Genomic DNA, 111,222 nt, shown 5'->3' with positions numbered 1-111,222 from the left:
TCTATTGACAGATTTTTACGCTAAAATCTGTTGAATTTCATAGTATTGCAGATGTTCTGGAATGTTGCCGGTGTAGCATAGCGATCAGGCAATCCCAAACTGTGAGAGGCAGACGATTCGAATCGAATTTCTTAACCATGCATGGCGAACCTAATCCCACGATATCTGCATGCCACGAAGGGCGGCTTCACTTGTCAGCCATCCCCATCGATTCCCAGATCCGTGTTGAGCCCACTTCCCTTGGTACAAGGCTCCAGAGACCCGGACTACGCCGTACTATGACCGCACTTGTCACCACATGATGCACCAAGGGAAAACTCAGTTTCCAGAGACAGTGGGGCGATCCGCTCACATCCTAGTTCAATCAGGTACTAGGCTTCCCTATCCCATACTAGGTATGAGATTAGTACTTTCAAACACTTGATCACGAACACTATCACATCTCGACCTTAGTCCAATTTCATGTAGACAGATGGGACAAACCATCAAGTACCAAACATAAGCCCGGCCTCGTCCATCGTCCTTATAGTTGCAACATAAGTAAAGCAATCAAATCCTATAACTCGCGAGTGACAGCCAATCACTCGACTTTTACCGAGTCCTATTAAGCATTTCAACTACTCAACTTAATATACTAGTGTTCATATCAAGGGTACTAAGTTCATGCATCTACGGTTTCAATCAACTCCTGGAACGTAAATGCGCAATCAAAGCAATTAAATATATTGCATGTAGTTAAAGATAGGAATCATGCTCCGGGGCTTGCCTTCACACTTGGAGTTAGCGAACTAGTCCTTGGCTTGCTCTGGCACGGGCTCAACTCCGGCGTGGTGCAGATCCGCTATGGCTTCTTCTTCCGATGCCGGGTGCAGCTCGTACGTGCCGTCAGCAAGGTTCACTTCTACACGAAATGCAAATGCAACAAGTTCAATCTTCCATGCTTTCTTATGCAGGATGCAAAACATGAATTATTGCTGGAGTGTAAATTACATTACGCCCATATTCACCTAAACATGATTCTACACTTTCATTATCATCATGAGGTAAGGTGTGTTGTGATATAAAACTCGGGGTTGACTTTGATGGTGATTGTGTACACATATAAGGTTTTACAACTTAGACTTCATGAAGAAAGGTGGGGTCATTCTAGGGTTGCTCAAGGTTCATCGGGAAAGTTATCCTATTTCTAAGTGTTTTTCTGTACCTCTTCCGAAAATTACCATTATTATTACTTAATGTTTCTTTCTTCCATTTAATTAGGTCCATCTTCCAAATTTTATTTCATTAACCAACAGCAAGCTATGAAGCTACACATTTAACAGCAACTTAACTTTGTCATTAATAAGCTACTGCATAACTTTGAGATCCATATGAGGTGTACAAAAATAATTAAAACGGTGTCACTACCCTAAGGTAGCATGTACTTAACTATTTTTAAATCACAAATCATAATGAATCTGGGTATGAAATTTTAACAGTGAGTTATATGGGTGATACAGAGCCTTTGGTGGATTTCTCATAATTTTTGGCGAAGGGTCTCTATTTCACATATATTACTCCTATTTATCTTTCTCTAAAAAGGAGAGAGTGGGGTTTATTTACTTTCAGATAAGGTTTCATACTTTCCTTGTGAACTACACTTCATCACTGATCCACTCCATTTGGTTTCAAATTTTTCTCCTCTTTGGATTAAATATTATGCAAAAGATAATTTAAACTTTAGATTGCAGTTATAAAACTAAAACAGAGACTTAAACATCTGAGCTAGGCTCCAAATAATTTTTCCAAGATTCTATTCTCTGAGACAAGTACTTGAGAGTTGGATTTACCTTTTTAGCATTTTTTTGTGATTTGCTATGATTTAAATACTTAAAAAAGGATTAAATCATATAATATTAATTCTAACAGAGACATGTGCAAACTTATTTTTATATGAAACTACACATAATACCGAGTCTAACAAAATTCATCTTGCATCTTTAGCATTTTTCTACACTTTTCTATGCCTTTTCAAAGCTTCAGCCTTTTCAGATCTAGGAAATAAAGAAAACCGAGGCAATCTTGCAATCTAGCCCTCAAGTCTACTAATTAATCGTGCAAAGGTCCTTGGTTTTTGCACCTACACCCCTGGACAGATTTCCACCTTAAACATAACTCCTGAACTTTATCCCATGACCCCCTAGACTTCTATTCTTCTCACAACTCACTCCTATCTTCTTCCTCGGAACAAATCGCAAAGGCACAGGATTGTCACGCATGGGGGCACACTGCCGGCCGGGGAGGGGGGAAGAAGGTGCGGTAGCGCTAAGGGAGAGGGTGGTGCCATGCCCAGGCCAAGGGGTCTCCATGGCGCGGCGAAGGTAGGGGAACAGGGGGCAGTGCACAGGGGCTCGGGGTGGCGGCGCCCGGCCGGTGACACGCTAGGGAACGAGCGAGGAAACTCGATGAAAACGGAAAACGGATGCGAGCATCACGGTCAGGACCTCACCTAGGTTCCATTTGAGGCGTTGGTTGGCGGCGAGGGAGGCCAGGAGTAGAGGCACCACGTTGGGGTTGAATCGGTGGTTGAAAAGTTCCTGGAACTTTGGGGGAACTTCGATTCCCGTCTATTCCGTGGATGGCGAGCAGCAAGGAGTTGTCGAGAGTGGAGCCAAGGGAGTGTAGAAGCGTAGGGCGTGAGCTATTAAAGCGAGATGGCTAGAGCTGGGTGGATTTTGCCGGGGAGTAGAGACTTGTTGTGGAGCTCAATGTTATGGGGCAATGGAGGTTTGGGAGCAAAGAGACTTAGCAGAGGGCTGTTTTGTGGCCGGGCGAGGAGATAAGGATGCCACGGCGTCGAGGATAAGGTCGACGCAGCACCGGGCATGGTCAGGCGCGACTAGGCAAAGCTGTAGGGCACGCCATTGGTGCCGGAGGCGGCAGCATCACAGAGGTGTGAGCTCGGAGCAGAGCAGCGGGCAGGGCGCGCCCTCGGGCGAGGCGAAGTGGCGCACGGCGAGCGGCGTGTGGAGCGCTGGCGCGCGCTCTGGTGCGGGGAGTTCACGAGGTGCAATGAACTGGTCAGGATTTTGGGGCTGGTTTGCTCAAAATTTTTGAATTGCACGCCCAAATCTTCCTTTACAAAACTTGTAGTCCTCATATCCAAGTTCAAAACTTTTAAATGAAATTTGTTCAAAAATGAAATAGATTTGGACTTATAGGGGTTCAAAGTTGGCCTAAACACACGTTTTTAAGACTTAGAGCAATTTCAGTAGACTCGACAGAGTTGACCAATGTGGCTGAGTTTGACCTCATTTTTGAAAACCTTTTGTGAAGATTTTGGCCTAACTCCAATAATCAAAGTTGTTAAGGTCTTGTAGTACTAAAACTTTTATATAAGGTTTGTCTTGAGATTATATTAGAAATTTTGAGAAAAAGGCTCCAAAGTTAGGACTTTTCCTGTTTTGCTTACTTTACCACTGATTTGGATTTTGAGTTTTTGAAGGCCTTCTACTCAAATTCAAACAAAACACCAAAAACAAAAGTTGTTAGGGAAGATGAGTTCTACAACTATTAGTTGGATAAAGTTTTAAGTTCTTATATAAAAATTTGAATTACTACATAAACACTCTTTAAGCTCTTGAGGGGCAAAACCAACATTTTACTTGACCAAAAAGCTATTAATTGCTCTCTTACGCTCTAATGGCTTCACTTAGGGTTAAACACAGTTTAATTAGGCCAGGTTGTTACAAAAATGAGTGCTGACGGTGAAACCAAAAGAGTGTTGCTAGATGAATATATTCTAGACAGAGCCGTAATAATTGGGGCCAACCTTGAGCCCGATGAAGAAAAATAGCTAATTGAATTCTTGAACAAAAACAAAGATGTCTTCGCATGGTCCACAAGTGACCTACAAGGAATCGATTGGGATATAATAGAACACAAGATTGAAATAAATAAAGGTGTGAGACCTAAAAAGCAAAAGCTTCGAAAAATGTCAGAAGACAAGATACAAGCTATTAAAGTAGAGGTTCAAAGGCTAGCTAATGCCAATGTAATACGTGTGGTCATGTATCCTGAATGGCTGGCAAATACAGTTCCAGTCAAGAAGAAAAACGACAAAAGGAGAATGTCTATAGATTTTACTAACCTTAACAAGGCATTCCCAAAAGATGACTTACCGCTAGAAAGGGTTGCCAAGATAGTAGATAACGCTGCAAATAGTGAAATGTTGTCACTACTAAATATGTTCTCAGGCTATCACCAAGTACAAATGAAAAGAGAGGATGAGGAAAAGATGAGTTTCATCACTCCATTCGAGACATACTGCTTTGTGAGAATGCCCGAGGGTCTCAAGAATGCAGGGTCAACTTTCTCAAAAATGATAGCAATAGTCCTAAGCACACAACTTCGAAGAAACATCCTAGCTTACGTGGATGATATCGTAGTAAAAAGTGACAAATGTAAAGATCATATTCATGACCTCGCAAAAACCTTTGCCAATCTGAGAGCAGCAAACTTAAAGATGAATCCAGAAAATTGTGTATTTGAAATTCAACGAGGCAAGGTCCTGGGATGCCTAGTCTCAACCAAGGGCATCGAGGCTAATCCAGACAAAATCCAGGCCCTAATCGACATGAAAGAACCAGTTTCGATAAAAGATGTGCAAAAACTAACAGGAAGAATAGCAGCCCTCAACAGATTCATCCCAAGAGTTGCTGAAAGAAGCCTCCCCTTTTTCCAAGTATTGAGAAACTCCAAAAAATTCGAATGGGGAGAACAACAGAGCAAAGCCTTCATAGAACTAAAGGATTACCTAACAAACATGACGAAATTGTGCCCTCCCGAGCCAAAGTCCCCCTTGCTGGTGTATTTGTCAGCCTTGAGCTTTGCAGTCAGTGCTGCCTTAGTCCAAGAAAAAGAAATCGAGGACAAACCAAGACAAACGCCAGTGTATTTTGCATCAGAAGCACTATTAGGGTCAAAGCTGTTCTACTCAGAGTTAGAAAAAATTGTCTATGCCGTAATCATGGCAGCATACAAGCTAAGACATTACTTCGAGGCCCATAGAATAGTAGTAGTCACCAACCAGCCGTTTCACAACCTATTTACAAATAGAGAAGCCTCGAGAAGAATAACAAAATGGGCATCAGAATTGTCCGAGTACATGATGGATTTCGAAAAAAAGAAGCGCAATCAAATCACAGGTTCTAGCTGATTTCATAGTAAACTGGACATCTCCATGCAATAGCCAAACTGAGATCATGGTCCCATGGATCATACACTGTGATGGGGCTTGGTGTGATAAGGGGGTTGGAGTGTTGACTATCATCACTTCACCCTCGGGTGTGAAAATAAGATACGCTGCGAGGCTTGATTTCAAAGACAAAGCAAGGTCTACCAACAACACTATAGAATACGAGGCATTGCTTCTGGGGCTAAGGAAAGTGAAGGCTTTGGGCCAACAAGTATTCATTGTGAAAACATATTCAAAAGTAATACAAGAGCACATCGAGAAAGAGAGCAAGTCTAGAGAGCCAGAGCTCGTGAAGTACCTAGCCCCAGTGAGATCAATGGAAAAATATTTCAAGGGATTTACAATCCAACACATCCCAAGGGCAGAAAATGATGAAGCAGACAGATTAGCAAAAGCAGCAGCGCAACATCAAACCATGCCACCAGACGTGTTTTACGAAGTTATTTATTCACCATCGACAAAGGAGCAAGCCTCGAAGGTTGTAGATGCAATCACTAGATTTGACTGAAGGGCTCCAATTATGGCCTATCTCAAAGGACATTATGAGCCTTACGATGAGGCTGAACTAAGCAGGATGAAACAAAGGGTTAGGGGCTATGCCATAGTTGATGGAGAATTATACAAGTTTGGAATATCGGTTCCTTGGCTATGATGTATAACCTCGAAAAGTGGCAAAGAATTGCTAGCTGAAATCCACAGTGGATTTTGCGGTTCTCGCATCAGAACCAAAGCTCTAGTGGGCAAAGCTATAAGGCAAGGTTTTTTTTGGCCAACCGCGATCCTTGATGCTCGAAGCCTAGTAAAAACTTGCGAGGCCTGTCAAAAGACAGCTAATCAGCAAAAAGCATCTTCACTACCTATACAACTGATACTGCCAACTTGGTTGCTGCAGAGATGGGCTATGGGCTTGGTGGGACCCCTGCTAACTGTTCAAGGCAACTGCAAGTTCGCAGTAGTGGCGGTCGACTACTTCACCAAATGGATCGAGGCTAAGCCGTTGGCAAACATAACCTCGAGCTCTGTACAAAAGTTCTTTTGGTAGAATATCATCTGCAGATTCGGGGTCCCTAGAGAGCTAATAGTGGACAACGGAAAATAGTTTGATTGTAATGACTTTAAGGAATTCTGTGCAAGCATGGGAACCAAGGTAAAATTTGCCTCAGTATATCACCCCCAGTCCAATAGAGTTGTAGAAAGAGCAAACATCATAATCTTTTCGAGCATCAAAATATGGCAGTATGACCAAAAGAAAGGGAAATGGATAGATGAACTCCCAAGGGTCATATGGTCTCACAACACCACAACCTCAAGAGCAACGGGCTTCACACCTTTCCGGCTTTTGTATGGCTCTGAGGCAATGACACCTAAAGAAATTAAGAACGAAAGCTTAAGAGTGCTCAAAATCGAGGCTTCCACAGACAATGAGAAGATCGATAAAGACATGATAGAGGTTGACATACTCCAAGCAGCAGAAAACCTTGACAAGTATCAACAAGAAACAAGAAAATGGAGGGATAGGAAGGTAATGAAAAAAGAAACCAAGGTAGGAGATCTAGTTATCAGAAAGAGAAAAAACTGGGAGAACCTCGGGAAGTTATAAGAAACTTGGAAAGGGCCATATGTTGTTACTCGAAGCGGATCCTTTTACCTCGCAGATCAGCTTGGAGCAGAGTTGCCACAGTCTTGGAATATGGACAACTTGCACAAATATTACCCCTAGTCTCCACACTTACAGAAGCCTTCGACTTGTAAATCTATAAACAACGTCGAGGGCACAAAATTTACTTTGTCACATTTACTTTCCTACAAACGAACCATACTCTTTTCCTTGCTAGGGGGGCTCCACACTGGAGGCAAGATTTTTAACAAGGCGGATCCATGTAAACCTTTTACATTCTACTGAAGTACATTTCCCCCTTACCTCATGTTTGTCAAGCCTCGAAGAGGCTATTAACTTGCATTTCTGCGCAAAGCTCCAGCCAAAAGCAACAATAAGTTGCGCCGAAACATCGCATTTTCGTGCGACGAAAAACTTGCGTTTTTGCGCAAGCATTGGGGAAAAAGCAACAACAAGTTGCAGCACCAATTTTACTTTTTTGAATGCCTCAAAAACTTGTGTTCCTGCGCAAACAAGCTTCGCATTCATGTGTGAGAAAAATACTTGCATTTCTACGCAAGCTTTAGCTAAAAGCAACAGCAAGTTGCAGCATCATCTTTACATAATCAGCATTTATCCAAAATTTTATCTAACCTCACAGGTCTATAAGCTTTATGGTCGAAGCAACCAAGAGTTGCCATTTCGACCCAACTTTTCGTTGAATTTTTTAAGTCCGCAAAACAAGAAAACAAGTTTTTGTCAACTTATCATTAGAATACTTGAACACAAAAACTTTAGTTAAAATTACTTCAAAAGATAAAGGTTCCAAGGACGACACAATCTCTGATAAAAAAGGCATCGACCAACACAATTCACACAGAGGAATGAGGGAGGGGGTTGACGTTTTTTTTAAAAAAAAGCTTTTCATCCCTTTGTGTGAAAAATACGCTAAAGCAACAAATCAATAACCCCCTCGAGGCTAATCAGAATTTTGCACTCCAAAAACAATGCGAAGGATTGAAAGGATCGTCATCCTCACCTAACCCGGGCACATGGACAACCAGTAACTTTTCCTTAAGATCCGTCCCGTAAGCCTTGTTGTAGTCCAGCATAGACTGGGGCGGAGCAAAACCCTTGGGCACAGGATCAATCCATAGAAGCAATGAGGGTTTGCTATATGGCTCTCCAGCTGCGCCAACAGTATTTTGCAATTCCATCAAAAATTTAGTGGAAGCAACGCTTGTTGGGATACGAGGTAGGCTACACTAGCGCAATTCAAAAAATCTACCGCGTATAACCAGGAAGAACTGCCGTATAAGGATCACGGGATTACCACTCGACGCACTACTGGTGCGGAAGATGTAGATATGCGTCGATGCAGTGAAGACGATCACGTAGTCGTACGTAGTCGATCAACGTAGTCGTACGTAGTCGATCACGTCCAGCAGCTCCTCAGCAGCTCGTCCACGTGCAGCAAGATCGCCTCCGGTGCCGCGGCTCGTCGTCGGCTCGTCGCGGCTCGTCGGTGGCTCGTCGGCGGCTCGTCCAAGTGCTGCAGGCGCAACACCTCCAAGGTATCCACACGTGCAGGGAGGAAGCGTCGCAAGCCGGACTGCTAGATCCGCGAGTTGCAACAGGCGAGGGCGTGGGAGGCGCGGCAGGTGTGTTTCGCCAAAAAGTGTAAACCCTAGGGCGCCCCCACCCCTCTATTTATAGAGGTTCCTGACGGGCCTCTGGATCCGAGGCCCATTAGCACTTCTAAACCTAATCCAACTCGGACCAGATCCGAATTGGGCTTCCAGCCCCTTAAGTGTGTGACCCTATGGGTTCGGATACGTATAGACATGGCCCAAGTACTCCTACTCGGCCCAATAGTCGGTAGCGGCCTCTAGCAAGACGTGCCAACTCCTATACGCACACGAAGATCATATCAGACGAACCATCACAACATAATATACATGCTATTCCCTTTGCCTCACGATATTTGGTCTAGCTACAAGCCGACCGCTCTTTCTCGATCCTGTGATCTGGAATCCCTTTGTAGGTTAACTCTTAACCGTACGTAGCATGCCCATGCATTTTTGGATCCGATCACTCGAGGGGCCCAGAGATATCACTCTCAATCAGAGAGGGGCAAATCCCATCTTGATTGACCATGTCTCATAGCATGCTTCTTGACAAACCCGAAAGCTACCTTTATAACTACCCTGTTACGGCGTAGCGTTTGATAGCCCCTAAGTAGGTCGATCCACATCTAGAATACATGCGACAATCTCAGGTCTAAGGACAAAGCGTATATGTTGATTAAAGAGAGAACTACTTCTCGTGTTGGGTCAGTCCTAACACATGTCTCCACATGTGTCCACATTATTAGTTCAACGTCTCCATGTCCATGACTTGTGAAACATAGTCATCAACTAATACATGTGCTAGTCTAATATTCATGTGTGTCCTCACATGAACTCTGACTAGGGACAACTTTAGAATAACCATACAAGTAAAGAGTTTCACATACAATTCACATAATTGCAAATCAATTCAAGTAGCCTTCAATGGATATTCAATGAACACAACATACAAATCATGGATACAGATGGAATATCATCATCTCTATGATTGCCTCTAGAGCATACCTCCAACAGTCTCCCACTTGCACTAGAGTCAATCTAGAAGGTACCTAATACCCATAGCTCTTACATGCGCATCATGCTTAGCCTGCGGGAGTGGTTTTGTCAACGGATCAGAAATGTTCAGATCCGTGTGTATTTTGCATATCTTGATCTCACCCCGGTTAACGAAGTCTCGAATGAGATGAAATCGCCGCATTACGTGTTTGTTCTTCTGGTGGTTCCTTGGCTCCTTTGCTTGCGCAATTGCCCCATTATTATCACAGTAGAGATTCAATGGGCTGGACGCATTCGGGAACACACCAAGCTCAATGAGGAAATTCCTTATCCAAACACCTTCCTTCGCGGCTTGCGAAGCCGCGATGTACTCGGCTTCTGTCGTAGAATCGGCCACCGTCTCCTGCTTGGAACTCTTCCAACTAACAGCACCACCATTCAGTGTGAACACAAATCCTGATTGTGACTTTGAATCATCTCTGTCGGTTTGGAAACTAGCATCGGTGTAACCTGTTACAACGAGCTCCTCCTCACCTCCATAGACGAGGAATATATCTTTAGTCCTTCTCAAGTACTTAAGAATTTTTTCACCGCTGTCCAGTGACTCTCACCTGGATCAGATTGGTGTCTGCTTGTCATACTTAGCGCATATGAAACATCTGGGCGAGTACTTATCATTGCATACATGATAGATCCAATAGCCGAGGCATATGGCACTCTACTCATGCGATCCCGCTCATCAGCAGTCGAAGGACACTGAGTCTTGCTGAGATGTATGCCATGTGACATAGGCAAGAACCCTTTCTTTGCCTCTTCCATGCTGAACCGCTTCAACACTTTGTCAATGTAAGTATCTTGGCTTAAACCTATAAGCCTTCTCGATCTATCTCTATAGATCTTAATGCCCAGAATATATGCCGCTTCCCCTAAGTCCTTCATCGAAAAACTATTTTTCAGTGAAGTCTTTACGGACTCAAGCATAGGAATGTTATTTCCAATCAGTAATATGTCATCCACATATAAGATTAGAAATACTACAGAGCTCCCACTAATCTTCTTGTAAACACAAGACTCTTCTTCGTTCTTGGTGAAGTCAAACCCTTTGACCACTTCATCAAAACGAATGTTCCAACTCCCAGATGCTTGCTTCAATCCATAAATGGATCTCTGAAGCTTGCATACCTTTCCAGCATTTTTCGGATCGACAAAACCCTCGGGCTGTATCATATACACGTCCTCAGCTAGGTTTCCATTCAGGAAAGCTGTCTTGACATCCATCTGTCATATCTCATAATCGAAATATGCAGCTATAGCTAGAATAATCCGAATGGACTTAAGCATCACTACGGGTGAGAAGGTCTCGTCGTAGTCAACTCCTTGAACTTGTCGAAACCTTTTGCGACAAGTCGTGCTTTATAGATGTGAACATTTCCATCCATATCCTTTTTCTTTTTATAGATCCACTTGCACTCTATGGCTTTAACACCATCAGGCGGGTCAACCAAGTTCCAAACTTGATTGTCTCCCATGGACTCTATTTCGGATTGCATGGCACTCTGCCATTTTTCGGAGTCTGGGTCCATCATTGCTTCTGCATATGTCGCAGGCTCATCATTGTCCAACAATAATATTTCCCGCATTTCGCGGAGCCTTGCCGACCTTCGTGGTTGTGGCGGTGCTTCTCTTGCCATGGGTATCTCAACTTGTTCTGCTACGTTAGCATCACTCATTGATTCTTGCCCGATCGGCTCATCTTGAACTTCTTCAAGATGCACTGTCTTTCCACTCTTTTCTCCTTTGAGAAACTCTTTCTCTAGGAAAACCACGTTCCGAGCGACAAACACTTTGCCTTCTGATCGGTTGTAGAAATAATATCCCAAAGTTTCCTTTGGATATCCCACGAAAATGCACTTATCCGACTTGGGTGTGATCTTGTCCGATTGAAGTCGCTTGACAAACACTTCACATCCCCAGATCTTTAGAAAAGACAAACTAGGAACCTTTCCAGTCCATATCTCATATGGTGTCTTAACTACGGATTTAGATGGTACCCTATTAAGTGTGAAAGCTGCTGTTTCTAGAGCGTATCCCCAAAATGACAACGGTAGGTCCGACTGGCTCATCATTGATCGAACCATGTCTAACAAAGTTCGATTACGTCGCTCGGACACACCGTTTCTCTGAGGTGTTCCAGGCGGCGTAAGTTGTGGAACAATTCCGCAACTCTTTAGATGATTGCTAAACTCGTGGCTCAAATACTCGCCTCCACGATCAGATCGTAAGGCCTTAGCCACGCTGATTTTCAACTTCATTCTGAAATTCCTTGAACTTTTCAAAGGTTTCAGACTTGTGCCTCATCAAGTAGACATATCCATATCTACTAAAATCATCAGTGAAAGTTATGAAGTATTGGAATCCTCCTCTAGCCGTCGTGCTCATTGGTCCGCATACATCACTATGTACGAGTTCCAACAAGTCTACTGCTCTCTCAGGAATTCCTGTGAAAGGCGTCTTGGTCATCTTGCCTAGCAAGCAAGCCTCACATGTCTCGTATGATTCAAAATCAAACGAAGTTAGAAGTCCATCAGAATGGAGCTTCTTCATGCGCTTTTCACTTATATGACCCAAATGACAATGCCACAAGTAGGTAGGACTCAAATCATTAGGCCGAGGCCTTTTAGCACTTACGTTACAGACAGGTGAACCATCAAGATTTAAAACAAATAATCCATTCACAATGGGTGCAAAAGCCATAAACATATCATTCTTAGAGATCACACAACCATTGTTTTCACTCGCAAATGAGTAACCATCCTTCATCAAGCATGAAGGAGACAAAATGTTTCGACTTAAACTAGGAACGAAATAACAATTATTCAACTCCATAATAAATCCTGACGGGAGGTGGAGTTGCATCGTCCCGACGGTCAACGCAGCAACTCTTGCATTATTGCCCACGCGGAAATCAACTTCTCCTCTTTCCACGCTTCTACTTCTTATCATTCCCTGCATCGAATTGCAAATATGAGCAACCGATCCGGTATCAAATACCCAAGAATTAATAATTGTATCAGCGAGAAATATGTTGTCTATAACATTAACAACAAGCGTACCTGAGGTAGAAGTACTCTTACTTCCGCCATTCTTCAAGGAAGCTAGGTACTGCTTGCAGTTTCTCTTCCAGTGACCAAGTTCATGACAGTAAAAGCACTCTTTGTCTGGAGCAGGTCCAGGTCCAGCTTTAACCTTGGGCGGTGGGTTTGGCTTGGACGTTCCAGCCTTGCCCTTCTTCTTCCAAGAATTGCCCTTCTTCTTAAAGCTAGGCTTGTTTTGTATAGCCATCACATGGCTGGTACTAGCGCTTTTCTTGATGTCTACCTCTGCTGTCTTGAGCATACCACACAGTTCATTCAAACCCTTCTCCGTCCCATGCATATGGTAGTTCGAGATGAAGTTCCCATAGCTAGGCGGAAGAGATGAAAGAATGAAGTCAGTGGCCAACTCTTTGCCCATTGGGAAGCCCAGCTTCTCCAATCGCTGAGTGTAACCAACCATCTTGATTACATGTGGTCCTACTGCTGCGCCTTCTGCTAACTTGCACTCCAGAAAGGCTTTGGACACATTGAACCTTTCGGTCCTAGCCTGTGTCTGGAACATGTCCTTGAGCGCCACGATCATATCGTGTGCCTCATGATTTGTTTCGAACTGCATCTGCAGCTCGGGTTCCATGCAAGCAAGCATAAGGCAGCTTACCTCAAGATTAGCATCAAATGCCTTCTTGTAAGCAGCCTTAACGGCAGCAGATGCATCATCAGCAGGTACTGGTGGTAGTGGGGTGTCTAGAACATCTTCCTTTTTATCGGCTCTGAGAACAATTCTCAGGTTACGGATCCAATCCGAGTAGTTTGTTCCATTCAACTTGTCCTTCTCAAGGACCGAACGCAAAGCAAATGGTGTGGTGGTGTTGCTAGGTGCCATTTAATCTACAACACAAGTAATGCAAGATACACTAAGACAAACGTATCCATGATAGAGAAAATTACATTAAACTATTTTAACAGAATCTACTCCCACTAAAATCAATATCCCTCTATTGAAACTTAGTGATTCAGGATCCACAACTAACAAGTCTACTAGTGAGCTTTAGCATCACCGCTAGCAAACGAGGTAGATCGGTAAGCAACTTTTGCTAATCATATCACATATGACTCCTGTTGTTGGGTGACATCTCTATGTCTCGGCGTCCAACCTTTATGCCCCAAGGTCCTTAACCGTTAAGATGACCTTGTTAAGCAAACCAACCCTTATGCGTGTAAGTGTCCGACACAAACCCGTCTAGTCAAGGAAAACTAGTGGCACCCTAATTTCATAGACCCACCACCAATTGTACAAGACATGGGACGGTGCAAGTTTTAGTTGGGAGGGCATACTAACTTAAACTTTGTGAGGGATCGTTCTACTTCTAACATCACAGCATGCAGAAAGTAAAACATAAACAGAATAGCATTCACACAGCTGTGACACAGTATGGCCCGTTTTCATATGGTGATCTCCATCTCCATAGAACCTGTTCACCATGGTGATCTCCATCTCCATGTTCCATGTGCGCCATCCTCCTGGTGATGAGTCCTCCAAGAACTAGAGCATGCTATTACTCCTAATAGCTAGTAAAGAATCTAGTAATGAAGATTACATAGTTGCTTGGATCATCACAGATTGGTACGCAGACCATTAAATACAATAAAGTGACAACACATATGGCTCCTGCCGTGTTGCCGTACGCGCGACACGCAGGTCACGAATGAGTTACACACATGCATCACATACACAAGGGGGCCATACTGATCAAAAGATACATACATACATCCTGCAAAACAGAGTTAGGCGTCCTAACGTTCCAAACTTCGGAGGCCCGAAACTCCATCTTCCAAGCCAAATTTGGGAAATCTAATTTCGCCTAAAATGGCAAAGCGTTGAATTTCATGTGTAACTTTTTCTGTAGATCAATTTTCATATAAAATTCGCCCCGATCCGAGATCGTACCGAAAAGTTACGGCTGATTTACCGAAGCATACGCATACGGCAAAAATCCCGACCTCGGCAGTAGATCTCATCTACCATTGCACATCTAATGCGCCTGGCGTATGACCCTGGGTTTCAATTCGACCAATCATATTGATCTTTGCTCACTGCAACTAGATTTACGTGTATCACTTAACTCCGATGGCGGAAACCGACCGGTAGGAGTATGTCGTTACACTACCATTGCAGCAAGGGCACGAAACCAGGACATAGATCAAACAGAAAACTCGCATATCTCCATATGCACACATCCCGAATCCAAAACTAAGCAGCTACGGCTCTGATACTACTGTTGGGATACGAGGTAGGCTACACTAGCGCAATTCAAAAAATCTACCGCGTATAACCAGGAAGAACTGCCGTATAAGGATCACGGGATTACCACTCGACGCACTACTGGTGCGGAAGATGTAGATATGCGTCGATGCAGTGAAGACGATCACGTAGTCGTACGTAGTCGATCAACGTAGTCGTACGTAGTCGATCACGTCCAGCAGCTCCTCAGCAGCTCGTCCACGTGCAGCAAGATCGCCTCCGGTGCCGCGGCTCGTCGTCGGCTCGTCGCGGCTCGTCGGTGGCTCGTCGGCGGCTCGTCCAAGTGCTGCAGGCGCAACACCTCCAAGGTATCCACACGTGCAGGGAGGAAGCGTCGCAAGCCGGACTGCTAGATCCGCGAGTTGCAACAGGCGAGGGCGTGGGAGGCGCGGCAGGTGTGTTTCGCCAAAAAGTGTAAACCCTAGGGCGCCCCCACCCCTCTATTTATAGAGGTTCCTGACGGGCCTCTGGATCCGAGGCCCATTAGCACTTCTAAACCTAATCCAACTCGGACCAGATCCGAATTGGGCTTCCAGCCCCTTAAGTGTGTGACCCTATGGGTTCGGATACGTATAGACATGGCCCAAGTACTCCTACTCGGCCCAATAGTCGGTAGCGGCCTCTAGCAAGACGTGCCAACTCCTATACGCACACGAAGATCATATCAGACGAACCATCACAACATAATATACATGCTATTCCCTTTGCCTCACGATATTTGGTCTAGCTACAAGCCGACCGCTCTTTCTCGATCCTGTGATCTGGAATCCCTTTGTAGGTTAACTCTTAACCGTACGTAGCATGCCCATGCATTTTTGGATCCGATCACTCGAGGGGCCCAGAGATATCACTCTCAATCAGAGAGGGGCAAATCCCATCTTGATTGACCATGTCTCATAGCATGCTTCTTGACAAACCCGAAAGCTACCTTTATAACTACCCTGTTACGGCGTAGCGTTTGATAGCCCCTAAGTAGGTTGATCCACATCTAGAATACATGCGACAATCTCAGGTCTAAGGACAAAGCGTATATGTTGATTAAAGAGAGAACTACTTCTCGTGTTGGGTCAGTCCTAACACATGTCTCCACATGTGTCCACATTATTAGTTCAACGTCTCCATGTCCATGACTTGTGAAACATAGTCATCAACTAATACATGTGCTAGTCTAATATTCATGTGTGTCCTCACATGAACTCCGACTAGGGACAACTTTAGAATAACCATACAAGTAAAGAGTTTCACATACAATTCACATAATTGCAAATCAATTCAAGTAGCCTTCAATGGATATTCAATGAACACAACATACAAATCATGGATACAAATGGAATATCATCATCTCTATGATTGCCTCTAGGGCATACCTCCAACAACGCTAGCATCCACGAACCTTAATTTAGGTGGGGATTCGATGACAATTTTACCTGGCTGAATAGGCACCGGGTTAGGATTAGCCTTCTTGGTAGCGACAACAGCTTTGGGGTGCAGCTCTTTTCGGTGAGACTCCTTTGAGCTTCGGGGTGCAGAGGTGAAGCCAAAGATGAACCCTCATCCAAAAACCGTTCATCTTCATTAGCATCATCTAAGACATTCACAATTCTTATTCCGGTTTTCTTGCCAGCTTTCTTCAATTTCATCCCGGCTAAAGCCCCAGCAGCTTCAAGCTCCAACCTCGAGGCAACTGACTTAACCTCGGGCTCCCATATCATAGGTTCAGAACTTTTGATAACCTCAAGCCTTTTGCTAGAAGAGCTTAATTGCTGATCGCTAGAAGATCCCTGACCAAGTAAGCTCTTTTTCTTAAGAGCCTCGAGGCCTGGAGTCTTTGATTTTTTTGCAACCTCGACCATGCGCAAAGAACATGAATCTTCAATCTTCTTCTTCTTCTACCCCTTCCCTCCATTTCCACCAATATCAATAGAACCAGTCACAATAGCCTCATGCATCCGCTTTGAGGGTTTGCGAGGTTTGACTCAAGGCTCCACCTCTATTTCCATCTCAGACAACACACGGTTCACTTGGACACCATGTGTAACAATCTTACGAGCTGAAAAATATTCACTCTTGTGACAGGGCCCTAAGATATCAACAATGTGCCTCTCAATCTCATCAACAAAAATACCAGCATTCGCCCCCTTTGGCAAGCTCAAACCAAACAGAGGAAAAGGAACCGGTTTGTGGTACCACGTCACAGTCTTCATCACAATTGCCTTAGGTGTCCACCCATGAGAAAGAGGCCAAATGTCCGCACCCAGAAATTCTTCAACCAAGTCCCGCCCGGCAACAGCTGAACAAGCAACAACAAAGGCATCCTTGCAAGCCTGGAAAGCGGTCTCAAGAAAGTGGGAACCGATGTAATGTTTAGAGGAGACATCGAACTGAAGAACGGGTAAAATGGCTGACCATAACCAAAAGCCTCGGACATGTCTACCTTGATGTAAAACCAGTAACCAAGCCAATCATCATCCCATCTGTTCTTCTGAGCCATAGGGAGCTCAACTCTAGAAATTTTCTTACTTTCATTTTTCCTCTGAGTCGTGAACGTACAACAACCAAATTGAGTCTTGAAAGCCTCTTTCTCATCGTCAAACTAAACTCTCTTTTTTTTAATATGAAGCTTGAAGAGCCTCGCAAAACCATCAACATCAACATGCCACCAAAACTGCGCTCGACCCAGTAAACTTAGAAAGTGTCACAAAGGCATTAGGCGTAAGCTGGTGAAGTTTAGCCCCACACCTGTCCAGAATCTAAGACAACATCTTGTCGCATGGAAAGTGTAGGCCGGCAGTGAAAAAATCCCTGAAGACTGTAGCCTCGCCAAGATTGGGTTTCAGCACAAGCTCTTCACCAAGAGGCCTTGCAAAGTCCTTGGGAAAATAGCCTTTGCTGACATAAAAGTCTATGGTATTCTGGGAAACCAACGAACGGCCAAAGTGGAGAGTTGGTGCGAAAGTGTCCTTGCCGGCCATGAGCTCTGAAGGATCAGCCTCGATGTTAGTCAGATCCTTTCCACTATTAGTATCGGAAGAGATCTCCAGAGGATGAGAACCCTCGTGGACCTCCTGTTGCTCGGGAGCGTCCCCACGCAACCTCGCTTGCTCTACCAGCTCTTCAAAAGTTATTAATCTCACAGTTTGCATAATTCAAGCTAGCTGGACAACATATAAAAAAGTAAATCAAAACAGCAAGCAAGAGAGCAAAAGGTAAAAAAGAACGAAAGAAAAGGATAAAAATAATACCTTAGAAGCTAGAGAGATCGATGCAAGGAGCCAAGAAAGCGTGAATCTCAAAGTGCTAAGCAACAACGGGCAATCTCTCAGCAAAACGCGATTGGTTCGTGACCTTTTATAGGGGAGTTAATGGGTACGAATAGATGCCTCGACCCTCGAACCAAAGTTGAAGCAGAACCCAATTAAAAAATGTCACGATAGGTATCAAAAGTTACCGTTGGTTCATTTCTCCTCCAACACTCGAGGGTGACGTTTTTGATAGAAGTGATCCTTAGTCGCGGGTTTGGCCCATCAGAGTCAACCCTCGCCGATGAGGGTCTACTGTTGGGGATCACCAAAAGTATAAACACCCTCGAGCGCCGTCTATGGGGTAAGAACCCTTTTGACCTCGCAAGGTTTACATCAAGTATAATGAAGTGTGAAGCCCTACTGACCTCACAAGTTTTAAACCGAGAAGCAAAACTCAGTTACCCTTGAATGTCGTTAGCAGGGCTCAAGATTAACCTTGCAAGTTACGCGGGCAGTAAATAAAATAGAACTTCTTTAACCTTGCACGTTCTATAGAGGCACCTCTAATAGTAAAACTCGTACCCTTGCATCACTTCTATTACTAGAAGGACCCGAGGCTAGTGATTGACAACAGTAATGGCTAAACTCCAACTGAGCCAACCCTCGAGTGTTCGGAGTTGGTTCCGAGCACCAAGCTTTTACCTTTTTACTTTTTACTCAGGAACAATGCTCGGAGAAGAACTATGCGAGGTTATGAACTCTCAACAAGGCTCAATGAAGCAGGTGCCTCGAGGCTGGACGTTCATCTTGAATCGCGGATGGAGCCTCGAAGCTAGATGATCAACTTAAAGTAAAGATGAAGTCCTGAGGTTAGAGAGCAGAAGGCATGAGAAACCTGACCACGTGGAAGAGTTCAATTTGTACACGTTTCCTCCAATGACCTTTATGTACGATATATCCTAGGAATGTAGTGGTTGAGAAAGAACATTTGCGGAATGTAAAGTGGCTCATGGGTCACTACAAAAGGGGAGCCCTACCCCGTTGTAAAGGGAGATCAGTTTTTTCTAATTTCAAGTATTATTCTCATTACAGCTTAAATCTGTTTGGTGTCAAATTCCTTTGAGACCAACATGAGCTATACATGCATGTAACCTAAACTTTCAGGTACCAAGCAGCTGTGCAACCAACAACCAAGAGTGATGTTTACATCTTTGGTGTCGTGCTGTTGGAGCTGGTCACGGGGAGGCAGGCTACCCAATCCGACCCGGAGCCCACCAGCATCATTCAATGGGTGCGGCGACACTTGGCTCGAGGCAACATTGAGGATGTTGTTGACACGCGAATGCGTGGATAGTATGATGTCAACACTGTGTGGAAGGTCACGGATTTCGCACTTAAGTGTACCATGCAAACGCCAATGCAACAACCTATAATGACCGACGTAGTGGCACAGTTGCAAGAATGCCTTGAGCTCGGGGAGGGGTACCACACCAGAGGTGGTAGAAGGGGAAGCTTCTACAGTGGCAGTAGCAGCGACCTCGACTTGGGCTATAATGCGTACGCTGCTGATAGCCAGTCAACTGACATGAGCCAGACCAGCACCGCATTGGAGATGGGTCATAATTTTGGAAAGATGTTGAGAATGGGCGGAGGTCCTGTTGCACGATAAGGATCTTTTTGGATGTTATAGTGATGTTATTACACCCAAATTAAAGCAAGTTTGAGTGTATACAAAGGTCAACATTATAAGTGCGTACAACTTTGCCTTTAAAAAGGATTGTATGCGGTTATTATTTATTTATTATGAGAATGTCTATTTATCTATTGATAGATTTTTACGGTAAAATCTGTTGAATTTCATAGTATTGCAGATGTTCTGGAATGTTGCCGGTGTTATTCTCCCATATTTCATATGGCTGGAATATTAAGTATTGTGCAACACGAGAGACAATAACGTTTGAAACATCACAAAATAGCACATGTAACATCAAAAAACTTTTTTATATTTCTTTCCCTAAAATTATGAAACATCTTGAAACATCACATAATGACGTTTGCATTATCAGAGGACCATTTGCAACATAAAACGTTTTGATAGATTTTCTCATCGATAGATAAATAGCAAATGTCTTATTTTTGTTGCAAGACCTAGGAATCATGATCATTCAGCTGAGCTTCTTTCGAGAACCTTAAAGAGGCATACAAAATTAAGGTAATGCTTTATAAGAGGCTCAGGGGAACTGCGTATAATTTCGACAACTCCAACTGCTTTTTTTAAGATCAAAACTCTAATTGTTGTAAGCATTGTTGAAAGCATAAAATGATTTGATCTGGCCTGCAATTTCCAGAGTGGAGAAATCAGAAGTCAACTATCCGGGGGCCCACTGCTATCCAATCAGAGTATTATCATACACAACCATTGACCTCATGCTAGCTGGTCCCATCTACAGTTAGCCAACGATGCCTGCCACTTACGAGGAACTGGTTTGTGTATGTTTTGCCAGGGGCATCGACGACCTAGGCGCTATGTCAATGGGCAAAGCTTTGTAGCGGACGTGTTTCTTTTTTACAGTGCTGATGCAATCAATTAATGTTCTCGAGCAATTATATTCTTTTTTTCGTTTCAAAAAAAATTATATTCTTTTTTTCCTTTGATAGCATAAACCTGTGGGAGCATTTGACAATTGTTCATCGTCTAATGGAGTCAATATATATGCATAGAGGTTGGCTACCTTGCTTGTGCAATGAAGCATTCGATCATTTAAATGCCGAGAACAATGGCAGCAACGCTGTGGTTGCTGCTGCTTTGTACTGTATAAAAATGTGCTGACCTGATTAATTTTTCTGTAATGCTGATGCGATTAGTGTGCTAAGCAACTGGTATTAGTTTTCCACCCCTTATGATAGAGGCTTCTGGGAGAATTGGTACGTACTTGTTCACCATCTAGATCGACTAGACTAGGATTTGCTACGAATATAAGGGGTACCTACTGGTAGTTAGAAGCACAAACAAATAGCTTGTTTGGCTGCTATCTTGAGAAATTGAACAATCACAATGACGGAAAGAATGGTGGCAACGTCGTGGCTGCTGCTTATCGGTCTCGCTGCCGCTGCCATCGCTGGGGTACTTCAAGCTCGAGCACAGCCCGACAACATTGGTATGCTACTATGCTCGACATCCCTTCGATATGTTTCCACAACGTTTCAGATCCTATGCACTGCATGTATATGATAATATGAACTACACAACACATCTCCATGTGCGCCCATCCATGCACGATTGAATCGAATAGCGAGAGGTATCGTGCGTTGCAGGTTTCATCAGCATAGACTGTGGCCTGCCGGGGACGGCGAACTCCGTGGACGACGCCACCAAGCTGTCGTACGCCCCGGACGCCGCCTTCACCGACGCTGGTTCGAACCAGAACATCTCGGTCGAGTACGTCACGTCGACTCTCGCCAAGCGCTACCTCAACGTGCGCAGCTTCCCCGACGGCGCGCGCAACTGCTACACGCTCCGCTCCCTCGTGGCGGGGCTCAAGTACCTCCTCCGCGCCGAGTTCAGGTACGGCAACTACGACGGCCTCAACAGGCCGCCCATCTTCGACCTCTACGCCGGCGTCAACTTCTGGAGCAGGGTGAACGTCTCGAGCCCGGAAACCGTGCACAGGCTGGAGGCCATCGTCGTCGTGCCGGACGAGTACGTGCACGTTTGCCTGGTGAACACCGGTTCAGGAACGCCGTTCATCTCCGTGCTGGAGCTGAGGCCGCTCAAGAGCTCGCTCTACCCGCAAGCGAACGCGACGCAGGGCCTGGTCTTGTTCGCGAGGATCAACTTCGGGCACACCAATGCTACTGACATTGTCAGGTGAGCAAAAAAGATACCAGCACCAGCACATCACTCCTGGTCCAATCAATCCACGATCGAAGTACGTACACGGAATTCTTGACATCGAAGGCAATCGATTTGCTAGGTATCCTGATGATCCGCGGGACAGGTTATGGCTCCCTTTGTTCGACGCCACCCTCTGGGACGTGATGTCGACGACGGACAGGGTGCAGAACCTGAACAACGACAAATTCGAGGCGCCGTCCAAGGTGATGCAGACAGCGATCATCCCGCGCAACGCATCCAACAACATCACGTTCTTCTGGGGCTCCACGCCGCAGCCCAGGGACCCGACGCCGGGGTACATCGTCATCATGCACTTCTCCGAGCTCCATCTCCTGACCGGGAACGCCGTGCGCGAGTTCTTCCTCGAGACCAACGACGTGGTCTGGAGGTCCTCGCTTGGTTTCAGGCCAGACTACCTTTTGTCTGACGCCTTCTACACCACAGCTCCCTTGCCAGCCGCCGCTCGGTACACCGTCAACATCAACGCCACCGCCAACTCGACGCTCCCGCCTTTCATCAACGCCGTCGAGGTTTACTCCGTCATCTCCACCGCCAACGCCGCAACGGACTCCTCGGACGGTAGGTACATGTAGACTGTCACATACTCCAGTAGTTGGGCATGCATGGTACTAGCAAGTAACCTGTGGGTGCACTTAACAGTATCTGCCATCACGGCCATCAAGGCCAAGTATCGGGTGAAGAAGAACTGGGCGGGTGACCCGTGTGGTCCGAAGACTTTCGCCTGGGATGGGTTGACTTGCAGTTATGGCATATCCAGTCATTCGAGAATCACCGGCGTGTAAGTACTCACTCACAATAAGTGATGGTTTGGATGATGTTTCATACTAGACACTAAAACATAATAACTTTGACTATGCCTCTTCGTTGCAATACATGAAGAAAACATAAGAAATGCATACTGACAGTTTGAGGGTTGTACTTTTTCTGAAACTATCTTTCGAGATAAATCCCTCTTCAGTTATAAATAATAAAAATTATATTTTACTCCATCTTTATTTTGTCCACATCAAGACCCCGGGTTCTAACCAACAAACTGACTATTTGAGGGAGTCAAGGAGGGGACTTTTTCTTTTTTTTCCCAGTATCCAAATCCAATACATAAAAGTTAATTTGTAACAAAAAATTCAAATGTTTGTTTCTGAACGGAGGGTTTTGTGTATAGAACATTAACGTGTACCCAAGACTCATGACAATTGACAATGCAGGAACCAAATCATCGGTCTGTTTATGACCTTTCTTCTATTGAAAAATTAAGAGAAGGAAGAAAGAGTCCTGCGTTTAACTCCTATTCAAATATATTTATAAAATGCAAAACATTAAGAAGTTATCAATTACTTTTCAAGACAACTCCACATAATAACTATCATGTTTCTAAATTAAATATACAAAAGTTACCTAGAGTCAAATAAGTTCGAAAACTTTGATGGGATAAGGACTGGTTATTAGTATCTTAGAAAACCGGATGGGAGAAGCTATGATTAAGCAGAATTGTCGGATATTTTGCAGAAATATATCCTTTAGCGGCCTGGATGGCGATATATCATCTTCTTTCGCAAATCTCAAGGCCGTCCAATATTTGTATGTGTTAAGTTCTTGATATATTTCAACCTCATAATGGATCCATACAAGTAACAAAATATGTTAAATACCATGGTCCATATATTTATGTTGCAGGGATCTGTCACATAACAACTTGACCGGCTCAATTCCGGACGCGCTTTCACAATTACCATCACTAACAGTTCTGTAAGTTGCTGACTTCGAATGTTTTTCACCTGATCCTCCGGCCCTCACGTTGACTCACACCAGTAGCATTTCGTTTCTTTCAGAGATTTCACAAGCAACCAGCTGAGTGGATCAATTCCCATTGGACTTCTCAAAAGAATTCAAGATGGCTCCCTAACTCTACGGTGGATTATTATCTGAATCTATTTTGGTTTTGTGAAGTATATTGACACTTTGATTGAAACAGTTTTAATATTGACACTTTATTGAAACAGTTTTCATTTTATTCATGTTTGTAGATATGGCAATAACCCAAACCTTTGCACCAACGCCGATTCATGTAAGCCGCCAAAGGGGAAGAGCAAACTTTCCATCTACATTGCTGTCCCTGTAGTTCTGGTTCTGGTGATAGTATCAGGGGTAGCACTATTCTTTCTCTTCATGAGACGAAAAAAGCAAGGTAACACGCATCAGTATGTCTATGCCCCTTGCAATTTTGCCACATCCTGAACAAATATTGATGTCTGTTGTTGTTGTATGTGCCGTTCAGGATCTACGTCGACGAAAAACACCGTGAGGCCTCAAAACGAACCACCGATGAGCTATGCACCAGCACCACTGCCACCAGGTGATGTGCTCGAGCAGAGCTCGTTGCACCTTGAGAACCGCAGGTTCACGTACAAGGAGCTGGAGATGATCACAAATAACTTCCAGCACGTGCTTGGTCGAGGAGGGTTCGGGAAAGTTTATAATGGCTTCTTGGAGGATGGCACTCAAGTGGCCGTCAAGCTGCGTTCTCAGTCTTCTAACCAGGGTGTCAAAGAGTTTCTCTCGGAGGTAGAATTTGAATCAAGATTCTTTTTTGGAACGTCACTGCGGAATTTGATCACTCAGGCCGATCATTTGTTCAGGCTCAGATCTTAACACGGATTCATCACAAGAACCTCGTTTCCATGATCGGTTACTGCAAGGATGGGCAGTACATGGCACTTGTATACGAGTACATGTCAGAAGGCACCCTACGACAGCAGATTGCAGGTATGTCATACGCGAGATGTTAAGAGTTCAGCTTGCACGGCGCACCTTAATACATCAAACTGCCGAGATTTTAGTGTTATTCATCTATAGGGTCATTTCTGAAGTGCCTCTGTTGCTACGAGTTTCTCATTACATCGATTCGTTTGCAGGAAATGGCCGCCACGGAAAACGCTTAACCTGGAGGCAGAGGCTTCGAATTTCACTGGACTCAGCTCAAGGTATTGTAAAATACACTAAGAAACATGCCATCCACATGTCATAAGTTTGCCACTTTATTGTTTGTATCACTACCATGCTCACATGCCATCCAATGAATGAACAAAAAAAAGGGAATACACATAGCATCTGTGATCTTTCCCCATTGTCTCTGTAGTCCATTAGCGTTCACATCAACAACCTATAGGGTTTGCTGTGAGTGTTTATATATCGGGTGAACCACTTAATTAGCAAGTTTAGTGACATGGTACTGTATATTAATAGTTTGGGTTTATGAATTTAATTTGTAGGCCAATTGATAATGAAGTTATGTTTTTTACTTCAAGCATGAACAATAATGTACTTGTAGGGTTGGAGTATCTTCACAAGGGGTGCAACCCACCTCTCATTCATAGGGACGTGAAGGCAACTAACATTCTATTGAATGCGAAACTGGAGGCCAAGATTGCTGACTTCGGCTTGTCCAAGGTTTTCAATCATGACGATGAAACTCGGATATCCATGAACACTCTCGTTGGTACACCCGGATACGTCGATCCAGAGTATGATAATCAAGTGCCCCATTGCCATCTCTCTCAAACTTTCCATTGCACTCTTAATGGTGAGCTATACGTGCATGTAACCTAAACTTTCAGGTACCAGGCAACTGTGCAACCAACAACCAAGAGTGATGTTTACAGCTTTGGTGTTGTGCTGTTGGAGCTGGTCACAGGCAGGCAGGCCATCTTGTCCGACCCGGATCCTACCAGCATCATCCAATGGGTGCGGCGTCGCTTGGCACGAGGCAACATTGAGGACGTTGTTGACACGCGAATGCATGGAGAGTATGATGTCAATAGTGTGTGGAAGGTCGCTGATATTGCACTCAAGTGCACCATGCAAGCACCAGTGCAACGACCTACAATGACCGACGTGGTGGCGCAATTGCAGGAATGCCTCGAGCTCGAGGAGGGGCACCGCACTGGAGGTGGTAGAAGGGGCAGCTTCTATACCGGCAGCAACAGTGACTTCGACTTGGGCTATAATGCGTACACTACTGATAGCCAGTCAACTGACGTGAGCCAGACCAGCATCGCATTTGAGATGGATCATAACTTTGGGAAGACGTCAAGAATGGGTGGAGGTCCTGTTGCACGATAAGGCTCTTCTTGGGTGTTTCAGTGGTGTTATTACACCAAGCTAAAGCAAGTTTGAGTATGTACAAAGATTCAACATTATAAGTGTGTGCAGTTTTGCCTTTACAAAGGATTGTATGCAGCAATTATTATTATTATTATTATTATTATTATTATTATTATTATTATTATTATTATTATTATTATTATTTGTTGCAAGACCTTGGAATCATGATCATTCAGCTGAGCCTATTTCCAGAACCTTAGAGGGGCATACAAAATTATGGTAATGCTACATAAGAGGCCCACGGGAACTGCATTTAATTTTGACAACTATAATTCCTTTTTAAAAAAAAATCAAAAGACTAACCGTTGTAGGTATTATTTTTTACTGAAGTCAGCAGGGGAAGCTCCTACCTATTTTTTGTTAATTTCAGACCCGTTTAATTCGCTCCCACGGGAAGTCAAACACGGAATTGCTAGGTGCTACTCAGGTGCTCTAACCACTAGGCTACATGCCCTTTCGCTGTTGTAGGTATGGTTGAAAGCAGAGAATGATTTGATCTGTTGGCTGATGGTATTTCTTCAGTAATATACGGAGATGTGTTGGCATATCAAATGTACAAAGGTTCAGACATTATAAGTGTCCCTGTGTGCAGTTTTGCCCTAAAAGGAGTATATCCCATGTTATTTCCCCAAAACACGTTATTTCAGTTGTGCCTGTTAATCAGCAAGTGCAAATGCAAACAAATATCTGTATATGTATCAATGTATGTCCTTCTAAATTCTAATTTTGTATAGTCAATCGGTTTTGCACAAGAAAAGATTAACATAATGTAAGGCGTCCCATGTTCAAACTTAGAAACAAAAGGGGACCATGTAGCTTACGGTTGAGAAAAACTGAACAAAGAGCAGGGAAGCGGCAGCAACGGCGTAGCGGTGCTGCTGGGCATGGCCGTGGGCATGGAGCAGCTAATGCCGAGGAGAAGCAGCCAATTAGCGTCAGAGTGGGCAAGGGCAAGGCAAACCCAATTGCCCCTGTCTTCCGATTGGCAAGAACATGGTCACATATGAGGTAGAATCAAGTAATCAGCTCATTTCAATCGGAAATAATAGCTATTCTTCAGGAACTCGGATGTGAAGTTCTTGCTAGAGCACCAAGAGGACCTTGAAATGATTGGTTCTTTGGTAGTAGACCCATGTGTTAATGAATTATGTTATGATGTCAAAAAAAGACTACTAACTTGTATTGAGATGTACCATCTTAATTAAACCTTTAAACCGTCGTTTATAGACGTTTGTGTTTTTATTGCTGTAATTTCAATATAAACATGACATGTGAATGATATTTGTTGTCACGAGTCCAACCCACCTAAAATTTTGAGCGAGCTCCGCCAATGAAGCAGAGGCCCGCCGGTCAGCGTTCCCGTAGCTTACAACGTTTCAGGAAAAAATATTGATAGGAATTCATTTTCTCGTGTAAAACGCCATGTCAAATGGTTTGATGTATGCTCCGTGAAAGCAAGTACCACCTACTGTTACAGGGCTACAAAACGTGCTTGCAAAATTATCGACGACAGTGAAAACGGAGAGTAGCTTTGTCAATCAAGTATAATGCAATGTTGGGAAGTTTTGAATCTTAGGCCCCGTTTTCTTCCACTGACTTATTTTAAGCACCCGTCACATCGAATGTTTAGATACTAATTAGGAGTATTAAACGTAGACTATTTACAAAACCCATTACATAAGACGAATCTAAACGGCGAGACGAATCTATTAAGCCTAATTAGTCCATGATTTGACAATGTGTTGCTACAGTAAACATTTGCTAATGATGGATTAATTAGGCGTAATTAGGCTTAATAGATTCGTCTCGCCGTTTAGATTCGTCTTATGTAATGGGTTTTGTAAATAGTCTACGTTTAATACTCCTAATTAGTATCTAAACATTCGATGTGACACGTGCTAAAAATAAGTCAGTGGAAGCAAACGTCCCTTTAATGTCTAAGCAGGCTTGCAGCTTCTCCAAGTGCTGGAGTCGCTCAGGCAACAGATTAATGAGGGTTTTTTAATGGAAGTTACAGTACCATTTTACTGTCCTGGAGCATATGGACCACTCGAAATAATACAATTTTCAAGCAAAGACGACCAACAATTGATATATGCAAAGATATCTTCAAATTTGAGTTTGCTATGGTCATCCATCGAGTAATAAAGAGAAAAATATTCCCTCAGGATGGCTAGAAGCGCTTTTGCAGCTTTCATTTTTTTCCTTTTCTATGATGTAACTCTCTTTTTTTCCCAATATTAATATATAATTAGTAGGGATCCCTCCTGTTTCGTAAAAAACATTTTAAAAATATTATTTGGTTCCCCTTTGACTTGATTTCATCCAATTTGTGTTACGACTCCTTGAACAAAACACTATCTTAATCTGATGACGTGTAAAGAAAAATCTCATATACATGGTACATAGCAACCTTGGTCATTGCACACATAGATTCTTTTCCCCCAGAAAGAAATTTTTGGCCTGCGATTTCCAGAGCGGAGAAGAAGTCACAAGTCAGCTACCCGTAGGCCCACTGCCATCCAATCAGTTAATCTCTTGTATTGTCATTACATAGCAACTGACCTCATACCGGTCCCACCAAGAGTTAGCCAACGATCAATGGCTATTGAAAGGCCCACTTACCAGGAACTGGTTTGTGTATGTTTTCCCAGGGGCATCGACGACCTACGCTATGTCAATGGGCAAGCGTTGTAGCGGATAGGAATGTGCTGGTATTGCCTTTCTTTTTTGTGTGTGGGGCAGTACTGATGATGCAATCAATGTTCTTAGCAATCTTTCTTAACAGAAACCTTTGGGACAGTGAGAGCATTGACAATTTTTCATGGTTGCAATATACTGAACATAAGCATTGCCAAGCTTTTTCAATATCCACTTTATTTAGAATGATTTAAGAAAACAAACTGAGAATCTCTGGCAATTTCCAATGATGTCATGCCGGTTACAGAAGGGCTCACTTCTAAGAGACTTAATTACTCCCTCCGTTCCAAATTGCAGGTCGTTTTGTTATGCATCTAGATATAAATTATGCACCTAAAAATACCAAAACGACCTACAATTTAGGACGGGGGAGTATTATAGTACTCCATCTGTTTTTTAAATATATAATATTTATGACAAGTTAATTGATTCATTAGTTGAACTAATTTTCTTTTCGATCATAAGGATATCGAACGCGTACAATCATAAGAAGTACTCCCTCCGTCTCAAATTACTATTCGTTTTGGCTTTTCTAGATGCATATAGCCTTTGACATGAACCTAGATATATATTATTTTTATTATTTTTAGATACATATTAAAAGTTATGTATTTAGAAAATCCAAAACGAGTAGTAATTTAGAATGGAGGGAGTATATATCACAAATAAATCGCTATATACAAAGTATCCGCATGTATAAATCGTTTGACACCAGGATTGAGGCGCTGGTTGATATACAAAAGTTGTATCCTCACACTTCCACTTACAGATAACCGCACTAAAAAGTTGGTTCTCCACTAGGGCAAGCTTCTCTGTACTGGAACAAAAATGTGCTGACCTGATTTTTTTTTTTTTAATGCTGATGCGATCAATGTGCTAAGCAATCGGTACTTGTTCAGCATCTAGGCTAGACTAGGATAATTTGCTACGTATATAAGGGGTACCTAGTAGGCTAGCACATCGAGTTAAAAGCACAAACAGCTTGTTTGACTGCATGCTTGAGAAATTGAGCGATCACAATGCCGGAAAGAATGGTGGCAACGTCGTGGTTGCTGCTTATCGGCCTCGCCGCCGCTGCCACCGCCGTGGTACTTCAAGCTCGTGCACAGCCCGACAGCATCGGTATGCTTAACATCTCGAGGTTTTCAGAACATTCAGATCTTACCACTAGTTGAGAATTGGCCTTTAGTCCCGGTTGGCAGGGTGCAAATCTCCCGAAAATCCATCCGGGATAAACCTATCGGGACAAAAGGGGGGGTCCTCCCATGTTCCCAGGAGGCCCCCCCACACGCGCAAGTCACGAGTCACATGAAATATGCGCGTGCGCGGTTCGTGGGATTCGAACCCACAACCTCCAGCCTCGCGTGTAGCTTCCTTACCATCACACCTACACACCACATCTAACTATGTAGGGGATGCTATCCTTTTGTATTAACTCGTGGGGACCCTTTTATCCCGGTTGGTGTTTCAAACCGGGATAAAAGGTCTCCCAGGGTCTTTTTTTCCCACTAGCCTTTGCAACCGGAATAAAAGGTCCCGCTTGGTGAGCCCCCACCAGTGACCGAGCTTTAGTCCCGGTTGGTGAACCTTTTATCCCGAGCCAACTTTAAACCGGAACAAAAGGGGCGCATCGAAAGCCAATTCTCTACTAGTGTACGTACTGCATGTTTATTGTTTAGATGGCATGACAACACAGCTCGCTGTGCGTCCATGCACGATTGAACAACGAGGGATATTTCGCGGTTTCAGGTTTCATCAGCATAGACTGTGGCCTGCCGGGGACGGCGAACTCCGTGGACGACGCCACCAAGCTGTCGTACGCCCCGGACGCCGCCTTCACCGACGCCGGCTCGAACGAGAACATCTCGGTGGAGTACGTCACGCCGACTCTCGCCAAGCGCTACCTCAACGTGCGCAGCTTCCCGGACGGCGAGCGCAACTGCTACACGCTCCGGTCCCTCGTGGCGGGGCTCAAGTACCTCCTCCGCGCCGAGTTCAGGTACGGCAACTACGACGGCCTCAACAGGCCGCCCATCTTCGACCTCTACGCCGGCGTCAACTTCTGGAGCAGGGTGAACGTCTCGAGCCCGGACGGCCTGGAGAGCCTGGAGGCCATCGTCGTGGTGCCGGACGACTACGTGCAGGTTTGCCTGGTGAACACCGGTTCCGGGACGCCATTCATCTCCGCGCTGGAGCTCAGGCCGCTCAAGAGCTCGCTCTACGAGCAAGCGAACGCGACGCAGGGCCTGGTCCTGTTCGCCCGGCGAAACTTCGGGCCAACCGATGCTACGGACATTATTAGGTGAGTAAGTAAAAACCTGTGTTTATCCATGTATATACAGCAATCAAATCCGATAAACGGCGCGAGATTCTTGACCTCGAAAACAATTGGTTGCTGGCTAGGTACCCTGACGATCCACGCGACAGGGTATGGCTCCCTTTGGTCAATACCGCCATGTGGGATGTGATATCGACGACGAACAAGGTGCAGAACCTAGACAAGGACCCGTTCGAGGCGCCGTCCAAGGTGATGCAGACAGCGATCACCCCGCGGAACGGATCCGACAACATCACGCTGTTCTGGGACTCGGAGCCGCAGCCCAGGTTTCCGACGCCGGGGTACATCCTCATCTTGCACTTCTCCGAGCTCCGGCTCCTGCCCAGCAACGCCGTGCGCGAGTTCCTCATCGAGGTCAACGAGGTGGTGTGGCGGACCTCGCTTGGTTCCACTAGTATCAGGCCAGACTACCTGTACTCCGACTCCTTCTACAGAACTGCTCCCTTACTGGCCGCCGCTCGGTACACCGTCCACATCAACGCCACCGTCAACTCGACGCTGCCGCCTTTCATCAACGCCATCGAGGTTTACTCCGTCATCCCCACCACCAACGCCGCAACGGACTCCTCGGATGGTACGTGTACATATACACAGTTACACACAAAGCATGTGTGGGTGTTCATGGAAACTATAGCTAATTGGACGCAATTAACAGTATCTGCCATCATGGCCATCAAGGCGAAGTATGGGGTGCAGAAGAACTGGGCCGGTGACCCTTGTGGTCCAAAGACATTTGCCTGGGACGGGTTGACTTGCAGTTATGCCATATCCAGTCGTTCGAGAATCACCGCCATGTAAGTACTCACTAACACTCAGGGATGGTTTGGGTATTTGATACTACTAGCCACGCTAAAATTAACCTTGACAATGATTTTTTATTCTAACACATAGTACAAAAAAAGAATAAATGCATATTTTTGTGAAACTACCTTTCGAGATAAATATCATTTTAAAATAATAAAACGTATATTTTACTCCATCTTTATTTCTGTGACAATCTGAATGTTTGAGTGAGTCAAAGGGACCTTTTCTTTTTCCAATATCCAATTCCAATACATAAAAGATAGTTTTAATAAAAATTTCAAACAGTTGACTAGAAGCGGTCTAAAACAATATTTATTTGTGGATGCAGGGTGTTTGTATACAACATTAACTTGTGCTCAAGACTCATGACAATTGCAAGATAGGAACCAAATTATTAGTCTACTTATGACCTTTATTCTATTATAAAAACTTCAAAGAAGGAACAAGAAAGTTAGTATTTTTAACTTTGAAATGTAACTTAAGTTATTATAACTCCCTTTCGCATTTAACGCCTATTCAAATATATTTTAAAATACAATAATTTTTTGAGATTATGAAATTACTTTTCAAGACAAATCCACATTTTTGAAAACTTTGATGGGATCTAGTCGAAGGCATCATGTATTTGGGACAAGAGGGAGCTGTTATTAGTATCTAAGAAAAGCAGGATGGGAGAAGCCATGGTTAAGCTGAATTATAATATTGTCGGATATTTTGCAGAAATATATCCTTTAGTGGACTGGATGGTGATATATCGTCTTCTTTCGCAAATCTCAAGGCTGTCCAATATTTGTATGTGTGAAGATTTTGATTTATTTCAACCTTGTAATGGATCAATGTAACAAAATATGTGAAATATACCATGGTCAATATATTTATGTTGCAGGGATCTGTCACATAACAACTTGACTGGCTCAATTCCAGACGCCCTTTCACAATTACCATCACTAACAGTTCTGTAAGTTGCTCACTACAAACATTTTTCACCTGATTCGCCGCCCGCGTTGACTCACACCAATAGCATTTTGTTTCTTTCAGAGATTTGACAAGCAACCGGCTGAGCGGATCAATTACCCCTGGACTTCTCAAAAAAATTCAAGATGGTTGACTAGATCTACGGTCGATTATATGATTCTATTTTGATTTCGCGTGTCAAATTAATATAAACACTTTTATCGAAATAGTTGTTAATATTGATGATTGTATTCAATTAGTTTCTATCTTATTCATGTTTGTAGATATGGCAATAACCCAAACCTTTGCACTAACGCCGATTCATGTAAGCCGCCAAAGAGGAAGAGCAAGCTTGCCATCTACATTGCTATCCCTGTAGTTCTGGTTGTGCTGATAATATTAGTGATCGCACTACTGTTTCTCTTCCTGAGACGGAAAAAGCAAGGTGACATGCATCAAACTGTATGCTGATCTAGCAATTTCCCCACCCTGAATGTAGCTGATGTGTGTTGTATGTGCCACTCAGGATCAACCTCGACGAACCATAATACCGTGAAGCCTCAAAGCGAGATGCCGATGAGCTATGCATCAGCGCCACTGCCACAAGGTGATACGTACACGCAGAGCTCGTTGCACCTCGAGAACCGTAGGTTCACGTACAAGGAGCTGGAGATGATCACGAATAACTTCCAGGATGATGATAGAGGCAACCAGATTGATGGCTAGATGCTTCTGATTTTTGTGAGAATTTTTATGATTCTACCCTTTTTTCTAGTGTGTATTAACGTGGATATTTTATAAGGAGTTTTCAATTAGTAATAGTAAGATTTATTATTGTCACTTATATCCTCAAATTATTAGTTTACAGTTTTGTGTCTTTAACTTATTAAGTAGTTCATCTTAATGGCTTAGTCCAAACTATTACAATCAATATTAATACGACTACATGGCATCTAAGTGTCATCCATGTCCTAATTATGAAACTTCATCATTAATATTACTTCCATGTCTCATGTGTCATCTAATGAACAAACAAATTTATGGAATCCAAATAGCATCTCCTATGATCATCTCTGCAGCTCACGTCTTATTAGCACCCAAATCAGTAGAACATGTCTTGTTAGTGTTCGCATCAACAACCAAAAGTATTTACAATGGGCTTTTGAATCTTGGGTGGACCACTTTGCATATCAAGAGACATGAGAGTGTAAATTAGTTTGGAGCCTAAATGACAAACATCAAACAATTTAGGGGTTGATGTTGATGGTACATTTTACTATTTACATCTTTATATTAATCTGCATGGCAATTGATATTTGAGTTTTGATTTTGCTGGAAGCGTGAACACTAATATACTTGTAGGGTTGGAGTATCTGCACAAGGGGTGCAACCCACCTCTTATTCATAGGGATGTGAAGGCAACTAATATCTTATTGAACACAAAACTGGAGGCCAAGATTGCTGACTTTGGCTTGTCCAACCGCTTTCAACCTTGATAACGAAGCTGGTGTATCAACGAATACTCTCGTTGGTACACCTGGATATGTTGATCCAGAGTATGTCAATTAAGTGCCCACTATCAAATCTCTTAAAATTTTCATTGCCCTCTAATTGTAATCTATCTGCGCACACAACCAAACTTTTAGGTACCAGGCAACTATGCAGCCAACAACAAAGAATGATATTTATAGCTTTGGTATTGTGCTACTGGAGCTGGTCACAGGGAGGCAGCCCATCCTATCTGACCCGGAGCCCACAAGCATCATCTAATGGGTGCGCCGGCGCTTGGCACGAGGCAACATTGAGGACATTGTTGACAAGTGAATGCGTGGCGAGTATGATGTTAACAGTGTGTGGAAGGTCACAGATATCGCACTAAAGTGCACCATGCAAGCGCCGGTGCAACGATCTACAATGACCGATGTGGTGGCGCAGTTGCAGGAATGCCTCGAGCTCGAGGAGGGGCGTCGAACTGGAGGTGGTAGAATGGGCAGTTTCTACACCCGCAGCAGCAGTGACCTTGACTTGGGCTATAATGCATATGCGGTTGAAAGCCAGTCGACTGACGTGAGCCAGACCAGCACTGCATTTGAGATGGAGCATAATTTTGGGAAGGTGCCAAGAATGGGCACAGGTCCTGTTGCACGATAATGCTCTTCTTGGGGTTTTCAATAACGTTATTACACTAAATAACGTTAAAGCAAGTTCGAGCCTACAAAGGCCCAAAGGTTGTGTGCAGTTGGGCTCTAAAAAAGGATTGCATGCAGTTTTTTTTTGTAAGACCTTGGAATCATGATCTTTCATCCGAGTTTATTTTCTGAACCTTAGAAGGGCATGCAAAATTAAGGTAAATGCACGTAATGTGTTTGCGTGGTCCGCGACAATGTGAAATAGAGGCGGCCCTCTAGCCAACATTCCCGCAGTCTGACGTAATGTGTTTGCAGGAAGCCAGAGGAACAAAAGTCTGACGGCGGGATCGTTGTTCCTGTGCAAAAATCCCAATCAAATCAAGCAGTTTGACGTAAGCTTTGTGGAAGAAAGTACGGAAGTACGTACACATAGCTTTGCGAAGTTATCCGCGATAGTGAAGATTGTAAAGGTTATTCGGTACAATGACCAGAGCAGCTTCGTCAATCATGTATAATGCAACTCGCTCCTCGCAAAAATGGTAGAAGAATGCAACTTGGGCGCTTCAAGTCAAACTGACGACTTGCAAATACAAATTCTACTTACATGATACGTAACACCTCGGTCAATGTTCATTTCTTTTTAAGGAAGGATGGTGATATTATTTGGAGTAAACAAATGGAGATGCTTGCAAGATTATCTTATTGAGACAATGACATTGAAAATGGATATATTATTTAGTAAATTACCCAAATGGCCCTTACCGTGAATCAAGTAAGAGTATAATGCAACTTGCCTGAATCCTCCGAAGGCAAAAAAATGCTTCATCTGTTCTCTAAAATATAGGTTGTTGAAGTTTTGTCCTAAGTTAAAATTCTCTAACTTCGACTAAATTTATATTAAAATAATTAACATCTATATATACTACCAAATAAATGCACCATGAAGATGTTGTAGATGCTGCTGTGCTTTTTCTATGAACTCTGTCAAAGTTAAGAAGAATGACTTAGGAGTTAGGATAGAACTAAAATGACCTAAGGTGAGTAGACTGGAAACATATTCTAAATTAATATTCTAAATTAATGTGGTAATTTCTAGAGTCATCCTTTGCGGGATGACCCAACGACTCTGATCAATATCCACTTTTTTCTTTTCTACTAGGAAGAATAGTAAATTCTTCTTTTCTGAAAAAAGGGGAAAAAAAGTGAAATGTTTCAGCGGGCTTTAAACTTGTCATGGAGTTCTAGCTAGGTCCATGAATTTTAAAATTACATATTATGAGCCTTTAGACTTGTGTTACGTTGGTATGCTAATATGGCATTGTCATCGGTCATCACCATGGACCTTGAGATTTGTTTTTAAACAAGTTAGAATTGATCGATTTTTTAAAGAAAGGATTTTCTTTAGGGTTTTTCTTTCTTATTTTTTTATTCTTTGATTTGTTTGGTGCTTGCATAGGATCCAACTTGTACTTTCCTTTTTTATTTTCTTCTTTAATTTTAATTCATCAGTAAGTAATCTCTCCACATTGGTAATGCCACATCAGCAACAATAGGAGTGTTTGGGAACTTTGAACATGCATTACATTTAACAAGTAAATGTAACAAGTTTATGGATCTCAATCTGCAGTTTCAAAATTTATAGACCTAGATGACACTCCGTCACAAGTTTAAACATAGTGTTTAAACATAGAGTGTTTCACTCGAAAAATAATTTCCAGCTTGTAATTTGGCAATTTCGGACGAAGTCACCAGTACTCATAGGTCCACTGCCACCTAATGATCGAGTTATATAGTTGCCTGTCGTACACAAATACACAATTGCTGAGATATGCTTGCTGGCCCCATCATCAAGAGTTAGTTGGCTAGCACTTAGAAAGGAGTCTCTAAAAGACGAAACCTGACCCTGCATCGGGCCAAAATCGAACCCACATTTTGCCACGTCTATAATAAACATCATCTGTTCCATCCCTGCCTTGTTTCAATCGGGCAGCCAGAAGATGAGCGCAGGTGTTCTTCCAGCACATTCCTGAACACGCGCTGCGTTGCTCGAGCTGTTGTCACGCGGTTCCATAAATCTCAGGATAATACTGACTTTCATACAGGTGCTGCATGGCTGTCGTCAGCTCGTGTCGTGAGATGTTTGGTCAAGTCCTATAACGAGCGAAACCCTCGTTTTGTGTTGCTGAGACATGCGCCTAAGGAGAAATAGCCGAGGAGAGGAGCCGAGTGACGTGCCAGCGCTACTACTTGATTGAGTGCCAGCACGTAGCTGTGCTTTCAGCAAGAATTTCACCATTGGGAGCCGGTGCCTTTCGAAGCACTTTCACGTGTGAACCGAAGTCGTCTTGCCGAACTCAAGACCCACGGAGACCTACCTATAGTGACGTCAAAGTACCAGTGAGCATGGAGGTTTGGTTAGGCTAAGGATCTATCTATAGAAAGATCTAGATCTCTATCATCATCTATCTCTATATCTAAATACTATAGAAATCGAAGCCTGTCCCCGACGACGATGCCCCCTGGGCGAAAGGAAAGGAGCCACCATTCTCTGTTTATCACCAGCTCCCATTGCCAACTCTAAATTACATGAATTTCACTAGTCCGCCAATCCAATTAGGATTCCCGTCGGTTGCATCGCTCCACATTAAGTATAATGTCCCGGAAATGGATGGAATGTTTAGTTAATATTCGTACATTTCACTCTAGAGATGATATAACATTTATTTATGGAAATATCTTTCTTCACGAAATATTCTTATTATGTCAATGCCAATTGAATCAATGTTATTAGCTGTCAATTTGAACTTTTTGGTATTTTCCGTTTCTTTGGATGATATGATGGGTCAATCATTTGCTTCATTAGTTCCAACAGTGGCAGCTGCGGAATCTGCTATTGGATTAGCCATTTTCGTTATTACTTTTCGAGTCCGAGGGACTATTGCTGTCGAATTTATAAATTGCATTCAAGGTTAAGTGCAATCTCTTGCATCGAGAATCATCCTACTGGAGAACCTTCTTGCTTTGTCTTTCCCTTATCTTGCTAGCTCTATACCAGTGCTTGAAATAGGCATTTCCGTATCTAGTTTGTGTCTAGGTTTATTATTCAACTATGGAGATGAGGAATCAAATCAACGAGAAATACTATACTAGAACTATACTAGACTAGAAATTTCATCAATGGGAAATAAATGACTATACTATACTAGACTAGACTAGAAATTTCTAGTAGCGAAGGAAAAGCGTGAAACAATGTCATGTCGCGAGAGAGAGTGAATTGATCATGGTACGAAGCTAGGCCCACTGCTAGATTCTTGGTGGTTGACCACATGCTCCCCTTTTAGAGTGTTCTCTGGAGCCCTCTATTGGGATGGTGACGGTCTTTGCTATACCAAATCCTCTGTTTTTGTCCAGAGTCCGCCAGGAAATAATATTTCATCTGCAACATAAGTTTCTTTGTTTTGTCTGGATCGATCTAGTCTCGTTTAGTTACTACTCGACCAACCATGCTGTTCCTAGTGGTGCTATGTATGCTGCTGTTACTAGCGGGTGCTAGCTCTGTTTTCAGCATTTGCCTGAACAGGCGCATTTGCTGCTTCAGTTAATTCCTTTTAAAGGTGGATATTCCGGTTCATTCCTTTGGGACTGCTCATTTCTTTGCGTTGTGTCAATGGATTGGTTTGATCAAAAACTTGAGATAAGGGATATGTGCCAAAAAAAGGTCTCATAAGTAGTTATTAATAAAATCGAAGTTGAAGTTGGAGTTACCAAAGTTTGTGGAGTCGGTTTCGATTGACGTATGAATACTCTACGGATAGTTTTTTGAACGAGGGCGCGTTATCGATGTGAAATGGATCCAGAGGGACCCCCTTGACATAATGGTTCGTGTATATATTTTACAGAAACGTGAAATCAAAGTTGGGGATAAAGTAGCCGGAAGACACGGGAATAAGGGGATGAAGTCGTCTTCTACCCGTAAAAGAGATAATTTCATGAGTTAGCTTTACAAATACATACATGTTTAGAACAATATCTGTAATTTTTAAAATAACAATCGTCAAGATCGCAGTTCACAAAGCACACCAACTATATGTGACCCCCAGCAGTTTTCCGATTCTGGAAGGTTTAACCATCGTACCTTTACCATGACGGTTGATGCGTGCCCCTTCTGTACCAACTTCCTTTCAAGAATTTCAGCCGGTACCTTTTGTTTGCACGAGGCGATTCCCACTTTGATTTGGCAGTTCTACACTCACCTCCAACTCATTTCCCACCTTCTTCTTAGTTGTGAAACATGAATCACCCGTGCGTTACTACTTGACCAAGGATAATAATGTTACCAAGTGCGTTACTCTAGCTGTGGCACGGCTCTAGCATGTCCTTTCTCCCGCAACGATCACAGCTCCCACCGTCGCACACTCGCACAAACAAACAAAGTCCCTTCCTCTTAGGAAACCTCGATCTATCTGCCAGGGCAAGAAATAAGAATTCGTTTGAGCAGGCCTCTCGATCTGGTCTGCAAGCTGATGAGGAAAAAAAAGGGAATTTCCGTCAACAGACAAATAAGCATCTCCAAAACCTTTGTCCTTTCAGATTAAGAGTAAAATACCGGACCATTTGGCAAGGTATGTTTTTTGTAAAATGTTGTTGCTTCTGTTCACCCAAATATGTGTTCCGAATGTTATCTGTACCAAACAGTGAAAGGTCTCTACAATGCTATGTGGCTACAGATAAATTCATAAATTCATAATGCATGGTGTTAGACATTTACATTTCAATTATGCTAAAAACAAACATAACGGTTCTAAACCCAACAAGACTAGCCGTAGCCTAAAGGGGCACCGAACGGCGCTGGGCAAGCTGTACGGGATAAAGATGTGCCGAACTTTTTTCCCCCCCTGAAATACGCATGAGGTGGAGTGTATCAAGAGAAGAAAAAAGCGTCACAAGCGATTTTACACGGCGTGGAGTGTCACGCAAGCTTTATATACCACCAACTGTTTCCCCCGATAGAGTAAAACATTATGGCAGTGTTGCTGACGTGGTCAATGTCCCCTAGCAACTGGGACTTCTTTTTTCTCCCCCTGTACAGAGGACCTTTGGGAGCGTTGACGCTTGTTTATCTGCTACAAGGACTCGCTACTACGTATAGGGTGCACCGTACACAGAGTTGAACATATATTATGCTCCTTTGGCTGCTTGCTTGTGGTATGAAGAAGAAGCATTCAAAGCCAGGAACAATGGTAGCAAAACCGTGGCTGCTGCTTACCTGTCTCGCCGCCGCTGCCACCGCCGGAGTACTCCAAGCTCGAGCGCAGCCCGACAGCATAGGTATGCTGCTCAACATCTCAGTGGTTTCACAACATTTTCAGATACCTCTGCACGAATAGGTGGCCGGCATGACTACATAGCTTCATGTACATGAATGCGTCCAGCATATATACACGGCTGGAAACGAATAAAAACGATACTGTGCGTGCGGTTATTGCAGGTTTCATCAGCATAGACTGTGGCCTCCCGGGGACGGCGGGCTACGTGGACGACACCACCAAGCTGTCGACCGTCCCGGACGCCGGCTTCACGGACACCGGCTCCAACCACAACATCTCCGCCGAGTACATCACGCAGGTGCCCTCCAGGCGCTACCACAACGTGCGCAGCTTCCCCGACGGGGCTCGGAACTGCTACACGCTCCGCTCCCTCGTCGCCGGGTTCAAGTACCTCGTCCGCGCCGCGTTCATATACGGCAACTACGACGGCCTCGGCCAGCTGCCCATCTTCGACCTCTACATCGGCGTCAACTTCTGGGGCATGGTGAACGTCTCGAGCCCAGATGGTTATGAGGTCATGGAGGCCATCGTCGTCGTGCCCGACGACTTCGTTCAGGTTTGCTTGGTGAACACCGGCACCGGGACGCCGTTCATCTCGTTGCTGGACCTGAGGCCTCTCAAGAACTCGCTCTACCCTCAAGCAAACGCGATGCAGGGCTTGGTTCTTCTCGGCAGGACCAACTTTGGCCCTGGTACAGACGGCGTCAGGTGAGCAAAAATTAAAAGATCCCAGTCTCTATATCATCACCAGCATTTATCCACGCCCATTAACATGTCTGACAGAGGCACAAAATCTTGACATCGGAAATAACAATGATCGATTAGGTACCCCGACGATCCACACGACAGAGTATGGTACCCTTGGATCGACGCCGCCACCTACGACGTGATATCAACGACGGAGAAGGTGCGAAACATAGACAACGATCTCTTCGAGGCGCCGTCGAAGGTGATGCAGACGGCGATCACGCCTCGCAACGCCACCAGGGGCATCTACTTCTACTGGGACAGCAAGCCGCAGCCCAAGGACCCGACGCCACAATACACCGCCGTCATGCACTTCTCCGAGCTGCAGCTCCTCCCCAACAACTCCGTGCGCGAGTTCTCCATCCACATCAACGGCGAGCTGTGGTCCCCGGGCGGCATCACGCCGGACTACCTCCGCAGCAACGCCGCCTACAGTGATGTTCCCTTGCCGGCGGGCTCCGCCCGGTACAACGTCACCATCAACGCCACGGCCAACTCAACGCTGCCGCCTTTCATCAACGGCGTCGAGGTTTTCTCCATCATCTCGACCACCAACGCTGGCACATACTCCCAGGACGGTACGTATGTGCGTGTAGAAACACATCATGAGTTGAGCATCCTGCATCCAGATGAGCTCATGGCTAAATAAGCCAGCAACGCGTCTGGTCTTAAACTGACAGTATCTGCCATCACGGCGATCAAGACGAAGTACCGCGTTCAGAAGAACTGGAGGGGTGACCCGTGTGGTCCCAAGTCTTTTGCGTGGGACGGATTGACTTGCAGCTATGGTGTATCCATTCCTCCAAAAATCACCGGCGTGTAAGTACTGGAGTACATAACACTAACTTGTGCTCAAGACTCTGACAGTCTGACGTTTAAGACACAAACGAAACAATTAGTCTATTTTAGAACATTTAGCATCCTCTGCCAACATTTTTTTTTAAAAAAAGGGAAAAGCTACTCCTCCAGTAAAGAAAAATAGATCCAACGTTTGACATGATCCCAATAAAAACAGATAAATAATGAAATTAGTTATGAGAATTCCTCGCAAAAAATAAAATTACTTATAAGAAGAAATATGGACATATAATCCAATGCCTTCACACTAAGCATTCCAAAAGTTATTGAGAGTAAAAGTTCCAAAACTTTGACTGGGTTTTGTCCATGATGTTTGATGTCATGTATTTGTGACGAAGGAGTAATTAGTATCTTAATTGGGTTAAGAGAGAAGGCTAGGCTTAGACTGTTTTTTCAAATATTTTGCAGGAACATATCATTCAGTGGTTTGGACGGTGATATATCGTCTTCATTCGCAAATTTCAAGGCCATTCGATATTTGTATGTGTACATCAGTTCTTGATGTATTTCAGTGTCATCGCAAAATGATTTCTTGATCTCTGTAACAAATTAAATAAATCAAGACTCATCATGATCCATATTTGCAGGAATCTATCATATAACAACTTGACAGGCTCAATTCCTGATGTCATTTCACAGCTACCTTCACTAACAGTTCTGTAAGTTGCTAACCTATAAAATTTTGCTTTATCTGGCCCCAATGCGGCAATGCATCACGTTAACTCACATAAGAAGCATTCGGTTCTTTCAGAGATTTGACAGGCAACCAGCTCAGCGGATCAATCCCTTCTGGACTTCTCAAAAGAGTTGAAGAAGGCTCCCTAAATCTACAGTACATTTCGTGATTCTTGTTAAACAACCTATTGCAGAAGCATATTTTGTTTTATCATTTCGTGATTCTCATTTGTTTGTAGATATGGTAATAACCCAAACCTTTGCACCGACGCCGAGTCATGTAAGCCGCCAAAGGGGAAGAGCAAGCATGCCGTCTACATTGCAGTCCCTGTAGTTCTGATTGTGGTTATAGGACTACTGGCGGCATTATTCTTTTGCTTCATGAGACGGAAAAGGCAAGGTGAATAGGTTACCAAAACTGTCTGATTTAGCAATTTACCCACCCTAATCTAGCAATTTGGGTTTATTTGCCCATTCAGGATCAACTACCAACACTGTGAAGCCTCAGAACGAGACGCCGGCGACGCACCCGCAGAGCTCGCTGCAGCTTGAGAACCGTCAATTCACGTACAGGGAATTAGAGGTCATAACGAACAAGTTCGAGCGTGTGCTCGGACAAGGAGGGTTCGGAAAAGTCTACAGTGGCTCTTTGGCGGATGGTACTCCGGTGGCGGTCAAGCTGCGGTCTCAGACTTCTAATCAGGGTGTCAAGGAGTTCCTCGCAGAGGTAGAATTTCTTCAGAATTTGCACCAAGAATTTCCACGTTGGCATTTGCTGATTAGCCATGATTACTTTTTCAGGCACAGATCTTAACACGGATTCATCACAAGAATCTCGTGTCCATGATTGGCTACTGCAAGGACGGGCACCACATGGGACTTGTCTACGAGTACATGTCAGAGGGCACCCTGCATGAGCAGATTGCAGGTATGTCCTGTGACCATAGCCGTGCTAATTGGATTGGGTTTAATGGTTTTAAGGTATTGGATTTCTTTGGAAAGTTGTTTAGATTGGTTATTAATAGACTGATTCATCAAATGGTTTGGTTTAGTTTGGATTCCTCCTAAGAGAAAATAGTTTGGGAGTGGTTTAGAGTGGGTTGTATTGGTTTGATTCACAGAACAATTTAACGATCCAATTCTTAACGTGGGCCCACATATAAGTCCAACTATAATTTTTCGCATGAAGTAGCTAATTATTAAACAAAATCATCTCCAACAAATTTCAATCAATTTCGTTAAAATTTTAAAGTGTGAAAGGGAGGTTTTAGTTCGAGGGTCCGACTCTTGACGTGGGGCCCATATATATGTCCAGCTATACTATTTTGCACAAAGTAGCGGACACTTAAATTGAGTCATCTCCAACAAAATTCGATCAATTTCATTAAAATTTTAAAGTGTGAAAGGGAGGTTTAGTTCGAGGGTCCGACTCTTGACATGGGGCCCTAACATATGTCCAGCTATACTATTTTACACAAAGTAGTGGGCAGTCAAATTGAGTCATCTCCAACAAATTTTGATGGATTTCATTAAAATTTTAAGGTGTGAACGCAAGATTTTAATTCTAGAGTCCGGCTCTTGACGCGAGACCCACATGTATGTTTAGCCATACTATTTTACACAAAGTAGTGGGCAATCAAATTGAGTCATCTCCAACAAATTTTGATGAATTTCGCTAAAATTTTAAGGTGTGAATGCGAGATTTTAATTCCAGAGTCTGGCTCTTAATGCGGGGCCCAAATGTATATTTAGCCATTCTATTTAGCACAAAGTAACGGGCAGTCAAACTCTGTCATCTTCAACAAATTTCGATCAATTTTGCTAAAATTTTAAGGTGTGAAACACGACGTTTTAGTGTTAGAGTCCGGTTCTTGACGTAGGATCCACATGTCGGACTCACATTTATTTCAAATATATACGAGTTTTTATATGAGCCCATAGGTTTATATAGCAAACCACATTTTTTTATATCAAACCCATGGGTTCGTTGATAGTAGGGTGAATTGGCTTGGGTTTAGATAATAAATATAGGGTGAGTTGGGTTAAAAAATAAATTAACTTGATGTGGATTGGTGTGGGTTAGAGTTGGATTACAATCCAATTAGCAGGCCTACCTATGACCATGAGAGTTGAAATTTGAAAAGCAGTCCAATTTGCATGGCACCCCTCTGTAACACTTCAAACTTCCAAGATCTAAAGTGTTACCGATCCATATGATCATCTGTGCCTCCTTTTGATATGATGAATTGCTCCTTCCACCAATCTTGTTTGTAGGAAACGGCAGTAGTAGAAGATGCTTAACCTGGACGCAGAGGCTTCGAATCGCACTCGAATCAGCACAAGGTATTTTTGAATTTGAAATCAATAGTCCAATAAATATTGTTTTTGTTTTGATATAATAAGCGTGGACAACATTAATGTACGTGTCAAAGGGCTGGAGTATTTGCACAGGGGGTGCAATCCACCTCTCATTCACAGGGATGTGAAGGCGACCAACATCCTGCTAAATGAAAAACTAGAGGCCAAAATTGCTGACTTTGGATTGTCGAAAACTTTTAATCACGACAGTGGCATGCAAGTCTCCACATACTCACTTGTCGGTACACACGGATACCTTGATCCAGAGTATGCATGTCAATCCCAAATCCCTTTACTCAATCACACATGTTCCCTTTTCTTCTCTCCAACGATTTGCTGATGCAATCAAAATGTGCAGATACTATGCAACACAAAAGCCGACAACAAAGAGCGACGTATACAGCTTTGGCGTTGTGCTTCTAGAGCTGGTCACAGGAAAACCGGCCATCGTGCGTGACCCAGAGCCCACCAACATAATCGATTGGGCGCGCCGGCGCCTGGCACGCGGCAACATTGAGGGCGTCGTGGACGCACGCATGCATGGCAACTACGACGTCAATAGCGTGTGGAAGGTCACGGACATCGCGCTCAAGTGCACCATGCAGGCGTCCTCGCAGCGGCCTTCCATGACCGAAGTGGTAGGGCAGCTGCATGAGTGCCTTCAGCTGGAGGAGGTGCACACCGGCGATGCCGCAACCGGAAGCTTCTACACCGGCACCAGCCGCGACCCGAACTCAGGTTACAACGCGTACGCCGCTGACGGCGCCCAGTCCATTGGCGCGCACCAGAGCAGCACCACCGCATTTGAGATGGAACATGATATTGGGAGGGAGCTAAGAATGGACACAGGTCCTGTCGCACGATGATGTTCTTGCGGTTTTCAATGGTGTCGTTTACCAAAAAGCTGCTTCGAATACACAATGGTTCAGACGTTATAGTTTTGCTCTAAAGAAAGAAGAAGCGTATGCAGCTTAATTTCTTGTCTTTTTTTTCTCTTCTCTGCACAAGACCTTGAAATACTGGATATCCATATACCCTTTTTGTAAGTTTGTATGTGTTCTTCCCACAGCAGGACACAGACAATCCAGTTTGTATTGTTAAAAAGAAATTATGAGTACTCTTCATGAAAAAGAGATTGGTCATGCTACTTTTTATTACTCTTCACGAAAATAAGACTTCTAGACGATCTTTTACTGGTGAACTCTATTTTTTAGCATGCTTTCTAGTCTGTTGCTATGTAGTGCACTGAAGGTGATTTTGCAAGAATGTTCAGATCTAGTAAGATGTTGGGTTAGCAGTTGCAAGCTAGCTTTCGGAACTGTAATTTCCAAGTTGTGTGAAAAATGTTGTGCTGTAAAAGCAGGTAAGAGTGTCCTTTACTTTTCTTAAAAAGGCTAGAGTGCCTAATACATTCACATTCAAATGAAGGGAGCTATTATACATCACATGCGCGATTTTTTTGTCACTCGTCACGAATGGTCTCCTCCGTGCTGCTTGCATGTGTGAATAAATAAAATTTATTAGCACATGCAACAAAATTTAAAACTTAAAAGTCCATAATTTCTAAATTAAGCATTCAAATTAAATTTCATCTTTCACCATTACATTTCTTATGATAAAATTTTAAAATAATGCCACACTTCATCATGATTCTCAAAAAAAAAAATTTACAAAGTTGGAACTTCTTAATGATTTGGAAAAAAGTTTAGGAAAAAAATATTTCTCATGAGAAAATTGTTCCAGATTTAAAGCAAAAGTTGTTAGTTAGCTCCATTAGAAAATTGTTTCAGATTGAGTAGAAAATATTTCAATTTTATTTAAAATATATTAACATTAAAATTTATTTTATTAATTCTAAATAACACAAAGGCTCAAAATGACTAAAACTGGCTCTACATTTTTAGTGAAAAATAATTTAGAGTTTTGAAGTGAAAAGAATATTGGTACCCATCACCTCACCGGCTCACCCGATGCAAGTCTTAACAGAGCCCAAATTAAGCGGCCTAGTAGATATATAAATCCATCATCGGCCTAACAGAGCCCACAAATCCATCAGCGGCCTAGCGGAGCCCACAAATCCCCGCCCGGGCTACCAAGAAGAGGCCTGCAGATCCAGCGGCCCAGCGTGCGAGGCGGAGGAACCCTGGCCTTTTCTCTCCGCCGCACCAGTTCTCCTCAGCTTCTGCACGCGCGCACCATCCCTCGCCGGCGGCTTCTCCTCCTCTGCCCCTCGCCTCCGCCGCCGCCGACGCCGCAGTTCCAGGGGCTCGCCTCGACGGCAACCATGTATCGGGCTGCGGGGAGCCACCTCCGCTCCCTCAAGGTTGGGCTCTCCCCTTTCTCCTCCCGTTCCCCGCTGCATGCACATCTCGAGTTCTCGATCCACTAGGTATGAGCCGATGGGCGCAGTTAGATTGGATCCAAACGGATCGCGTGGTTCCATATACTCGAGTGGCGATGAGTCTGAAGCGGGGTTCTTTAGTCCTGTTTTCATGTAGCGACACAGATGAATGGAATTCCGATTCATGGTATTTGTTTCTTTAGTTACGAATCTATACCTATGGGATTCGGCGTTCAACCATTATGGTTGTTAATTCTTGGCCAGGGTTGTTAATTCTCACATTTATTTGGCTGTGTTAAATAAATTCCATCCACGTCACATGCCCTTTGAATTGTGGTTCTCACTTGCTCGATGTTATTATTGTTGAAACATTCTGTAACATGAAGACATATTTCACACCTGTATTGTTTTCAATTTTCAGCATCACGGTGCTACCAGGCTTGCTAGTACAAGTGTTGTGAAGCAGTCCCAAGGTGGCCTGTTTGGCTGGCTTCTTGGGGGAAAATCAAGCCAACTTCCCCCCCTTGATGTTCCGCTCCCAGGCATTACTATTCCCCCACCTCTACCGGACTTTGTAGAGCCATCTAAGACAAAAATCACTACTCTTCCAAATGGTGTCAAGATTGCCTCGGAGACGTCAGCGGTATGGCTCATCACTGACTCACTGACTTATGTTATACCCCCCCCCCCCCCCCCCCTGACAATAATGTTTTCTTGTGAACTTAACTTCAGAGTCCAGCAGTATCAGTGGGTCTGTACATTGACTGTGGCTCCATTTATGAAACACCTGCTTCATCTGGAGTGTCGCATCTATTGGAGAGAATGGCCTTCAAGAGCACAGTGAATCGGAGTCACTTGCGGCTAGTTCGTGAGGTAGAAGCCATTGGAGGAAATGTCTCCGCTTCGGCTTCCCGTGAACAAATGAGCTATACCTATGATGCATTGAAGAGCTATACACCAGAAATGGTTGAAGTTCTCATTGACAGTGTGAGGAATCCAGCGTTTTTGGATTGGGAGGTCAAAGAGCAGGTACTTGATCAACTAAGTAAACTTAAGTTTTTTTTCCCTAGCTATGTACTAATGGTGTGCCATTGGTTTCTATAGCTCCAGAAGATAAAATCTGAAATAGCTGAAGTGTCTGCTAATCCTCAAGGCCTACTACTGGAGGCGCTTCATTCAGCTGGATATTCTGGGGCGCTAGCAAAACCTTTGATGGCTTCTGAATCCGCTGTGAACCGATTGGATGTTAGCATCTTGGAGGAATTTGTTGCTGTAAGACTCGATGGTTTATTTCCCAAGTTAATTTTTAGTCACGAAGGCATCTCTCTGACATTTTTTATTGTGCTGGTAAATGTAGGAACATTACACGGCACCCAGGATGGTTCTTGCAGCATCAGGAGTTGAGCATGATACTTTGGTTTCAGTTGTAGAACCACTTCTATCTGACCTTCCCAGTGTGAAACGTCCTGAAGAGCCAAAATCAGTGTACGTGGGAGGGGACTATCGTTGCCAAGCAGATTCTCCAGTGAGTTGTTGGCATTGCAACATTATTCTTTAGTTGTTATGAATTATTTACTTCCATGTTGCTTAAAATTTTGATTTCACGTGAGCAGAGCACACACATTGCACTTGCTTTTGAGGTGCCAGGTGGCTGGAATCAAGAGAAAACTGCAATGGTTGTGACAGTGCTTCAGGTATGCCTAACAACTGTTGAAGTGATCTAAATATTTATGGATGGTAGAGGTTATGCCTGTTTTGTATAAGGGTTATTGCTTTTAATGTTTTTATAACTTGTTTTTTTATGTTATCGCATGTGATAGATGCATATTTAAATCTATAATGCCTCAAAGATAGGTTAATCAATTTGTTAACTTGCAGATGCTCATGGGAGGAGGAGGGTCCTTCTCTGCTGGTGGGCCTGGAAAGGGAATGCATTCTCGATTGTGTATGCCTCTTTTCAAATCATTATTGTCTTAGAGCTACAAGCAAACCTTTGTGAAGTATCTTAACACAACCCTTGATGCTGTACCTACAGATCTCCGTATCTTGACCAACTACCAACAGATCGAATCATTCTCTGCTTTCAACAGTGTCTACAACAATTCGGGTCTTTTTGGAATTTATGCAGTCACTGTAAGCATCTCATGGAGCATAGTCTAACCTGTGTATGCCCTTGCATTCAAGCAATAAATGCGGCTGACTGATTGTTTTTTTCAAAAAAAATATATTATCATTCAACAGAGCCCAGACTTCTCATCAAAGGCTGTGGATTTGGCAGCCGGGGAACTCCTTGAGATTGCAACTCCTGGAAAAGGTTTCCTTCTTGTCTATCATCTCAAATTAGAATATATTTCCACATTGGGTTGACCATCATCAGTCACATTCCTTTGTCTTCTGTCTTTTGCCTCTTTTAGTTTCACAAGAACAGCTTGATCGTGCTAAAGAGGCAACCAAATCTGCAGTACTGATGAACTTGGAATCAAGGGTACACTGTTCTTTCTCCTGATCAAATCCCAACTATGTGACTTGTTTCCTTAAAGTGTTCTTCACACTACATATTTTTTCCCCTTTCGCAGTCTATAGCATCTGAAGATATTGGAAGACAGGTTCTGACTTATGGGGAAAGGTATGAGGAGTATTGCTATGCTGGTACATAAATCAAGTCTATTTTCCTGCTATATTTATGTGCTGTGTCCTCACCAAAATACTAGTGTAGCCATGTTAGATGTTTTTTTATGATATTACTTCAGAATAAATTGGGTCCCCAACAAGTCCAAGCCTACTGAGGACATAGGAGTAGTTACTTAGCATACTGTAATGCATGCAGTTGTTCTGCGTAAGATAACATTTCTTCAGAGTCCACAAGAGTAGGACATTAATTAAAAATGTAACCATTATTCACTTCTGCCAGTACAGCTGTTATCATCTAAATTTTTTCTCTGTCTCTAAAATTGCAGGAAACCCATTGAATATTTCCTGAAAACTGTTGAGGAGATCACTTTGAACGACATCTCGTCAACTGCAAAGAAGATAATGTCCTCACCGCTTACAATGGCATCATGGGGCGATGGTATGTTCAGTAACTTGAAGTTAAGTCATGGTGCACGATTAGGTATAATGACTGGCTGAAATGCTCATGTTGCAGTTATTCATGTTCCAAGCTACGAGTCTGTCAGCCGAAAGTTTCACTCAAAGTGAGCACTCGCATTTGGACTTGCATGACCTGTTCCAACAATTGAAGGTGAAGCCTGCAATGGCCCTCAGCTGGAATAACTTGCCTATCAAATGTTTGATGGATAGTTACTCAGGTAGAATAATAATCATTTGGTTTCTAGCGCCCATTCCCTGCATTCACATGCTCATCATGTTTTTGATGAAAATATGCAAGTTACTTCACAACTCTTTCCCGAGTATACCGCATGTAATAGATTTGATATGGACAAATGAGCTTTCTGGCCAGAAAGACGCATCTTTTGCAATTTTGACTTAACATTTTCCATCGGTTATTGTGTTTTTGTGAAACCACATGCCGTACCATAGGATTATCCCTCTATGTATTCTGTGTACGACTATCCATGGCTGGCACGGGTTTGGAATGAAATTTAAGTGCTGGTTTATTTCTTGTGGAATTCAAGTTTCCACGGTCTCCCGTTCAAAACCAGGGGATGATGGAGAGCAGCAGAGATAAGTTTTGTGAAACTGCACATTCGTATCAGCACTCACCAAAAACAAAATTGGCATGCCTTGTTTCCATATTCAAAGCTTTAAACCATTACAAATTGACAATCATGATGCCTGAAGAATAGCAACGGATTACAGTAAACGTGGAAAGGATGGTCGTGGAATGCCCAAATGTGTAAGAACTAAGAACTTCATCGTGCAACAGGACCTGAGCCCACTGTTGGCACCTTGCCACAGTTACGCTCCATCTCGAATGAGGCGTTGCTCAGGCTCACGTCGATGGACTGGCCACCAGCGGCGTACAGTAAGCATTATAGCCCGAGCTGTACTATTTATGACTACAGAGCTCAATGACTGGTACTAGGGATGCAAGTGGTGTCACTAAATCTAAGATTACGAGTAGATTAGTTCAAATGTATTAGCTTTGGGCCGACCAAATGACCCAAAACAAACAAGACTCGCTAGCCGGCACACAGACCCGGTGGATGTTATTTATCATCAGGTCATCGTCACGTTCCGAATAAAATTATGCACACGGATGACGGACCTGCCTGGTACGCCGTTTCTCCATAACCCGCGCCCGGGCCGCGCGTACGAGCCCCGATTCCGCTGCGCCCTTTCCTGCGGCGCAAGGAATGATGCGATCGCGATGGCGACGCCGGGAATTGACCCGCGCGCAGCGTTGCGGCGGCGCGGCATACGGTTTGCTTGCCCGATCTCTCATGTGGCTGGGCCGCTGGGGCCGGCCGACCATGTCACGGACCCTCCTGAAACCAGCCGACCGCACGGCGGCGTTGGGCGAGGCCACCGCTGGTATCTGATTCCCGAGTTCGCGACGACTTGCCATTTGCCTCCCCCCCACCGGCGGCGAAGCGCAGGCTCATACTCTGGCGGAAAGCACACGAGCCCACCGCGCACCGCCCCGAACTCCCGAAGCCGATCCATCCCCCCCGCTACGGGCGCCGACCGCCCAGCCGAGGCCATCGCCGCATGGCCACCGTCTCGCTCTCGCCAAAACCGCGACGCGACTCCACGTATCCGCCCGCACCAAACTGCTGGCGAAACCGCAAAACCACACGCAGTCACGCACGCGCACCCCTTCCGCTGCCTCAAAACCAGCCGCATGGAGACGACTCCGCTGACCCCTCCTCCTCCCTCTTCTTTCCCCGCCGAGCCCGTTTATTATTAAAAACCGCTGGAACCGCGACCGCCTCGCCCGCTTCTGGCAGCAGAGCAATTCGAGCTAAACCTCGGAACATCCCCCACCCGCGAGCGCGACACGCCCAAGGCCGCGCCCCCGCACCATGGCGTCGCACATCATCCTGCCGCCGGACGACGCCGACGAGAACCACCACCACCGCCAGGAGGATGGGGAGGAGCGGGAGGAGGAGCTGGGGCGCGACGACGGGGACGAGGAGCGGGAGCACGCGTCCCCCGAGCGGCCGCCCAAGGCGGCGCTGCCGTTCTCGGCCACGTGCGTGCGGATCTCCCGCGACTCCTACCCCAACCTCCGCGCACTGCGCAACGCTTCCTCCGTCAGCCTCGCCGACGCCGCGTACGTCAAGATCTCCGAGGGCGACTTCGGGTACGTGCTCGACGACGTGCCGCACCTCACCGACTACGTCCCCGACATCCCGGTGAGCGCCGACGACCGATCCATCCCCTCCCCGCCTCCCCTCCCACCGATGTATAGAGATGAGTTTTTGGGAGTGCCGCGCGTTGGTACGGTCGCGTGTTCCTGTATGCCGATGGTCTCACTGCTGTCGGCTTCTGGGCGCTGAGGTGCGACTTTAGCTAAGTATGGATTGCGGAGTGGTTTTGGTGGCGGGTGATTGTTTTTTTGGGCGCTGAGGTGACGGGCTAAGTAGGAAGCAAGATATTACTATTGGCTGGTTCATGCTCCCTGCCAAATGCAGTTACAGTCTATTTGTAGTAAAGGGCCACTACTATACCAGTGATATTTGTCTATTTTAGATTCAAGCATGCTGAATTTAATTCACTTAAGAGGTAAAACTCCCATTATTGTGCTGATAGTTTGCTTTTTTTGTTCTTGTTGGCAGACCTATCCTAATCCATTACAAGATCATCCTGCCTATTCAACTGTCAAGTATGGACTGTCTTGCCTATCCTAAACTTTTTGAAATGCTTTCAGTTATTCGGCCAATTCCTATGCATTTGTTTCTGCGAAATATGTTAAGATGGAACTTTTCTTCTTATACCAGGCAGTATTTTGTCAATGAAGATGATACTGTACCTCAAAAGGTAACACACGAGAAATATAAACTTTATTTGTTGGGATATTGTGGTTGACGGTGAATTTACTAGCAGTTATATCTGCTGTTTTTACAGGTGGTTGTTCAGAAGAACAGCCGGCGCGGTGTTCACTTCCGTCGTGCCGGGCCTCGTCAGAGGGTATCCGCTAGTCACCTCATAGTTTATGGGAACACATCACTTGTTTCTAGGCTGACAGAATCCTTTATACTTGAGCCTTTGTAGGTCTATTTTGGCCCCGATGAAGTAAAAGCCTGCATTGTAACTTGTGGAGGCCTCTGCCCTGGGCTTAACACTGTTATCAGAGAACTGGTGTGTGGCTTGTCACACATGTACAATGTCAATAACATCTATGGAATACAGGTGTGTGTCCTTTTGTTAATTGCTATATATCACTCCAATGAATAGTTAAACTCTAACCATGCATCTGACACATGCTTTATTAAAACACGCACCCCACTGTAGCTTGCTGTTGTTCAATAATGGAATGGCCAGTTTACTTAGATTCTTGTCACAGCCTATTGTATCATGTTTTAGTGTGTTGTGTACAAAAATTTAGATCGTATTTAAATGAATCATTTCCATTCCATGTAAGCTATTCATTTGGGCTGACAGGAGGGACCCTGATACATCAATTAAGGGAGCTATAAAAAAGGCTTTGCTCTCCTTTTTTAAGTGATTCATTTGGGCTGACAGGAGGGACCCTGATACATCAATTAAGAGAGCTATAAAAAAAGGCTTTGCTCTCCTTCTTTAAGTGAAGAAAGAAAGGTTGATGTATAGACCAATGTTGATGTTTTAGTCAAATGTCCATTTCGAGTAAGGTTATATGCCAGCAACCAATATGTATGCTGACTGGTAGGTTTAATATGGTAATCCTCTCATACAGTAGGATGCAGCCAGTCTAGGGTAATCAGTTTTGATCAGTATATTTAAAAAACTGACTATGGTTCAAAGTCCACTGTCTTAACATGTTATACTAATTACAGAATGGATATAAAGGTTTTTATTCTAGCAACTACCTTCCCTTGACACCAAAGAGTGTCAATGACATCCACAAAAGGGGTGGTACAGTTCTAGGGACATCACGAGGTGGTCATGATACAAAAAAGATTGTTGATAACATTCAAGATCGTGGTATTAATCAGGTAAGCATGATTTTACAATTGCACCCATCGACATAGCTCTTCTGATTGGATGTTGACTGATATACTAGCACATTTTAACCAGGTGTATATCATTGGAGGAGATGGAACTCAGAAGGGAGCATATGAGATATTCAAGGTAATTATCACTGGGCATGTGGTACTCGTGACATATCCTTTTCCTTCATGATTGTAGAAGATATATTAATAAGCAGCCTCTAAAAAATAGCATTGTAGTAATAGGTACAAAATAGAAGATGTGCTGATTTTGTTAACATATACTACTATAGAAAGAATATTGTCCACCTATATGCTTTGTACTGTAGGAAATACTGTGGAAGTTAAACAATGGGTTTTACTGAAGATATTTACTTTACCCTAATATGTCACTTATTGGCAGGAAATCCGAAAACGTGGCTTGAAAGTTTCTGTGGCTGGAGTCCCCAAGACAATAGATAATGACATTGCGGTAAGGTTTCGCAAATGCAAAAATCCTTTGCGACATAGCTAATAAAGTGATCATATGAGGATGTGACTCCAAATCTCTTGATTCTTAGATTATCGACAAGTCCTTTGGTTTTGATACGGCTGTGGAAGAGGCCCAGCGAGCCATTGATTCAGCTCATGTTGAAGCTTGCAGTGCTGAGAATGGAATAGGCTTAGTAAAACTGATGGGTCGTTATAGTGGTTAGTTTCCTAACATATTCCATACAGATGGCTGCTATCTCTTTGCATAGTAATCTCAATGATATCTAGGCAATTAAGTTATTGAAAGCACTTAGCATACTTGCAATGAAATGAAGAAAAACCAATAATTATCGTATTCTTTTACCAGGCACTCTTATTCACATAGCACATTTGCACTTTGAATTCAGTGCGAAGAGCACTCTCCTTTTCAAGCATCATGACTTTACCAACTTATAACAGTTTTCATTCATGTTCTGTTCATTGAGTTCCGAGTCTTGCCCTACTATTGCAGGGTTCATTGCGATGTATGCTACTCTTGCTAGTCGAGATGTGGTAAGTTAATGCCTTCTTTACCTGCAGGATGTTATGTTCTGCACTGCATTCTTTTTTTGGTTTTTGGAGTGTCTTTATTCAAACAGTGGCATTGAAATAATTATTAAATTTTATAGTTTTCTGATTTATTACCTCACTTCCAATTTCCCTAGGACTGCTGTTTGATTCCAGAGTCTCCATTTTATATGGATGGAGAAGGTGGATTGCTTCAATATATAGAAAGGAGGCTGAAAGAGAACAGGCACATGGTTATCGTTGTTGCTGAGGGAGCAGGGCAGGATCTTATTGCACAAAGTATAGCCAAATCAGATCAACAAGATGCATCAGGAAATAAGCTGCTTCTTGACATTGGTCTTTGGTTGACTCACAAGATAAAGGTAGATAGCCAAAATCTTTCTTACAGGACTCAAGTCAATTATCTGTGTTGTATTTGGTCTCCACTGTCTCTGAGACTATAGTACTGCCATATGTTTCGCTTGAAAGTTTCAGTTCATAACACGTGTGTTAATTCCTTGTAGGATTACTTCAAGAGCAAAAAGATGGAGATGACGATTAAATACATAGGTAGCCACTTAACTAATCATGTTAGCTACGTATATGGTTGTAAAACAACCTACATCTGTTTTTAACAATATTCCATCTAAATTGGCAGATCCTACATACATGATCCGTGCCATTCCAAGCAATGCATCAGACAATGTTTACTGCACACTTCTGGCTCATAGTGCTATCCATGGTGCAATGGCAGGGTATAGCTTCACCGTTGGAATGGTCAACGGTAGACATACCTTTATACCTTTCTATGTGAGTAATAAGTAATAACCACTCATTTACAAAGGCACCACAATATTTCTGTGATAGTTTAATGCACGTTTGTTGTAACGTCTGCTGTATAGTTTTGTTAAACCCTGCCTAGACCCAGCAAGAGCTTTGGGGTGTGCATTTGCAATTTGCAGACGAAATGAAAGAGTTTGCACATTGCAATTTACATACTAATGATAACCACTGAACTTCTCTTTTTTATGGCAGAGGGTGACATCTACAAGGAACAAGGTTAGGATCACCGACAGGATGTGGGCGAGGCTGCTCTCATCAACCAACCAGCCAAGCTTCTTGAGTCAGAAGGACATCGATGAAGCGAGCGAGGCCGATAGGCTTGCCAACAGGCCACCATTGCCAACGGGCGCCAGCCATCGCGTGGCGAGCTCTTTTGAGCAGTCTGCATCTACTTCTTCCAACGGAGAGATCTAGGTGATTGCTGGTGCACCCTGAATGTGTACAGGAGCTGTTGAGCTTTGCCACGCTACCAATTTTGCTTTTGATAAGCAGATGCCTGTGGAGGAGGACACTATCCTGATAACCCGAGCAATAAAACGAAAACCGGTGATGAAGTTGTACATGACCTATCTTGAATTTGCTGCAGAGTATTCAGTGTAATGCCATCAGTCGATGATTATGTCTGCTGTTGAGTCTTACCTCCTGCACTGTTTGTGTGTTGTCCGCTAAGGCCTCTGTATTTATTCACCATGGGCCATCGTCTACTATGGCCCATTTGATGGTAAGTTCATTACAGCCCATTAGACCTACTTGGTTACCAGCAGCAGAACTGAGCAAAAGGGGTATAGGCATGTAATGTAAGCTACATGACGTGACCATGTCCTCTCGATATTTCAAATTTTCATCCGTAAGATGGTGCAACCGTGCAAGTGGAACTCAAAGTACGCGTTTTGTCACGACATTCTGTATCGCGTTGCACGAACCCAAGTCTTGTGCTTTCTTGTGCAAAACGCCAGTATCAGTTTCAGCACTTGCAGGTTGTATGCGGCTTCGTCAATGGCGTCGAATGCGATTTGCGCCATGGAAATGTAGGACTTCCGGCTGTGCTACTTCCGGCTGCCCACAGCAACTTCTATCCTCTATACGCGTACAAGCTCCCTCCAGAATTCTGTTCGCAGTTTCCGGCGCCGCTAAAAAGTCAGCAGTCCGCTGGCGCTCGTAGGCCCCTCAAGTTGGGCTCCAAAGTCGTACTCCCAGCAAGGCCGTTGACCAGCCCCCCAGGGCAAGTCAACGCTCCTCCCATTCCCATGTGCGTACAGATCATCTCTTCCTCTGTTCGCTGCCAGTATCATACACGGTCGCTGACATGCCGGTCCCCCGACGAGGTGGCCGGAGATTAGACCAGGGCCCATTCGCCAGTGACTCGTTTCTGCACGTCTTGTCCTATCCTAAGCCAGGCTCGACGACTTGCAGCGGCTACGTCGTTGGGGCGTTTGGCCAGATATCGGTGCTGATGTGGCTGATTATGGTGGTGTCGATGTAATCATGTAAGCAAATGTGCTTAGCTAGAGTCCTAGAGCGATACTCCAGCTTGTGCAGGATCGAGCCTCTCTGACTCTCTGCCCTGTCCTGGTCTCAGAATATGTGCCCGCTGCATAAAAGGAGCGCCGCTAGTTGAACTGAACATATTCATATACTATGCTCCGGTGGCTGCTTGCATGTGCAATGGAGCAATCCACGGCGAGAACAATGGCGGCAAGGTCGTGGCTGCTGCTTCTCTGCCTCGCCGCCGTCGCCACTGCCGGCGTGCTCCAAGCTCGCGCCCAGCCCGACAGCATCGGTATGTTCAACACTTCCCTTCTTCCCAGCTGCATGGATTGGATGGAGTGGATGGTATGGAGAATGTGGTGATCAATCACAAATTCACAATTCACCACTCTGTAGGGTAGTGTAGTCCCATACCATGCACTAGCTACGATTTTGACGAACAAGGGATCGTGCGCGGTTACGTTACTGCAGGTTTCATCAGCATCGACTGCGGGCTCTCGGGCACGGCGAGCTACGTGGACGACACCAACACGCTGTCGTACGCCCCGGACGCCGCCTTCGTCGACGCCGGCTCCAACCACAACATCTCGGCCGAGTACATCACGCCCAAGCTCGGCAAGCGCTACCTCAACGTGCGCAGCTTCCCCGACGGTGCGCGCAACTGCTACACGCTCCGGTCCCTCGTCGCGGGGCTCAAGTACCTCGTCCGCGCCACCTTCAAGTACGGCAACTACGACGGCCTCGGCCGGCCGCCCATCTTCGACGTCTACATCGGCGTCAACTTCTGGAGCATGGCGAACATCACGGACGCCGACACCCCTCTGCTCCTCGAGGCCATCGTCGTCGTGCCGGATGATTTCGTGCAGGTCTGCCTGGTGAACACCGGCACCGGCACGCCGTTCATCTCCGGGCTGGACCTGAGGCCGCTCAAGAGCACGCTCTACCCGCAGGCAAACGCAACTCAGGGCCTGGTCCTGCTCGGCAGGATCAACTTCGGCCCCACCGATGCCACGGACATCGTCAGGTACCCTGATGATCCGCACGACCGATTCTGGTTGCCCTTGGTGGACGCTACGAGCTGGAACTCGATATCGACGACCCAGAGGGTGCAGAACATAGACAACGACCTGTTCGAGGCGCCGTCCAAGGTGATGCAGACGGCGATCACGCCGCGGAACGCCTCCAAGAACATCGAGTTCTCCTGGGACCCGGAGCCGCAGCCCAAGAACCCGACGCCGGGGTACGTCGCCAACATGCACTTCACCGAGCTGCAGCTCCTACCGAGCAACGCCACGCGCCAGTTCTACATCAACCTCGACGGCAAGCCGTGGTACCCGAAGCCCTTCACGCCGCCGTACCTCACCACCGACGCCACCTACAACAGCAACCCCTATAGGGGGCTCGCGCACTACAACATCTCCATCAACGCCACCGCCAACTCGACACTGCCGCCGATCATCAACGCCATCGAGGTGTTCTCCGTCATCTCCACCACCAACGTCGCCACGGACTCCCAGGACGGTATGCACTCGTGGACAGACATATACATAAGCACAGCAGATGAGCTGATGATTTAGCAAAGAACCATGAAATCAGCCGAAAAATTAACCTGTGTGCAATTGACAGTATCTGCCATCACGGCGATCAAGGCGAAGTATCATGTGCAGAAGAACTGGATGGGTGACCCATGCGTTCCAAAGACTCTTGCGTGGGAAGGGTTGACGTGCAGCTACGCCGTTTCCAGTCCTCCAAGAATTACAGGCGTGTAAGGGTTCGAGTTTTTACTGAACAGTGACTCATTATGCTCGTGAAAAAATGGAAACGAAAAGCTAATTCACTTTAGTTAGAAACTGACTCGCTGGAAATTCTGCAGAAATCTATCCTTCAGCGGTCTGAACGGTGATATATCATCTTCTTTTGCAAATCTCAAGGCCGTCCAATACATGTACGAGTCGAGTTCTTGGTCTATTTTAATTTTTGTAGTGTATCTTAAACGAAAACGTTGATATATTGTGTGGTCCGCGTCTTGCAGGGATTTGTCACACAACAACTTGACAGGTTCGATCCCTGATTCCCTTTCGCAATTATCTTCACTGACAGTTCTGTAAGTCTGCCAACCTGCCAAAATTTTGAATGTTTTCCCACTTACAGAAAGAATGGGAAGGAATTGAACGTTCTTATGCATCATTTTGACTCACATGGATAACATTTGGTTTCTTTTAGAGATTTTACTGCCAACCAGCTCAACGGATCGATCCCTTCTGGACTTCTCAAAAAAATCCAAGAAGGATCCCTGAATCTAAGGTCCATTCCTTGGTTTTCTTTTGGATATAGTAGCAAACATGATACTGCATTACTGCTTGACAGTTTGATTAAAGTAGTATTACTATCTTCAGTTCTTCACATCATCTTTTTTGCAGATACGGCAATAATTCAAACCTCTGCAGCAACGGCAACTCGTGTCAGACGACGAAAGGGAAGAGCAAGCTAGCCATCTACATAGCCGTTCCTGTAGTTCTAGTTGTGGCAATAGTATCAGTGGTAGTACTACTCTGCTGCATCCTAAGACGACAAAAACGAGGTGACACATCAACTGCTTTCTCCATCAATCTCCCCAATCCTGAACATAGAACTGACGCCTCCTGCGTTGTGTTACTGCCATTCAGGAACGACGATTAACTCTGTGAAGCCTCAAAACGAGACGCCGAGGAGCCATGTGCCAACAGGCGACGCGTATCCGCAGAGCTCGCTGCAGCTTGAGAACCGCCGGTTCACGTACAAGGAGCTGGAGGTGATCACGAATAACTTCCAGCGCGTACTCGGCCGAGGAGGGTTCGGGAAAGTCTACGATGGCTTCTTGGAGGATGGTACCCAGGTGGCAGTCAAGCTGCGGTCGGATTCTTCCAATCAGGGTGTTAAGGAGTTCCTAGCAGAGGTAGGATTATTTCTTTTTTGCAGATATAGATTGCATGTAAAACTTGCAGTGAAATTTGACTAGTCTTAATCACTCGTGCAGGCCCAGACCTTGACCCGGATTCACCACAAGAATCTCGTGTCTATGATCGGGTACTGCAAGGATGGGGAGTACATGGCACTTGTCTACGAGTACATGTCAGAAGGAACCCTGCAAGAGCACATTTCAGGTATGTAAAGTTATGTAGCAGTTCTGCAAACTGGACGAGATGCAGCTGTTTCTCATCTAAAGTACCGTTTTGAAGTGCATTTGTGAATAAATATGAACTTCTGTTTGACCAATCCGTTTCAGGAAATGGCCACAATGGAGGATTCTTAAGCTGGGCACAGAGGCTCAGAATTGCACTGGAATCAGCGCAAGGTACACATTTATGAACTCCATTTGCAGTCAGTTTGTTGCTGAAGGTTTGATTATGCTCTAATCGTGAACGCTGCTGTGCATGCAGGTCTGGAGTACCTACATAGAGGGTGCAACCCACCTCTCATTCACAGGGATGTGAAGGGGGCCAACATCCTACTGAATTCCAAACTGGAGGCCAAGATCGCCGATTTCGGCTTGACCAAGGCCTTCAGTCGCGAGAATGGCACGCAAGTATCCACGAATACCCTTGTCGGTACACAAGGATATGTAGACCCAGAGTATGTCAATCCCCCACCCCATTTTTTTGTCAAACCACTCACTTTCTCCCTTATTTCTCGGACGATCCATTCATGCAACAAAAACATGCAGGTACCACGCAACAGGTAAGCCGACGACAAAGAGCGACGTCTACAGCTTCGGCGTCGTGCTGCTGGAGCTGGTCACGGGAAGGCCGGCCATTTTCCGAGACCCCGAGCCAACCAGCATCATCCTGTGGGCGCGGCAGCGCCTCGCGCGGGGCAACATTGAGGGCGTCGTGGACCCGCGCATGCGCGGCGACCACGACGTGAACACTCTGTGGAAAGCCGCGGACATCGCGCTCAAGTGCACGGCGCAGTCGTCGGCGCAGCGGCCGACCATGACCGATGTTGTGGCGCAGCTGCAGGAGTGCCTCGAGCTCGAGCAGGCTCGCGCCGGTGGCGCGAATGGCAGCTTCTACACCGGCAGCAGCAGTGACCCGTACTCGGGATACAACGGCTCCACTGCTGACGGCCAGTCCACTGACGTGAGCCGGAGCAGCACTGCGTTTGAGATGGATCACAATTTTGGGAGGGCGCCAACGATGCCCACGGGTCCTGCTGCACGATAAAGACTTCGCTGCCCGTCTGGTCCAAATATCGCTGTCTTGTCTTTAATTATTTCCCTGTGGTAATCTTGGCTAGTAAATGTAAATGGTCAAACATTTGAAAAATATTCAAATTTTCCCGCGCTCCTCAACTCCCCTTCCCCCATCCGCACCACCACATGGCCCCGCACGGTAATTGCTCCGGGTCCTTTTACAAATTAATTTGTATAGAATATTTTGCTACATAAAGTTTGTTATATATTTGTTTGCATAAATTTATTATATATTTTTATCACATAAAGTTATTATTATTATATATTTTTATATAAATTGTAATATAAATTCAGTACATAATTTTGGAGGGAGGGGATCTGTGGTGCGGTGGCCATGAGCCGTAGGAGGAAGGTGACACAGTTTCGCGCTCGGCAAGTCTCGTGGGGCATCCTGGATAGTGGGTGCGATGTCTGGGGTGCGAGTGTGGTACCAAGGTCTAGATGCTGAGCTAGAAACTAGCGAGCTGGCTCGGCTCATTCGTAGCTCGGTTTAGCTCTACTTGGCTCTATGGATTTTTTAACTGTTTTTGCTCGTTTTGTCAACGAGCTAGCTCGAGCCAGCGAGCAGCTCTCGCGAGCCAGCAAAGCTAGAAGGCTAAAGGCAGGGGCAGAGCTAAGGTCATTTAGTAGTGTCCTAGGAGACCAGTAACATTTGCTAAGTGCTATAGAAAATGAGTGATTGTTAGTGGACACAATAATTCTATATGAAGATGACACCAATGGTTTTTCTGTTTGATCCATCCCTCGCTATTTCATGCATGGTGGATTTTGGAGTTTAGAAGTTTATAATTTCTATTTTTTATATTTCATATATGTTAAGATGGTAATCTTAAATTTACATCTGGCTCGCGAGCCTAAATTAATTTAGACTGATTTTCATTGACCAAGCCCGGTCCTATAGCATGTGCGGGCAGGTCAAAACCCACAACAGGCTCGGATCAAATCATCAGACTGGGCTCGAAATGCTCAGGTCTACTCACCAAGATATAGCATGGTCTCGGCCGCTATATCCACCAGTACCCACAGCCAACTAAAGATTTTAGGCCTAAATTTTCTGAAAAGACTAATCTAATGGTTGAAAATTACTCTATCTTATATGCTTCATATCATTATTTTTCAACATGAGATTAAACCTAGCAATACATACTATTGCACAAAATCCGTGCAATCTTAGCTCATCATATATAATTGTGAGCTGCCATCCCACCATGTGGGATTAGGTCCACGGGAGCCCACAACTTACCAAGTTGTTCAGACTAACTTAATCTAAAAGCTTAGTTTGATGAACGGCTTGTGGCCGCCACTTTATATTTCGTGTTCCTCATCATTAATTTTCAACGTTGAGGATTGATGATGAGCTGTGGAAAAATGAATTTTGTGATATACTAGTATAAAATTGTGAAATTCAAAGGACCTATTAGTTTTTTTTTTCGCGACCGTGCCTCAGCATATTTTTCATTAAGAGCAGGAAGAAAGGCACAACCTAAAGCACTACGCCATCAAGAAGAACCTATTAGTTCCATGGGGTTATACCGTTATTGGCAGGCACACATCCGAAGTTCAAACTAAGCATCGCCATCAACGCTTGATCAGTTGGTGTTAGGTTCCCCATTACATTCCAAGTTGTAAAAATATATGCAAATGCAGCATATACACTGACTGAAGAATAGCATGAATGTCCTATTGTGGAAAGAATAGACGAGTACTAGTGCACCAATTCTGAGGTGTCGAAAGGAGACGAAAAATTTACACACACTTCAAATGTCGAACATTTTACGTATATATGCACTTACTGAACGGCTTCATTGAGAATGTCGAGAAGATCTCCTGAAGCAAAAAACCCAAAGACGACAGCGGCATTCGGACCAGACCGGCAACAAAGTCTTCAACGTGCAGCAGGACCCGTCGGCATTGTTGGCACCCTTCCAAAGTGGTGCTCCACCTCAAACCCGGTGCTGGTCTGGCTCACGTCGTCGGTGAACTGGCCATCAGCGGCGTGCGCATTGTAACCCGAGTAGGGGTCGCTGCTGCTGCCGGTGTAGTCGTAGCCGCCGTTCGCGTCACCACCACCACCGGCGCGAGCCTCCTCGAGCTCGAGGCACTCCTGCAGCTGCGCCACGACGTCGGCCATGGTGGGCCGCTGCGCCGACGACTGCGCGGTGCACTTGAGAGCGATGTCCGCGGCCTTCCACACGCTGTTGACGTCGTGGTCGCCGCGCATCCGTGGGTCCGCGACGCCCTCGATGTTGCCCCGCGCGAGGCGCTGCCGCGCCCACTGGATGATGGTCGTCGGCTCCGGGTCCCGCAGGATGGCCGGCCTCCCCGTGACCAGCTCCAGCAGCACGACGCCGAAGCTGTACACGTCGCTTTTGGTCGTTGGCTGCATCGTCGTATGGTACCTGCATAATTGAGTTGCATGAGTTGTCAGTAATGAAAACTGGGAGTGGATGTTGTTGTGTGAAGAGTTTTTGGTAACGAGCAGTGGAGTTGGCATACTCTGGATCAACGTATCCGAGTGTACCAACAAGTGTGTTTGTAGATACATGGGTATCGTTGTCATGATAAGCCTTTGTCAAGCCAAAATCGGCGATCTTGGCCTCCAGTTTTGCATTCAGTAGGATGTTGGCCGCCTTCACATCCCTGTGAATGAGAGGCGGGTTGCACCCCTTGTGTAGATACTCCAGCCCTGCATAAGCACATCAGTGTTCACAACTCTAGTAGAATCAAAACTTCAATAACAAACTGTCTCCAAAAGAAATACGTAACTGGGTTAGGAGTTACCTTGGGCTGACTCCAGTGCAATCTTGAGCCTCTGTCTCCAGCTTAAGAACCCAGTGTTGCGGCCATTTCCTGCAAGTGGGTCAGCAATTTGGCAGTTTGAATTTTGAAGTGTTGCAGTGGACCATGCAGGGTGAAGTCCAGAAATGCTAAACAACTTCATATACCTGAAATGTGCTCTTGCAGGGTTCCTTCGGACATGTACTCGTAGACAAGTGCCATGTAGTCCCCGTCCTTGCAGTAACCGATCATCGAAACCAGATTCTTGTGATGAATCCTTGTCAAGGTCTGGGCCTGAAAAGGCGATCACGACTAGTGGTCAAATCTGACGCAAAGTTTCTTGTTGCAAATCTCTATCTGGATTGGTACGTCAAGGAATACATCCTATACCTCAGCGAGGAACTCCTTGACGCCCTGGTTGGAAGAATCTGACCGCAGCTTCACAGCCACCTGCGTGCCATCCTCCAAGAAGCCGTCGTAGACGTAGCCGAAGCCTCCCCGGCCGAGCACGCGCTGGAAGTTGTTCGTGATCATCTCCAGCTCCTTGTACGTGAAGCGGCGGTTCTCAAGCTGCAACGTGCTCTGCGGGTATGAGCCGCCACCTGCTGGCGCGTGGCTCATCGGCGTCTCATTCTGAGGCTTCACAGAGTTGCTTGTGGATCCTGAAAATCATATACAGCATCAGGTTCGTGTTAAGGATGGGATCATGGGGAGATAGCTAGATCAGTCAGCAGTACAGTTGACGTGTCACCTTGCTTTTTACGTCTACAGAAGCAGAGGAGCAGCACTACCACTGATACTGTCACCACAACCAGAACTACAGGAACAGCAATGTAGATGGCAAGCTTGGTCTTCCTTTTTGTCGTCTGACATGAGTTGCCATTGGTGCAGAGGTTTGGATTATCGCCATATCTACAAACAGATGAGATGGTTAAAAACTATACTAATTTAATCAAACTGTCAAGTAGTAATGCGATATCATGTTTGCTAAATTGCTAGAACCGAAAGAGGATCAGAGTGTGGACCTTAGATTTAGGGAGCCGTCTTGAATTCTTTTGAGAAGTCCCGAGGGAATTGATCCACTGAGCTTGTTGCCTGTCAAATCTCTGAGAGGAACCAAATGCTACTGAATTGAGTCAACGTGATGCATAGGAAAAGTTAATATTTGGCAAGTTTCAGACTTACAGAAATGTCAGTGAAGATAATTGTGAAAGGGAGTCAGGAACTGAGCCTGCCAAGTTGTTGTGTGACAGATCCCTGCAACACACATGGAACAAGATATGTCAAGTTATTTTTTTCAGAGATCCACTACGAGATAAGTTAGATCAAGAGCTCCACGCGTACATGTATTGGACGGCCTTAAGATTTGCGAAAGAAGACGATATATCACCGTCCAAGCCGCTGAAGGACAGGTTTCTGCAAAATATGAAATATCGAGTTGACAACAATGCATATTACTCCTCCTTTCGTTCAAAATTATGAGTCATTCTAATTTTCTTGGAGAATCAAATAAATTGACCAAAATTATAGAGATGATCACAAAGATTTATAGCACCGAATAGATATACTATGAAAATATATTTAATGACGAAACTAATGGTACTTATTTAGTATCATGAATGTTAGTAAGTTATGATATAAATTTGGTCAAACTTGAGATGCTTTGACTTTCCAAGAAAGTTGGAATGACCTGTAATTTGGAACAGATGGAGTATAAGATATATTTGTGACACCAAATATGTTCTAATGATACTTATATGATATAATAGATGTTTGTACTTTTTTTATGAATTTGATTAAGCATAAGAAAGTTCGACTTAAACAAAACTAGAATGACCTTTTTAGGGCAAAGGGACTTCTATTTTTTTTCTCGAGCTTTTTTACTGTCTGTGAAGAGATACAGAGAGGCATCATGCTACCAGCTGGGCGTTTATTTTTACACCTCTGACCGTTAAAAAAAACTTCTTTCACATCTTTTTCATTAGCATATTTTAAGTCAATGTTGTACACAGATTTAAGATACTTACACGCTGGTGATCCTTGGAGCACTGGAAATGGCATAGCTGCATGCCAACCCATCCCACGCGAGAGTCTTGGGTACGCACGGGTCACCCATCCAGTTCTTCTTCACCCCATACTTGGCCCTGATCGCCGTGATGGCAGATACTGTTTATTGCAGCCATGTTTGTGTTCAGCTCATGTACGAGCAGTATGTGTCTATGAGTCTCCATGCTCGTACTATCCTTTTTTGGCAAAAAAATGCACTTACCGTCTTGGGAGTCCGTGCCAACGTTGGTGGTGGAGATGACAGAGAAGACCTCGACGGCGTTGATCATCGGCGGCAACGTGGAGTTGGCGGTGGAGTTGATGGAGATGTTGTAGTGGGGGAAGCCCCGGGCGGGGTTGTGGTTGTAGATGGCATCGGAGATGAGGTATATTGGCTTGTAGGCCTTTGGGTACCACGGCTTGCCATTGAGGTTGATGTAGAACTGGCGCCCGGCGTTGGCGGGCAGGCGCTGCAGCTCGGAGAAGTGCATGTTGGCGACGTAGCCCGGCGTCGGATCCTTGGGCTGCGGGTCCGGGTCCCAGGAGAACTCGATGTTCTGGGACACGTTCCGCGGCGTGATCGCCGTCTGCATCACCTTGGTCGGCACCTCGAAAATGTCGCCGTCTTCTAGGTCCTCCACCCTCAGTGTCGTCGACACAGAGTTCCAGATGGCGGTGTTGACCCAAGGTATCCAAACACGGTCGTGTGGATCATCAGGGTACCTGATCAATTGATAGCGGCCGATTAGTACAAGGATTTCCCGGTGTTCGGAGCTTCGGATTGATTACCGCCGCAAGAACATGTGATCATCCCGTGGGATCATTTTAGTAGTCTCACCTGATGATTGCCGTGCTATTGGTCGGGCCGAAGTTCAACCTGTTGTAGAGGACGAGGCCCTGCGTCGCGTTCACCTGCGGGTAGAGCGTGGTCTTGAGCGGCCTCAGGTCCAGCCCGGAGATGAACGGCGTCCCTGAGCCGGTGTTCACCAGGCAGACCTGCACGAAATCGTCCGGCACGAGGACAATGGCCTCGAGGGGCACAGGGCTGTCGGCGTCCGTGATGTTCACCATGGTCCAGAAGTTGACGCCGATGTAGAGGTCGAAGATGGGCGGCCGGCCGAGCTTGTCGTAGTTTCCGTACTTGAAGGTGGCGCGGAGGAGGTACTTGAGCCCCGCCACGATGGAGCGGAGCGTGTAGCAGTTGCGCACGCCGTCGGGGAAGCTGCGCACGTTGTGGTAGCGCTTGGCGAGCGTCGGCGTGATGTACTCGGCCGAGATGTTCTGGTTCGAGCCGGTGTCGACGAAGGCGGCGTCCGGGACGTACGCCAGCTTGGTGGTGTCGTCCACGTAGCTCGCCGTCCCCGGCAGGCCACAGTCGATGCTGATGAAACCTGATCACGGCACCAGTTCGTCAACCGTGCATAGCGTGCGTCGCATTGTGCTGTGATGCTGTTCAGAGACAGTAGGATCTGCGAAAGAGGAAGGCCGAGATGAGGTTAAGCATACCGATGCTGTCAGGCTGCGCACGAGCTTGGAGGACGCCGGCGGTGGCGGCGACGGCGAGGTAGAGAAGCAGCAGCCGCGACCTTGCCGCTGCTGGTGCCATTGCTCTCGGCGTGGATCGCTCCATTTTCAAGCAGCTACTGGAGCATGATATATCCTCAGCTGTAGGCACTGGTTCTAGACATTAAACAAAGGCTGTTTTAGAAATTCTCTCTTAGGTTTCAAAAAAAAATCTCTCTGGCAGAGCACACTGATTACATCAAGGCCACTATGATTAACCACGTCAGCACAGCAATCCGGCCCAACGCCGTGGCATACGACAAAACTTCTCCAGACGAGTCCCTGGCAGGCGGGACCTTCTCTGGCAATAGCTGTCAGCTCATTGCGGGACCTGCATGTCAGTGACTGTTTGTTATTGCAGCAGTGGCTAACGGAGGCAGCTATAAGTGGAGCAAGTTGCCTTTTTTGTGGGGTGGTCAACGGCCTTGCTGGCTGGGGGCACGAACTTGGGAGCCCGACTACGGTGGCCGTGGGCCCATTGCCAGTGGACTTCTGACTTTTTTGCTCCGCCACAAATTGCGATCTTAATTTTGGAGGGGAGTGTCGTGCAGAAGGTGGTTGTGGGCATTTCGTGCAGTCGTGCCAGAAAGAATCCATCGAGGCATTGACCATGAAGATTATATTGCAGCGTACCATAAACCTCCTTGGAGTACGAAGATGTTAGATTGTGCAAATGGCTTGATTGTCGAAGCTTCACAGTGTATTATTTTGACAACATGTCCATGCATAGCTACGAAGTGTATACATTCTGGCGTTATACTGCCAAAGATGGGTTCATGGAACGCATTACGGAATGCTATTGTGTAATTAAGTGAATAAGGACCACATACATTGAGCATATTGGCCTACATGCATCTTTACACAAACCTGTTGAGCGATGCTGGCTCCTCTTAATAAAAACATGCTAAGGCATGTTCGTGAAAAAGAAGCAGAAGCAGATCTAATTAGCTGAATCTATATTCTTTCAGCTACCAAGGTGATTAGGAAAATACTTATGGCCAGTTAGTTGTGGTTGCTAGAGAACTCCTACATATCTCGATTTGCGGTGGCCACGTGGTGTCTCGAACATGTGGAGCCTTCGGTGGGACGTGGCACTACCAACAAGATGTAGCACGGAAGGGGTGCCATGACAAACAAGCGCGTGCAAAGCACATGGTGGTGCGGCTAGGACACGGCACCGTTGGAAAGTGGGAGGAGGTGGCGGCACCAAATCTACCAAGAGTTACGAGCAAATGGAAATGCATGAGCTAGCTTGGGTGTTTCTATGGGTGGATGAGAACTCAAGTGGAAGCTCCTACATGTGAGAGAGCTTGATGTTAAGGAATGTTAGGGGTTAGTAATTTCTGAAAAACCTCTTATGGCATGGAAATGCCTAAGTTAGCTTGGGCGTTTCTATGGGTGGATGAGGCCTCAGGTGGAAGCTTCTACATGTGAGAGAGCTTGATGTCACATGCCTGAGTTAGCTTGGGTGTTTCTATGGGTAGATGAGGGCTCAGGTGGAAGCTCCTATATGTGAGAAAGCTTGATGTCAAGGAATGTTAGGGGGTTAGTAATTTCTGAAAAACCCCTTATGGCAGGGTCCCTTCGTCCTCCACCCTTCCTCTTTTTTCGTCATTTACTAAGCCATCGAGATACATCACACGTTCACCACCCTTTCTCCAACAACCCACCTCTGCCCTCATCAGACGCGGACACCGCTCCTCTTACCTGATGAAGAAAAATCCATATATGGATCCGTGAAAAGGAAGGAGGAGAACAGAGGGAGGAGGTAGGGGAAGGAGAGTGGAGGAGAATGGAGGGGGAGGGGAAGAGCCATTGCCGCACCAGATTAGGCGAGAGGATCAACAACGCATCACTAAATCACTAATCCATCCATCCTAAAAAAATAAGTCATTCTACGATTCAAAATTTGTCAAAAAAACAAGTCAATGTATTTGATTTGGCATGTTTCCATGTACATGTGGGCATGCAACAGTTAATTAGCGTCAAATATGGCTAATAAATAAGGGCAATTGAGGTCATTTTTACTTCATTGTTAATTTATCCTAAAATTCCTAAGATGACTTGTTTTTTAGAACGGAGGAGGAAGTACTAAATAGAGTCATGTCCTATGTTTCTAAATCCAATTTACCATGGTTTCACAATGATGAGAGCGTGTCACATATGAGAACATTTTTTGTCATGGATCTAAATCTATGATAGAAAATACTTGTCGCATTTGTATAACTTATCAGATACAGATATGGGAAACTTCTTAAAAGTAACTAATTAAGGATTAAAAAGACTAAAAACCTCTTCACCAAAGTTTTATGCGGAAAAAATTTAGAAAGTTTTCTAGAATAGTTATCCTATTTTTTTTGGAAAGCTTTTTCAGAAACACAAATGAAAAGTGTTAGATATTAGGAAGAGTAGCCTTTGAGTAGGCAAGATGTTTTGATGTGTAAATGAAAATAAAACAAAGAGATAAGGGAAGGAATGAGGGCGGGCACACACACAAAAAGAGAAAGGACCGTGTGGCCACGCTCCTAATGGAGGTTTTGCAAATTGGACTCTTTGTGTTAAATATTATTATTATTCTAGCTTTTCGGTTATTAGCTCAACCGCACAAAGACTTAACTAATAATTTCAAATAATCTAGTACAAGCGTGTAAAGTCTAATTGTAAATTAGGATAGGAGAGCATCTCCAACAGTTCCCCAATTCCCAATCCAACTACCGTATTGTAAGGGTTAGTAAAATATAGTGCTCCAGTAGATTCCCTTTACTTTTCCCTCTTTCCAATAATTTAATAATTATTGGGACAATCCAATAATTCACCCTAAGAGCATCTCCAGCAGTCTCCATTCCCTAATCCAACTACCATGTTGGGAGAGTTGATAAGAATATAGTGCTCCAGCAGTCTCCCTTTACTTTTCCCTTTTTCAATAATTATTGGAACAATCTAATAATTCACCCAAACTCTCTCTAAATAAAGGAGTAGTGGTGACTCTCCCAGTACGATAGTTAGATTGGGATGAGATTATTGGGAGACTGCAAAAGTAACTCTCTCAATAACAATGAAATGGATATTGGGACATCACGTTAACTAGTTATTGGGGAATATTTATTGAGAGACTGCCGGAAATGCTCTAATTCTCCCTAAATAAAGGAGGAGTTGTGACTCTCCCAATACGGTAGTTGGATGGGGATGAGATTATTGGGAGACTGCAAAAGTAACTCTCCTAATAAAAATGAAATGGATATTGAGATATCCCCATAAATTAGTTATTGGGAAATATTATTGGGAGACTGCTGGAGATGCTCCCACAATTTCCTACCTTATCCTTTCAAAAAAATAATAAACTAAAAGGAAAGAAACTCTATTGTCATGTCAATTCCACATTAAAAGTTAGAAGTTTAGAAAGTCGAACTGGTCCCCTGTTTCCAATTGTTGGTCAGGTTGATTTTATTCTAACTCACAATTTTCTAATTTTAACTGAATTCATAGAAAATATAATAATATCTACAATACCAAACAAATGCAGTATCAAAGTATATTTCATGGTGTATTTAATGAAGCAGTTTGATATTGTTGATATTATTATATTTTCTATAAACTTGTTCGAAACTAAAAGTTTGATTTGGGATAAATCTAAATTTAACAATAACTTAGAAGCATGCACTGTGCCATTAGCATGGCCGTTGACCAACTGTAGTCAAGTCAACTCCATGGCTAATCCATGTGAACAGCTTGTTTCATTCTTTCTTTCATTTATTTATTGGAAGCGGTAGGATTCACATTCCTATCTGCAGTGGAAAGTGGAACCAAACATTACAGAAGTGCCAATCAATTGTCCAAGTTGTGTTTCGTTTCAAAAAAAAATATTCGTTTCAAAAAATTGTCCAAGTTGTGTTGGGGTTCATAACGTTGATTGTGGCTGCGGCTCGAGTGTCCCTAACCATTTCTCACACCGTTTGACTTTGACCGGTGCATGTGATTAAATAAGTTAGTGTGTCCAGCAATTTAGCTTCTGTCTTTTTTTCGTTGTCTATGACCATAGGTTAGCTGAATGCATATTATGTGCAAGTCCTAGCTAGTTGCTGGATGCTGAGTGGTTGCATGTGCGCAGTAGTGCAAGTTGCACTATCAACGCGGAGAGCAATGGCGGCTTGGTCGTGGTTGCCCCTGCTCGTCGCCGTCGCCGCCGCACTTCGCGTTCATGGCCAGGTCGCGCCTGACAGCACAGGTGAGCTCACGATCATGCACTACTCTCTCAGTAACAGGGTGAGCTCACCTTGCAAGTACGATGCCGTGAAAACCGTCTCCGTGTGCATGCATTGCGCGGCGCAGGGTTCATAAGCATAGACTGCGGCATCCCGGAGAAGAGCAGCTACGTGGACGGCGCCACCAAGCTGCCCTACGTCTCGGACGCCGGCTTCACCGACGCCGGCGCCAACCACAACGTCTCGGCCGAGTACATCAACCCGTCCTTCTCCAGGCGCTACCTCAACGTGCGCAGCTTCCCCGGCGCGCCGCGCAGCTGCTACACCCTCGGCTCCCTCACGCCGGGGTCCAAGTACCTCTTCCGCGCTGTGTTCATGTACGGCAACTACGACGGGCTCAACAAGCCGCCGGTCTTCGACGTCCACCTCGGCGTCAACTACTGGACGACGGTGAACGTCACCGCCGCCTCCGCTGCGGTTCTGGCCGAGGCCATCGCCGTCGTCCCGGACGACTCCGTGCAGGTCTGCCTGGTGGACACCGGCGCTGGGACGCCGTTCATCTCCGGGCTGGACCTGAGGCCGCTGACGAGCGCGCTGTACCCGCAAGTGAACGCGACGCAGGGGCTGGCCGTGCTCGGCCGGCGCAACTTCGGGCCGACCAATGCTACGCTGGTGGTCAGGTACCCGGACGACCCGTACGACCGCGCCTGGACCCCGTGGATCGACACGGAGGAGTGGTCGGAGATCTCGACGACGGAGCAGGTGGGCGGGACGGCCATGGCGCCGCCGTCTGCCGTGATGCAGACCGCCATCACGCCCCTCAACGCCTCCAAGAACATCGAGTTCTCGTGGGACGCCGTGCCGAACCACGTCTACCCCACGTCAGGGTACGAAACTCTACTCCAGTTCACGGCAGGACAATGTGCTCTACTCCATTCCTAAGCTCGCTTGTGCATCAATACTGTGCTAGAATATATGTCGAATATTTGTACTATAAACAAGTGCAAAAAATGCAGGTAAATCTGCATCTTACATGTCGTGGAGTTGCAGAGTCTAGACGCGAAGGCGACGCGCCAGTTCTTCATAACGATCAATGGCAGAACTTTCTACCATCTCCCCGTAACACCGCACTACCTCTTCACCGATACCTTCTATAACACAGCGCCCCACTGGGGTTTCAACCAGTACAAAGTCACAATGAACGCCACGGCGAACTCGACGCTGCCGCCGGTCATCAGCGCCGCCGAGATTTTCTCAATCATATCTACAGCCAACGTTGGCACGTATGGACAGGATGGTAAAGTACATGATCGCTCAACATGTCCGTTTATAGTGATGACTGATGAGTATTGAGTAGAGAATAGAGAGATAGAGCATGGCCTTACTGCTTCTGTTCTGTGTCTTGTTTCTGAAAAATCCAACAGTTTCTGCAATTATGGCGATCAAGGACAACTATCAGCTAAAGAAGAACTGGATGGGTGACCCCTGCGTTCCGAAGACTCTTGCGTGGGATGGGTTGAGCTGCAGCTATGACACTTCCGGTCCTCCTAGAATCATAACTGTGTAAGTTCAAATTTACATGAGAATATATGAAGTCATATAGTTAAAAAAAATGTATGAAATCTGAATTCTGAAACGTTGAATGTATTACAGAAATCTTTCATCCAGTGACTTAAGTGGTGCTATATCATTGTACTTCTCCAAACTCACAACAATCCAGTACTTGTAAGTATGAAGTTTCGTATCCAGGTTCGTATTTGAACCTACTGAATGAAAGAGATACATTTGTCAATGCCTGCCATTTCTTTTTCAGGGATTTGTCGCACAATAACTTGACAGGCTCAATTCCTGACGTCCTTTCACAACTGTCCTCTCTGAAGGTTATGTAAGCAACTCTAGTCTAGCCCATGCTGATGCTATAAATTTTAGTATGTTAGTAAACAAAATGAAATTGTCAATACACTCGACACATTGAAATCAATACTACATTTGTTTCTTTCAGAGATTTGACAGACAATCAGCTTAATGGATCGATTCCATCCGGGCTTCTGAAAAGGATTCAAAATGGCTCCCTGAAGCTGAGGTTAATCCTCAATTATTTGGCCCCCATAAGGTTTTGCCAATATCAATTTTCTCGTGTACGATGGCTAGTAATAAGTGCTGCTTCGTTTTGACAGGTATGGAGACAACCCAAACCTTTGCAGCAATGGAGATTCTTGCCAGCTCACAAGAAAGAAGATCAATGCCGTATATATTGCTGTTCCAATAGTGATACTTGTGGTGATTGCAGCACTGGTACTATTGCTTTGGTTACTGAGAAGAAAGAAAGGTAAACTTCAGCATTCACACATGAACTCGCTCAACTTGTCACATTTGTAAGTAACAGTCCCTAATGCTACTATCTTCGCTCCTGGCAGAGAACAGTGTGAAGCCACAGAATGAGGCGACCGACGCGCGGTCACGCTCCCAGAGTGGTAATGGACATGGGTTGCCGCAGCTTGAGAACCGCCGGTTCACGTACAAGGAGCTGGAGATGATCACGAATAACTTCCAGCGCGTGCTTGGCCGAGGAGGATTCGGGTCTGTCTACGATGGCTTCTTGGAGGATGGCACCCAGGTCGCAGTCAAGCTGCGGTCTGAATCTTCCAATCAAGGTGTCAGAGAGTTCCTGACAGAGGTAACACAATGTTTATCAGGTTCAGCTGGTGCACCAAGATATACTGTTACTGAAAATTTGTTGCTCAGTTTGGAGAAATGTTTTTTTTCTCGTTTCTCAGGCTCAGACCTTAACAAAGATCCATCACAAGAATCTTGTCTCCTTGATCGGTTACTGCAAGGATGGAGAGTACTTGGCACTTGTCTATGAGTATATGTCAGAAGGAACCCTGGAGGACAAACTTAGAGGTATGCCATTTCTCTTGTCAGAGCTCAGAAATTTCTCTCCAAAAATCTCTTTTGACGATCCTCGGCAGGGGAAGATGGCAACGCTGGACCTCTAACCTGGAGACAGAGGCTCCGCATTGCACTGGAGTCCGCACAAGGTAAACATCTATTCAGATTGATCATATCGGCTCCGGTGTGGTCGTTTCGTTGATCCCATCTTGCATGAACCAACGCAGGGCTTGAGTATCTGCACAAGGCGTGCAGCCCAGCTTTCGTACACAGGGACGTGAAGACGTCGAACATCCTGCTGAATGCAAACCTCGAGGCCAAGATCGCTGATTTCGGCCTGCTCAAGGCCTTCCGCCGCGAAGACGACACCCATGTGTCCACAGACAGGGTGGTCGGCACACATGGCTACCTTGCCCCTGAGTACGTGTACATGTTATGCTAGCTTCGCCTGTCGTCCCTTTCCTTACCATTTTGAGCTAGCTGAGTCGATTGATTCTTGGAAAACAATTCATCGAAGAGGTGACAATAGGATCTGCGTGTTGTGCATGAACGTATGCAGGTACGCGGCGGCCTTGCAGCTGACGGAGAAGAGCGACGTGTACAGCTTCGGCGTCGTGCTGCTGGAGGTGATCACGGGGAAGCCGCCGATCCTGCGGTGTCCGGAGCCCACCAACATCGTGCAGTGGGTGCGGCAGCGCCTTGCGCGCGGGAACATCGAGGACGTGGTGGACGCGGGCCTGCGTGGCGGCTGCTACGACGCCAACGCCGCGTGGAAGGCCGCCGACGTCGCGCTCAAGTGCACCACGCAGGTGCCCGCGCAGCGGCCCACCATGACCGACGTGGTGGCGCAGCTGCAGGAGTGCCTCGAGCTCGAGGAAGGCCGCTGACCATTTCGTGCTGTCTGATGAGAAGTTCGTCGGAGCAGCGCTGCGCTTTCTTCTCAGGAGGGTGCCACCAGTCCTGCTCCATGACATTATCCTTGAATGTTTTTTTTTGGAGGAACTCTTTGGTCATGTACTCATGTTGTTTCGTAAGATGAAGTGGAAATACAAATGTTTACACATCTTACGGCGTGGACTGCCGCTTTTTCTGCATCTTTTGTAGGCAAGCGGTCTTCAGACCAACATGCAGAAAAGCTCCATCGTCCCAATCCGTTGCGACACCGAGCAGCTTGAGGTTATCTCCGAGGCCATGCCTTGCGAGGTAATCAATTTCCCTAAGTACCTTGGACTGCCGCTCTCCATCCGGAAGCTCTCCAAAGCGGACCTGCAACCCATCATCGGTCGGATTGCCGACATGCTTCCAGGATGGAAGGCGGCACTGATGACCATGGCCGGACGTTCGATCCTGGTCAAGGCGGTCTTGACGGCAGTGCCGATCTATAAGTTGATCGCCCTGGACGTGTCCAAATGGCTGATCCGCGCCATCGATAAGAGGCGATGGGCCTCCTTGTGGAAAGGGTGCCAGCAGGTGAATGGGAGGCATTGTCCAGTTGCGTGGGAGCGGGTTTGTCGCCCGATCGAGCTTGGAGGGCTGGGAGTCCACAACTTGGAGGTGCTCGTGGGCGCTCCGGATGTGGTGGCTCTGGTTGCGTAAGATTGACCCGAAGCGCCCATGGGCGGCTTTCAACATTAAGGTGCATCCCAATGCCGCTGCCATGTTCGCCATCTCGACATCCTCCTTGGTCGGCGATGGGAGAACGACCCTCTTCTGGACGGATTGTTGGCTCCACGGCAAGTCTATTCAGGATCTCGCACCGGCGTACTTTCCATTCATGAACAAGCAGATTCTGTCTAGGCGGACGGTTCACGAGGCCATGCAAGACCAACGGTGGGTCACCGATATCAGAGGTGGTTTGTCGGTGCCTGCGATCGTGGACTACCTGGGCTGTGGGAGGCGCTGGAGAACCTCCAACTTCTAGAGAACCAGCCGGATCAACACCTGTGGACGCCGGAGAGCTCAGAAACTTACTCCACCCGATCAGCTTACGCCAGGTTCTTCATTTGTTCAACTCGTTTTGAACCTTGCAAGCGGTTGTGGAAGTCCTGGGCGCCACTGCGGTGCAAGTTGTTTCTCTGGCTGGCCACGCACAACAGATGTTGGATGGCAGATCGCCTTGCGCGTTGGTGTCTCCAGCACCCGGACAATGCCTTCTCTGCGACCAAGAAGAGGAGACGGTCCAGCACATCCTCATGTCCTATTTCTTCACTCGGCAGGTTTGGACAGCCATTCTTGGCAGGATCGGCCTGCAGAACCTTGCACCATCTCAGGACTTCCAGGATTGGGGCGGTGGACTGTGCATAGGGCGCCGAAGACGTCTAGGAAGGGACTGAACCCCCTGGTGATCCTCACAGCCTGGTCGATATGGAAGCTCCGCAACCGTTGCATCTTTGATGGCTGCCAGCCTAGACCCCAGCTAGTCCTGCAAGAAGTGGCTGACCAAGCAACCTTGTGCAGGATGGTTGGGGCAAAGGTGCTTGGGAGCTGTTGTAGTGAGGAGTGTGCACGGTGGTTTACTCTTCTCAATGGCGCGATTGTGGAATCAACATGTAATCGAACCATTTCTTTTTCCATCTATTAATATAACGACACGCACGCATCACTAGCAAATGGGTCTCACCAAATATTAACTACAACTTCAGCTCCCCTTGCTCAGGCTCCCTAATATTTAATTTGTCAGACATCAATGTAGAACCCTTCTTACCTAATTTTTTGAATCTAAGTACCAGTTACTGCAATGGGCAAGCTTCAATGCTTAGAAGTGAATACGCTATGAATATTCGTTTGAGGCATTGATGAAAAAACCAACGGTATGGCTGCTCCAAATGGTAGGCCGTAGGCCGCCCTGAGTCCCATTACCATTTATCTCCTCTCACTTACACTACCATAGAAAAAACTAGGATTTCATCTAGAGGATTACAAGGACAACTTATGCCATGCATACCGCCGCCGCCGCTGCACCCTCTCCCCTGCATCTCCTCCCACTTGTGTTGCGCTACCCTAAAAAGCTAGGGTTTCATCTAGGTGGCATTACAAGGACTCATCCTATATATGCCGCACTGCTGTCACACCCTCCCATCTACGCCCGCAAGAAGAAAAAAAAGAGAAAATTCTATATAAAATTGACAGTAGGACACCCCCCTCTTGAGACCACATCACAAGTTGTGCAAAAACTAAACCCCCACTCTCATTATAGAGATAAACGAAAGGAGGAATTAGCTACCTCTTGGGGTTTGGTACTATGTTCATGTATGAAGGTGTTTTGTACTTTCCTTCCCTTCCATGCACCGTGACATTTGGGAGCCATGATTATATTGCGATGCAACTAACTCACACTATATTAACACTCTACTACTCTAGGAAGCTAGGGTGTTTACCCAACAATTACATATAAAGGTGAACTGATTTATTAAAAAGGTACATTGTAAGTGGAAACTAGAATGATGTTCTTTTAAGGGATGAAACGAAAAGCGTGCAGGGAAGAGCATCGAGCTTGAAACACCAAGCTAGCACCGATAAAAATGCAATAAGCATATCTGCATAGATATATGAATTTCGCCTAAACCGTTGACAAGCGAGTCCCACCAAATATTAACTACCACTCGTGCTATTGCTTAGGCACCTAATATTTGATTTGTCGATAAAGTAGAGGTCTCGGTGCCTAATTTTGTGAATCAAGTATCGACTAAACGACCAGTGCAATGACAACTTTAATGCTCGGAAGAGAATATACTATGAATATTCGTTTGAGGCATTGACGGAGAAACCAAAGTTGTGGGTGCTCTAAGTGGTAGGCCGTAGGCCGCCCTAGCCCTTGGGCCTGCAAAACCACAATACTGGCCCTATTACCATATCTCTTCTCACTTGCTCTACGCCTTTATGTCTCTACCCTACAAATTTAGGGTTTCATATAAGGACTCATCATGTACCGCCGCCGCCGCCCTCTCCCAACACCCGCAGGAAAAGAAGAACATCCACGGTAGGACACCCCTCCACTGCTCTCATGCCACTCCCCGTCGATGCGGAGAGGCGCCACCCAAAGAAGCTAGGATGATGCAGCCTCCATCTTTGCCAAGCGGCTGCGACGGCAATAGCGACGGTGATCTCGACCGCATCAGCAAGCTCCCAGACGAAATCAAAGGTTTGATCCTCTTTCTCCTACCGCTGAAGGAGGCGGGCCGCACCACCACGCTGTCCAAGGGCTGGAAAGGCGTGTTCGCGAGCTCCCCCATCTCGCTGGACGACGAACATGTTACCCGGCGCAGGGTGGGACGCCCGCGCCACGAAGCCATCCTCCACCCCGAGCGCGTGGACGTGATCTCCCAGATCCTAGAGAAGCACAAGGGGCCAATCCCGCGCGTCCGCCTAGCCAAGACCCACTTCCACGGCCACGGCGACCACGGGTCCGGCATCGACACCGACGCCTTCGTCGGGCGGGGCGTGGAGGAGCTCATCGTCCACTCCACCGACCCCATCCAGTTCTTCCCTGCCCCGCCGCTCCGCTCCATTGTAGTGGTCAGGTGCGACTGGTTCCCCCCGGAGCAGCCACTACCAGCCGTCTTCGGCAGCATCAAGGAGCTCTCCCTCTGCGCCGTCAATTTCTCGGCGGCCGGCGTGCACGCTCTGCTGGAGCAATGCTTCAAGCTCGAGAGCTTTCTGCTCTCCTCGTACTACAAGGACGAAAAGGACAGGCTCATCGACGTAGAAGGTACTGAAGACTACGGCTGCACCTTGCAGATCCGGTCACGGAGCCTCCGCAGCCTTTGTGTGGAGGTTCTCGGGCTGAAGGGGGTCGTCATCGTGGATGCACCCAACCTGGAGCGCCTACTCGGAGAGGTCTCCATTGACACGAGCTACTGCAAGGTGACCCTCGTCCACGCGCCGAAGTTGGAGATCCTTGGCTTCCTGACCATGGACCTTCCTCGGACTCGACGATCGATCGCGGGAAACATTATGGTGATATGATCTTTCCACCGTTTGTTTCCAAGATTTTAGTGCTTTCTTTTCTGGTCCATACATGAACTGTGCTTATGTTCCATATATATAAATATATGTTCGTCGTCGCAGATGCTGGGCATGATTCTGGAGCCGTCATGCCCAATCCGCAGTGTCAAGATCCTTGGACTGTGCTTGAACTTGTGTAATCCTGCTCAAGTGGAGCTTATGCTGCAGGTGCTTAACTATTTCCCTTGCGTAGAAACACTTAACATCAAGGTAAGATGCTTTCTGATCCTTTCGTTTAATTTGCCATGATGCAACTTACCCGATATGGCTCGCTAAACATTCTTATTCCGTTTCTCGCGATCAATCTGTGCGCAGATCTACACCGACCCTTCCATCAGACACACATTGTATTCTGAAGCTCCCTACGCCAATCTCCTAGAATTGGCTGGACGTGTTGCTTGTCTGAGAGACAGCGTTAAAACCATCGTCCTGAGCGACTTGTGGGTGCATACGCATACCTTCGGCCTGCAATTCGCCAATATGCTACTGGAGAGTGCCAAGAAGCTTCAGCTCATGAAGATTTTCCATGTCCCTGTCGACAAGAGGAAGCAGGCTAGATCGACCAGGCACAAGTTGGGCCTGAAGAGCAATCCTTCCATAAAGGCTCAGGTTGTTTTCCCCAGGGACTACATTTCATACCGTCAAGTCAGCGATGTCCTGATGGATACTTCAAGCCTCGCATTGCCTGATCCTATGTTCTGCCAAAGGAAATTCCAAAGCAGCAACTTTATCAGGATTCTATGGAATTCCTACTTGAATCCTGTGAACAAGGACTACTATAGTGATGCTCTGGTAGGTTGAAGCCTGCAATGTGCTGGGCGTATCCCTTTTTTTTCTTCCAGTAATTTTCTTGGATCAGTATCTTTTGTGGCATGTAATGTGTTAAGCGTCTGATGAGACAATAGCCTTCTCTATCTGGCATTTGTAATGTTTTGAGTATTTAGCGATAACTGCTTTGATATAAGGTTCTTGGGTTGTTGTTTGGTTTGGCATCTACCACCCTTGTAGTGTTTGCATTGGTAAGAGGAAGGATTTCTTTATGGGAGCATCTACCTATTGGACAATACTAACTTTTGCATTGTATCTGATTGAAGTCTCTGTGCCGTTGGATGGTCGGTTGCTGCGCTCCTTTATCTTACTACCACATGAAACGTCAGCCTCCTGAGCGGGAGCTCAGTTGGCAAGGGCCTGGCTTTGGCCTGGGTTGCTTACCAGGGGATTTACTCCACCAAAAAAATTTGCTGGTAAGCTCAGGCGCCCTATGCAGCGCAATAGGAGGCGAGTTTCTCGTCGCCACCGAAGTCTGATCTTCGTGAATATATTGCAGGCGTGTATGTGCGAATAAGTTTAGGTCTAGCATGCGGCTTTCGAGGTTTGTGTCTCAAGGAGGGGAACTGAGTCTCACTGCGACGTTAAAACTGTCGTTGACGGTAAAGGTTTGTTTTGACAGAAGAGTATTGGAAGAGAATGAAAGGGATTGGGTTTAAAATGAACTAATTTTCCCTCCTATCCCTCCCATTCTACTTCAATCCAATAGTACCAAACAAATCTAAGGGAACATTTTCAGTCCATCGACGCTCTCCAAGAAATCTGCTCTCGCAGGCCGAATCCAAAACATTGGGCTGACTAGTCCGGCACTTCGGCAGGGAATTAGGCTAGATGGGGATCAGTCAGTAGGCGGCGGGGGAGAATCATGGGCCCAGTGAGCCCCTCTTGATCCTTATTTCCCCTTGCTGTAGCGGCAAGCGGCGACTCCAGGGTGATTCCGCGTCTCCTCCACCGATTCATCGCTGTTGTTGGGAACCGCCCCACAACGCACCCTGAACGGCGCTGGCAGGGACCCTCTCTCTTAATCGACTCCAAACTCGTCACCTTCCCTTTTTACGAAGCCAGCAAATAACTGAAGTCAACTATCACGAAGGTGTCCACTCTGTTGTTTTGCTGGCAATGACTCGCGAAGTTAAATCCCCCACGGAGCTCCCAGTGATTTGGCTTCGGGGAGATTCCGTGACCAAAAGCCGAAGTTAGCTGACTTCGACCAAAGAAGGTGGGAAGTTTACGGAAGCTTGCTCGGTCCCGACGAAGCTTATGAATGAGGAAGAGGGTGATCAAGACATCCCTGGGACCACACTACAGTAGGATAGCTTTGCAATAAGAATCTTGGAGAAGGTTGGAAATGTAATTCTGTTGTGAAAGCGACATTTTGAATAGGAACCAAGTTACTGTCCTATACGGAATATTCTTAGGATGTAGTGGTTGAGTGTGTGTATAACGGGAATGCGGAAATGTAACTTTATGGTCCTATAAAGGGAGATGAACCGTCCCCCCTGGGATGGGCATTAATCACTGATAGGATAGCTATTGTCATGTTTGTCTGAACGACCTTTATCTTCGTTTGTCGTGACGTTCCTACTGTTGCTTGGGTGAACCCCAACAGCTGTCCTCTCGCCTCTGGCACCCTCGCCGGCGTCAGAGGGGGATCGAACGAATCGGTGGTAGATCTGTAGTTTCCTTGCATATACTATAGTTAGATAGTAGGGTAGGTGTACCGGTGGTGTTGTATAGATGGCCGTCGGTTCTTTTGTTCCTCTGGAGAGTCGTCGGAGGTTGCGACGGTGGTGGAGCCGGCGGCTGCATCAACAAGCTTGTTGTTGCCTTCTTCGGTGAGAATCCATGGAGGATAGTCTGTCCTTGGGTGGCGACACGTTGCTGCTCAGGTTACTATCCCTCCTTCGTCTCTGTCGGAGGTGTGGCAGCTCTTTCCAGCGGAAGTCTTGGGAGGTATGTCTACCAACGTGCTGAGAAATCAGATTAGATTTTGTCTCCCACCTGTTTTGGTGGTTTACTTCCCCTTCGACCTTCGGGTTGTGTTGTTGTCCAGCGAGCCGGGGCCACTGTTAGTTCTTGAGGTGCCAGATCCCTTGACTCCCGGTGATGCGATGGCTGATGGCTATTTTCTTCTGCTAGGGCGTTCAGCGGTTACAGAGCATATCGACATGTTCGACATGCTATTTTTTGGTGGCAATGAAAAATTATGAAATTCCTTCGTTGGAAAGGAGGTCGGCTTCAAGCTGCAAGCTCGATGTGTCTCCTTTTCAACCTTTGGTGCGACGAGAGTGCGTCGTGTGGCTGCTCCGATCGCCGACGACGAGGACGACCGAGGATCATGCAAAAGGACTAAGCTGTAATGTTTCTTTTTCCCACGGAGGTGTGTTTATAAGAAATGGAATGTAAACATGATGTGAAATATAAACCCGGTTTATTAAAAAAAAAATCAGTAGGCGGCGGGTGCCCGCGCTGGTTCCATCTTCCTCGCGAGAATCGCTCAGCCGGCGGCGGCCGTATGGCCCATAGTGATCCTGAGTAAGTTCAGCGGTCGTAGCCGTAGCCGGCGTCCGGCCACTGCCCACTGCTCACCCCAAAAAACACGCCGCTCCTATGGTGTTTCCGATCAAATGGAGCACGCCACCGATGGCTCACCGTCAGCACCTCCGTCGCTTCCTCTCATCCGCCGCCGCCCGAGCCGCCGCCCCGATCCCCGCGCGGCGCGTCCCGCGGCCGTCCGGCACCTCCGCGCAAAGCGCCCGTATCCGGGAGCTCGGCCGCCTCGGCCGCTTGAGCGAGGCCAGGGAGGTGTTCGACGCGATGCCCTTCCGCGACATCATCGCCTGGAACTCCATGATCTCCGCCTACTGCAACAACGGGATGCCCGACGCCGCGAGGTCGCTCGCCGACGCGATATCCGGCGGGAACCTGCGCACGGGCACCATTCTCTTGTCGGGCTACGGGCGCGCCGGGCGCGTGCGCGACGCTCGCAGGGTGTTCGATGAAATGCCCGTGCGGAACACCGTGGCGTGGAATGCCATGGTCACCTGCTATGTCCAGAATGGGGACGTCACCCTTGCGCGAAGGCTGTTCGATGCAATGCCGTGCAGGGATGTCTCGTCGTGGAATGCAATGCTTACTGGGTACTGCCATAGCCGGCAGATGGTGGATGCAAGGAATCTGTTTGAACAAATGCCAGAACGCAACACAGTTTCTTGGACAGTGATGATTTCTGGGTATGTTCTGATTGAGCAGCATGGTAAGGCTTGGGACATGTTTCGCATGATGCACTATGAAGGAATGTCACCAGAGCAACCAAACCTAGTCTCTGTGCTTTCAGCTATAAGTCACCTTGGTAATCTCAACATACTAGAGAGTATCCACGTTCTTGTCCATAAGGCTGGCTTTGAGAGGGATGTGGTAATAGGCACTGCCATGCTTAATGCATACACTAGGGGTGTGAGTATGCTTGACACTGCAGTCAAATTCTTTGAAGGAATGGCAGAGAGGAATGAGTACACATGGTCAACCATGATCTCTGCACTATCTCAAGGTGGACGGATAGATGATGCTGTTACTGTCTATCAAAGGGACCCTCTAAAGTCTGTTCCTAGTCGGACTGCAATGCTCACAGGGCTTGCTCAGTGTGGAAAGATTAATGATGCAAGGGTTTTATTTGATCAGATTCCTGAGCCTAATACTGTATCCTGGAATGCCATGATTACTGGGTACATGCAGAATGAAATGGTTGATGAGGCAGAAGAGCTTTTCAACAGGATGCCTTTTAGAAATACAATATCTTGGGCTGGGATGGTTGCAGGGTATGCACAGAACGGGAGGAGTGAACAAGCTTTGGTTTTGCTACAGGCGCTCCACCGGAACGGGATGTTACCTAGCCTGTCTAGTTTGACTAGTAGCTTCTTTGCTTGTTCGAATATTGAAGCTCTTGAGACAGGAAAGCAGGTGCATTCGCTTGCAGTAAAGGCTGGTTGTCAGTTCAATAGCTATGTATGTAATGCACTGATTACTATGTACGCCAAGTGCAAAAACATAGGTTTTGTGAGACAAATCTTTGATCGCATGACAGTTAAAGATACAGTGTCATATAACTCTTTTATTACTGCACTTGTACAGAATGATATGTTGGAAGAAGCAAGAGATACATTTGACAATATGCCCATTCGAGATGTTGTTTCTTGGACTACTATAATATCTGCATACGCACAAGCTGACCAGGGGAATGACGCAATAGAGATTTTCAGAAGTATGCTTCAGGAGCATGAGTTACCCAATTCACCAATATTAACGATACTTCTTGGTGTTGGGGGAAATCTTGGTGCTTCCAAACTTGGACAGCAGATTCACACCCTTGCTGTCAAGCTAGGTATGGATTCAGGACTTATAGTGGCTAATGCTCTCATCTCGATGTATTTCAAGTGTGGTTCTGCAGATTCCCTTAAGGTTTTTGATTCAATGGAGGAAAGAGACATTTTTACATGGAATACCGTTATTACAGGCTATGCTCAACATGGCCTTGGAAGAGAAGCCATCAGGATATATCAACAAATGGAATCTGCAGGAGTGTTGCCAAATGAGGTCACTTTTGTGGGGCTTTTACATGCGTGTAGCCATTCTGGTTTGGTAGATGTAGGGCGTCAGTTTTTCAAATCCATGAGCTGTGATTATGGATTAACTCCTCTGCTGGAGCACTATGCTTGCATGGTGGACCTTCTTGGGCGAGCTGGTGATGTGCAAGGAGCTGAACAGTTTATTTATGATATGCCTATTGAGCCAGATGCGGTGATCTGGAGTGCTCTTCTTGGGGCATGCAAGATTCACAAGAACGTACATATTGGTAGAAGAGCAGCTGAGAAACTTTTCTCTATTGAGCCATCAAATGCTGGCAATTATGTTATGTTGTCAAATATATACTCCTCCCAAGGGATGTGGGATGAAGTTGCGAAGGTACGAAAACTTATGAAAGAACAAGGTGTGAACAAGGAACCTGGTTGTAGCTGGATGCAGATAAAGAACAGAATGCACTCATTTGTCACTGGAGATGAGGAACATGAGCAAATTCAAGATATATATGCTACCCTTCAGGAGTTGTATACTTTGTTAAAAGCTACAGGATATGTGCCTGACACGGAATTTGTTCTCCATGACATAGATGAAGAGCAGAAGGAGAGCTCACTTCTGTACCATAGTGAGAAGCTTGCTGTTGCTTATGGCCTTCTTGTTACACCCAAGGGCATGCCCATTCAGATAATGAAGAACCTCAGAATATGTGGTGACTGTCACAGTTTCATCAAATTTGTTTCCCATGTCACCAAGAGAGAAATTGACATTAGAGATGGGAATCGATTCCATCATTTTAGGAATGGAAATTGTTCATGTGGTGATTTTTGGTGATAAATTATCCCAGCACCAATGGGCCCTCTTCACACTATCCCTCACACTCAGGTTGTCTAATCTCGTCACATATGTTTTTGTTTCCCTTTAATTTCAATCTGTATCTAAATCTTTCTTCATGTTATCCCATAGATCAAAGAGGATTTTGCTATGTGATATCCTCAATGAGTTTGACAAAGTTGACTTAAATGATGTGTTAGTACACTAGAAAATTAGTGCTTGTCAACAGGAAGTTGGAATTAAATGCAGAACGAAGCAAGATTCCTTAAAAGATGTGTTCCCTATCATTGTTCGTGTTTTCCTCTAGATTGCATTTTGTGGTCTGATCGTGAAGTTGAATCATGCATCTTGTTATGAACTTATGATATGGTTGAGATGGCATTTTGTACATTTCAGATTGCTGGCTGAGTGCAGTGAGAGGCAAGACCTTACCTCTTGAATGTTCGTGTCGATATTAAGGAGGTTATCTATAAGGTAAGTCATTTGATCTTCACTATACCCAGACTATGCAGTTCAATTTAAAAAAAAAACTTTGATTGATTATGATATCGTTATGTTCTACTGCTTATGTTTAGTGTTATAAGTTCTCCTATAACACAGTGTCTGGACTATTGCAAGAGAAGTTTCTTGCCTCACCAGCTTCTGCTTCTGATGGTGTGGCTACCTGAGTGACTCTGACTGATTCTGCCTTAGCATGCCATTCTGAGTCTAAAGATAACACTGTCCACCAGGACCCATCGGGAAATTAAAAGTTATTGCCGTTTGCTGCTCCCTTTGCGTTTCTTGGCCTTGTGGTGCCTCCCGCGTGCCAACTCGTGGTGTCCAAGAAGAGGAAGCTGCTGCGCTCAACCTTAGCGAGGACCCCGCACAACTGTTCCGGTATATGGCGTTGCTTGCCCTCAGTCATCTGAGGCAGAACAGCATCGAAGGAGACATGCTGACTGGCGGATGAGGTGCAAGCCGGAGATCCACGTCCACATGGTGTACTAGTCTGTCCTTACCTTTTCCCTCCAGGTTTCTATACACCATGTTTGCTTTAGCTCAGTTCTGATGGCAAGTAGTAGCAGTACTGTTCCTCATTTTGGGTACATTGGCGTTGATTTCCTTTGCTGCCGCCCGCTGGTTACTACTGAATAGAATATGTTCATGAGATTTAACCATTGAACCAGAAATTGTTTTATATTTATTCAATAAATCTCTTTCTAAATTTGTTTATCTTCTTTTACTTGTTTAGGCCATGGCGAGTGAATTGTAATATGCTGAAGCAGGACAGCTTTAGGCCATGGCAAGTTCAGTGAGCCTGTCAGCCCAGCACAGATGTTGAAAGAATACCTGCCAGAGGTATACAACGATTCTGGAGATTTGGTATTTTCTTTGTGCAGATTTAGTTGAAATCATGTTCTGAGATTTTGCACATTCATCTCTGATCTGTGTTTGGCATCTGTTGCTTTTGTTTCCTCTCTTTGGGTTCTTGTTTCATGTTTCTGTATCAATTTATATTTCATGAGACGAACCTACACCATATTTTTAAATATAATGCCAGATGTAGCAATTAGAAGTTACCTAGATATTGCTAGTTATTGTTGATGAAATATGTAGAATTATGAATTTCCCGTATGTGCTTAATAAATTCTAGGAATGGGGACAGATTAGTACAACAGAAATAATTCTAGAAATGCAAACAATTTGGTATGCTGAACAATGGTAGCAATATGGACAGCTCGATAGACCTGAGAGGAGTTCTGGTGCTACCGCACCTTAGACCAGTCTGTGTCCTGTAACTGAATGCTATCTTGTTGATTTCTTATATCCTGCGGGACTACAAATATTCAAGTTTTTACCATGATACATTTGACATTCTAATCACTTTCATGAGATGGCTGCTGATTACGATACAGCAACACATGTGTTGGACTTTACAAAATATCCTGGTTAGTTTTATGTACCATGTTTGTTGCCTGCCTGCACTATTTCAGACATTGAGGAACAGAGGAGATTTGTTCAGACCTCTTAATGGAACATTTAAATTAGAGAATGATCACTTGCGCCACATGGATGTATTATGAGGATTCTCTGTTCTTAAGATGCTGGCTTCTTGTTGCAATTGAATCTAGGATGGTTACTCCAAATTGTGAACCCCAAGGAGGAGCTCAGGAAGCTGAAGAATCACTTCCCTAGATGGAAGAAAGACTACAAATCTGTGTCAAAGGAGAGGCAAGTTAAATGTTTACAAGGTTGGCAATCATGTTGAGAAGTTCCAAAAAAGGATGAAGATGGTGGGAGGAAGAAGAGATCAAAGTAGATTTGTGAGATGAGCTATAAGCTTCCCCCCTATATTCTTCTGATATTGCATCTAGGATAAAGACCAAGAATGGCTGGGCAAGCAAGAAGAAATTCGACGGGTTCTCTTTACCGCTTCTGAAGAAAGATCTGAGGGTATTTAAATACTGATAATCATTCACAAGCATAGAGACGCAACAGCTGTAATGAGGTGCACGGTACGTGCATTGCATTTTACTCCATTCTTCCATTTGGTGTCTACTTCCTTCCTGTGTAAAATGAGAATGTTGTGTTTCTCGTTTTGCCCACCCGAGTCTGTTGCCGATCATTGGACTTACCCGCTTGCCCTGTTCAATATTCTTTCTGTCCGTATATTTCAGTTAACTATTCTGACATGGCTATTGAGTTCAGTTTAGTACTTGATCTGAAATTTGCACTGATTTTGGCAGCTTTTGCTTGCCAAATTACAAACCGGTCCCTGTTTCATATTTGTATTTGAAAAAAGCAGAGAGACTGAAACATCGCACCCACAGACGATCCTTCGCATCTTTTCAGAAGTTTCGGATACTCGCATGTCACCCAGGTAACCTTTCGTCCTACCAAGCCCCCAACCACCAAATACTGTCGAGCCGCGTCGAGGCGGGGGGAAGCGAAAGCAACCCGAGAAGAAAAAACACTCCACAGCAGAACCCAAAAAAGAACAAAAAAAGGCAAGTTGTAGCTCAACTTGGCAGCCGAACAACGGGAGCCCGCCACCTGCGCGCCACCGGCCACCGCACCCGCGGCCGCACTAAAGCGACGGCACCCCTCGTCCTCCGAGGCCGGCCGCCGAGCGAAACCGTGGTCGCGTGGGGGCCTGGGGGTCGAGGAGGAACGGGTCGGAAACCCAGCGAAAAGCTGGGCAACTTGCGCAGCCGAGCACGGCGCACCAACGTGCCCCCCGCCCTCTGGGCTCCGGGCGGGCGAGGCAACTTGCGCTCGCTACGACCCGGTGAGGAGTCAAAGCGCGCGCCCGGTGTTTTGCTGCAATCCGACGGCGCCTCGCTTTCGTGGCTTGGTTGTCCGCCTGGAAGGATTAGCTTCTTCCGGTTTGGTGTCCGTGGTCCTCGAACAAACCTGTACCTGTGCCGATGGATTGTGCAGATAAACTGTATACAAACCCAGGGAACAGAAGCTACGGAACAAACTTAATTTTGTAGCTCGCCAATCGTAGTCAATTGACACTCTCGATATGGATTTTCAGATCTTTTCAGAATGGATTTTTATATTTCTGAAATTCCTTTTTTTAACAAAGAGCCGAAGAGGGAGGGCCGCGGAGCTTTGGATGACGGCGTCATCTTATGTTATGTGCCGCTTAAGCTAGCAGAATCGATTTTTTATCTATTAAACAGTCCAAAAGGCAATAATCAATTTTTTATCTATTAAAAAGTCCAAAAGGTAAGAGTCCAAAAGGGAAGAGACTAGCGTGGAGCTCTCTCTTCTCCACACGAAGGAGCTTATCCGTTGGAGAAGCCCTTACAGCGAACCCGGCCGGGACCGAAGAGCCTAGCTAGGGCTTATCTCGATTTGTCCTCCCCTTTTACTCAACCCAGGGGAGATGTTCCTCGTACTCTGCCTGTCCACCACTGATGGTGACAATGGCGAATCGGTGTCGACATCCGCATCAGGAGGCAAGATCGCCTTCGATTTTCAGAAGCTCACCGCGCGCATGCCTGAACTTCAACATACAGGAACACGTGCAAAGATGATACTACTATATAAGTGCCTCATTTGAGTGCAAAAAAGTACATCAACAACAGTGATATATAGTGATACATCACGAAACAGCGAAGGCTTTTTGAGCCAATACACTTCGTACGTATTTACATACACTTGGTAATCGGAGAAACCGTGGACGGCGGCATGCTATGCTACGCCCAACATCTCCGACAAAAAGAAGAGGGGGAACACACACGCCACACTTACAGATTGCTGTATCGATACTTGCACCATGTTTTTGTTTATCTACAGAAGAATGATGCAATTCATTCGTGAAAATGCTAGAATTAATATCGCTTAATAATGAAGCTGTTCCGATTCGAATGGCGCGAGGCGCGCCTCCTGCCGCCCTCGGCGGCGACGGCAGCGGAGATGGCGTCGATCTCGGCGCTGGCATGGTCACATCACCAGCTCCGACACCCACCCCAAGTCCGGGCCATCCTCCTCCGTGACGGGAGGCAGCACCGGCGCTGCTACGGGCGCCGACGCGGCGGCCTTCCTGAAGCTGAGCTCCCGCATTGCGAGCACGAGCTCCTCCACCTCCGCGTCCGCGTCGGACGGCTCGTCGATGGCGTCGAGCCACCTCACCCGCCCCTCCACGGGCGACACCGGCGGCGACTCCCAGAGCGACGCCAGCGTGGACTTGGGCGAGAGCGAGAGCGACAGCGGCGAGCAGCCGTCGTCCTTGGACGCGGCGCGGAGCTCGGCCGCGGCGTGCGCGAAGAAGCAGACGCGGCGCCTGCAGGCGGCGCCGGCGCGGCAGGGGCGGGTGCGGTACCGGGACGGGTGGAGCCAGAGCTCGAAGGTTCCATGCGCGAACGGGCAGGCGCTCCCGCGCGGGCACGCGGCGCCCGGGCGGCGCCGGAAGTCCGGGCAGGGTTCCCCCGTGTAGGCGACGCGGCGCGGGTCCCGGCGGCGCGCGGCCTCGCCCGGGTGCGCGTAGGGGCACGCTGTCCAGTCGTGGCTCCGCGCGCGCGCGCACCGCCGCACCTTGAACTCGTACATCATGAACTCGTCGTCCGCCTCCGCCTCGGCCTCGGCGGCGTCCCCGTCGCCGCGGCCGGCGGAAAGGTACTCCCCCAGCGCGGCGAGGAGCTGCGGCGGGATCTCCACCGCCGCCGGGTCGGCCCAGCTGCAGGCGGAGCCCAGCGCCGCCGGGTCGAGCACGAGGTGCTCGTAGCTGTGGCTGTGCTCACGGCTCACCATGGCTCGCTATATATGTCGTCGCGCGCTCGCTCACTCAGCACTTCTTTCCTGCTGCCGGACCTGGGAGGAAGGGGGAGGGAGGGACAGCAGCCGACCGTGCCTTGAGGTAACAGGCGTGGTGCGGGTGGCGCGGGGTTTTATAGGTCGTGGCGTGCGGGAGCGAGACGGGCGCGCCGTTGGGTTACTGGGGACGGAGGGCATGGCACGGGGCCTGGGCGGTATTGAGGGCTCTGTGGGTTGCCGAGCGATCGGGGGCGCTGGCGTGGCTGCGTGGGGGGTGGGTTTGGGCGTTTGGCTCGGCGCGGGGCGGGGGTACGTGGGAGCGCGGGGTGGGTACGTGGAGGCCGCGGCTGCATGTTGCCCGCCACGTCGCGGCCCCGCTAGTCTCGTACGGAAGTTTGTTTTCTCGGAGCCGGAAGAAGTGGGCGCGCGTCTGCGCCTGCAGCCCCCGCTGCTCTCTCTCGTTTCTTTAAGGCTTTTTGCGGCTGACCCGGGGCGGTTTCGCCACGCCAATCTACCATTTCTGGGATGCCGACTAGGTAGGAGACTTGAGGGCGCTGGGAAGCCTGGGATGCGCTGCGTGGTCTGCTGCGCGGCACTGGACACGCACACGTACACCCGCTGCGTCGCCGCTGCTGTCGTTCGGCCGTGAGAGGAGGCACTTGGACATTTCTTTGTTTTTTTTTCTTTTAAGAGCAGAGAAGGCAAGCATGCCCTTCCGTGCACCTTTAATACGACGACGACTACTACTGGGTCATGAATTTCCTCGCCGAGACGGTTGCATCAGCTGACTCGGGAGTTTACGAGCTTTCCCTACGGACATTTCCGCCCGCGGCCCGCGGTAACGCGTGCCCGAGCCTTTTTCAATCTCGGAACTCGGTCATTTGGAGCGTGAACGAATGGTTGGGCGAACCTGCGCGCTGCGGTGTTGGCCGCATGCAGCGAATGCCAGCAGGTGACCGATCGGGATCATCCGTTCTTCGTCACTGAGACACTGACGGATCAGAACAGCGTTCTCCGGGCAGTCTCCAGTGGTTACTCACCAAAGGCGCCGTCCTTGATGAGACCGCCGTACCGGACGGCCTGCCGCGTCCGCTCGATCGTGTCGTGTGACTCGTGTGCGTGAGGGCGGAGCACCGGTAGAAAATTGAGCATTAAATCCGGCTGGAGAAACGTATAGGTCTCGAATCCAATCAAGATTAATTTTTCGAGACTAAAAGTCCGCCTTTTAGTCCTGAGTATTTCATCCGGGACTAAAGACCTCCTTTAATCCCGGTTGATACTACCAACCGGGAGTAAAAATGTTAAAAAAATAATTAAAAAAATGGGCCACCCCCCGCCCTGCCTGCTCCTGCCACTGCCCCTTCAGCTCCACCTCGACCACGCTAGGCCTAGGTCCGTCGTCGCCACGCCGGCCGCGGGAGCCGCCAGCTCGCTCGCCGGAGGCCGGGTCGCTGGGAGCCACGTCAGCTTGCCTGCCGGAGGTTAGCCCGTGCCTCGTCGGGCCGCGCCGACCGCCGGAGGCCTGGCCGCGCGCCACTCCTGCTGCCCCTAGCAGGCCGGCCGCTCGTGCCTCCTGCCGCTCCGCCTGGAAGAAAGGGAGAGTAGGAGGAGAGAAGATAAGAAAGAAGAGAAAGGCTGCTGCCTGTGTACTTGGAGATAGGAGAAGAGATAAGGACGAAAGGGAGAGGAGGAGAGAAGATAAGGTAGAGAGGGGGGGCATGAAAGTATTTAGTCCTGATTGGTGACTCCAACCGGAGCTAAAAGCTCCACTTTAATCTAGTTGAAACCACCAACCGAGATTAAAAGGACTTCGACATACTATAAAATTTAGATCCGGAACTAAAACTCTTTTAGTCCCAGATAAAAATGGTCGAGATTTTTGGACCTGTGGATGGGAGGTCGTTTCGATGCAAGTGGAGGGGTACGGTGATCGATTCCTGCAGCTGCCGGCCGGGGGTTCCATCTCGGAAGACCGGAACGAAACAGTGGCGGGCAAGTCGCGGCGCGGCATGTACGTCCACCGATGAGCTGAGTATAGGATAAGAGCGCTGCCAAATGGCCAGCACGGCCGCGGCGGATACTGGATAGGCTCGCGGGATTTCTCGTGCGAAGGAGCAAGGATTCACGGCACGGCACGCATGTTCCTCTGCCGGGATCAAGGTCGGCCGCGCGCCGGGTGTGGCAGTGGGATCTCTCTGTACCCGCGTAGTCCTCGAATATGTTGAAATGGAGGACTATGTATCGTGCGTGTTCAAGAAAAAGAATGAAAATATGGTGCTCACCCTGCAGCTCTGCGCAAGGAGATCATGGTCTAGCTGAGTTCTCTCTGTCACGTTGTTTCTTTGGTTAGGATTACTGAAAAACACACGGCACGAGTTTGTACCCGGACCTCTACAGCCAAATCTGAGAGAACAGTATGGGAGAGGAGTGGGACTGTGGGAGAACCAAGGTCGGGCACCGCTTGGTGCCGCCAGCCGGCGGTGGTGGTGGGCCGGCGCGGCGGCGGCCACGCATGTTGGATTGGTGAGGGCTGTTGGTGTGGCCTGGGTCACCTTTCGCGTCGTCAGCAAGAGACGAGACGCGCTGCTTCGAGCCAGGATAGCTTACACTGACTGCAAGTCTGCAAGACGGTTGAATGTCAGTGTAGTGTTGAGATGATATCAGAAACGTGAGACAGATCAGATCGGAGCCTTGTAAGATGAAGTCGTGAAACATTCAAAGAAAAAAAAAATGTCCTTTTTAGTGCTCCTTGTGTTGCCTTTTCTCAGTCAGCAGCAGGAATGAACAATGCAAGTCATGGATCATTTGGTTTAAGAGAGCAAAAGGTCAATACAGATTCCACCAGCAAAGATACTACAGGGTGCATGGCTTTATGTGCTGATACTGAATTCCTGATATACCGTGTTCCACAGAAAAATATAGCTACAGATAAATCTGGGCCGGCACAAACAGACTAATGGGCTAGGCACCCAACAACAACCATTTAGCCCAACTATGCATCTGATTTCACGGCCCAATGCCCAGACACACACACGAGCCACAACCACCAAACCACACATTTCACAGTGTAGCGCGCAACGGCGCAAGCCCAATCCGTGGCGCTGGCAGCCGTGGCGATAGGCGGTGGGGACGCGACGACGGTGACGGTGGAGCGGCAGGCGTGGCTCGTCGCAGATCCACGGGGGACGGCTCCGCACCTCGCTATCCTGTCTCCGCTCAGCAGCGATGCCGGTGAGGCGGCGGCAGCCGCGGCGACAGGAGACGGGCGCGGCGGAGAGGTACAGGGAGATGGGGATCGCCGCGGCGCTGTCGCGGCCCTGGGACTATCCCACGGCCTGCGGCGAGCTGGCGGCGCTCCTGCGACTCGGGTACGTGGACCTTCCCAAGGCAGCCCAGGCGCTCGTTGCCTCCGACGTGCTGCTCGCGTTCCGCCTCCTTCCCGAGTAAGCCTCTCCCCCTCCAATCATGCATCGCCGATGTGCGGGTTGCCAAATTTTTTCGGATTACTGCCCCGCTGGTGATGGTTTACTGCTTGGAAAATTTAGCTGCCTGCCCCGTAGAAGGTAGATATGTGTTGATGATGATCGATCTGTCCAATTGTGTTCCCTTTCATGCTAGCTTGTCTTGTCCTAGATGCTTATAGCTAGCTTGTATTATCTGCAGAACACACATAATATCTTTTGTGTGTGGCAGTTAAAACAATAGAGATTGTGAGCACGCAGATCTATATCTGCTCGTCATGCTGCCCCAACCTTCCAATAGTTCTCTCACCAATGTTGCGGATGGTTTCAGCATAGCCGTACTTTGGTTCTTCACTTTGTAGCTCCTAGCACACAAGTCATCTATGACCTGCATGCGGATGTTCAAGTAGCTCTGGTGTTATTTGTTGCTCAAAATATATCTGCCAGCAAATGGTGTAAGATGTAACTTTGACAGGCATAGTTCTGGGATGATTAATGGATCAGCAGTGGTGTGAAGAAAAACAGTTTAAACAAAGGCAATGTGGATGGCCATTGGACATGTAGAGACACATTGGGTGTTATGGTCCCTGTTCTGCAAAACCGACTTCAAATAATAAATAAATTTGCACAAGCGAAATATATTGTTATGTTACTGAGATTAATGATATCTTGTTCAGAATTAATGCGCGTTAGAACTTTAAAAAAACTCAAAACCAGCATCCAGACTGTTACAACTTACAAGAAGGAAAAAGAAGGCTTCATGACTTCATTATAAAGGGTCTTATAAAATATAAATACAATTAGGATGAAATTATCATATCAGTTTATGCGCTTTACGAAAGGGAAAACTGCCTCCACACCATTATGTTGCGGTCTTGCCGACGAGATTGTCAAAATACCATTCAAATACTTTACCAAAAAAATTGCTGCATGCTTGTGCACAAGTTCTCTAGTTCATGACTCAGGCTTTAATAGTATCCCCTCCCTTGTGTTGTATTGTTTCAGTCAGTGCTTTGCCTTGCTTTTGATGCCTCTTGCATTTATATAGTATGGTATTTACTTACACTGATTTTTTGCTCCATTTTTCACTGGAAAATTTGGAGCTGTCTGTGCTTCCAAAGCTCACATTCTCATGTAATTTCCAGTTAGTTGTTAGATGGTTATGTACATATAGGAGTACATGCTAATTTTCATGTTTCATAAGCTTAAAAAATAAAAATGCGTAGAACTTAGTGCGCTGTCTTTAGTTAAATTACGTTATTTGCTCCAATGCCCATTTATTCTTACTAGTATGTATATTTTTCACTCAACCACATTTCTCAATCGGATTGCTATAGAATACTCCGTATTAACTGGTTATTTTCCCATAGTGTGCAGACAGGATATGCACTAAGCGCAGCTAATGCTCTTCTCCAAGCGGTAGAAGTTGCTCTACCAAAGCAAAAGAAGGCACAGGCTGTTTCAGAGTTCAAGCACTCTGTTATTGCACATAAAAGGCGTGCAAGAGTTCAACAAAATTCAGGTACGTAGTAGGTTCCTTTTCCATGTTGCAACTGCATCAGTGTACCCCTGTTTGGTGTGAACTTGGTATCTTGGCTGCATTGAGTTTTTGGACATATTTGGTGAGTGTGGGAAGCTATTATACCTGCTGTGTATTTTCTTCTCTGCTGCAGTACCATTGATGCCATACTCACATGCCATGTTGTTAATTTATTATTCCATGTTCTGTTTGCTGACAGAAATTTATTATTCCATAGTTCTGTGAACTGACTTCAAAACTATAAAGTTTGGCTTAATAAAAGTTTATAAATGGTACCATGTTATCTTTTACGTATCTTCAGGCGTCCAGATGTCCTTTATTCACTTGTGACTAAAAGGATCAGAGCTTGACCATTTCTAAGTAACTAGTTGACTTAAGACGCAGCCTCCTTTGAAGATTTAGGAGGATGAACTTTCAAGTCAGTACTCAGCACTTCTTGTTACAAGTCATTGTGATGTGTTATTTTCAATCCCTTTGACAGGTTTACCACACATACCACACGATGTACTTGTTCATATCTTCAGTTTTCTTGACATGCATTCTTTGGTAGCAGCGGGTCTTGTCTGCTGGTATTTTTCTTCTTATCTTGTCCGCAACTTCTTTCAAAACATACTAGTTTCTTGTTTATCACACTTTTGTCTTCCTTAGAAGGTATTGGAATTCAGCTGCAAATGACAACGACCTGTGGAAGATGAATTACTCAGTTTTCTTTGGTATCTGCCATTTGAGTTGCAACAGCATTCCTGTATCTGGTGTACAGAACAGTCGTGATCTTGTTCAAAGTAGCATGGATTTGGTGTCCATTGGTCCAAGTTTTAGGTGGAAAGAGTCGTTCCACAGTAAATATACAGGTAGCGTTGGTGTTCCTCTTTTTGTATATAATCCAATACACCCACACTGCACAATTTCCATGGTTATCCTCTAAAACAGGGGTGAATTGTATATTATTGCAGAATGTGCGTCATGGAAATTTGCATCAAATAGAGCACTATGTGGACATTGCAGATCAGTTATTTGGCTGAGCAACCTGACATGCACTTCTCCACACCATTGCCCTAAGAATGGAAGAGATGAAATAAAACTGCAGCCTCTGTTACCTGATACAGTAAGTTGTTTAATTTGGACCTAGCACATACATCACAGCTTTGTCTAATTTGCAGATTGTTATATCCAACACTGTTAACTGTAGTCTGTTTGATCAGCCATACAATTTTATTCAAAAAAAAATCAGCCACACAATTTTATCCATGAACATCGTAATTTGTTTTGCCTTTTTCTTGACCCTATCCTGGACCAGGTTGCTAAATACATATTGCACGACGACGATCTAGCAGCTTCATCATCCGAAAGTGATGACACTGATGATTCCGATTACGAGAATGGGCACCCAAGATTTTGGACGTTTTAGGACAAATGAGATTTGGACTGCGGCAGTCTTTCTGTTGTTTTGCTGTATGCACTGTGCCTCTGTTGTAATTCGTGGATGGTGGCTCACCCCACCCCCAAAAGAAAGTTTAAAACGTGGGCGTCTGTAAATGCACAATTCGGCTGCGTACTTGGTGAATAAATATCAAAACTTTCAGCATAAATGCACAAAATCGTGCAATTCAGTTTAAAAAAAACTACCAAAAAGGCACAAGCGGAAGCACGATAGACAAAAATAACGAAGAACCATTTCATCATAGCCCTAAGTCTGGGCAGGTAAGACAACATGGAGTTTCAGATTGAAGAACCACAGTAAAGCGTAAGCTTGCATAATTTAGCACATCGCAACTACTGACCACACTAGAACAGGAACATGTAGGTATTTACCATCACATGGAGACATGGAACTAAAACCATCCTTCAAAACCCACATGTAGTGATTGACAGAGATGATAAATCAGCGCACAGACCCTTCCCTGATTCTACTCTTCTAATGCTGCTTCTTGTCTCTTGACGGGCCCTTCGGAATCTTTGATAGGCATTTCTCGTCAAAGATGGCGTAGTATTTCTTCAACTCGACCATGGTCTTCTCTCCAAAAGCATCAACCTTATCCTCATGCTTCTCATACAGAACCGGCACAGTGTACAAAACCATAAAGACTGCATACAAGAAAGAGAGTGAACGTTGCTGAAATATGTACACATTAGAAGGAAACTGTTAACAACAAACAACAATCACCTATATAGGACAAGGTGAGGAAATTGCAGCAGCTCCCAAGAACGGAAAGGATCCACAGTCCTGCAACCACCTGATAATAGATGAATAGAAAGATGCACATTAGATGCATTAAGCAAGAATTTTCCTCAATTAACAAAAGTATAACCAGAAGAAAAATCCAGCCAGTCATACAATCAGAAACTTCTTCAGGTCATGGCCTTGGCCGATTCCCCTCAAGGTAGCAAAGCCCCTGTTGATCTCATATCTCAGCGAACGCGCAACATTCACAGCCAGGTCCTCTGGAATCTTCACCTCAGGGATGTTAGGAGGGGACCTAAACAGCCATTGCAAGCATGTCACATTCCAAGCACTATGCTAATCAACTACAGGTCAACAGGTGATATATGCTCTTAGAGTATTAAGTCCAAATGAAAATAATAATGGCCATAGCCACACAGAACAAAGGTGTGGATGCTAGTTCAACATGTAAGCTGGGTTAACCTGGCATTAGTAGCACAAATATAATCTTAAGGTGAAGAACAGCAGAAGTTTAAGGGATTCCACTAACTCACTTGTTGATGAAAGTGGTGGCATTGGACCAGAGGAACAGGATGGCAAGGGTGAGGATGAGGCAGTGGCACAGCAGGGTGAGGAGGTGGTAGTCCATGACCTCAAACAGCAGCCAGATGGCAGTCGCGCCCGCAAGCACCCCACCAGAAATCCTCTTGTTCCTCCATAGAAACAGATCAGCGGCTGCAAGCATGATCACAAGCACATCAGAACAAAGCCCCAAATAAACAATTGGGAACAATGCTCGCTAGCAAACAAACAAAGAATCTCAGGGTTTAAGCGTAATAACGCATGCTGCTGATGCAAGCTGTATAGAATCACTCGATCACTTCGATCCGGGCCTAAAGTAAATCCTACAGCGCAGACAGTAATCTGATCACATATTCACATCGGAGGCAATGCCGCATAAATTTGACCCAAGCGACAGCGGATCGGGAGTTGAGACGTTTCCCACACGCTAAGGATATCTCTGAAAAAAACTTCTCCGCAAAGAAGAACAAATGCGGCCACAAATCAACAGTCCATCGACGCTCGACAAGTGAAGCAAACCCCAGCGTTGTTGGATCTACAAACCAAACAGCCAAAAAAAACCCCCTAGCGGAGATCGGAGAAGAACGCTGAGGTCCAGGCTTACGCTTGCCGCCGCCGAGGACGGAGTGGACGGGCTTCTCGCGGCCGAAGAGGCGGTAGATCTTGGCCTTCACGGCGGTCGTCGCCGACGAGCGCTCGTCGTCCGAGTCCGACGACGACGACGAGGACCCGCCTCCGCGGCCGTGGAGCTTGTCCGAGAGCTTCTCCAGCACCGACTCCTCCTTGTGCTGCTCCGCCATGGCCACCGCTCGCTCGCTCGCTCCTTCCCCCTCCCCTCGCTCTCCAAAGTCCAAACGCGTTTGCCGTACGAACAACACCAGCAACAAGCTTTTGCCTGCGTGTTCTTCTCTTTATGCACGGCGCGGCGCGATCTCAGCCGTCGGTTCTATCGCGCCGGGCCGTGTGATCCGTCTAGCGTTAATCTAGCGTCATTTATTCGCGCAGTTATGTGCCAACGTAACGCCGCGCGCGTCCCCACGGCTTAGGCCCACACCTTTGGACCCACCTGTAAGCGATGTAGGATCGGTGAATCGGTGCGCCGCGGGGTAGCTTTCTCCACGCCGTCACCGTCCCATGTCCTGCATGGTGGGCCCGCGGGGTGGAGATCGCGAGGGCGACACGGCGACGTGACGACGCGTGGCGTGCCAGGACTTCGCCGGCATCCGAGCGCAGAGGAGGGGGTCGGCGGCGTGGGCCAAGAAACTCTCACAGAAGCTTCTAGGCCTATTCTTGCGGGCCAAGTCCATCTTGTAGCTTGCTTTTGTAGTCAAGCAAATGGACTTTTTTTGTCCAGTTTTGTTAAAAAGTATTTTTTGGTCCATCGTGTTGACTGCGGAGAAACGGGTGTTTGATTCAAGAGCTACTGAACTCCCTGTCACATCAAATATTTTGATACAAATTAGATCTATTAAATATAGACTAATTACAAAACTAATTGCACAGATGGAGGCTAATTTGCGAGACGAATCTATTAAGCCTAATTAGTCCATGATTTGACAATGTGATGCTAAAATAAACATGTGCTAATGATGGATTAATTAGACTTGATAGATTCGTCTCGCGAATTAGCCTCCATCTGTATAATTAGTTTTATAATTAGCTCATATTTAGTCCTCCTAATTAGTCTCCGAATATTCGATGTGACATGAATTTTAGTCCGGACTAAAGATCCCCACCCCCAAAGTACTTTTGAACAGGTAGGCCTGTTTGGATCCCATAGCTAATGGGTGAAAGTGCTAAAGTTTATTACCTTTATGCATTAGCCAATCCAAACGGGAGGGTTAAACTTTAGCCCACCCAAAAAAGTGCAAAAACATTAGCTAGTGAGGAGGAACTAATGGGTGCTAATGGCTTGTGAAAAGATAAAAACGGGTGAGAGAAAGGGAGGATGTGAGGAGATAAAAGAGCAAAAGTAACTTTCCATGAACTTTAGCTCTATCCACTAGTCATATCTCCAAACAGGAATGCTAATGGGTGGGAGTGCTATCCCTTAAGTGGCGTGAGTAGGAAAAAAAACTCGTACAGAAACGCAAAGGTCACCAATCTGTCTACTTTAATATCGGTAGGTCTACAAGTATGCGGTTTACCATTGAAAAAATAACACCGGTCGAAAAAAAACAAAAAAATACGACACCAGTTAAATCCGCACCGGTGCCAAATCGAGAACTTGAACTTAGGTGGACAAATTCCACCAAATAAACTATAAACCTTACCATACCAGCTGAGCTACGTTTGGATCAACTATATTGGCTTGAACTAACCTGTAAATGCGCTACCAAAGGGTCCTTTTGAGCGTGATATCTAACAAGATCCAATACAATTTTTGAGTCTTCTCTTAAGAAAAGGATGGGCACACCAGTTTTGGATTATGGCGCACAAAACTTGCTAAGCATCACATTCCACAGTTCACGCAATCTATGTGGAGCAAGGTTATCTCAGAGTCTTTTCGCAAAAAGAAGTGGTTATCTAAAAGTCGTTGAAAATGTTTCGTGATCTACTTGTTTGGGATGTATAAGGTGAAGCGTTATGAAACGTCAACAAGTCGTTGTAGTATAGTGGTGAGTATTCCCGCCTGTCACGCGGGTGACCCGGGTTCGATCCCCGGCAACGGCGTTGTTTTTTCAGTTCTCCTTTTTGACGAGAGTATAATCCCATCCCATGCGCTGCAAGCTGCAAGTGAAAGATGAGGTCAAGGCAAATCTAGGATCAGAGATGGCTCCATCATCTAATCCTTCCAAAATGTTTATCCCTTTGGTGTATAGTTCCTCTCTGTTTTTTTTAAACCAGTTCTGTCCGCTTGCTTTTTCCCGTTGCTCCTTGCCAAGTTTTGCTACAGTTTATTTAGTAATGTAAAACCCTCTATTCTTCTATAATTGGCACTCCTGCCCAAGTTTGGAGAAAGAAAACTTCTTAACTTTGTAGAGTATATAGTTACACTAATTGTAATCGCATAGCTAAGGCGATCATTTCGTTCTTAGGGTATAAGATAGAAAATACCTTCCTGGAATAGATATATACTGGTATGCCATGCTACTTTCTCATTCTTGTTGACTGGACTTTAGTCCAACCAAACCTGAACACAAAAGGACTTTGCGCCCATAATTTAATTGGAATTCAATCATCTCAATCTTAAAAAGGGATATTCAAATATCCTTTTCACGGAATTAGTGTGGGAGGAAAACTTGTTATCACCTTTAGATCAGTAAAAGGCTACCCACAATGGGTGCCACAAATTGTGGGTTCGCTAGTGATGTACGTAGTCGTGGCACTTAGATTGCACATATATAAAAGCCATGCTGTAATGAAGAACACATATTAAAATGTTCGAAATGATCTAAGATAGGAGTATCTAGTGTCCTAGGTACAAAAGATGTCATCCTCACCTTTATCTCTATCTACACCATAACCATAATTTTATTGTAGGAGGGATGAGAGATGGTAAATTGATTGAATACAAATATGGCGCAGTGATGCTAGATCAAGATTCAACACAACGAGCAAAAAGCATGGCAAGTGTTCCTATCTAGTAGCCAAATACAAACCTTAATGTCCTTTCCCTTCAATATCAAGTTTAAGCAAAGGGCTAGGAGTTTACTTGAGTCGTGGCAGCCTTAGGATCCAAAAATATCAATTTTGTACACCGATGCTAGCACATGAATGGGTACAACTTTTTTATCGTGACTTTCTTGTGCGCTCACGTGAGAACTCATACTGCCTCTTACACCCACGTTAAAAAGCCCTTCCTACTCACTTCATCCATATCTATTTTGATTTGCTTTGTCGCTCACCCTTGAAGATTTGCCTTCATTGATTATAGGACCACCGCCAGATGGACGAATATCACTCGGCGTGACAACCCCCCCCCCTCTCCATCCTCCTCTGACCACAATAAAAACTCCTCTTTTCCTCCCCATTCACTCTACCCATGTCTCCGTCTCGACCTGCCCCTTTCTCGTTATTGAAGATTCGCCATCGTCAAATGGTAGCACCACTGCTAGATGGATGGATGCCACGCCGATGAGGATCCACTCCTCCAAGGGATGGAAAGAGAAACAAGGGAAAGAGTTGGGGTCTCGAGGGGAAAGGCGAAGGAGCATGTTAGGAAAAAAAAGCTTCGGTAGTGGCGGCGACGGTGGCTGCCGGTAAGTGCATCGCTTCCTCCTCCTCCCTTCTTCTTGTTTCTCTAGATCTAGATGCAGATCTAAGAGATTAGAGGGAATTAACAGGAAGATAGATCGGAGACTCATGGGAAAAAGCGATGACGGCGGGGATCGGTAATAGCATCCTCTTCCTCCTATTTTTTTCGCGCTCACAATTTTCATTTCTCTGTGCTTCTCTATTGGTTTGGAAGGAAATCTTTTAGTTTTTTCAAATAGTTATATAAAGTTTGGTACAAGCGATGTGTGTGGGGTTCAAAGGTACATGCCGATTGCAAGAAAAAGAACAGGAGAAGCGCATATACAAAGAAACATAGGACTAGAACATTTCTCTCCAGCCAAAGATGGCACATCGGGAACGGTTCATTGTTTTGGCTCACGTTATCCTTGTTTTTTTTCTCAATTTTTTTTTAGTGTTCAGCCCTTGTAGATGCCTTTGTTTTTTGAGGGCATGTAGTGATGTAGATGCCTTGTGTCTCCTACCTCAAGTTCTCAACCAAGGCTCGTGTACGGGGAGTCGTGGACCCGCGGTTGCTGTCTTCCTGTCGTACCCGGCTCTTGTCTGCCTGTGTGCTGCGCGGTGTGCACCACCAAAAGTCAACAAGGCCGCACCGCAGCAGCAGCCCTACCGCCTACCACACGATTTTCAAACTAGAGCACGCCCGTTTCATATTCACTGCCGCCGCTCGGTTGCAGCCCACCATCCGCACGGCCCGCAGCAGCAGTCGCACACCACCATCCGCAGCAGTCCAGTCCGTGAGCCGGCTGGAGTCGTCGCGTTGTCAACGACGGCCCAACGCGCATTGCTCCGTCCGCGTGGCGGCAGCAGAGAGCCAGCCAGCAGAGAAAACTCACGCGTTCCCCGCCCTCTCCCACTCGGCCACTCCACCCACACCAGTCACCAACACCATAGCCAAGCCAAGCCGCGGCAGAAAACCAGAGCAGAGAAGCACGGCAGCGCGCGCGCTGCACCCGCCCAGCGCCCCCCGCCATTACTCCGGTTCCCCTTCCCGGCTTCTCCTCCTTCCCCGGCAATTAATGCCGCCAACAACCAGATCCAGCCCCCCGGAAACCTAAGCCCCGCAAACAAATACCCACTTCCCATTCTGCCCCTCGCACCGCGCGTCATGCCATTCCGCCCCACGATCACACCCCCGCCGCCGCCGCACCCGCCGCCGCTGACGACGAGTGGGAGCCGACAGCGATGTCCTTCCTCGACCCGCTCGCGTCGCTGGGGCTCGGGTACGCCATCGCCATCGCGCTCGGCTTCCTCGTGCTCCTCGCCTCGGTCCTGCTCGCCTCCTATTTCTGCCTCCGCCGCGGGGCCGGCGACGGGTTCGGCGCCGGCGGCGTCGGCGGCGTCGGGGGCTCCGCGCGGCATGCCGCGTCCTCCGCCTCCAGCTCGGGCCACATCTCCATCACCGTTCCCCGCGTCGTCTTCGTCGCGGAGGACTACGACTCCCCGGGTTCCTCCTCCCGCGGCGCCGCCGCCGCGGCCTCCCCCGTCGGCCTCGACCCGGCCGTCATAGCGACGTACCCGAGGGTGCCCTTCTCCAGGGCCGCGCTGGGGCCGGACGCCGAGGTCGCCTGCTCGATCTGCCTCTGCGAGTACCGCGAGGGCGAGATGCTGCGGGTGATGCCAGAGTGCAAGCACAGGTTCCACCTCACGTGCCTCGACGCGTGGCTGCGCCGGAGCGCGTCCTGCCCCGTCTGCCGGTCCTCGCCTATCCCCACCCCCGTCTCCACCCCGCTCTCAACCCCACTGTCGGAGCTCGTCCCGCTGTCGCAGTACGCCGCTGACCGTCGCCGGAGCAGGTGATGGAGGTTGTCATTTTGCACTCTTCATCCATTCCGTTTTGATTCCCTTGCTGCTGCCTATCAACGTTGGGACGCCGATCTGATTGTTCCATATGTTTGGACAGGTTCGGATGATTCACTGGTGATGCTTAGCACATTTGAACTGCTGGGTTGGAGAGCTACCATAACTTTATAGAAAGTTTTGCTTGGTAGCAGTAAATTGGTGGAATAAGGAACACAAGCAGTGTACATACATCGTTCCTCCGTTCTAAATTCTAATATAGCTTCTATCTAGTGAGGTTACCTGTGGTCCTATAGAGTTGTATGCTCAAGAGCAGTCTCTGAATTATCTTTATTCCATTTATATGAATTATATGGCAGTGTACATTCTAGTATATTGGGTATCTTATTTTCATAGAAAGAATGTGGAAGACCTGCTCATTCTCCCGAGATGTAGGGGTATTTCCGTGCAGTGCAAGCAAGTTGCTAGCATTTAAATGGAAAATCTACATTGCAATTGAAGGAGGAGCATTCTTCAATTGAATTCTTAGTTACATAGATATTCTGGGTCTCCAAGAGAATTCTGACTCCTGTGTGATTGATGATTTGGTCATTTGTTCAGTCAGAATCGATATAATGTTCAACAAAATCAGTTATTTAGCTTTTGAGGAAGGTAATCACATTTGAGGTTATTTCCATGTACAGAATACTGCTTAAACTTCCGTTTCTAACTATGTCCCTTATTCCCTTCTATTTGAATCTGTGGTTCACCTCTCTTGTCTTTTGGTTTCTGGTGTATTAGTAACCAACTGCAACTAGCTGATATCATGACACGATGAGTGTATATGTTATACCAAATCTGGGGTTCTTTTAAGGGTAGTTGCATATAAAAGGCAAGATGTTGTCATGCTAGTGAACTAAGATTGTGATGTCCCATGCTTTGGTTGCAGTTGCAGACTTGGACAACTGCCAAATGAATAATGAACCTAGTATTGTACTGTAGTACAATGATCAGTTGGTGGGCTTTATTCGCCATCTATCACTATTCAGTAATGTGGAGTCATGGTGACACTCCCATTCCTTTTATTTGTTTCATTACCTTTTTGTGATGGGGGGCAATATATACCAATTTGCTTAATTATGTGTGATGTTATCATGTAGGATTGAGCACAATGAATTATGCTAAATAAATTACTGATGTTATATCCCTGTATCTACTGTGTCTAGCATGTTATATTTGAACCAGCAATATTCTGCTGGAAAAATGCTGTCTTTTTAGTAACAAGCATGCATTTTCATAACTTGTTATTTGTATTGTGTTCCTGTGTTTTGTTTGGTCTGCTGACCCTATGCCAGAGGACGCTGTGAAATGGTGTATTGTTTTGGTCCTTATGCAATTTAAATAAACTGGGGTTTTATGGTTTTATGTGATTCTTTGCACTTTTCCGATGGCGACAGGTAAAAACATGATTGCAGGAATGCTGTTCTAAAGTTTGGTAATTATTACTGTTTGACATCTGTGGTTCTTGCGCTGAACCTTTGCTTTATAGTTTGCACCGAAGTACATTTTTTTTAGGCTGTCATGACAAAGTAGATTGATATTTTGTAGTTTTGACTCAACTTTTCTGTCACATTTCTGTGTTACTTCTGTAATCTTGCAAATCTTTTGTTTGAAACATCCCCATTGGTCAACCTTTTTCATTCCTGTGTTTGTTTAGGGAAGTCTCTACATCTATTCTGTGTTTTTTGGTTTACATTTCTACAGGTTTAATGATGCATTGTTGCCTTTTACCTTATTTGAACCAGTAGATTAAACCAGTTTATTTGTATAGCTGGCAGTTGCTATGAGGGAATAAGCCTGAAATGTTTATGTGCTACTATCAAGTTCTGTCTTTCCTTCCTCCCTCTATGCTGATTTCAAAGTCATTATATTTTTGTCTACTTGAAACTGGCATTGGCATTGTCAGTGTTACTGTTAGGTTTCCAGCTTTCAGATTGAGCATGCCTCTTTTGTACCACTGTTGCAGTGAAACCAGCGATTTAAACCGGTACTGCACAGAAGCTACAGAGAATGGATTCAAATGAGCAGACTGCTTTTGTCTTTCTGAAATGTTAAAATATCCGTGTACCATGGAGTCCGTTTATCCCTTCTCTGACAAATGCATTCTCAGTAACAGCTCATGTGAATCTCATAAAAATTTATATAATTCAGGAAGAACTATTGATAGACTGAAATATGCAGCAATCATGATTTAAGCATGGAAACGTAACATATACGGTATTTCTACAACCTAAATAGCCATGCAGAACTGATCTACAGAATGAAAAGGAGTAAGACCAGCGTAAGAAGGAAAAAGGGGAATCAAAAGCATCCGTGAATGACTCGCAGTTCTCTATTCGACTCACATGGACACATCCGCAACGCAGTTGACGCCCTTGCTCTTCACCGTGGACGCGACCCCCGACTCGATCGCGGCGGCCGCGCCCCCGACCTCGATGACGACGGAGCAGTTGAGCTTGATCTCGATGTCCTTCTTGATGATCCCCAGCACATTGACCATCCCGTTGATGTCCGTGTAGGTGTCGAGGTCGTACTCCTGTCCGAACACGAGGCCCGTGCCGTTCATCGCGCGCGCGAGCCGGTCGGCGAGCAGGTCGACGGTGACGTTCATCCTCAGCGTCCGGTCGGCGCCGACGCGGCCGGCGGGCGCGTACGCCACGCTCACCGTCTGGCCCCCATAGTAGACGTCCGTCTCGGTACGCGAGAACCTGAACGCCGCGGCGTTGGGGTTCTTGATGGAGATGTCGGCGGTGAGCGTGGCGTTGGCGGCCACGGGCGCCGCGATCCCCCCCGACCCGGGCCCGGCGCTGATGGCCGTGAGCCAGACGTTGTTCATGGTCAGGCGCGGCTCCTTGACCTTGAACACGGTGAGCGCGAGCGCCAGGATGATGACGCCGATGACCACCACGGTGGTGACGCAGCAGCCGCAGCAGCAGAGCACGCAGCGGCGGCGCTTCCGGAGGTACTGCATGGAGCGCCACCCGGTGGCCGTCTGCGCCGCCTCCTCGGCGTCGTCGTGGGCCGACGACGCCGGGTAGACTGTCGGGGTAGGGAGCGCGAGGGGCCTCGCCGGGTCGCTCATCTTGTCCTCCGCCGCCTCGTTCCTCGACGGCCTGGAGGTCGCCATGGAGGACTGGAGGAGAGGCCACGCGCTATGCTATGGCACCACGAGCACACGGCTCCGCTTTGTTTGGTACCGGTCTTATGAAGGGTTGTTCACGCCACTGCCGGTCTTGGTCAGTTGGTCTCATACTTGGTGTTTCGGGGACGCCAGTGTCAAGACCGCGGGATAATCTTCTTTGCCGGGGTTGACCCGCTTGACTTGGCCCGAGTGGAGTTGCCGGTAGAAATGTGATGCGGATGCATCTGATCATTTTCGCTCGGCAAGCTTTGGTGTAGGATTGAAACATACGAGTCAGATTGTGCTTACACGTGCCGGTATCAGTAGATACTACAGTAGAAAGTAGAAAGAGATGATCGTTTTCGTGCTGACAGTGTCGTGATAACAGTGCTGACTCTGGTTGCGGCCTAGTGTTTTCTTGCTGAAAAGAAATGTGTTGTTGAAAAAACATTTCGCATGTTGGGTACCAACCAACTATTCAAATCTTCTTCGGTCCGCGTCCAAAAAAATCCATGCCGCGCAAGGTTTCTGTTCTGGATGCTTGAAATTTTCGCCCCCGTGACTGCGTGTCTGCGTCTAGTGCCATTCCAATCTAGAACTTGGGTCTATGCACATGCCCCCACTATTTTGAAGTTCCCCCGCGGCTGCACAGCCATCTGCCCAGCTTTCTTCTTCTAGATTCCAATGGTTTTTGAGGTCATGTCGTAATCAGGAGCATGGCCCGAGTGGTGGACTCGAGATAGACGTGCCTAGGCTGCGGGATTGCAAGCAAGAGGCGAGCTATTAGCCGCGGAACAACAGCAGTTTGGTCACAACTCACAAACACGCTGTTCGTTTTGGTGGGGTGTTTAGTCAATTCAAATGGGTAGTCACTAGTCAGGGTTTGACATTCAACGCTCCATTTCGAGTGCTCCTACCGCCCTTCGGCATGAATGGAGTGGGGAAAAAAGGGAAAATTCTTCTGGATGCAATGCTCTCGCCACTTTGATAGGCACAGCCTGATTGATAGCCATGTAGTTTGTAAGCAACAGGGTCCACCTTTTTCAAAAGGTAACTATGACCACTGAAAATCATGCCAGTGTTTCCATCACCAGAGTCATACGAGTTTTTCCTTCTTGTTTTTTTTCCTTGAACCGTGGAAGTCATGCACGGTATGAGTATGACGAAATCTCTTGTTCACGAATGGACCAAATTCCCCCCTTCCTGAGAAGATGAGGTTTCAAAATCGTAATCAGTTCACATATGCTGTATGGCTCAACATCTTGACTCTTACGAGTTCGTATCAGGCATATTTGGGCATTGATTCATTCTTTTTATTTGAAGCGAAAGATGATTTAGTTTCTTTTTCCTAGGGTGGAAGACAATTCAGTAAGAGCCCATATTCCCTCTTCGGGCCTATGCAGTAGATTTTATGCAAATTCCCACCATATTTGTTTAGGTGCATTTTTTAATACTTTTTTCTTGGGTTACTAGCCGTCCATAGATTATGGGCTATATTGCCTAGCCTCAACATACGCAGCCCACGAGTTACTAGAAGAGTTCCTTCACGGCCCAATGTGTTTCTCTTTCTCTAAAAAAAATTGAAAAAAAGTTCATTTTTGCCCATTGAACTTTAGCCTTGGTTTGGTTTTGACCGTCGAACTCCAAAATCAGAAATCTTCGACCACTCAACTGTGTAAGCTGCACCAGTACACAGGATCTTTAAAATCTGGATCTTTCCTAAAACAATAGTACTTCCAAGATTACTTCTTAGCAACTCAAGCTGCTAGTTGTACAACAATTTGTACTGACCTTTAGTGGCATCTAAAGCCCTCTGCATGACCATGGACTTGGCTCTCTTGAGTTTTGAGTCATGAACATCAGCAAACATTTCTTCCTTTCATTACCTCTATGCTCCAAGTTAGGTTGGCTATGATCATCTTCTCATATTTCTCAGCAATCCTTGCAGCAGTAACTAGCCTATTGTCCCTCCTTGGTGGACAAGTATGCACATCATTCAAACTTGCTATCCGCCAACTCGAGCACCTTGAATTAACTGAAGCCATGCACCTCCACTGACAAGTAGCCCAATCAGACTTTGCAACCATCTTGTTTGCCTCATTCTTTATGAACCTAATGAAACTCCTCTCCACCAATCCATACTTGGTGACAACCTTCTTAAATTGCCTCTTTCCACTGAACTTCATCCCTATCTCAAATTTTGGACTTGGATCCTTCTTGTTGTATCTAGGATACT

The 111,222-nt window shown here is 46.2% G+C and overlaps 14 protein-coding genes, 1 non-coding gene and 2 pseudogenes across 30 annotated transcripts; 13 read left to right on the top strand and 4 right to left on the bottom strand.

The window, feature by feature from the left end:
• Positions 1 to 21,000: 21,000 nt before the first annotated feature.
• Positions 21,001 to 26,312, top strand: LOC117847678 (putative leucine-rich repeat receptor-like protein kinase At2g19210). 2 transcript variants are annotated; one of them, XM_034728925.2, is made up of 13 exons: positions 21,005 to 21,254; positions 21,412 to 21,964; positions 22,071 to 22,570; positions 22,652 to 22,790; positions 23,519 to 23,590; positions 23,687 to 23,758; positions 23,842 to 23,922; positions 24,037 to 24,197; positions 24,288 to 24,574; positions 24,649 to 24,775; positions 24,925 to 24,993; positions 25,341 to 25,533; positions 25,627 to 26,312. In XM_034728925.2, exons 1-13 carry the CDS (start codon positions 21,152 to 21,154, stop codon positions 26,129 to 26,131), a joined length of 2,862 nt encoding a protein of 953 aa, XP_034584816.1. In that variant the 5' UTR covers positions 21,005 to 21,151; the 3' UTR covers positions 26,132 to 26,312. The 2 variants fall into 2 exon arrangements, with proteins under 2 accessions (XP_034584817.1, XP_034584816.1); XM_034728926.2 differs by lacking the exon at positions 23,519 to 23,590 and having other exon boundaries at positions 21,001 to 21,254.
• Positions 26,313 to 29,853: 3,541 nt separating this feature from the next.
• LOC117847043 (putative leucine-rich repeat receptor-like protein kinase At2g19210) lies at positions 29,854 to 33,394 on the top strand. Of its 3 annotated transcripts, XM_034728190.2 has the most exons (8): positions 29,854 to 29,995; positions 30,623 to 31,175; positions 31,277 to 31,785; positions 31,867 to 32,005; positions 32,736 to 32,807; positions 32,902 to 32,973; positions 33,054 to 33,134; positions 33,254 to 33,394. In XM_034728190.2, the coding sequence occupies exons 1-7, from the start codon at positions 29,893 to 29,895 to the stop codon at positions 33,121 to 33,123; spliced, it is 1,518 nt and encodes a 505-aa protein (XP_034584081.1). In that variant the 5' UTR covers positions 29,854 to 29,892; the 3' UTR covers positions 33,124 to 33,134; positions 33,254 to 33,394. The 3 variants fall into 3 exon arrangements, 2 of the variants coding, with proteins under 2 accessions (XP_034584081.1, XP_034584080.1); XR_004638524.2 differs by lacking the exons at positions 33,054 to 33,134; positions 33,254 to 33,394 and adding an exon at positions 32,344 to 32,465 and having other exon boundaries at positions 32,902 to 32,955; XM_034728189.2 differs by lacking the exon at positions 33,254 to 33,394 and having other exon boundaries at positions 33,054 to 33,228.
• Positions 33,395 to 33,539: 145 nt separating this feature from the next.
• Positions 33,540 to 35,866, top strand: LOC117849048 (LRR receptor-like serine/threonine-protein kinase IOS1; annotated as a pseudogene).
• Positions 35,867 to 40,261: 4,395 nt separating this feature from the next.
• Positions 40,262 to 46,220, top strand: LOC117847042 (putative leucine-rich repeat receptor-like protein kinase At2g19210). The gene is made up of 13 exons (XM_034728188.2): positions 40,262 to 40,426; positions 40,587 to 41,133; positions 41,251 to 41,750; positions 41,853 to 41,991; positions 42,439 to 42,510; positions 42,618 to 42,689; positions 42,782 to 42,862; positions 42,945 to 43,105; positions 43,185 to 43,432; positions 43,507 to 43,633; positions 44,980 to 45,048; positions 45,138 to 45,330; positions 45,422 to 46,220. The coding sequence occupies exons 1-13, from the start codon at positions 40,279 to 40,281 to the stop codon at positions 45,927 to 45,929; spliced, it is 2,865 nt and encodes a 954-aa protein (XP_034584079.1). The 5' UTR covers positions 40,262 to 40,278; the 3' UTR covers positions 45,930 to 46,220.
• Positions 46,221 to 47,195: 975 nt separating this feature from the next.
• LOC117850419 (mitochondrial-processing peptidase subunit alpha) lies at positions 47,196 to 50,903 on the top strand. Its single transcript, XM_034732245.2, has 13 exons — positions 47,196 to 47,386; positions 47,826 to 48,047; positions 48,137 to 48,433; positions 48,509 to 48,676; positions 48,762 to 48,929; positions 49,018 to 49,098; positions 49,283 to 49,349; positions 49,440 to 49,537; positions 49,646 to 49,718; positions 49,819 to 49,889; positions 49,981 to 50,030; positions 50,362 to 50,474; positions 50,550 to 50,903. Exons 1-13 carry the CDS (start codon positions 47,348 to 47,350, stop codon positions 50,600 to 50,602), a joined length of 1,500 nt encoding a protein of 499 aa, XP_034588136.1. The 5' UTR covers positions 47,196 to 47,347; the 3' UTR covers positions 50,603 to 50,903.
• Positions 50,904 to 52,222: 1,319 nt separating this feature from the next.
• Positions 52,223 to 56,996, top strand: LOC117850201 (ATP-dependent 6-phosphofructokinase 6). Of its 2 annotated transcripts, XM_034732006.2 has the most exons (14): positions 52,228 to 52,722; positions 53,146 to 53,192; positions 53,308 to 53,347; positions 53,435 to 53,497; positions 53,582 to 53,719; positions 54,346 to 54,504; positions 54,587 to 54,640; positions 54,902 to 54,970; positions 55,059 to 55,188; positions 55,481 to 55,521; positions 55,674 to 55,898; positions 56,040 to 56,085; positions 56,174 to 56,325; positions 56,551 to 56,996. In XM_034732006.2, exons 1-14 carry the CDS (start codon positions 52,390 to 52,392, stop codon positions 56,770 to 56,772), a joined length of 1,719 nt encoding a protein of 572 aa, XP_034587897.1. In that variant the 5' UTR covers positions 52,228 to 52,389; the 3' UTR covers positions 56,773 to 56,996. The 2 variants fall into 2 exon arrangements, with proteins under 2 accessions (XP_034587898.1, XP_034587897.1); XM_034732007.2 differs by lacking the exon at positions 56,174 to 56,325 and having other exon boundaries at positions 52,223 to 52,722; positions 56,551 to 56,726.
• A 148-nt stretch (positions 56,997 to 57,144) lies between these two features.
• On the top strand, positions 57,145 to 62,283 carry LOC117850199 (putative leucine-rich repeat receptor-like protein kinase At2g19210). The gene is made up of 12 exons (XM_034732003.2): positions 57,145 to 58,138; positions 58,318 to 59,367; positions 59,473 to 59,611; positions 59,720 to 59,791; positions 59,879 to 59,950; positions 60,070 to 60,150; positions 60,267 to 60,427; positions 60,513 to 60,781; positions 60,863 to 60,989; positions 61,112 to 61,180; positions 61,266 to 61,458; positions 61,550 to 62,283. Exons 1-12 carry the CDS (start codon positions 57,997 to 57,999, stop codon positions 62,046 to 62,048), a joined length of 2,874 nt encoding a protein of 957 aa, XP_034587894.1. The 5' UTR covers positions 57,145 to 57,996; the 3' UTR covers positions 62,049 to 62,283.
• A 1,353-nt stretch (positions 62,284 to 63,636) lies between these two features.
• LOC117850198 (putative leucine-rich repeat receptor-like protein kinase At2g19210) lies at positions 63,637 to 68,550 on the bottom strand. The gene is made up of 13 exons (XM_034732002.2): positions 68,408 to 68,550; positions 67,740 to 68,292; positions 67,125 to 67,624; positions 66,883 to 67,021; positions 66,200 to 66,271; positions 66,041 to 66,112; positions 65,881 to 65,961; positions 65,607 to 65,767; positions 65,246 to 65,517; positions 65,023 to 65,149; positions 64,859 to 64,927; positions 64,574 to 64,763; positions 63,637 to 64,476 (listed from the first exon to the last, which is right to left on the bottom strand). Exons 1-13 carry the CDS (start codon positions 68,529 to 68,531, stop codon positions 63,963 to 63,965), a joined length of 2,874 nt encoding a protein of 957 aa, XP_034587893.1. The 5' UTR covers positions 68,532 to 68,550; the 3' UTR covers positions 63,637 to 63,962.
• A 3,972-nt stretch (positions 68,551 to 72,522) lies between these two features.
• LOC117850200 (senescence-induced receptor-like serine/threonine-protein kinase) lies at positions 72,523 to 76,781 on the top strand (annotated as a pseudogene).
• Positions 76,782 to 79,497: 2,716 nt separating this feature from the next.
• LOC117849047 (putative F-box/LRR-repeat protein At3g58880) lies at positions 79,498 to 81,363 on the top strand. The gene is made up of 3 exons (XM_034730651.2): positions 79,498 to 80,514; positions 80,626 to 80,772; positions 80,878 to 81,363. Exons 1-3 carry the CDS (start codon positions 79,609 to 79,611, stop codon positions 81,361 to 81,363), a joined length of 1,539 nt encoding a protein of 512 aa, XP_034586542.1. The 5' UTR covers positions 79,498 to 79,608.
• Positions 81,364 to 83,832: 2,469 nt separating this feature from the next.
• On the top strand, positions 83,833 to 89,434 carry LOC117849973 (pentatricopeptide repeat-containing protein At4g14050, mitochondrial). Of its 10 annotated transcripts, none has more exons than XM_034731733.2 (5): positions 83,833 to 86,850; positions 87,196 to 87,273; positions 87,531 to 87,813; positions 88,034 to 88,140; positions 88,914 to 89,434. In XM_034731733.2, the coding sequence occupies exon 1, from the start codon at positions 84,001 to 84,003 to the stop codon at positions 86,797 to 86,799; it is 2,799 nt and encodes a 932-aa protein (XP_034587624.1). In that variant the 5' UTR covers positions 83,833 to 84,000; the 3' UTR covers positions 86,800 to 86,850; positions 87,196 to 87,273; positions 87,531 to 87,813; positions 88,034 to 88,140; positions 88,914 to 89,434. The 10 variants fall into 10 exon arrangements, with proteins under 10 accessions (XP_034587624.1, XP_034587621.1, XP_034587623.1 ...); XM_034731730.2 differs by having other exon boundaries at positions 87,400 to 87,813; XM_034731732.2 differs by having other exon boundaries at positions 87,375 to 87,813.
• Positions 89,435 to 90,864: 1,430 nt separating this feature from the next.
• LOC117848052 (zinc finger CCCH domain-containing protein 37) lies at positions 90,865 to 92,200 on the bottom strand. The gene has a single exon (XM_034729356.2). The coding sequence runs from the start codon at positions 92,041 to 92,043 to the stop codon at positions 91,237 to 91,239; it is 807 nt and encodes a 268-aa protein (XP_034585247.1). The 5' UTR covers positions 92,044 to 92,200; the 3' UTR covers positions 90,865 to 91,236.
• A 2,929-nt stretch (positions 92,201 to 95,129) lies between these two features.
• On the top strand, positions 95,130 to 98,636 carry LOC117849632 (F-box protein At5g52880). Of its 2 annotated transcripts, none has more exons than XM_034731248.2 (6): positions 95,130 to 95,489; positions 96,878 to 97,029; positions 97,529 to 97,616; positions 97,786 to 97,898; positions 98,001 to 98,152; positions 98,345 to 98,636. In XM_034731248.2, exons 1-6 carry the CDS (start codon positions 95,272 to 95,274, stop codon positions 98,453 to 98,455), a joined length of 834 nt encoding a protein of 277 aa, XP_034587139.1. In that variant the 5' UTR covers positions 95,130 to 95,271; the 3' UTR covers positions 98,456 to 98,636. The 2 variants fall into 2 exon arrangements, with proteins under 2 accessions (XP_034587139.1, XP_034587138.1); XM_034731247.2 differs by having other exon boundaries at positions 95,133 to 95,489; positions 97,699 to 97,898.
• Positions 98,637 to 98,700: 64 nt separating this feature from the next.
• Positions 98,701 to 100,681, bottom strand: LOC117849633 (reticulon-like protein B2). Its single transcript, XM_034731249.2, has 5 exons — positions 100,395 to 100,681; positions 99,763 to 99,943; positions 99,383 to 99,524; positions 99,212 to 99,281; positions 98,701 to 99,132 (listed from the first exon to the last, which is right to left on the bottom strand). The coding sequence occupies exons 1-5, from the start codon at positions 100,588 to 100,590 to the stop codon at positions 98,963 to 98,965; spliced, it is 759 nt and encodes a 252-aa protein (XP_034587140.1). The 5' UTR covers positions 100,591 to 100,681; the 3' UTR covers positions 98,701 to 98,962.
• A 1,710-nt stretch (positions 100,682 to 102,391) lies between these two features.
• Positions 102,392 to 102,463, top strand: TRNAD-GUC (transfer RNA aspartic acid (anticodon GUC)). Its single transcript has one exon. It is a non-coding gene; the product is annotated as a tRNA-Asp (tRNA).
• Positions 102,464 to 104,627: 2,164 nt separating this feature from the next.
• On the top strand, positions 104,628 to 106,199 carry LOC117847318 (RING-H2 finger protein ATL67). Of its 2 annotated transcripts, none has more exons than XM_034728506.2 (2): positions 104,628 to 105,822; positions 105,930 to 106,199. In XM_034728506.2, exons 1-2 carry the CDS (start codon positions 105,212 to 105,214, stop codon positions 105,937 to 105,939), a joined length of 621 nt encoding a protein of 206 aa, XP_034584397.1. In that variant the 5' UTR covers positions 104,628 to 105,211; the 3' UTR covers positions 105,940 to 106,199. The 2 variants fall into 2 exon arrangements, with proteins under 2 accessions (XP_034584397.1, XP_034584398.1); XM_034728507.2 differs by having other exon boundaries at positions 104,644 to 105,831.
• A 1,769-nt stretch (positions 106,200 to 107,968) lies between these two features.
• On the bottom strand, positions 107,969 to 109,643 carry LOC117847317 (uncharacterized). Its single transcript, XM_034728505.2, has one exon. The coding sequence runs from the start codon at positions 108,990 to 108,992 to the stop codon at positions 108,207 to 108,209; it is 786 nt and encodes a 261-aa protein (XP_034584396.1). The 5' UTR covers positions 108,993 to 109,643; the 3' UTR covers positions 107,969 to 108,206.
• Between the last annotated feature and the right edge of the window lie 1,579 nt (positions 109,644 to 111,222).

The sequence above is a fragment of the Setaria viridis genome, chromosome 3, assembly GCF_005286985.2.
Source record: "Setaria viridis chromosome 3, Setaria_viridis_v4.0, whole genome shotgun sequence".
Classification (NCBI taxonomy): Eukaryota; Viridiplantae; Streptophyta; class Magnoliopsida; order Poales; family Poaceae; genus Setaria; species Setaria viridis.
The sequence above is the reverse complement of the archived record's forward strand: the minus strand, read 5'-3'. Positions and strand labels throughout refer to the sequence as shown.

Bases quoted from the DNA above. Each gene is read 5' to 3' on its own strand.
- LOC117847678 (XM_034728925.2), top strand. From the start codon at position 21,152: ATGACGGAAAGAATGGTGGCAACGTCGTGGCTGCTGCTTATCGGTCTC. The intron at 23,591-23,686 runs GTATGTGTTAAG...TTTATGTTGCAG, and splicing joins CTCAAGGCCGTCCAATATTT to GGATCTGTCACATAACAACT. The intron at 24,994-25,340 runs GTATTGTAAAAT...ATGTACTTGTAG, and splicing joins TTCACTGGACTCAGCTCAAG to GGTTGGAGTATCTTCACAAG.
- LOC117847043 (XM_034728190.2), top strand. From the start codon at position 29,893: ATGCCGGAAAGAATGGTGGCAACGTCGTGGTTGCTGCTTATCGGCCTC. The intron at 29,996-30,622 runs GTATGCTTAACA...TCGCGGTTTCAG, and splicing joins TGCACAGCCCGACAGCATCG to GTTTCATCAGCATAGACTGT. The intron at 31,176-31,276 runs GTGAGTAAGTAA...GTTGCTGGCTAG, and splicing joins GATGCTACGGACATTATTAG to GTACCCTGACGATCCACGCG.
- LOC117847042 (XM_034728188.2), top strand. From the start codon at position 40,279: ATGCTCCTTTGGCTGCTTGCTTGTGGTATGAAGAAGAAGCATTCAAAG. The intron at 41,134-41,250 runs GTGAGCAAAAAT...ATGATCGATTAG, and splicing joins CCTGGTACAGACGGCGTCAG to GTACCCCGACGATCCACACG. The intron at 43,634-44,979 runs GTATGTCCTGTG...TCTTGTTTGTAG, and splicing joins CCTGCATGAGCAGATTGCAG to GAAACGGCAGTAGTAGAAGA.
- LOC117850419 (XM_034732245.2), top strand. From the start codon at position 47,348: ATGTATCGGGCTGCGGGGAGCCACCTCCGCTCCCTCAAG. The intron at 49,890-49,980 runs GTACACTGTTCT...CCCCTTTCGCAG, and splicing joins TGATGAACTTGGAATCAAGG to TCTATAGCATCTGAAGATAT. The intron at 50,031-50,361 runs GTATGAGGAGTA...CTAAAATTGCAG, and splicing joins GTTCTGACTTATGGGGAAAG to GAAACCCATTGAATATTTCC.
- LOC117850201 (XM_034732006.2), top strand. From the start codon at position 52,390: ATGGCGTCGCACATCATCCTGCCGCCGGACGACGCCGACGAGAACCAC. The intron at 52,723-53,145 runs GTGAGCGCCGAC...TCTTGTTGGCAG, and splicing joins ACTACGTCCCCGACATCCCG to ACCTATCCTAATCCATTACA. The intron at 53,498-53,581 runs GTATCCGCTAGT...GAGCCTTTGTAG, and splicing joins GTGCCGGGCCTCGTCAGAGG to GTCTATTTTGGCCCCGATGA.
- LOC117850199 (XM_034732003.2), top strand. From the start codon at position 57,997: ATGCTCCGGTGGCTGCTTGCATGTGCAATGGAGCAATCCACGGCGAGA. The intron at 60,990-61,111 runs GTATGTAAAGTT...AATCCGTTTCAG, and splicing joins CCTGCAAGAGCACATTTCAG to GAAATGGCCACAATGGAGGA. The intron at 61,459-61,549 runs GTATGTCAATCC...AAAAACATGCAG, and splicing joins CAAGGATATGTAGACCCAGA to GTACCACGCAACAGGTAAGC.
- LOC117850198 (XM_034732002.2), bottom strand. From the start codon at position 68,531: ATGGAGCGATCCACGCCGAGAGCAATGGCACCAGCAGCGGCAAGGTCG. The intron at 65,962-66,040 runs GTAAGTCTGAAA...GGTTCCTCTCAG, and splicing joins TTATCTTCACTGACATTTCT to AGATTTGACAGGCAACAAGC. The intron at 65,150-65,245 runs GTATAGGATGTA...TCGCCTTTTCAG, and splicing joins TCAAGGAGTTCCTCGCTGAG to GCCCAGACCTTGACAAGGAT.
- LOC117849047 (XM_034730651.2), top strand. From the start codon at position 79,609: ATGATGCAGCCTCCATCTTTGCCAAGCGGCTGCGACGGCAATAGCGAC. The intron at 80,515-80,625 runs GTGATATGATCT...TCGTCGTCGCAG, and splicing joins CGATCGCGGGAAACATTATG to ATGCTGGGCATGATTCTGGA. The intron at 80,773-80,877 runs GTAAGATGCTTT...ATCTGTGCGCAG, and splicing joins TAGAAACACTTAACATCAAG to ATCTACACCGACCCTTCCAT.
- LOC117849973 (XM_034731737.2), top strand. From the start codon at position 84,001: ATGGTGTTTCCGATCAAATGGAGCACGCCACCGATGGCTCACCGTCAG.
- LOC117848052 (XM_034729356.2), bottom strand. From the start codon at position 92,043: ATGGTGAGCCGTGAGCACAGCCACAGCTACGAGCACCTCGTGCTCGAC.
- LOC117849632 (XM_034731247.2), top strand. From the start codon at position 95,272: ATGCCGGTGAGGCGGCGGCAGCCGCGGCGACAGGAGACGGGCGCGGCG. The intron at 97,030-97,528 runs GTACGTAGTAGG...TCCCTTTGACAG, and splicing joins AAGAGTTCAACAAAATTCAG to GTTTACCACACATACCACAC. The intron at 98,153-98,344 runs GTAAGTTGTTTA...ATCCTGGACCAG, and splicing joins AGCCTCTGTTACCTGATACA to GTTGCTAAATACATATTGCA.
- LOC117849633 (XM_034731249.2), bottom strand. From the start codon at position 100,590: ATGGCGGAGCAGCACAAGGAGGAGTCGGTGCTGGAGAAGCTCTCGGAC. The intron at 99,525-99,762 runs GTGAGTTAGTGG...ATGGCTGTTTAG, and splicing joins GCCACCACTTTCATCAACAA to GTCCCCTCCTAACATCCCTG. The intron at 99,133-99,211 runs GTGATTGTTGTT...TCTTGTATGCAG, and splicing joins CCTCACCTTGTCCTATATAG to TCTTTATGGTTTTGTACACT.
- LOC117847318 (XM_034728506.2), top strand. From the start codon at position 105,212: ATGTCCTTCCTCGACCCGCTCGCGTCGCTGGGGCTCGGGTACGCCATC.
- LOC117847317 (XM_034728505.2), bottom strand. From the start codon at position 108,992: ATGGCGACCTCCAGGCCGTCGAGGAACGAGGCGGCGGAGGACAAGATG.